We start from the raw sequence: 144179 nt of genomic DNA on the forward strand, positions 1-144179 counted from the left end.
TGCATATGTTGCCCTTAGTTACCTTTCTTTGGAAAAATGAATACGATTCTCGTATTCATTTTGTTGATTTTATTCGTCAGCCTGCGATACTCCGGTGCAGCAGGCAGGGCCTAGTTCGTTTTTTTACTTTTTATAATTTATGATTAATTTCACCTACACTATCCTTTATTTTTCGGCTGTTCATACGTTCAACCTCGAAGAATCTTACAATAACTCTCTTATCACTCAATTAAAAGCTGAAAAGCCGCGGGATATCATGAATGCCTGTGTTGGTGAAGCTGGCTTCCTTGCCCCTGCTTTACCACAACAACAACAACAACAACAACAACAACAACAACAACAACAACAACAACAACAACAACAACAACAACAACAACAACAACAACAACAACAACAACAACAACAACAACAACAACAACAACAACAACAACAACAACAACAACAACAACAACAACAACAACAACAACAACAACAACAATAATAATAATAATAATAATAATAATAAGAATAATAGCCTGGGTTTAACTTCTCGAAACCGCAATATGTTCATGAGGGACGCTACAGTGGAGGGCTACAGAAATTTCGACCGTCTGGAATTCTTTAACGTCCACCTAAATTTGACTACACGTGTTTCAATCACTCGCTTCTCCATCAAAAATGAGGCTGCTTTGGAAGGGGTCGTATCACGTGACCTTCAGGCCAACAGTCGAGTACCAAAACCAAATAGACCACCATGGTGGGTTGAATTTACAATCTTTAAAGCGATGTATGATTACCCAGAATATATTTACACTCTACAAAATTTTACTGTTTTTTGTGACTGTCGACATGCCGCGTATATGACTCTCATTAAAGAAACGCGGGAATGCTCCTTGGAGATCACTATTGTCTCTTGGGAGAGTCGCGAGGCGGCCAAAAAAGAGTTAACGTGTTTCTTAATGGGGAGTCCCACAAAGGGATACACGTGTTTTTTTTTCTCTTTTTAAAGCCCATATTAGTGGTACACCACAAATAAACGGACACTCTAGCGCACAAAGAAAGCATAAAACATAAATAAAAACCCGTAGCTTGTATGAATTGAGCATGCAAATATCTAGGGGGAAGCCTGGGTGTTTAGAGTTTAACAGTAACGCAATTTCGAGTTTCCCCTATAGGATTCAGATATGTCCGTACAATTACACTCAGAGAAATCCTGAAATACGTTTCTGGGATTACCACCTTACCAAATACTGGCATTGTTACATACAATGTTAACCATGCCGCCAACATTCCTCGTGTGTTTATTGTATCGTGTTGGTACTTAGGAGTCAAAAACAGACAAGAAATAGGAGGACTTAGCAGGACGAGCGCTCTCTTCAAACTAAACTTTATTCACAGTATGCATATGACCAGGTCTTATCTTACACAGAAAAAAAAGCACATGCGTGGAACTACAATCTAATAACTGAAGAAAAGCTATCACCTCAAAGCGTTTATCGCCTCTTTGTTGTATCATCACTTTTCTGTCGTCTTTACGCTAATTAAATATCACAGGGTCTCTTGCGCATTAACCTAGGACGGCTTGAAAGTGATTGATTGATATGTGGGGTTTACGTCCCAAAACCACCATATGATTATGAGGGACACCTTAGTAGAGGGCTTCGGAAATTTCGACCACCTGAGGTTCTTTAACGTGCACTCAAATCTGAGCACTTGGGCCTACATTATTTCCGCCTCCATCGGAAATGCAGCCGCCGCAGCCGGGATTCGATCGCGCGACCTGCGGGTCAGCAGCCAAGTACCTTAGCCACTAGACCACCGCGGCGGGGCGACTCGAAAGTGAAATCCATCTTACTTTCCTCCTCAGTCGATGTACTGATCTTGTCCCGCCATCTTGGTGCAAGAAAGGATGGAGAATTACGTCACGCGAGTGAAGCCCACAGTGTCAGCCCAACACGTGATCAAAACTTCAGAGCGTGTGCCAAGTTTTAGTACTCTCGGTGGTGTTCCGTTTTTGAACCTCCTTCGGGAGCCAGCTGGTCTGGGCCGAACAAGGTTAAAAGCTACCGGACGCCATACTCCGAAGTATCGGCAAGTCTCGTTGCAGGCGTGATCTTGTGAAAAAGGTCACGGGTTGGGACGACAATGCTGGCTTCGAAACGGCATGACTTGGCAAGGCAGGCTGCGTGACGTCACACACGCTCTTTTTTTTTTTTTTACTCTATGCCCACCGCCCTAAAGCTCTCTGCACCTAGTGCACCTAGCGGGGTTTTTACGTTACCTCCGGAATTGGCACACATTTTACCAGAATAAGCTGTCATGTGAAGACGTAATCATGCAGTGGTACGTCAAGTGACCTCAGTATGACGTCATGGCGGTATGAGAAATCTTGTTCGTCTGTTACGTCAATGATATCGACGTGATGATATCGAATGGTGATGCTATTACGAGACTAGTCCCCGACACTACGAGATGCCCATGGTCAATACGGGGGTGTAAACTTAGCAGGAAAGTCGCTCAATTTAAAGTCTTTTCAGTGGTGCTAGCGAAAGTTCTATCTCTTTCGAGTCGAATTGACTTTTTTTTTGGGGATATTTCAAAATTTTATGTAGAGTTTTAATATAGACACTCGGAAATTAGGAAACTGTGAAGACAGTGGTATGTTCGGAACAAGATTCGATGAATGAGCCCAAGGCATACAGGATCATGCTGATTGTGACTCTGTGATGTTTAGCGTTCAATGTGATTGTTGCTAGCACCCCTTCTTTTCCAGTTTAAGGTTGGCAAAGCGGCTTCGAATAGCCCACGGTTCACCGCAAACAGGTGGACTACAGCTGTTTACCTGGTCACAGTGGTGTGTAGCCAGGAAGTAGCAGAGCCATTGAACTTCATTCGCCACAGCAGGCATAGATTCATAATAATCTTTAAATGAAAAATAGTCTCTTCGTGTGCTTTATCAAGTCAATAAATAGAGAACCAGAAAAAATTATTATCATCATCATCGTTTAGCGACTTTTGGCTCAAAATGGCTTTTTTGGAGCACCCTAATGACATTGTCAAAAAAAGTTAACACCACTGAGTCAGTAGTCGCGCTTTGTGAGGGATCAAAGTTTTCGCCTTGATGGTATAGAAAAACTTTATTTAGGTCCGTTGGTGCATCAACTAGCACGTAGCGGGCCGCTCTCACATCCGGACAGGCAAGCCTATAGTCTGTCCGCCACGTCGTGGGCCCGTTGGACTGCCCATTGCTGCGTCGTTCAATCCGTACTGCGTAGCACCGCCTCCAACTTTAACGATGTAACGTTTTCAATCCGCAACGCAGGTGAACGCCACAGCATATGACCTAAGCTGGCAAAGTCTGAGCAACGTGCACTTGTGTTTGACGTCTAAATTTCTGGGTCAATTTTGTGCAAGAGTGCGTGAGAGGGATATGACTCGACCCAACGTTACTAGATACTTTTTTCAGTTTGCAAACTGCGGCGCCGCGAGTGTCACCCAACGTGTCGGTGGCGCTCCGGTTGCCGAGCTGAGCAGACGTGCTCCGAATGAGCTCCGCAGTTTTCGCTAATTGTGCCGCCTTAACTGCTTCCAATCGATTGTATATCATCACTACTGTGTCCGTGAACATCCCTGGACTCGATTGATGCTCCGGCCAACCGGACTTTTCGTCAATTTTTGACGTTTTCTTCACTTGTGCGACGCTGGGCCTAGCGGACCACGCCTAGGCTTAGCGCGAGTACGGCGGGGACGCGCAACTGCGTCGGCCGCCCGGCCCGGCTCAACGCTCGACTCCTCATCGCCGAAGATGGCCTCGGCCTCATTGCAGCTCAACGCCGTTTCCCACAACCGTTTCGCGGCCCTTGCTACGGAAGACATGGACGTTTGTGCTGGCGGCAACGACACTACGACCACCGACACGATCAACGACCAAGAGGTGCTACGCAGCACCGGCCGCACCGCAGTCGCGGTGCGCGGCAACGACTTACACCCAAGCGACATCGCGGGATAGAAAATCTCCGGAAAACAAGTAAGCCAACGACTTAATAAGCCCCAGCTTAACGAAGTTACCCAAAGCAACAAGCCAACTCCGCAATTTAGTGAAGCTCAAGCAAAACGCATGGTAGCGAGAATTACTAAAGCGTCCCGCATGCCGCTGAATTTGCCGCGGGAAGAGCAGAAGATTGTAATACGACCGAGAAGAGGGCTATTCCTAGCAAAACTGGAAGCTGACATCGTAATGTCCGCAGTCATAACGGCAGCCAACGTTCCCAAGACCACAGCGAAAGCAGATACGATCTGTATTAATCCCACGCAGAACATCATCGTGATCAGCACGCCCGATGAAGAACGAGCACGTTACTACGCAAGCGTACGCTCCCTGTACATTGGGGGCCGTAGCTACGAAACGCATGCCTACTGCACCGCGCCTCACGGCACAGTGAAAGGAGTAATCCGTGGCATCGCAGTAGAGAACACTGCCGAAGATCTGCACGAGAATATCGTTAACCAAGCAAACCCGCAGGCCCTCGAAGCACACAGGATTGGAAACACTACCTCGATCGTCATTTTGTTCGCAGGAACAAAGGTTCCCAACTACATAAAGTATGGCTCCATTATAGTAAAGTGTGGATTATACAGACAACACCACAACTTATGCAAGACATGCGGCAAAATCGGCCATCGAGCCGATGTATGCCCCACGCCGGAAACCAAGATCTGCTTTGCGTGTGGCGCGCCTAACCCGACGGCAGACCACGCGGCGCGGTGCAAGCCACGTTGCAAACTGTGTAACGGAGCCCACGCCACGGGCACGGAAGGCTGTACGAACAAGTACGAGGCGCCCTTCGTAGTTACTCAGCGCAGATGGGAGCGCAGAAACGCGGCGTCAGCGTTTTCGTCGCAAGACTTCCCGCAGCTGCCATCGCAACAACAGAACGAAGCGCATCTATCAAAGAGAGGACGCAGCCGCTCGAGGAAGCGGGACAAAAGCAGGAGACAATCGGCGAGCCGCGGCAGAAGCACCGACGGCAAGCGCAGCGAAAACATGAATTACAACCGCAACCAGCAGCGACCGGGCAATGTGATAAATGGGGCCCAAGCAATCAACCCGCAAGCGGCGAACCGCAATCCACTCAACCACGTAGCTGAAGCAAAGGACAACACCATCCAGTCACTACGCAATGAAAATGAGCAGCTCAAGCAATGCATCGCTGAACAGAGAGCTCAAATGCAAGAGATGAACGCTAAGTTGAACCAACTCATCAACGCACAGCAGCAGCAGCAACGACAGGTGACTCCGCCACCGCCACAGTCGCCACCGCAGAGTCAACCAAGACCCCCAACGCCAAAGGAAAACAACACAAACTCAGCCATGGAGGTACAAGTCCCAGTTACTACGGAAGCTAACAGCGCAGAACCCGAAACGATCGACGTTGCTAGGACAAGCGAACCGGCACCCAAGAAGCGAGCGCTCGAATACGCACGTGAACGAAGAGTCAACGCTAGACTGGACAGCCTAGAAGAACGTCAAGATCGACTAGAACAGACCATGAAAGCCAACTACGAAACCCTGAGCCAAGGCATCAAAGCTACTAACGATCGCCTCGATGCTACCAACGCACGCCTCGACACATTGGTGACACCCGTACATGGCATGCAGTCTACCGTACAAGGAATACAGACTAAGTTGGATGCACTAATACACGCGCTGACGGCGTCAGGACTAATCCCCCAACAGGCCTTCACCCAACCGCAATAATGGACGGGACAACGGCAACAGGCACCGCTCACCACAGAAACAGAGCACAGACACAACAGCATCATCTCCTCATATGGCAATGGTATCCCAACAGCATACAGGGGAGAAAAGCATCGTTACAACAGTACATAAAACAAAGCACCAAGAGATCCGACGTTATAATACTACAAGAGACGCACAGTGAAACCCCACCGACGTTACCGGGGTACAGATCCTTTGCGAAGCCCCCCAGCGCACGAACAGTTGGGAAAGGCGCAGGGCAGGGGGTCTGCACCTTGGTAAAGAAGAATCTAACTTCAATAGATCACGAGCTGCTACCCAACGGTGCCATCGAGCACAGCACGGTTGAAATCGTCACCGGGAAGCGCAAGCGCCGTGAAAGCACTTTTATAATCAACGTGTACTGCAATCCGAAGCACTTCCAGCAAAAATTCCGCACCCTTGTGCACAAAGCGCAACAGCTCGCGGGCTCCAACGTAACCCTACTGTGCGGAGACTTCAACGCTCAACATACGGCATGGGGGTATCCATACACGACGGCGAAGGGCCACAGTCTCTACGACGAAACAATGGACGCAGGTTACCAATTGCTAAACGACCCCAACGCACCTACGAGAAACGGAACGTCGTCGCAGCGAGACACAAACCCGGACCTCGCTTTCATAAGCACGGCCTCAGCACTGCGTGGAGTCACGTGGCGGAACACCGGGGAGACGTTGGGAAGTGACCACTGCATACTCGAAATTACAATACCCATCGCAGAGAACACGCAAAGAGCACAGCAACAGCAAATCATCGACTGGCACGAGTACAGAAAGAAATTAGAAGACAACGTTACGGAAACCATTGAAAACATAGAAGCATGGACCAACATGTTGAACGCCACGACCAAAGACGCCACTCAGACGGTAGAAGCGGAGCCGGAGGCTACGATGCTGGACAGCAGACTAGCGCACCTCATGGAAGCCCGCAACTCGCTGATACGGCGCTGGAAACGTCAACGCCACAACAGAAAGCTACGCAAACGTATAGCACAACTCAACAGAGACATCGAGCATCACAGCGCAGTCCTCTGCAGACAGCAGTGGCACGCGGTGTGTCAAGAAGCGGACGGTCAACTACACAAAGGCAAGACGTGGCGCCTGCTACGCCACTTGCTCGACGATCAGACAACCAAGGGAGCTCAGCATTACATGCTGAACAAGACAATTCACAAAGTCGTCAAAGAAATGGGAGAGGCTGAGGTGCAACGACGCCTGGACGCCAAGTATCTCCCCGTAACGCCAACGCACCCACTCCCCAGCTACGAAGGGGCAACCAACGAGAAACTAGATGCCGACATCGAAGAATGGGAAGTGCGAGCGGTTCTACAAACAATCAACTGTAAATCAGCATCCGGACCGGACCACGTCACCAACAAGGCATTGAGGAACTTGAACGACACGGCAATCGAAGCCCTCACCAAGTACTACAACCAGTGCTGGCGGACGGGCAAGCTACCGCAACAATGGAAGACCGCAAAAACGGTCCTGATCCCCAAACCGGGCAAACCACCCAGCATAGACAACCTGAGACCCATCTCTCTAACGTCGTGCGTGGGCAAGGTGCTTGAACACGTCCTACTCAACAGATGGCAACGTTATTTGGAAGAATCCAACATATATCCACATACAATGCTGGGGTTCCGGGCCAAACTGTGTACCCAGGACGCCATGCTGTTGCTCAAGAACGAAATCGTGGACAGACACTTTCCCACATTGGATAACAGAGCGGTGTTCGGACTGGATCTCCAGGGAGCATTCGACAACGTACACCACTCGGCCGTCCTTCGGCAGGTGTCCCACTTCAACATGGGGGAGAGGACGTTCGCTTACATCAAAGATTTCCTGACCAACCGCACCACGCGGCTTGTGGCAGGAGAACTACAACTACCGCTCAAGCAGCTGGGGAGCACGGGGACACCACAGGGCTCGGTGATCTCCCCTCTGTTGTTCAACCTTGTCATAATAGGCGTTGCAAGAAGATTGGAACGCGTTAGAAACATCAAGTACACGATCTACGTGGACGACATCACGCTGTGGTCAACGGGAGGAAGCGACAGCCAGATCGAGGCAGCCCTCCAAGAAGCCGTCGCCGCCGTAGAAGAATACCTACGACCCACCGGACTCAAATGTTCACCAACCAAGTCGGAACTGCTAGTGATCTCACCGCAAAGTGCGCGACGCCCGACAACGCAGAACATCAACGTTGTAACCCAAGACGGAACGCCGATACCGCACGTGCAGACACTCAGAGTTTTGGGGCTGCACCTCCAGGACTTGAACCGCAACAACGTGACGGTACAGAAGCTCCACGCAAAGCTCTCGCTGGCCACCCGCCTACTCAAGAAGGTGGCCACGCGGTACCAGGGCATGCGAGAAGACAGTCTACTACGACTCACCCAGTCGTTTGCAATCAGCCACATCTCTTACGTAGCGTCGTTCCACAATTGGAAAGCGGCGGAGAAGATCAAGATTGACGCGATGATCAGAAAGGCGTACAAGACGGTCCTGGGCTTATACCCCCACACCAACACAAAACGCATGCTCGCGTTGGGCGTTCACAACACGCTGGAAGAAATCGCCGAAGCCCAGCGAACGGCGCAGTATCACCGCCTGTCCCAGACCAGGACGGGAAGAACGATACTACAGCGCATCGGAATCAACGCGCCAGCGATGACTCCGGAGGTAGCAAAGCAGCTACCCCGAGACGTTCTCCAAAGACTGAAGGTTCCACCTTTACCGAAGCACATGCATCCACAAGAGCACCAAGAAAGAAGAACGGCGAGAGCCAAGGCCCTCACAAAAGGTCACGCCAACGATCCGCGCGCGTACTACGTGGACGTGGCGAAGTATCCCCACCGGCCAAACACGTACGCAGCAGCAGTCATCGCAGCAGACACTGGAGTACTCACAACGTCGGGAAGCATACGGTGCAAGTCGCCCACGCAAGCCGAAGAATTTGCAATCGCACTGGCACTAGCGATCCCGGATTGCCGCACGGTCCTCAGCGACTCGAAGACGGCAATAGCCAACTTTGCTACAAACAACGTCCATGGAACCACTGCAAAAGTATGTTCAACTATAGCAAGACCGGAAACCAACATTAGCGTCAAGTGGTTCCCTGCGCACGCCGGGGAGCTGGACGTGGGCCCGAACCGCAACGAGGAGGCAGATACGGAGGCACACGCGCTAACTAGCCGCGGGTCTCTGTCAACGCATTCCTCGGAGCCGCAACGACCCGATGCCGAAGACGGAGAGTATTTCATAACAACCTACGCCGACGTTCTGCAATGGTACAGAACGAGCAGACGCCTCTACCCACCGCCTCACTGAGACCTACAACGCAGAGAAGCAGCCACACTACGACAGCTGCAAGTACAAGCAATATGGACCCCCGTCTGGGCAAAGCACGTTTGCCCGGAGGTTTACACCACTGATGTATGCCAACACTGCAAGAAGGCGCGAGCCACCCAGAGACACCTCCTTTGGGACTTTGCACCACCGCCGGGTAACCACGAAGTAATGCCAACTGCCATAAGCAGCAAAATTATCAGCCGAGAGCCAGGCAATCAAAGAGATGTGGTCCAGCACGTGCTTAGCATCCTGGAACGCCAGCGGCCGAAAGCGGCGCCCCCACGGGTTTTACGCGAGTAGGTTGCTGCTCCGGGACGTCCGAGCACGCTAGTGTCTCGCTTTAATCCCCCTACCCCTTCCCCCTTTATGCCGGATCGTCAATAAAGTTGTTTCACTCACTCACTCACCCAACGTGTCACCCTTCCCTGTACTGGTCAAAAAGCCGCAAGCGCGCCCCCTCTCGGCGGTGCCGTCTGACAACGGCACCGACGCTGTCAGCGTTGGCGTGATCTGCATGGCGCCGGGTGTTTTTTAATGTCTTCAACTCAGTCATCGCTTTCCCTGTGAGCTACACAGCTCACATGTGTCATGTGACGGTTCTTGAATGTGAGAAAACATGCCTCGCTGCTTTGTGACTGATTGCCGAAGTGGGTACGATTCGACGAAATGCGCGGCCGAAAGGAGAAATTTTTTCAAGCCTCCCGCTGACGAGGTGCGCCTTCAGAGATTTCAACCATAAATTAGAAAGCAAGGAAAAGGTGGCTGTAGCAAACAAAAAAGCACGTCTCCTGTAACTCTGGCTCTTGCCTTTGAAGAAAAGTGGCTTCCAGTTTGTTTGTTTCAGTGTTCAGTAAATTGTGTTTAATTTGACTTTGTTCAGTGTTCAATAAATTGTGTTTAATTTGACTTTGTGTTCTCGTCATCTCGCGCGTTTTATAGCCTTAAAAAGGCCAAATTTTTATTGAAGTAGTTCGGTATCTTTCTTCTAAAATAATGCGAATCATACGATTCAGCTATCTGGAACGAACAAGTCGTTCTGGGCTTTACACTTTAACATATCCGGCGTCATTAGATGGCTGTAGTGCGTGGCTCATCGTACAATAATATCGAAGGTTCTACGGGCCAGAACCACGATATGATTATGAGGCACGTCGTAGTGAAGGGCTTTGGAAATTTTAACCACCTGGGGTTTCTCTAACGTGCACCTGAATCGAAGTGCATAGCATAGAAAGATACCGAACTACTTCAATAAAAATTTGGCCTTTTTAAGGCTATAAAATGCGCGAGATGACGAGAACACAAAGTCAAATTAAACACAATTTATTGAACACTGAACAAAGTCAAATTAAACACAATTTACTGAACACTGAAACAAACTGGAAGCCACTTTTCTTCAAAGGCAAGAGCCAGAGTTACAGGAGACGTGCTTTTTTGTTTGATACAGCCACCTTTTCCTTGCTTTCTAATTTATGGTTGAAATATCTGAAGGCGCACCTCGTCAGCGGGAGGCTTGAAAAAATGTCTCCTTACGTCCGCGCATTTCGTCGAATCGTACCCACTTCGGCAACCAGTCACAAAGCAGCGAGGCATGTTTTCTCACATTCAAGAACCGTCACATGACACATCTGAGCTGTGTAGCTCACAGGGAAAGCTATGACTGAGTTGAAGACATTAAAAAACACCCGGCACCATGCAGATCACGCCAACGCTGACAGCGTCGGTGCCGTTGTCAGACGGCACCGCCGAGAGGGGGCGCGCTTGCGGCTTTTTGACCGGTACAGGGAAGGGTGACACTCGCGGCGCCGCAGTTTGCAAACTGAAAAAAGTATCTAGTAACGTGGACTCGACCTGCAGGAGTCTGAGCGCCAATGCCCGAGGCCTGTTTAGTTTGCTGTGCGGTGGGGAATACTTTCGTGTCCTCATATAAAATATATTAGTAAGTTCATGGTATGTCGTTGTGGGATATTTCTTGTCCAGAACGTCGTAGCCCTAATATTAAAAAAAAAACGTATACAGCATGAGTCATTATAGCACACTGCGTTTCGACTGCGTTGTCGTTATAAATTTTATCGCGCTAATTGAGGCCTCAGAAATCAATAAACATACAACAAGTTACTTGAGGCCGTATACGTCTATACAGAGTTCGGCAGATCAATGGCCTCGTGAACTCTGGCTACCTCTTGAGATTTCGCGTGCCAAAAGCACGCTCGGTTTATCCGGACGGCAGATCAAATGCGACCACATGGGTTTCATTGACGCGCACTTATATCTACAATCATGGACGATGTTGTGTGTCATTTTAACTGAAATGTGGCCGGCGTGACATGAAATGAGACCCCGTGCCCTCTGGCACAATATCTCGATATCATCGCTGCTTAGTTGCCATGTTTCGGGCAAAGGGGGCAACGGGTACAATATTTACTCTGACCTATAGACTTTTAGAACGGAGGCTCCTTTGGTGTCGCCATTATCTTCTCTGTGCTGCGGTAAATATACGTGACCGAGGCATTGATGCCAGTGTGCGTCTACCTTTGTAGTCCCATGCCAAAGTCCATGAAGAAGAAGGTCCTCCTCTTCTCCATTCGAAATGTCTGTACAGAAAGTTTTTATAAAACCTGTCCATACCCTTTGAAGGTCACCTAACGCTACAAAGCAGGGATGAGAGTCCCGTGAAAACGGCCTGACCGACTGCACCAATCGTTCACACCGGAACTTTCCAAAATGCAACCGCACGTTTGGCAGGCGTTTGGCAGCGCCACTGCCGACAAAAGCCGGAGGAGCCATCGAGAGTCTCCGGAGAAGAAGACGAAGAAAACACGCTGCGGCCAGCTGCGATCTGGTTTCTCCATCCGCAACAACAGCGACGACGAACGGGCGCACTTTCCTCGCTCTTAGCCGCAGCGTCGAACGTGATCGCCCTGCTGATACCGCATCCCCGGAGAGTCTGCCGGAGCACACGGAGCTGTCTTGCCAAAGGCAGCCTCTTCCTCCTGGCTCGCGAGCGGCGCCCATTAAAGCGCCTTCAAAGCGGCCCCAGTTTGCTTCCTTTTTACACGCCTCTCGCTAACTCACTTGCTTCGTACACCCTCCACAACTGTTCCTACTCTTCCTTTATGCCCTCTGACCAAACCACCTATTACCTTTTTACAGCAAAATACTGCAAAATCTGTTACAAGATCACAACAGGAGTCACGTGCGTGCTGTAGTTGTCTGCCGTCGCCGGTGTACGTAACCATTATCGCACAAAAAAAGCTCAGTAAATAAAAAAGCACCAAGGTATCAATGAGACTCGTGCCCGGCTTTCCTGCGTGCCAGCCCAGTAATGAATTACTGAGCTACGCTGGTGCATGGAACTCCTTTGCAAATGGGTCTTATGCAGACTTTATGTCAGAAAGGAATCGCGTTAATATGAGTAATCAATTGTTTTAGAAAAAGCAAAGAAACAACCCTGTGTCACATAACGCTAATAGCGGAACGAGTGGTCCGTCGAACGCTCCGACTCCTCACAAAACTTGATCCTGGCGCATAGCACTGAAGGGGTTAGTTGAGATCACAAAAGCTCCTAGCATAATTCTTCATCGTCGTCAGCCACAGCACACAAAAATGCACAAAGTTTCTTGCAAGTGTGCAGCGGGTACCATACATCTCCGAAGAATGATGAAGGATGGCATAGGGAATACCTGCCCACTACACAATGATTACAGACGTGGTGGACACCCTGCAAGTGTGTTCGCAGCAGCTACCCAAAAAAGTGTTTAAAAAAGCGGGGCTCTCAAAGGCCGCTCTTCAGCTTTTGCTGTGACAGTGCTGCACGTTGCGCGCTGGCTGGGCGGTTTTTTATCTTCAGTGTATCTGAGGCCCGTTCTTCCAGGAAGACAAAGCGAGAAAGTTTCGAGGGATATCCCTATTCTTCCTCTTTCAATCCTTCCTTCTCCTCTTTTCGAGGGATAGAATGAATCTCAAATTCTACGTAGGAAATTTGAGAGTACGTCTCTACAGTCACACATATTATTTGTAAAGTGGTCTTCATCGCACACCCAGGCAGACAAAACAGACGTCTGCCCAAGCAGTAGGACACTCCGTTGTGCAGGGTAATTGTCCTTGTGGTGCAAGTCTGGAGCCAACTACGGAGCTTGTGTGTGACTGAGTTTCTCCCAAGTTCTAGATGCATTAAGTGTACGACTAGCAAGAGTAAGTACAGCTAGGCTTGCCTATTCTGCGGTTTTGATTGGTTCCTCATACTAGACACGCTTTGTGTGGTTTCGGCCGAAACATTTGACTTGGCGTGATGTGGTATTGGTGGGGAAGTAAGCACATGACACAGCACGCGCACAAAAACCTCTTCTTCCTCTCCTTCTTCCATCCTCCTTATTACTTTCCCACGTGTAGGGTAGCATGCCGGTTATTCTGGACTGATTGACCTTCCTACCTTTCGTTCTCAATTCTCTTCTCTTCTTGGTTGGAAACTGTCCCGTTACTAGCCATCAGGTGGTGTGAATTAATTCTCGTTACTAGCTATTACGAGGTTAACAGACTGCGTAAGTAGTTGTGCGATTTCAGTCTCGTGACTAGTTGTTATGAATGTTTCGTGATTTTAGTCACTTGACTAGCCATAACGTGGATTTCGGCTGGAACATGTGAAGAGACTAGCCGTTACGTGATTTTGGCGGGAACGTCTCATGCGCTTAGCTTTATGCGATGTTACTTGATTTTAGCCATGTGGCTAGCTTTTACATCATGTTACAGAATCTTAGTTTTGTGTCTATAGTAGTAATGTGGCGTTACGGGACTTGAGTCACATGAGAAGTTGTTACGAGATGTCACACATTTTCAGTCCTGTGACGATCAGTTAGGTGGTTTTTGGAGCAGAACATATCACATGACTATTTGTTGCATGATGTTAGGTGTTTTTAATGGAATGACTAGTTGGCACGTGATATGAAAATTAGGTAGCTTAGCGATGTTTCGCGATTTTAGTCACCTGACTAATTACTTGACGTTTGAAAATTTTTAGTATAGTGACCACTTGTTACATGATGGTATGTAATTTACGTCACATGACTAGATGTTTCGTCATATTTAGTAACATGACTCGTTAATACGAGTTACGTTATTTCTAGTCACGTGACAGCCTCACACATCATAGTAACTGGATTTCAAGCCAGACAACTCCACACACGTATTGTGGGAACGAAGCACAACAAGTAGAGGAGGGCGAAGCGAGCCTCGGCCGATTCACGATGAAAGCTGTTAGCGCTACCCGAAGCTAAGAATAGCTTAAACAGCTCCGCTTCAAAAAATGCCAGTTATATTAATCATCCTACGTCTCTCTGAAGCCCCGCAATGCCGTACAACAGGTCTGAAGGACAGGACGAGGATTTGCGCGCAACCTTGGCAATCTATGTACTAATCGCACAGGCTTGAACACATGGTCACTCCGGCAAAATGCCATCAAAGTCTGATTTAGGTCGCTAAGGGAACGATCAGCCCTGACTACACGGGCTGAAGCTTTCTTCTATAGCGTACTGCAGCGTTGAGTTTTAGGTCGAGCAGGATAAAGGTTGAAGTATGCCTCACGGCGTTGTTGTTTGAACTTCATGCTAAACATAGTTCTCTATTTCAAGTCAATAACGCACGTCACTATCAGCTTTGATGAGCACTTTGTTCTTTGCTTCAACTCCGCGACGTGACCATTCCTACGGAGAGGGCCGCCTTTTGTTTTACTACAGATAACCACATTCCATGCCTCAGCCATGAAAATCTTTTAAAGCGCTTTTCACGAAAGAGAAAAAGGTAGTCTCGGACTTTGCACGTACAACACGTGTAATGCTCCTGATGCTCAGCGGTAACGAAGTTTACCGCGTAATTAAGTCGGCGAGACGTCGGACCCCCACGAAAAATTTAAGACGCCGACTTCTCTCAAATATACATGGAGCTCGGATACTAACGCGCTCGTATACTTCGCTTTAATCGAAACGGCCGCGCGAATATGCAATGCAAATGCGGTAATTATGGCGGCCGAGAAATTGCATCGCGTAATAGAATCCGCCAAGATTCTCTCTGCTGCCACACTGCGCCCTCGAAAGCTGACAACGCGACGCGCACGCGAGTCGGATACGAATTAAGTGCGCGTGCAAGCGCCGTTCGCTTCGGCTACCTCGAGTTAGATAGAGAGAGAGACGAGTGTGAGAGAAAGGGAGTTAGAGAGATGAAGGGAGGTGGCGGTGTTGAAATCCTGTTAGCGCCGGGATCAGGGACTTCAGTCTGGGAACAAACGCAGGTGCGTGTCATCTTCCGACCAGATTATCTTTGCCCGCTAAAATGCCGCTGCATTGTGCCGGCTAAACCGGAAAAGCGATTTCGTACGAGTACACGCACGTTCATGTCGCGGCTAGTAAGCGTCGTTTGCTTCTGAGTCGCAGCGTGTAAACGGTGATAACGCGATCGTGGGAGACCATTTGCCTAATCAGGGTTGAAGCGTTTGTCGGTATTTACCAAAGGTTTCCAGGGATGAGATAACTTCACTGGAACAACGCTATAGATGTTTGAACATAGTCGTGAACCTTGTTACAGGGTTGCTGGTCCAGTTCAAGTGACTTCCTGCTCCATAAAAAAGCAGCCTGTGCACTGTACGGGCTCCGATAATTTTTAAAACGCGAATCCATCATCACAGAGATGTAATCTGAAAACATTTTCCGTGTGCTTAGTTGCAGTCTTCTCAATCAGCATTCAAACTTCCCGGTTCTCGGGAACTATTTCCCCTTTAGATGTTCAATCACTTCTGTGCGTTTAGAAAAAGTTTATTCATGACATGACAGTTATGAGCTAAGTTGGATATACCAATGTTTTGCAGCTTTAACCAGTTTGTGGCATGCTCGCTGAACACAGTATATTATACCGGTAGTAGAGTAGATTACATACATCTCACTTTTGGTAACTTACGGCAAGCTTTTCAATACTCATACGAACAGTAGGTCCTGTTTTCTAGACTTAACTTCATTTAACCTAATACTGGTCATCTTGTTGTTCATGGCCTAAGAATAGCTAAAACGTTGGACTAATGGACTCAACGAACGCGACTGTCTGCCCACCGTCGAACCCACTATCAGATCAAATTAGGCCGCTGCTTTTGTGACGCTGAGCGCGTACCACTCTCTTTTATGATATTGGTTGATACGGTAATTGATTGACTTGGAAATTTCGAAACGACACAATAGCTTAGAGACTACACTGTTCATAGTTCGAACACTGTTTGATGGGGTTCTATTTTCGATTACTCAGCAGCTTGCATACTTGCCCTCGGCGCACCGAATCCTCCAGCTAATTCTACAGTTGCTGCCGCTTCTGAAACGCGACGCGGACTGTTGTCAAGTTTTCCCTGCCCGGGTTGCCGCGGCCGGAATTTCAAAGACAGTTCGTCAGCGCTGAAACAGACACCCGCGCCGCGACGCCTCGGTCCCAGCGGAATCGGCCCAGTTAAACCCCATTCAAAGGCACTCGCGTGGGCGGCTGGAGGCAGTCAGTGAACTGGTGAGGACAACGCGTGAAACACCGGCTGTGCTTCCCACTCCAACCCTTCGCCTCCATCGCATTCAGGCCGCAACTGGAGCCCTCTTCGCTTCTTCGCTCGCCTTTCGTGGATTCCAACTGGCCGGAAACCCCGTTTGGAAGCCGAGGAGCGTGATACAATTTGCGCCATTTACATAGGATCTCTGGAGGAGGGCTGCTCGTCGCACTGGCATAGCAAGAGGGAAGCGAACGGTGACGGGAGAGCCAATGCATACACAGGGTGTCCCTCGAAAACGAGGGAGTGGGGAGAGAGCACAGCGGACAAGTGCTGAAGAATCTACCGGAGTGAGCCTTGGAGAGGGGTATTCAGTTGGGAAGAACGAAGAACGGGGAAGAGACGCACGTCGAGGACCGGAGGGAAGCACGACTGGCGCGCCGGTGATTAGGGTTTCGCGTGGCGGGCTCTTGTATTCGGACCTCAGGGCGGCTTGTGCCGCCTTCGTGACCGGCATTGCTGGTAGGAGCAGAGCGGCTATGGCCGATGCGATGGACAATGTCCGTCGTTTCGGCGTCAGAAAATAAAAAAAGGCAGATAAATGAGGAGGAACAAGAAATAAAGAGGCTCCAGTTTTGGTATGCCGCTCTCGAACCCAAAAACCCCGATGCTGAGCATCGCAGCTCGCGCGCCAGTCCTGCAGCTCCCTTCTGTCCGATTCGCAGGACGGCGCACTTTGGTTTCCCAATGCGAATGCAACACAGTGTGTGTATATATATACTCCCAATGACCGGAGTGGCGGCATATGCTTGCGGGACGACTTGTTCTATGAAACGCACGACTGGGCCCACGCTGCCCAGCGCACCAGCAGGAAAGTTATTGCACCTTGTCCAGACACAAATGACCCAATGCTGGGATTTTCGAGTGGGTGGCGTAACAGACGAAACACCACACACGTACACGCGAGAGGGATCGCCTAGTTAGTATTTCCGGGTCTTCCGTTAGTCTAGAGTTTCATTACCTCCTGTATTTCTAAGATCATCGAATTTTCAACGTTTACCCAAAAGGTTTAGCTCTTGGCTGGCCCTGTAGATACAGGAGACGTTACAAAATTAAAATATTTAATCAAAGCTCAGCTGCTCCGAATCTCCATAAGTAGTTGTACCAGCCTAAGATCCTTTTGCAGATAGTTTTACAAAAAAATTGCAAGAAAGTGTGAAGAGAAACAGTTCGTGAATTCGTGTTCTTTTATCTTACTATTCAGTGTTCGCCAAGGAAGCACTTAACACAGTGGGTGGCATGGCGTCAATATTACACGCTCGAATACAACTGCGGCACGCTTTGAACATTTCGAAAAGATACATGGAAGATGAGAGAATAAGTGTGTTAAAGGAACATATAGTTGGAGCTTTTTAATAAAACCTAGATATGTTTGGCGATATTGTCAGCATTCTCTACAGGATACCCTGATGAAACTAAACCGTACGCGCGATTGACGTCAAAGACACACAGCATAAAATGAACACATAGGACACTGAACATTACCTCAGGTCTTCATACGCGAATTGAAATTCACATAACGTAATTCCAAGTCACTCAATATGACATTGCATGAAAGAAATTGAAGTATTATGTTGTTTTGGGTAAGTTTCAGCAATCAATTGTAATTAGTATGTAATCAAATACTTTATCATCCTGCCGTCAGTCATGTATCATTCGACATAAAGAGAAAAAAATTATTGAGTCTGGATGTGTGCGTTATTTGTTTTTTTTTGGTTGCATTTGTTTTGAGAGAACAAAGGTAACACTTTTGACGTCGGAATTGAAAACGCGACATGTTGAACAATTCGTCGAACATCATATCGCCCTCACCAAAGCACACCGATGTTTAGTCACGTCATACTGACTATTATGATTAGATGTCAGTCAGTGTGACGTCATACTGACTGACATCTAATTAACAATATATCTTGTTTTCTTTTGGCCTGAAGTAGGCGCAACTGGCATAAGAAAAGTTGCATACACAAACAAAGCTACCACAGCTAAAGGGGATATGCATACGAAGTGTATCATTGAAACCAGTGTATGAAACACAGGCTAAATCCGCGATTCTATTGCAAGAAGAGCTCACAGCGTTGCTTCAAGAGAAAAGTTCACGTTGTGACGCTTCGCACTGCAGTCTTTGTTGAACATGCAGAATGAACAGCTTCATGATAAATCGAAGCCATCGAAACACCAGAATGACATAGAATGGGAACGGATATTAGAAGGGGGTGCGGTGTCGATATTTTGTATCCTTGTTGTTCTGTGCTATCTATACGTCATCGTGAAACCAAAATTACTCGCCCAAATGTGTACCTTTCTTTTTTAAGGCAGTTTTTTTATAGAGCTGAATAGCCTGCAAGTATCCAATAAACGGGGTTACCAGCCATTGAGCAAAAGCTAACGTTACTTTTCCACCAATTAACTTTCACAACTGCATTTCAGAATGCCCTTTATTTTCAACCGTGTATAAGATAGGGCATAAATTTAAAAAAAGTATAAATGTTTGCTTTCATTCTATAATGAGCAGTGTAACGTAATACCTTTGAGGCTTCGACTTTTTTTATAACGAAAGTTCACCACTTGAAGCTTATGTATATAGGTGACACGTACACAAAAGCCAAATATGTTTGTTGTACCTTCAAAAAACCGCCAGGCCTGCGTGGAACATGTAGCACTGTGATAGTGAAAGCTGGAAAAGCGGCCTTTCAGAAACTTTTTTTCAACACTCTTTGGGTAGGTGCTGCAAGCACATTCTCAGGGTACCCACTACGTCATAAATTATTGTGTGGTTGGCAGGTATTCACTGTGCCGTCCTTCGTCATAATTCGGAGAAGCTTAGTAACCACTGTACACTTGCAAGGAAGTTTTCGCATTTTTTAGTGCTGTGGCTGATCACGATGAAGATTAGGCTAGAAGCTCTTAGGATCCTCCGCAGTGGGTATGTGCCACAGTCAATAAGTGCACAAGATCAAGCTTTTCTTATGGGTTGGATCATATGACGACCCACTCGTTGCGAAATTTGCATTGTGTGACACCTTGTTGATACTTTGCTGCTGTTTTAAAATGCTTTATTGCTCATATTAACATGATTACATTCCCGACATCAAGCCTGCCTAACGCGAGTTCACAGTGGTGTTCCAAGCATCGGCGTGCTTTGTATATACTTTGTACACAGAGCCATGCAATACGTGTAAGCGCCTGGTGAAACACCAAAGGCATCTATGTGTCCTCATTTAACTGCAGCCTTTGTGAAGTTACAGAAAAAAAAAATAGAACATTGTTTCATTAGTTTTAAGGACGTCATCCTTTTTAAGACGTTCGACAGAGGGCTCATAAGAAATAATTTGATTTAAGTTCTCATATTGTACATTATCTTGTACTACCCAAATGCAATGATATGCCAGTTGACATGCTTTTGTTGGTGGACATGCATAGTTTATGAAAAACTCCCTTGTTAGACAGGCATGTGGAACCATGCAATGGTGTCTTCGTGATCCCATTTTGTGCAAATGACTGTGCAGCTAAGAGTATTTTACAAACAACTGCACTGTCAACCAGACTGGCACCAAGAGTTAATGAAGTGTGCTGCTCCAATACATCTTTAGTAACATTGTTATGTGACATTGGTTTGTGATGCCTATTGAGCGTTTGTCGAAAAGGTCTGGAGTATTTTGTATGCCATGTATATACGTAACCTACATTTGTAAAAAAATTACCTTGTAAGAGTAAAAAACAAAAAAATTATCGGCGCGGCTCAGTGGAAAAATACTGGGCTGGCACGCAGGGGAGCTAATTTCGAATCACATTGTTGTCTTTGGTGTTTTTATTTACTTAGCTTTTATTTTATTTTATTTCGTGCGATATTGGTTACGGGCCCCTGCTGTGGTAATGGCGGCAGCGGCGGCGGACAACGGTGTATACGGTGCACGCGACCCTTGTTGGGATCTCATAACAGCTTTTGCTTTAAAACGCAAGCAACAATTGTTAAACCTTTCTAGCAAACAAATACTGAAGGATGGGTGCAATTGTGCTGTCCCAGCGAGTTGTTAGGAATGACATACGGTGAAAAATAAGTCACTCTGCTATACGCTAGATTTTACATTGTTCGATATTAGAATTGTAGCTTCGGGATGCATCTCAAAAATAGCATAGCTATCGTAATAAAATGCAACAACCTAGACAGCAATATTATAATGCACATACGCTAATTTACCATAGCGCATAGTACGTGATGGCTCGCTAAATGACGACAGCGTTCAACTTTCCTTAATAAAAAGGAGAAAAAAAAAGAAGAGACAAGATCGCAAGCAAGTTGGGAACGCGTTTAGCAGAATTTAAATAACTCAATATATCTCAATATATCAGAGGACTTGGGAAAAATGTAGAATACGCATTGGTACGATAGCATGACGATGGACTCATATATAGCTTTACAGATTACATGTACATTAATAGTAGAATGACGTCTGGCTTCCCCCTTCTTTTTCTCTCTTTTTTTTCTTTTTCTCTCTTTTTTTTGCCGAGACATGTACCGCTATGGTGATGCCATAGGTAGAGCTACAGAATGCTTTAAATCATGGTCGTTGTTGAAATATATGTGAAAGCTTCTCTAACGCAGCCCATCGTCTTCGCAGGTCGACTATCAAGCAAACAATTTTAAGCGACAGAGAGAGGCACGTCTGTTCGCCTAAGTGCAAGTAAACGGAAGTTCAGGTATAAACAACGCAGAGTTAAAAAAAAACTGCCTAATCTTCCAGACTAAGATCTCTCAAACCTTAGGAACGCGTTACAGCAAGAAAAAGAGGCTTTCTGAGTAATAGTCTGCCCTTTGAGCCTCACACAATGTCTGTCAGTCCGACATCAAAGGAAGAGAATCCATAGGTATAATACGGAGAAGCTTTAATGGCTGTGCTACAGGTAAGTCTTTGAAAAGCTTCCGAGTTCCGTAATACACTCGTACTCCTTGCATCAATATATCATTCCAAGTCCCAAAACGAGAGAGGCCCCCTTTCGAAACGACCACCCACTGGGCCTTCGAATGGAAACGACAAAGTGACTGCTTTATGAAGTCCGCACTGCGCAGACCTGAAATTCAACAGATTAAGAATTACACATGCGTCGCAATCTAAATTTATTGTGAAAGAACCGAAGGTAGGACCAGGGCACCCACGATTTTCGCAGAAGTTAATCCTAGCCCAGGGGCTGGGGAGAGCACGCGGATCATTTGGTTCGTGGCGCGCACACACCCTGCTAACCGGTATACTCAGTGTTTCAAACAAGAGCGTCCTTTTCCCTTATTTACACCATGTTCCTTGTAATACTTGCCGGCCGGTACGCGAGAATGTTTCGACAGCTTGTTAGCGGCTGCGCAGGTGGGTACGCGGAGGTCGACTGATCTTCACGGGGTCTCCGAAAATGATAAATCCGCGGGGTGAACAGGTATAAAGGTGTTAGAGATATGAAGCCCCAACGGGGAACAGCCGTAGGTAATAAGGCGACGAAGAGCTTAAGGAAATAAAATAACTCAATAAAGAAACTTAAGATTAAATGGGTGCCTCCTCCCTTCGATGAACGACATAGCGAGACGCACCCGACCATCGTCAAACCCTTATGGCGGCTCGGAAGGCGAGGGAGAAGCCATGCGACGCACGTATATTGTATCCGTGCTTGCGTGAAGTATTATAATTTGAAGCGGACGGCAGGGTGTGGCGAGTGGTCGCACCAAAAGGCCAATGATGACGACGGCTCGCGTGCTCGAAGAGCTTCTCCGGCGCCAGTTGATGGCACCTCGGGGTCCGGCGGCGCTTAGCCACCCCGGCCGATCTCGCGCGACACACACACACTCGCACGGCTGGCTTGCGAACACGGCCCGCGAACTCGCGGCCAAATGTCGTGCTGTACGAAGTATCGAGCCTGAGGCTGTTAGGACTGCATGGCCAGCCACGACGTGTCACGTTGGATAAGAAAGCTTTCGATATGTGTACTCGGCAGACACTGAGTTCGGCGGGAATGGCTTTACTAATACGTTTCGTGCTGAATGATTAATGGCTTTTATTTAGAAGTGGGATTAGCATCACATGTACGATGCACATGGCGTATGACGTCATGAACCCAGACTCGCATGCACGCATACACACGCACGCACGAACGTTAGTGACGCCGGAGCAGCGTGCCTGTACGCCGAGTAAACACAAACACAAATACAGTTGCCTAAAATGCTTTAGTCCGAGGGACTTGATCTCCGTGCCTTACTTACTATAGTTAACAACGCTCTAACCGCTACATGGCGCGTGCTATTGAGCGTAGGCCTGCAACACCAAGATTGGGCACTTCGACGGCTGGCCGATGATGCCGTCCAGACTGAGGGTCTGATTACTCCTCGAGGAAGAGTGCTGCACTTGGGGACTTCACAAGAGAGAGGGGCAGGACCTTTCTTGAACCCATGAAGCGCAATCCTCTCTCACCCTCTCTTTAAGGAACATGTGTTATTACGAGAGCCAGGCAACGCCTTTTAGTAAGACTGTCCAGCATGTAAGCAGTCACGTTAACACACTCGGCACGCTTTTCTCTTTTTCTCACCGTTGACGGTTCCCTGAAAAATTTACCATTTAGAAATCAGAGCTTTTAGTACTTTGAGATCTTTGACGCGTTTTCACATCACTGACGAAGTCGTCATGCTACACTGGTAAATAATGCCCGTACACTTCTATCGGAAGTTTTTGTGCATTCAAAGTACGCCAAAATATACGGTTATCATTTGTTCGATTGAACTGATATTCTTCCAAACGTGAAGATTGCCTTGTGATAAATCCAAACACATTTTCTTTGTATACAGCTTCATGCTGAATAAACGGTTCCTGCTTGTGGGTTTTCGCAAAAATTATTTGCCGGACACATCTAAGCGTAATTCCTTCTGTGGATTTTGTCAGGCACAGGAACCGTTCGAGTGTCCTTGCTCTGACAGACTGGCCTCCCGAGTGAACGGTGGGTTGGCTCTAAGTTTACCAGTTAAATTTAAGAATCTCTTTATTACAGAAAACTGCTGTGTGTTTTGCCCAATACAGTGGCGCCTCAAGTCATGTTCGTTTTTTTTATATTATGCCTTATACTACAGCTGACGTTTCTCTCTCTCTCTCTCTCTCTCTCTCTCTCTCTCTCTATATATATATATATATATATATATATATATATATATATATATATATATATATATATATATATATATATATATATATATATATATATATATATATATATTTTACATGAGAACAAGGTGAGGACAACTTTTCAATACAAATGTGCCCGCCTGCTGCAGTGACTGAAAAGTTAGTTGTTTAAATATTATTTGTTTGGGCAACTGGCAGCCATATTTATTGTCTCCCATAGTGTCCTCCTAGATACATAGGTTATCTGCAAAGATGGCTTTTCTGTTCTTCTTAGAGCTGAATTTCAAGTGAACAATATAGATTAACTTTGAACAACCAGTATACTTGGTTAGTTCGTTTCTGAGCAAACAAAAATATTTTTTGGTGTTACTCCAGTAACGCAGCACGTCGAACGTCTCATCGAAAGTTGTATTGCCATATACCAACACAATCGGCTGCAGTTGTACGCGCTACATTGAAGTTGAGTAAAGAGATAATGCTTATGCAGCAGGTTCAGTTCATGTAAAGATCAGCATATCTTGATTTTTTTTACCCATTAGAAGAAAGAAGTTGCAAAAAAGAGGTTGCGTCCACATATGTGAACATTGCCCTTGAAGCGGATTTGTACAACATTTAAAGTCATCAGCAATTGATAAAACCGTTGCAGACGTTGCAACGCTGCTTGTGTGCTCGTAGGGAACACATCAACACATAACTCAAAGAAAGGCTCTTTAATGAAGCCAAGTTCCATTCCAGAAATTCACTTGCATAAAATGATGTTTCTTCTCTCCTGTTGTTGGTCTGAAGAACCTTGCGAAATTCGACGGCCACATTCAAAGGAGGCAACTGAGAATCACTATTGGGGTCAGGCTGACCACCAGGGCATTGGTCCGCTCGAACCGCCTTTTTTGTGTCCGTCTATGGGCCGGCGTAAGATTTCAACATCAGGCTAACAGAAGCGAGCTCAGATGAAGTAAAGGAGCAAGCAGGTAAGTAGTTTTGAATGTTAACATAATGCCGGGCACGCAGAGCTGCAGCTGCTTTGTTGTCGCAACGCTGCAGAGACGTTGCAGAAGCTGTGTTAGTTCGTTGCCATGCAATACCTCTCGGAGACGGCCCTGAAAACATTATACAGTTCGTACGGAGTTCAATACTTGAGAATTCCATACGAAGGTGGCTCTCTTGTTGAACGGGGAATGAAAAGAACCTGTTTACGAAACTGTTATGCAAGGCAGTTCCTTCAATGGATGGTGACCGGGTGCCTATAATTGCTCATTCATTGCGAAACATGGCTTCCAAAACAAGAATGAATGAATGAATGAATGAATTAATGAATGAATGAATCCATCCATCCATCCGTACGTCCATCCATCATTGTGATAGATTGAACTAACTAACTAACTAACTAACTAACTAACTAACTAACTAACTAACTAACTAACTAACTAACTAACTAACTAACTAACTAACTAACTAACTAACTAACTAACTAACTAACTAACTAACTAACTAACTAACTAACTAACTAACTAACTAACTAACTAACTAACTAACTAACTAACTAACTAACTAACTAACAAGCTAACTAATTAACTAAATAAATAAATAAATAACTAACCAAGCGACTAAATTACTGGCTAATTATTTAACTAATAAACTAACCAATTTTTTAAACATTTAACAAACAAAGAAACTAACTAACTAATCTCTCAAACGCACATCACTTAACGCCACAATTTTCCGAGGCTTCTCATTGTTCAAACAATAAAAAAAGACCATTCAGCTCAAAGTATTGTGACAGACAAATATTTTGCTTGCATGACTGCAAGCACACCAATAAATTTTCAACATGCCCACAAACAATTTATTGCACATGTCACGATAGTGTTGAGTCAGAGTGCAACACCATTTGCGTCGAAAAACCAGATCAACTACGTGTCCTTCTATATAGACCCAACGACCTTCTCAAGTAGGCTAGGTTTGCATGAAGTGCATTCCTCACCAAAACACACCTCTATAGAACGTCACGAAATGTGATGGCCTGCTCGGTTACAGGCGTCTGCCCTCCTTCGACCATTAGTCAAAACGCCACCTCAGACAAAGCGTCGTCTTATGTAGGCCCACCACGTAGTTCCATAAATATATTTCAAGGTTGGCCTCCCCAGAACGCCTTGTTATCTGCGAACCATTGTTCACATTCCGCGCCGGGCCAGGCCAAGTCAACAAAGCTTGCACAACCAGACCTGTAACGGGAACGACATCTAGAAGAACGGGAGCCCTCTCAGGAAACCTTCTTAGCGCTTCCTTTCAAACCACGCAGAAACCATTCGTGTCTCTGCGCGCTTTATCTGACAGGAAACAGGGACACCACCAATACAAGGGTTAAATACTGAATCGACGACCAACAACGGGCTTAGCGGCGCTCATCAGTATTCCATTGGGAGCAAGGCACCACTTGGGTGCCGCCGGCGCGCGTCTTGTGTTTTGCCCACGCCGGTGTAACAAAAGAAAGGTGAGTCAGGAGAGGAACGGGGGGAAGTCGAGATGCGACACGTGGGAAAACGACAAAAAAAGGGAAGGTCACAAAACGAAAAGGTTCCTCTCGATGATAACGCAAAGCAAATATACAGAGTGAACATTAGCAAAGGAACAGCTGAGTACATCCACGCAAGTGAACATCGCACCAAGTTACAGAAATGTGTTGCGAACCGAGAACAACAAAAGAGAACTAAGGAAAGGTGAGAGTGAAAGTACGCGACGTGAAAAGAAACGACAGAAAGAGTAGAGAAGCCATGGACATGCAGGGTGAGTGGGCATCAAGGTTCCATTTATACCTAACGGATCACGATGCTCTGAGCTGGTGTTTTTATTTCTTTTTTTATTGCTTGGAGATTTGTTCCGCTCCTCTTTTGCCCCAATGTGTTCGAGATTGACACCTTTTATTCTGGGCACGGACAAAGACGCCGACGAGGATCGTGCGTGCCTCGCACAAACGCACGAACACTACGCGCACTCGAAGACCACCAAGACGTCTCCGTTGTCGCCCGGGCCCGCTGTTCAGACGCGATGGCCGCGCGTGACCACACGGTCACCTAGATTTCAAGCACTATTTTTCTTTTTTTTTGTTTTTCCGAGCTGTTCTTCCGTGGTTCCTTTACGATCCCCAGAGAGGCCACTACAACGGGGATATAGAGCCGCGGTCTACGGAAAAACGGCTAAGTCGGAGCGTTTCTTTCTCCTCTTCACAGGCAACGCTACAAAATTTAAACTGATACGTGCTAGAGTGGTGCAGAGCAGGCGCGGTCACCGACACGCACAAATGTTTCAACAATATGACCGATGTGTATAGTTAAGTTTCCTGTGAGTAGTCCTTCAGGGACAAACAATGAGACCCGATATACCATGTCTGGTGGGAGCCCTCTGTTTGCGGCAGCAATGAAAGTAGATGAGTTGAGTTGAGTATAGGATCTGCTGTTCAATGAAACGCACGGTTTGTAACAATGACTTAATTTTGAAGTATTGCAAACGCACAATGCACCATAAAGCGTACTGCAAGCACAATACATGGTGTCATCATTTTTTTATTCTTGACAGCGTGAAAACATCGTTATACTGACCTCCTTATGGATCGGATGTTTGCCTTCAGAGTTGACGAGGCTGGACAAAGTTTTCACTTCTATGCTCTTAACAATGTCAAGCTGTTGCAACTAGGGGAAAATGTTCTGTCATCGCTAGACCAGCAATGAGAGAACAGCAATGGAAAGAGCGAAATGTTCTATTGTACAGCGAGGTTGGGTCCTTTACAGGCCCTGCCCCTCCGCACGGCCCTCGAATCGTCCCTCGACCGTGCAGGGACATGGCGCTGGCACCACGATTCGCACAATAAAGCTGTGAGCCCTCATTGTCCTGTGACGTAAAAAGATCCTTCCATTCCTCCCATGTCCTGATGGAGAAACTGTACTCATATATGCTCGTTTCGTCCATAGGTTCTATTTAAAACTGGGTTAAGTTGTTGACGATTCATTTTTTTAAGGTAAACAGCGCGAGAAACCATGACAGAGAAGTAGAGAAGTGTCTTCCTACTTCCCGGGTGTTCGTTTTTCGCACTGTTTACTTTACAAAAAAGGAGTCTATAGGTTACGTGAATGGCGGTCAACATTATTACGCATAAGTCAAACGCTGCATTATTACGTCTCGTACGAATTAATGAAGCGTAAATTAGTTTTTCTTGATAAGAAACGTCACGAAAATACTTAGCAATGAATTCAAGCATCAGTTAATCAGCATCGACGAGTATCGTGAACTACAGTATCAGTTTGCTTGCGCGGTGACATTTAACGTCTCAGTCCTACAGCTTCATATTGAAAGACGCGAAAGCAAAAACAAGAAAATTCAAACGTTCCTTTTATACTATCAACATTAAATCAAAACTCTGGCATACAGCTGCTTTTCACAGTTTCTCGATAGTCTCCTTGGCCGTATATGGAACTTTCGTACAGCTGAGAAACATTTTGACAGTGATGCCATGGATCATGTGAAGCGGTGCTGTTCGGCTCAGAGGTTGATACCACAATCTTTATAAACTCATGTGGATGCAATAACCCAAGGAAACTTGAATAATGCTTACGAAACTGGAATCATGCTTTTGGTGTGCACGTGAGGTGGGTGACCGTTTTATGTACTGGAGGATATAATTATTGTTAAGCGATCTGAATAAACATGCCAATTACTGATATTCAGAACCTGCGTGCTACCACAATAAAAATTAACACTCGTTCCCGCCCCTTTGAAGCTCTCTACAATTTCACTGTCGCTGTGATTGTGAGGTCTACTTGTTATTTCACGGCTTACTTTTCCTTCCCTTCTGTGTTTAAGCTCAGATTTACATATCATAGAGAGCACCTAAAATGGTTGCTTGGGTGAGTTGGTACGATATTATTCCCGTAAAAACAGCGCCAAAAATGGAGGACAAGAAAAAGAAGGAAAAAGACAGCGGCACTGGCCGCTGTCTGTCTTTTTTTTTCGGTTCTGTGCTTTTGGCGTTGTTTCTATGTAAATAATCGAGAACATGTTATTTCGCTCTTCATATTCATCAATGTATTTAGGCCATATGACTAAAATAACACTTAAGTATGAATTTAGGATCTATGCATGTGACCTCCTTCAATAATTTCTTTTTTAAAACAGAAACTTTGTAACAATAAATTCCGATTACATTTATTGAAAACACGAACGGCGTAAAAAAAAATAAAAAGATGCTCGCTTACTCTTCAGCAGCGGTACTTTTATTTTTCAAATTTTGACAGTAATTCAATTTCTATTTGTGGCTTTTCAAGTAAAGATTTTCATTTCCAGTAAACTGGTAAGCTCTTCTCCGTGCGTACGGCACTGCTCTGCAGAAACTGCCTTTCATGACGGACTGGGGGCGCTGATTCACTGGCTCCCATAATGGAAACCGAGTGAACTTCAAGCAGGTTCCGCTCTTTATTATCTCTCCCTCACGTTCCTTCACCTTTCACTCTTTTTCAATGTTTGAACAAACAGGAAAAACAGTGAACACGGGAAATCGAAGGCTGCGAAAAACGCGGCTTCAATCCATTTTCCATCGGCACCTTTGTCAAGAAGACGAGAAGGAAGAGGCGACGTCTCAAAATCACTCAAGTAGCCCGGCTCTTTCGAGAGCACAAACAAACACAGTTAAGAGTAGCAGCGAGGGTCGGAAACTACGTGGAAGAAGAGGGGGGGATCAATACTGCCACACCTAAACAAATAGGTTTTAGTGATATCATTTGCTAATATTTTGTTACCTTTTCTTTGTTCCATCAATGCGAAGGAATGGTCTGCGGACTACATCGCAGGCAGGCACAGCGCCGAGTTGATCCCCTCCATTCAAGCCAAAAGTCTTTCTCACGTAAAAATGAATTTCAAAACAAACAGTTAAATATAAGCGAACACGCATTTTTTAAATCATAAGTGCGCAAGATATATACACTGTAATGCTAGCGAGGTAAGCACGGTGGCGAGGCTAGGTGGTTGGGAGCCACACCCCCAATGACTCGACAGAAATATCCATGCCCCACTTTAAGGAAAACAAAGTAATGATTGAATGGCCGCAAGAACAAAAACAAGAACAGGCCTGTTAACACTTGTGAGGAGCTACATCAACAATAAAAAAAAATATGTGAACGGGCAGCAAGCGACATAAAGGTACATACGTATAGGGAGTCGGGAGATCAGAAACGTCGGAGTATGCACGAGACAAAGCAGAAAGAAGCAGAGTAAGTAAGTGAGCAAATTCAAACGTGTGCATAGCTCCAGTGATGCGCGGAAGTAAGCAGGTAAGGGAAAGTGGAGGGGAGGGTTATTGAAATAGCAAGGAATCCATCGGGCGTCTAGTCAGCGGCTAGAAATGTCTGTCTGTCTGCCGTTCTGTGGGGAGGCAGGCGGCCGGGGTAAAGGGCGGCTATATATCCGAGTGTGGGGGCGTTCAAAGAAAAGTGCTAGGAAGACTGAACGTGCACAAAAAAAAGGGACAATCAAAATAGGATATACATAGAACGGTGGTACACAATACGTGGGTTGCTCAGTGAGGCGTGCGAAGCGCTAAGGGCGCTTGGTCGGGCTCTAGGGATGAACTCTCCACAAGTTCTTCCCTCTTCCTTCCATTGGCGAAGGCCCGTAACCACGCACTCGTGGTAAGGAAGATTGCGGGGAGGGGTTTTCGTGAGAGAGAAAAAAAATTAAATAAACAGGGAGCGATGGCCGGAAGAGGCTGTAACAGAATTGGGACAGTTGCCCTTGGCTTTTGCAACGGCGGCGAAGAAAAAGGCGTTATTCGAAGTGTGCTCGAAGGTGGCCAAGGAAAACGGATTCCACATCACCGACCGGCATAGTTGGAAAAGTGCATTGTCGAAGAGAAGGAACTCTACTTTTGCTCAATTTCTCCCGAAGATGCCTCGCTCAAACAGAAGCGGGGAGGATCGAGGATCGAGGAGAAAAGGAGAAGGGGGCTTATAGTCCAGGTGTGATGGATTTTTAGGAGAGAAGACAAAAACTACGTGCACTGAAGGGTCCTCTCAGAGAGAAAAAAAAAGTGGCCCAAGCACGAGTCGTAGCAAAGCAGACACTCTGCAGGTTTTAGCCTCACGCAGTTTGAAGAATGGAGCCTAGGTACTTCCGCCGGGAATTTCCTGGATAAATGAAGGAAAATGAATGATTCCTTTAAGCAACAAGGCACCCGAGAAAGCTCTGTCGCTGGGGCTCTAAGATGACCTGTAATGGTGACATGTTTTGTATGAATGGTGTAAGATGGCAAATTTCCACATAGAATTCGAAGAAACTAGTAAACTTTTTTTTTTCTTTTTAAAGTAGCGCGGCACGCCAGACGCCCTTTCCCTTAGACGAAACTCAGTAAGACTTCTTGTTGGCGTGGTCGGCGTAAGGCTTATACTGGTATATATAAATAAAACTGCAACACACACACACAAACACACACACAGATATATATATATATATATATATATCTATATATATATATATATATATATATATATATATATATATATATATATATATATATATATATATATATATATATATATATATATAAAAGCGTCCAGATGAACAAACAAGTCCAACACTTCTCTATTCTTGCTTGAATTATTTGCTCAGCTTCACTGCATAATTTGACACTGCCATTGTAAAAACTCGGAAGGCTTATTATGCCTTCGCCAACGATGTCTCGAAGGCGGAGCCTTCTTGTTTTTTTTTGTTTTTTTCAGTCGATGTATCAATCTTGCGTTGCCCCACTGCTGAAGATTTCTGCACCTGAGATGCTTCTGTGCCTGAGATGCGGTACATATGCAATCGGAACAATCGCATATGTACCGCACCCTGTTTTGCATTGCCTCCGTGACTTGCGCACTTTTTACCAAGTGACCATGTCATGTGATGACGTCCTCATATGGCATAAAAGCGACGTGTTAATGACAGAACACACTTATGTAATCTGTGATGCCATAAGAATAATTGCTTGGGTTGAACGTTCCAAAACAACGATTTGATCATTAGAGACGCCATAGTGGAGGGCTCCAGAAATTTCAAAGCCTTCTGGGCTGAGGATGGAGAAGGTCAATGACCCAGGATTTTTCGTTCTAACATAGGGCGATCATCTAGTCTGTCTAGAGCTTTGGTATTTCCGGAGCCCTCTAGTATGGCGAAGATTTCTTACTTTTTTTTTCGGGAAACTGGCCTTAAAGATAGACTTTAGTGTCGTATTCTATCTTTATTCCCCTTACCTCCTTTTCCAGAACAGGATAGCCAGTTGGTCTGAGAACTGGTTATCCTCCCTGTCCTTTCCTCCTCCTCCGAAAATTTAGTCCACCTAGGGTTCTTTAACGTGCCCTAATCTAAGCAACACGTGCCTCAAGCACTTTTGAATCCGCCGAACATACGAAAACCGCGGCAGGGATTCTATCTGGTACAATGTCATATGAGGATACCGTCAAGTGAGGGTGATAATTTGCAGCACTCGTGCTGGCGCCGCCAGAGTGGGAACTAGGTTGTGACATACAATTCTCGTGTTTCGTGAGGCACGGAAATCTTTCGCCTTAAAAATTTGTTCTGCTGAATAGAGGCATTACTATCGTTGCTATATGAAGAACTGAACACACAGGTTTCAGTAGCTCGTAAACAGTGCAAAGATGACATTGATAATGTCATAACCTGTGATTTGACGTATACTTCGGCAGCCGAAGTTAGCTTGCGAACGCACGGCTAATAATAAAAATAAAGGTGCTAAAGTAATTCAGGCAAAGAAACGGCATGTGGTGCAACAACTACAGTTTAATTGAAACTCCGTAATGTAACAGCGATGACAGTATGTACAGTAATGACGTGATGTGTTAATATTAAAAAAAAGTAGGCCAACTAAAGCATACGCTAGCAACTTTGCGTTGATGTTCAACTCAATGATACAACTTGCCTATACCAACCGGACAATGCTAAAGTCTCTACCAGAACCATGTCGTTCCAGCCGCGTTCGCTGAATAGCTTTTGGCTTTCTGTTCGAACCTACAGCGACGGACAAAAATGCAGGTTGACATTTCAGTGACAAACATTACAGGGATAATCTTTTGTACCTACTTTTAGCATCATTTGCAGGTAAACAAACCTTGAGTGTGTAACATTGCACAGTCACCACTGAACTTGCACGCGTGACTTTACCATGCAGGCAAGATTTTTGACTTACCGATTCAAAGTTCAATACACCAGAATTTCGTGGCCGTTTTTGTGAGCAAAAAGCTAATTAAATGGAGTTTAAAATAAAAAAAAAACGAAGTTATATATGCCTGCCTTATATAGAAGATAAATTAGATTGATCTTCTATAAGAGACAGGCATATACAAAGTACCACATGCGACTACAAGCCTCCAGAAGTAAAATCGATAACTCCAATCTATCCACGTAATTAGTAGCTCTGAGCATATAAGCAATTATTTGTTACACAGCGAATCAGAGTGAAAGTGTGGACAGCTATGGTAGGCAGTTTGCCATTGCTGCATTGTGGGCAAAAACAAGTGCACAGAAAATATACTAGACAACACGCGATGCAACATATGGTCTTATGCATATTCTGTGTCCATATTGCTACCGACGATGTTTTGCAATGCCTTTCGTGAAGAGGTCTTTATCTTGCTTCTCATGAAATAAGTTGAAATGACTGCAATACCATTCGTAACAAACGTAATTTAGTTACCAGTTAGAGCATAGTTGATTCCTAACTGAGCTTCTCGCATAGTGGCGAATATTCTTGCAGCGCCAAACAACTCATTCATTGGAAGATCGCTGTACCGGAATACTATCCGAATGATCTATTTGTGTTCTTCCTTTAAATAACAAAGATTTGCGATAGTTTTTCCAAAGAGTGTCATTACTATTCACAATATTGTCGAAACAATTTTCACAACTATCAGCAAACTTCCGAAAATTAAAAAGTGTCACCTTCACAATCGCCTTATTGCGGGTGACGAGTGAAAAAGAAACGGTAACTCGAAAATTGGTGAAACACTCTTTTTTGAGCCCGCAAGGTAACAAAATGCGCAAATTTGTGTTCGCAACTTTAACGTGGTTTGCGCCTGTTTGGCGTAAGTCTAGCCAGAAACTTGGGAACATATGAATAAACAACCACAGTGGTCTTAAGCGTCATACACATCGCATCAAATTCTGATCAAATGCGTTCTTGCTTTCTGCGACATAGCGCGAACTGTTTATTTAGAAGTACCATGCCGGCCTATACGGTAACACCCCCACGTGCAAAGCACTTTGAATTACGTCCACTAATGTTCTAAATTCAAGTATCTTTTCGTAATTTAATTAATTCATTACCATTTAACGGGTTTTCACTCAGTTTTCATTGATGGTGCGATTTTCTGAAGCCTTTTATCCCCAATGCTGACAGTAGCACGTAGTGATACCGATAAAGAAACCTTGCTTGTCATTACGAACGCGAAGGTTGGCTAATCGAAATTTGGCTAACATCGCGCAGATATCAGTCACCCATGCCGGGTAAGTTACTGTTCGTTTGTTACAAAGTTCTTGGTACTCCGTCACCATCAGAAGCTCTTTCGTAAAGTTTGATTCTGAGCATACGCTACCAGACGGGCAGACCGGTGCCCGTCTGGTAGTTACAATAACAGCCGTCATTGCTCAGAGTGACGCAATGCATGCTTGCCAGCAAATAATCTTGATATTGCAGCCTGGCTTCTGCAGTAGACATACGCACACGATGCGAGTATTATGAATATAAGTTCTAGACATGGCCAACTCCACCGCGTATGCCTTTTTGGGTACATGAACAGTTGAAGTTGTTGCTTCCGTTGAATGCCACTATAGTAAGGAATGTGATATTCATGACAGAATCTGTTCAGTCAGAACGACGTCTCCTGTATGAGGAGTGGTACTATGAATTGGTTCATCTGAATTAAATTACGCTTTGATTAACGAACACGGAACTGCAACTAAGCTGGTGGTACTTGCGGGCATCGTGCCAAGGCTTGGCTTTTTTTAACGCCTACTTGTACAGCCATCCTACCGCGAAGAGAAGCTGCCAGGTGATAAAGAAGAAAAAAAAGGGAACACACAGATTAACCCTGAGATCACATGCCATCTTGTAGGCTCTTGTACGCAGGCGTTGCAGTTGTTATTTTTCTACGCTGTTTACGGGAACAGTCTGGTCACTGCACACAGCATGGGCGTTTTGTCTCTCTCTCCTTGGAACAGTGCAGTCCTGCTTCTCTGAGCAATTAAGTCACCACTTGGGTCACGTGGGTCTTGATGCGATCAGCGATTGGACCCGAGACGAGAGACGGCGTGAGACGCGAGGGCCAGGAGCAGAAGTGTCACCACAGATGGAACTTGGATGCAAGTAGAGGAGGCTATAGATGATGACGGTACAGGAGAAGGAGATATATAGAAAAGAAAGGAACAGGAAATGATGTTGTTTTAGTAAAATGTTGCAAGTGTATGGAGACTGATGAGCTAGTTGGTAGTACACAATTTACGTAGTACCGCAAGGAATAGTATGGATGGCGATAGAGCCAGACGGGATATACTGCGTTGTGTCTATCTTTCCATTTCGCCGTCCATGTGATTCCTCGTGCTACTGTGTGAGATATGTAGAGCTGGCGGAATACACTTGCTCATCGTTAACACGCATCTTTGGATTAACTCAAGCTCATAACTGTACTGAGCGAGATGCCTATACCAACAGACAAACAAAAAGCTCTCAGGAAACCTAAAGAAAAATTCAGATTTACAGGTGTATCAATTCAGCGAAAGTCAGAGTGGCTGCCATGTCGGTCGTCCCTGAGGTAAAAAACCACATTAAACTACAAGCGCACTTTGCAAGACTTGTGCTGTTGCCCTGCATCATCCCACGTGCATGTAACTAAGTTCGCACTTCTAACGACATTCTATAGGGTGCAAATCGCCGGTTCATGGTGATTGTTGCTTTGTTTTTTTTCTATACTGTCTATGTTTCCCGTGAAGAGTCGTAGATTGCTTAATATTGAAGCTCTCACTGTTAACGATAAACAAAACTATTCTATTCATCATAAATATATATATAAATTTTGCTTCGTTTTGGCGACATGTTCACGCTGTAAGATTGACATGCACATGAGACAGGTTTAGCCCAAAGGAAGGTTAGTAGACTATTCATTAATAACAGTTCCGTAATAATGAGGAGCGGATATACCTAGCTCGTTAAGTGACAAGGAAAATTCCGCCATATCCACGAAGTGAATGATGATGAGTGGGCGAAGCTCCGGAGGTAAACCTGGTAAACCATGAATCCTCTGTACATTTTGCCCACTCGATTTTATTACATCGCTCCCCCTAGCGTACGTCGCCGCACTAAATCGAACGATTGCCTTCAACCAATGACACGCGCCATATGTGACATCATTCCTATTTTATAAGATCTCGCGTCTTTCATCAACTACAAGTACCGCTTTCTAGTTTATAACATCTTGCATCTTTTCATCATCAGCTACAAGTACCACCATCTAGTAAACACTACAAGAACTAAACAAAAGGTGGCTACATACAGGAGACGTACCGCCATCTAGTGAACACTGAAAGAACTAAACTAGAGGTGGCTACATACAGGGGACGGTACCGCCATCTAGTGAACACTGCAAGAACTAAACTAGAGGTGGCTATATACAGGCTACAGGGGACGCACAGCCCACGCCCTAAGGAGCTTCGCCCCTAAAAATTGAAGACTTAAGAGCAAGAAAGAAATGTTTCACGTTCTTTTTGCAGCAGCTGGTATAGGCACAAACCACTTAGCGTACTGTCTTGCAGTAATATCTTGCACCACGCTCCTTTCTACTTACTACAGAAGAGTGCCCAAGTCTCTGCTTCTACTAGAAATGGTTAGTGGTGGTTATTAGATAGGTTACACAAGCCAACAGTGGCGCGTTGAAATGTTACATAACAAGAAATTAAGTGACAATAACGTGAACAAGCAATGACGCAGTAGTAGGCAAAAGGCAAGGCACGCGAAATAGTGAAACATGGGATTATTTTATGTCCCGAATAAGGCACGCCAGAAGCCACTTCGATTTCTGTCGTCCAGCTGTAGGTTTGTACATAGAAAGTTCTTCATCTGCAGAAGGCAGTGCAAGAAACACAGTGTTTAAGTATCATGTTATTACAGGACATGCTGGTAGCTTCAATATGTGATGTAAGTATTTAGAAATAGTTCATTCCGGCAAAAAAGTATAATAAAAATCATTCGGGAAGGTGCGTACCAATAGTAAAACATAACAAAGAATCTATCTCAATGTGCACTTACAAAACTACTACTGAAACCCCCTAGAACAACAATATCATTCCCACATTGAAGCTATGAGCACTTGCTAGTATTGTAGCATAAAATATAGCAAACAATAATTGCGATAGCAAAATAACAAGTAAACAAAAAACAATAACAATCCGGGCTCTCAATACATTACGTGCGTTTCTTGACACATTCACGTTTTTCACACTCCTAAAAATAAAAAAAAATGAACAATAATTTAGAATAAGTTACGAGTTAATTAGTAACGTCGTTCTACGATGGTCAGAAATTAAGGGAACTGTCTATGAAAAGTGTATTTCAAAATAGAGTTACAGTAATAGTTGTACCGTGTGCGTTCAAGGACAAGGTGGAGAGATACTTACTAACAAAACCTAAAGGATACCAAAATCAGTGAATCGTTGCCCAATGTCATCACGCTCTCGAAAGTGCGTCTTTAGAGGTATAGTCTAGATTTAATAAACCGAGGTACGAGTTAAACAAAAAGAAAAAGAGGGTCTAAAACTGAAGAAGCCTGGAGAGGCCTCGCCCAGGTGATCAAAGCATGGTAGCTGATGGCTTCAACAATAAAAAAATAGCCCTGCTCATGCTCCCGGCAATGGTCTCCGAAGAGAGGTGACCAGAAGAGTGGCTAACGATGTCAATATGGAGCATGCGGAATAGTCTATAGACTTGTATGCGTGAGTGTTTGGGGACAAAATTCAGCAGACTTTTGTAATTGTATCTGACTATAGAGCTCAAAATACTTGCTGTACACTGCCGTATTGACTGCTGAAATCATCTGTCTTTTATACAACATGCAAGACAAAAAAGATGAAAGCCTTTGGACCCATCTCTTAGCACCCGCGAAGCCTTTGCGCGATATCTTGGCAGCCATTTCGATCACCGAGCGAATCACATTCAGGCGCGATAGGGTGCATGATAGCCCCATGTACTTTTCGATCTGCTGAGACAGTGTGGCAATAAGCTTTTAAGAAGACACATGCTGCTGAATTTGGCAGTAGAAAAAGAAGAGAAAGGATAATCTTGACTTAAAATGAGAATAGAGAGGCCATTGTATGCGGCATCAAAGCTCTTTAAAGGCTCTGTCGAGGAACAGCAACCAGCTTCTCTGAGAAACAGTGACGCGGATGATTACATAAACATGATCACATCGGCAGCACCTCATTTCACACAAAGGGCAACATGCAGCTCAAAATATTTCAAATATAGATTAAGTCTCGCATCCATGGTCTGAAAAATGATCCTGAAACTTGCAAGAACATTTTTTTTGAACAACATGCTACGCCAAATCGCAGATATAGAAACAACAATGAAGTTTATTATAGCTATGCAAATGTTCCTGCAGCTTACAGTGGGCTTATTACCGATCGGCGTCTTATGTGTGTAATTATGACAGTGAACCCATGCGCGATGTGCGTGGCGCTTTCCAAAAGGTGGTGCTCAGGCGGTAACCACGATGCTTGTGCACTAACACCATACCACTAAAACAGCCTCACCAAGTTTCCACCATATTATTCTTTTTTCATTTGCAGCGTGATGTCCAATATGTATTTGGATATAATAAGTGCACGGAAACACTATTCAGAAATGAATTACCACCCATCAAATGTGCGTCATTACGCGTTCATTCTGTTCATGGCAGCCTTAATTATGATAACAATATAAGAAACGTACAAGTTAACATGAACTGGTGATGCTGGCCGATAAAATTTGAAGGAGCAATGCCCTGAGCTGTTTCCGCTAGGGACAGTTGATATTGCCTCCTGATACTGCTTTGCTAAACTAAGTATGGGGATTATAGTTCTTGATTATTTGCTACAATAAATAGACTCCACAGTTTAAAAATGAACAGAAAATCTGTGAGCTATACTGAGGAGCAATTATACTGAGAATGTGCATGTATTTGCAACAATTATGCATTAGAAATTGACAACTTATAATATGGCTATTAATAAGACAAAGAAAAAAAAGCAAAGATTACTTCAACTACCGTGACTGCGTTTTTTCTATTGAACGCTAGTATTAGACATATACATTTCATAACGTGCTTTCACACTCGTTTTTGTGCCTGCTTATGTGGCAGTCATGTCAAGAAGTCACTACGCTATCTTAACGCAGGTGAAACCTGAAAATTGTGAGTAATGTGAATCAAAGCACATCTGTCTCCCAAACAGTTGAAATATAACCGGCACTGGTGTTTCTGATGCTACTGGTAAAACAGCCGACAAACAGTGCCATGAATAATAGTGCAATTGCGCCTTCATTCAGCTCACAAGAGCACTTCATAATGGAACAGCAGCACAACCACACCCGGACAGAGGACAGACGGTACACGAAACACAGCGCTGTCTATGTCTGGTCGTGCTTGCGTTTTATTATGAAGCACGACTAAGTAGCCCAAGTTTCAGTCTCGTCGCCAGAGCACCTTGCGCGCGTCCCACCTGAACATTGCAGTTTCAGCATGTCGTACCAAGAAAGTCGTGTATAATGTGACCACTCTATGACCACATTCAGCTTAAAAGTTCATAGACGGAATGGTACGGCGACCCGATATGCTCCTAATAGCAGGGCACGTGATACACATCTCAAGGCGGCAACGGATGCATGCAAGTAGCAAAAAAAAAAAAAGCATTTTTCTTTCGGAACTCACAGTCTATCCGGATGATCTTTTCCACGAACATCGTCTTGAAAGAAGGGGCGTCCGCCGATACTTCGCACTTGTAGTTGCCGCCCGTGAGGTGGTCCACATTGCGGATGAATACGGTACCGTTGTTTGAACGCTGCAACTGGAAGATAAACGAGAAAGCGTGGTGTAATGAGTGCGTAGAATATTGTACAGCATTTGTCTCCTCATTTTCGAAGCACACTTTCAAAGCATAGCTTGCCGTCCACAGCTCGAGCACACATGAAAGTGTTAGGTAGTTCAGCACTCGACCTATATTGTACAGCCCAAACACCTGTCAATGATGACTTACAGCCTCGGTGCAAGCTTTCCGCAAGGATTCAGCTCGGCTCTTAAGTCTATGCCATGACATGGCATTTATAGTTGCGTATTTTTTCCACCATGGAGTTCGCAATGTGACGTATAGATGATCCTGCAGATCCATCATGAAGTTGACAATGTGACGTATACATGGTTTTGCAGAAGCAATAGGCTGCCAGTTGTGATGGTTGTAGGGAGGACCAGCGCACATTTGGCACGCTAAACTAACCAGACTACGGAAGACCATTTCGTGAAACGAAAATTCTTCGAACCTGGCCACTGTCGTCAATGGCGCAAAAAAGCTATCCCCGAAGTAGCTGTTCGTGAATATCAGAGACCTTAGTGATCGACTGAGGTCCTGCGGTGCATCCTAGTCAAAGCACACAGTGTTCACTCTTCCATTTAATTTTCCTCTCTAACGTTTAGAGGCCAAGCTCCTTAAAGCGTGGGTCTGTTCATCCCTTGTATGTATTTATGTAGTAGTACGTAGCCACTGGTGGCACATACCCGCTCTAGAGCGCGTATGTGCCACAGGGGATGCGAGATGGGAGATGGCGGTTCTTGGAATGTTCACTAGATGGACGCGCGGACGGACAGACAGACTAGCAGACGGACGGACGGACTGATGGAATGATGCGTGTACGTACGGAAGAATGGACGCACTAACAGACTGACAGATTGATGGACGGACTCGCAGGCGAACGCGCGGACAGACGGACGGACGCATGGATGGACGCACGGATGGTCATGAGGACGAACGGAAGCAAGAATGAACGGACGAACGGAAGCACGGACGAGCTGACGGACGCTTCGCCGCACTCATCATCATCCACTCCGTGGATATGCTGTGATTTTTTTATTTGTCTATTCCACGTGTAGGGTAGCAAACAAGATGACTGTCAGGTTGATCACTCACTCACTCACTCATTCACTCACTCACTCACTCACTCACTCACTCACTCACTCACTCACTCACTCATATAATGGTGATGAGATAACTTCCGAAGTGAGCCACCAACATTGACGCCCCAATCACTCAGAACTCCAATCTGGGTGAAGTCGCTTGCACATGCCTATTCACCGAAGCTTCTAACTTTTATTAACCTTGCACGCAGATTCGAATACATTCATTTTTCTTTTCGTTTCTTCCCGCAATCCAACTTTTTCTTCCTAGACAAAAAACAAGAACGCCGCCTAAGGCACTGCGCGAAGAACACGACCGACGATTAACATAGTTCTCGCCTTTATGCAATGTATTCCTTTTCTCGTCTCTACACACTCCGCATATAGTTTGACGAGGAGACAAATTCTCATTTTTTTCCTCTCTCCTTGTCTGTGCGCCTTCGAGTGAGGTGAGCAGAAAATCAGAGTTTCGTCTTCGAAAGGACGTGTACGCCACTTCCCACTCGCTGTACGACACCGCCTCCGGGCCCAATATTCTTGCTGCGCCCGTGTCGAGCGCGCGCCTCAGCGTTTGGGCAGGTATTGCGCTCGCGGGTCGCTGCTCGATTCTCGCATGCGTGTTTCCCGTCTTAAGCAAAAGAAAAAAAAATGAGAAGAATGAGGCTTCCACAACGCTCAAAGGCGTTCGCAAAGAAACACTACACGCAAATTTTTCTGCGAACTGCGACATCATCTTCGCGGCGCGTGCGCAAGCGCAAATCCGCGCAGCGGGCTCAGCTCGCGCCTACCTGTACGAGCGGCCCGAAGGCTGCGGACGATCGTTCGAAGAATCGAGACAAACGACGGTTGCGAGGGAAGGAGGGGTCACAACCGCGAGGCGGCGTGTAGAAAAGAGAGTAGTGCATTTGCATTCCCATTACGATTGCCAGGGCTGTTGCATGCGAGCCGCCATATATGAAAATGGCAGAATAACGAGCCCGAACTGCATTGCATTACGCGCTCTCCTCAAACACTGGCCCCTCCTCACCCACTGCACCGCAAGCACCCTCTCCTTTCCTCCTCACCCCTCCCAGTGCGGCGTAGAGACGCGGGAACAATGTTATAGGCGCCGCTCATTACCATAATAACGAGTGGAGCGGAACGGTGGAAGAAAAAAAGAAAGTAAAATATGGGATTGTGAGCTCAGCCCTTCGTGTAAATATTGTAAGCCGAGCGCGGTATGTACACGTTATACGCCGGAGCCCTGCAACCCCCGAGAGCTTGCTTAGTGGTATTAATAACAAAGATTTAATGCGGCGAACCCCCTCCCCGCGAGACACCTCTTACTGATGCCGGCATGTATGCATGAAGCTCGGCCCTATAGCTGCCGCCTCGTTGGAAGTAAAGAAAGCATCAGAACCAGCAATCCGTGCCCAACCTCCCAGCACATCTACCCTCAGCCCGTTGAACTTCCTGCGTTGTTCTTTCCTTTTATTCGGTTCTCCGTGTTGAATGTAGAACTACCTGATGTGCGCTGTACGAGGGTGCGCGAGCTGCCAGCGCCTGCATAAAAAATCACTTGGCGTCAAGTGCTGGCTGTCTGAAATCGGCGCCCGAGTGGGTGTATGGCGGGCGCGTGATTGCGAGTCTGCTCGGCATTCGGAAGCTCACTTCGCAAACCGCGCGTGTCTCGGTGTGCTGATATGGCGAGTGTGAGTGATTGCGTGCTTGCATGTCTTGCTTATCGATGGGCGTTAGACTTGTTTTCGTGATTATTCATTACTGCCGAATGTCGAGTTATGTACCACGTGCGTGAGTTGGTCGAGGTTTTGATTGACTTATTGAGTGTGCATTAGTGAGGTACAGTCAGCCAAATATTTATCGTGGAGGAGCGGCAGTTTTTATTCTCTGTCTCTTTTCTATATATGACTGAATTAAGTTCCCAAAATGGTGCGGCCATGTGCATGTCCGCATGGTACATACTCACCCACCAATTATTTGCAGCTTCGTTCCATCAAATGATGCTGGCATACAAAAACGTGGCTGCTGCACTCGATAACGAAAGTTTTAACCAGCTGTACTGGTATTTCATGAACATGCACATTTGCGAGCTTCAACATTAAATTTCTTGAAGACAAAAAAAAGAAAAATTGATTGGTTGTTAATCAGACAGAGAGCCCGCTAAGACAACTGGTGTTCCATGCTAATAAGGGTTTCTTTGTAGGAGTGGAAGTGCAAGAAAACTACTTGGGTTGTGAACATTGCATGACGCAATAGGAATATTTGCCAAACAAAAACACCCTGTCAATGGTCCTCGTTTTCGCCTCCAGCGTATCGGCACAGTAAAGTGAAAATTCAGAAGGTGTATATATTTTTTGTGGTTGCTTTTTTTATAATGCAGTCTGATTTTAAGCGTGCACTGCCTAAACTTGCCGTCCGAAGCTGAAACTGAAAATACAGTGCTCCTTGAAATGTCTTTTTTCTTTGTCAGATGGAATAACACACACAGAGAGACTTAAATATAAAAACAAAGAAACTTGGAGGACACTCGATCTTCGCATTTAACAGCAAAATGCGATAAAGTAATCAGTACCCCAGAGCATAGCCTTATCAATTTCTTGTCTGATTTCAGTTCTCGATGGACGCCTCAACCATACCACAAGGAAACCAACTCAAACTATCCTATAATGCATACTGCAATTAAGCTCGTAAACTACCCACTACGCCATAATTATTGCTTTCGCAAATCAGCGAAGGGCACACTGCACGTCACTTATAAGGCAATCTGCGAACCTGAGCAGCGGTTCACTTTCTTGATGCTGTTGTGCTGCTGCAGCTGATTAAATACGGCAACATCACACATGATGAAGAAATATTCTGAAAAACCCAACACCTACACAGGAGAAGTGGCTGAGGCATTCCACATATCATAGACAGCAGTAGTTACGTTAGACAACCTTCCTTGGCGTTATAATCGAAGGAAAGGGGCTTTTTAAAGAAGGGTAGCTAGGAAGTTCAGACGAGGATTTGACTCACGGTCTGACATGTGAGTCTTCTGTGACATTAAGCTTGCTCGCTGACCTTGAGAAAAAAATTACATGAATTACATGCCATTTTTTCGCTAAACCAGTTGCAAGTTCAGAGCCGTGTGCGCTTCATCTGTCCTTTATCTTGTAACAAAATAGAGCTATTTTATTTTTTTGCCAATAAATCTCACCTACTGGCCCAATTTTCTTGTCTTGTATAGTTTATTTCTAGCATGTAGGCGTCTTTTACGTGTGCTGACCTCGGCTTGTCAAACCTAGCGGCTTTGTCCCCGCTCAGTACTGTGAACATCGGCCGAGCTAGCGCTTACCTTTGGCACTGCCAACATGAAGCGTGCCCTGCGCAACTACAAGTCATCTGCGGATTCGTGTGCCCATCCGTGGGCCACACTAAGAGATTCGGCGCGATACTTGAAAGTGAATGTTGGTGCCAGGCGAAAAATACTCAAAGATATTCTTCGCACTACGTGCTATGACGAGGACACTTGCCTTAAACAGCACATGTTTCGTAAATAGCGCAGAAAGACCAACCAAATGATGGATTTTCTGTTGGTATAGTGTTCGCCATGCACCCCCTAAAGGAGCGAAGCGATGGCTTGCCGAAGAGAAGTTTTGGTCTTATAGGAGACATCACCGTGGATGCTCAACAGCAAAAGACACTGCGTTTAGTACCAAAGTTTTCCCTGGAAACCGGTATGAAGAGGGCGGAGAAACTTACGCTCGGATTGTGTGAGCTAAACTCTCGGAAGATGAAAAGCCATGATGTGTTTCAGACTGCGCTGACGTAGTTGCTCGCAAGGGGTGATCTAGAGGACAGAACAATCGGTTTCATTCCCTGGTTAAATATTTATGTGACAAATGATTAGTACGTGCAGTTCGATCGGGCAAGGAAGGTTTTCGTGTTCTCTTCCCTGAGAAACTCTACGCTGAGAAATTCTGAGATTCTCAGCCTGTAAATGTTAATGGATCCCTTGTTAAACCAAAGGCTGTTGCGTTGCTGTTTGGAAGGCTTAGCGAAGAAGTCATTAGTTCTTAGCTATCGGTAAATGCGATATTCTTTGCGGAAAAAGTGCATGCATCTGATGTTCTCTTCAGCGTAACTGTGTCCGAGCATAAAACGTGGCAGCTGGTTGTTTACACGTACCTAAAAAAATATTTGTCTGCGTTAAATATGACAGATTCGTATCGTATATTGCTCCAAACTTAGATAACACCACTAGGTACTTATTGAATGATGACCCAGGGACCTGTTCGGAGTTCAGGTTTGGTGTCAAAGATTTGTTTTCTCTTTCGCATGCTACACTTATGCAGTATGTTAGGGTATGCATCGAAAATGACAATGACGAGTGCCTTCTCCAAGATGATTCTGGTATCTCAAAAAGGTCATTTCTGAAACAACCGATTTTTTCGCCTAAACAATACGTACAATGTCACGCAAATATAAAATTTTATGCAACAGGAAGGCGTTTGTTTAGGTCTGAAGATGGTTTTCTTGCTGAGTAACATTTTTCTGAGCAAGGTTGACGAACTAGTAGAGCATGAATAGGATGGTTATTGTATCCTCATATTTAGGAACGTGGATGACTTATTTGTCAGTGTCAAGTCCCTCGGGCCTGAAGCAATGAGTCCGTGTTCGTGATATATATTAAAAAGGGGGGTCCACAGTCAATTTAACGCACAAACTTCCGCAGCTTAAGAAATTACGTTACTTAGATTTGAAACTAATTTTTCATTAAGACCCCTCATGCTGTCAGTCTCTTCAAACTTCTCAAAAAAGGCGTGGTTGCCGGCTGCCAAGTAATGACCGTAAAACACTTATGCTCCCAAGATAAGCGCTAGTCTAGAGACTAAGGTGTATCGTTGCAAAGAAGTTGGTTTCAAGAACTCGGTTCTTGTAGAGTGTGTGGGTAGAATAAGTAGAACTTTGAAACCGTAAAAACGCGTCCTATGGAGCAGCGCAGCAATATCGTTGACCATAAATCGAAAGCGGTAATGCCCTACGGGCATTCTCTTGCAAATTTTAAAACGTAAGGGTCTTGTATAGTGTTAATGTGTTGTTATATGCTCCTAATAAAGTGGTCAAGGTGAAGCCTTATAGTTTAAAGGAAGATAAGGGCGTCCGAAAGAAGCACGAGCTGCATAATAAAACATGTTGTCAGGTGTGTCCCGTCTAAAATCGCTGTTGCGTGCCAGATACATTTGTCATGTGGCCGCACATGTATATGACAAACAGGCTGGTGCAATAATGCGAGGCTTCTTGAGCGCAAGAAGTCCTTACAAAAGAAATGAACTAACTTGGTCTTAGCATTACTTTAGGTTTCAATTTGTGTCGATCTTCTTCACACAAAAATCCATTTCGTTCGTAGTAACATCGACACAAGAGAAGTGGCTTAAACATTCAACATATTAAGGGCAGAAAGTGATTACGTTATCGAACCTTTCCTGGCGTGATAATGGAAGATAATGGGCCTGCTAAACAGAGTTGACTAGGCAGGTCACACGAGGCGGTGTCTTATGGTTTGCGGTGCGATTCATCCTTGACAGTGAGCATGTGCGCTCACCCAGAAAAAAATTACGTGTTGCTTGTTTATTAAACCATTTGCGAGTTTAGTGCCATGTTCTTGTAATCTTTCTTCTATCTTCTGTTTAAAAAAATGGCTGTTATTTTTTAGTAACTTGCTCAGCAAGCTTCATATGCTCGCGGCTAGTCCAGCGGTGGTGGCTGGCGTGTACACCAGTGTTGCCAGTGCACACTTCCTCGGTCTCCACTCACGGCGTCCTCTCTAGTGATTCCAACAACGCTCACTAGATGACGCGCCGCCACCCAAAGCGTCAATTTTCGATGACACGTGCCCTCACCTCCTCCAGGCTACGACCACTGTGTTCTCGTTGCATCGTAGGCGCGGCAGCACGTGACAAGCTCTTACGATAACGAACGGGTGCGTTTATCCTCCCATGCCCTCTCACCTGCGTGCTCTCAACCCCGTTGAAGAACGCCTGATAGCTCCACGTCTGCCATTTACGAGCGTTAGGCATTTGTCTCGCGGCAGCGGCTAGCATGGCATAAAGGGGCGGATGGTTAAGGTGCCGATCAACGTGGAGTGTGATCACTGTGCAGTGCCGGCCTCGGAACGTGCCCGACAGCGCTGCCTTCGACGAACACGCGTTCATACTGAAGTGGTCTCGCCAAGAAACGCCCCGTGCACCTCCGAACAAGCGCATCTAACGTCAGTCACTTCGCGGATGTGGTGGTGATATTTTTAAATTTGCGTATCCAAATACCATGGAACCTCATCAACTCGACCATTTTGCCGGTCGTGTTTTGATTAAACATGTGTGAACGATGTGTGAACGCTTCGTAATAGGTGAAACGATAAAACACCGACTCAATGTACAACGTACATGTTTTGAAGCTTGGCGCGATTCTACATACGGTTTTATTACGTGATGTCACACGCATTAAGAAACTCCCCCCCCCCCCCCTGCATGACATTTGTGTAGTGTTTCTTTTTACTGGAACAGTATCAAGCCATGGCATGGCTCTTCGGTACAACGCTTGCTTACAACGCAGATGACCAGTGTTCGATTTTCACTCAGGCTGAATATTTTGTGATTTATTTTACTGGCATCTTTTTCCATTGCTCGCTCAGGGATAGCACTCGTTTTTCGCTCACAACAAACGACGCCGGCACTGATACCGGAATGTCTGCGAAACGAATTGACACTATAGCGTCATCATGAAAAGCAAAATACTTGTTAAGAGATATATAAGCGGTAGTGTATATAATTCCGTTGGTATAGTGTACACCTTCTCAGGAACGTTCTTGGCAGGGGCGAGCGCCCGACGTTTTTAGTCTTGCTTCTAGTTTGTCAGCGTCTGAAATGGGCACATGGAAGACACATTTCGAGATCGTCGAAATCCGTGTTAGTCTTGAATTTTCAAAGTCAGAGTGTTTGCAAAACAGCGATTGTATTAGAACAATACAAAATATTTCAATGAATCCTTCATGGATCTTTTCCTTTTACATTTGTTTTGTACGACCAGAACAACACGTTCACTCTGTTCTCGAATACTTGTATTCTTCAGGCATCGGGGTTCAGCACAGCGTGCAAGACCAACTGGTAAGACATTAGGCTTCACAGCGTACAGTACTAGGTTCGAAATCTTGCACCTCCAAGAAAACTTATATTTTCTTTAATACGGTTACTTCTTTAAAATGATCTGTCTTACGCGAAGGAGAGACGTACGAATGGTTTGCTCAGGTAGTCGACAATGAAATGCTTATACACTTAAACCACCCTACAGAACACAGGCACAAATTGATATCCGCAGCTTACTCAATCGCAGCCTTCTTCCAAAGTAGCCCCGCCACGGTGGTCTTGTGGGTAAGGTACTCGGCTGCTGACCCGTAGGTCACGGGATCATATCCCGGCTGTGGCGGCTACATTTTCTATGGAGGCGAAAATGCTGTAGGCCTGTGCTCAGATTCGGGTGCAGGTGGTCAAAATTCCCGGAGCCCTTCACTGCGGCGTTTCTCATAATGATATGGTGGTTTTGGGACGTTAAACCCCAAATATCAATCAATCAATTCTTCAAAAGCATATGTGTACTACATCGCGTCTTCACCCCATATCATACTTTCTGCCCAGTGGCATAGCCAGAAAGGTCTTTCGGAGGGGAGGGGGGGAGTACTCAATCACCGCTTATGCAAGTTCGTGCGTTTGTATGTCTGCGTGTGTATATACGCAATAAAAACGGAGAAATTACAGGAGGGTGGCGGCGGAGCTGTGACTCTGCCTTATCCGTGGTGTTCGTCTACACTCACAACCCCTGGAAGGTTTTTCGTAACAGTAGTTACTTTTACTTTGCAGAGCACTGGAGCATTTAACATAGTGTCCTATGCTGCCGCACTGTTGGAGAAATGCATGTGTGGCAAGGTCTTAGTCAGGTACACAATGTTCTGTTTTTTGCCTTGCCATCTAAGACTCACTATGTGTCTGGAATAAATCACTTATTATTGTGATATAGCATAAGACTTGTTTACACATTCAGTGGACCACGCAGCACTCACCCACAACATGCACACATTAGACCGACTTCACATACGTTTCCAGCGCCAGCAGTACTCTATATTGTTAGCCACTTCGAACTAAAACGACAGCGTTGACGTGTGTGCCGTTGATAGTTGTTGCTCGAAGTCCGTCAGAAACACATAATACTCACGTCTACCCTGATGCCGTCAACGGGAAAAAATTGCCCGGGTGGTCGGTCGGAAGGCACGAATCGGAAGAACTCGACGTCATCTCGGTACCACTTTACCGAATAGAGGACGTCTCCTTCGAGGTCGTAGGCGCACCTCAGCCGGGCCTCCGTGCCCACAACCACCGTCTGGGGCACCTCCAGCGATAAGATCCGGATACACCGCACTCCTGCCGAAAAAACAAAAAGAACCAACAGCAGGTCACGAACTGTCTACTGCAATGTCTACAGCAATGCCTAGGCTCGAGCTGCAACTGAAAATAACCAATTAATGCCAGTTTTCTACTGTGGCCTTAAATGTAGACCATATTTTCTGCACCCTTGCGCTTTCAACGACCATTCATTTCTTTCCCTGTTTATGCCACCTTTTTATGAGGCCAGATCAGGTGCGGGTTCGGACAGCAAAAGAGGACACACTGCTACCATCATTATCAGCTCGACTGCGTCTCCTGCAGGGCTTTCTGCTTCTTTATCGTGCACTATGATTGTCTTAGAATACAGTCTGTTAGTCTTAATGACTATCAGTTACTTGGACTTTTCGCAACATGCCCTTCTGATGTCCATTTGTTCTAGATAACGACTAAGGTGACCATAACATGTGTTCACTTCCGGCAAGCGTGTATTAAGGTAACGTCGAAAGCGGTGGCAGTTGCTTGTCTTGGTGCATTTTCTATTGCTGTATCGACGTGGCACGAGCGTTCACCGACGTCTATGGGTTTGTCAGTGGGCATGTCCAGGTTTCGGAGAGGAGTCTCACAAGTGGCGTTAATTGATCAGTTCTGCTTTTGAACGGCACCCGAATAGTTCCTGTCGAAGTTGTACGTAAGGTGTCACGCGTAATCGATTACTTGTAATCAATCACAATTTTTATAATTTTGCCATGTAATTGATCACTTTTTCAAAACTGTAATTTTCTGAGTGTTTCAATTACGTTACTTTTATATGATTATCAGCAGTAAGTTACTTTTATTTTTTTAATAAAGTCAATTTTTTAATCAATTTTTTAAAGTTGTAACTTGCCTTATATAGCCGTTCTCATCCCAAAAGATATGCCTCCACTCTGCAGGGAAGCCCTATGCTTTTCCTTCACCGTACTCGCAACGCCTAACCCTAGCACCAGCAACAGTGAAGCGCGATGCTTTTAGGAGACGTGAACGCTAGCATCGAAGCACTGTGGAACTACGAGCAGGTACGAAAGGTGTACCCACGTTATGGAACGGCCTTTCCATTCAACGCGTGCTATAAGAGTGTTCAGTGTAGCAGCTGAACCGCTTGGCGAGGAAACGTGGAATATTCGGTGACGACAACATATCACACAACAAGACAGTGAGGAAAAAAAACAAGCCTCTAAGAGGACGTCCTTACGTTTTCGAAAGAAAATTTCACCAGAGAACAGCTGCAGCTGTTCTTAAAGTGACACAAGTGCCAGAGATGCAGTATCTGTACAAATAATTTTACAAAATAGGAAAGTGCATAATAGTTCGCGCTGATGGTGGAGCTGTTATGGCTCTCGGCAACTGATCCAAGGGTCGTGGGTTCGAAACCGGTCTTGGCAGTTGTATTTCGAAGGGTCAAAATGCTAAAGGTCCATGTTTTGTGCGATGTCAGTGCTAATCAAGAATTCCCCGAGCCCTTCGCTACGACGTTCCTCCTATTCATATTGTGATTTCGGCCCATAAAGCCTCATGTATTATAACTAAGTACGCAGAAGCAGATTAAGAAGATTAAGAAGATTAAAATGAGATTAAGAAGTTTGCAGGTATAAATTGGCAGCAGCAAGCACAGGACCGGGTTAACTGGCGGAACATGGGAGAGGCCTTTGTCCTGCAGTGGACGTAGTCAGGCTGATGATGATGATGACACAGAAGCACCCATGCAGTTTTCGTTCGCACGACGCTTGGGAAGGCGAGATTCTCCGCAACGCCAGCCTGAAGGCACAACCCCGAGTCGTAAAAAGAGTGGAATGAGGTTCCCATTAGAAACCGCCCGAACTTCACCAACGTCCTTTCTTCACAAAAAATTATTTTCACTAAATAAAATTCTGCCTCTCTTTTACTCTCTCTTTCTCAATAAACATGAAACGTCATTTTAACCGGGCAAACATAAAGCTCACTTCGTAACCTGTACGTTTATTGGCGAAATTAATGATCACCTAAATTTATTTTTTCAGCAGCCAGTCTTGAAGCGTTCTTGAAGAGTGACATTTGGCCGAAGTTTGGGCAGTTACCTAAAGCTATAAAGTTCGGCGCTTACCGGCAGCACCTGCTAGTTATCGTACATTTAAACTAAACGTTAAACTCCATAAACCACCCAAAAATACTGAAAAACATGATAAGCTGGCTTAAATTATTCGGTTGTTCGCTACTGAGTCTATTATTTCTTTAAGCCACATTATACTATCTCAACGCGTTGAATGATTCAACAAATTACTAATCTGCTACACTGCGACCCCCCTCTCCCTCCTCCGAATAATTAAAAAAGAATCCGATGTGATCATTCTCTTTGCTGTTTTTTTTCTTCCTTTTGATCGAAAGTCAGGAAGCGCTAACATCAGATGTGAAGTTCCATAGTCTAATATTGGTGGCATGGCTTCCCTTTTCAAATCTGCTAACTTTCTCGCAAAACCTTCAGGCTCACTATACATGATGAATCAGGTATTGCAGAAGCCTAATAGTTCTTTCATTTTTTTTTCTATATCTCCATGTCTTTTTTTGTGCCTCCTTCTTTCTATTTATTTTCTATGTACTTCTCTACCTTTCGATCTTTTTATGTTTTGGTTTGTTTAATTTCTTTTCCTTTTTCTATTTATTCATTTCTGTCGCACTCTACACGTTTCTCCCTTTCATTTGTTTCACGGGCTCCAACTCACCGAGCAGAGTGTTCGTTTAACGTGTGCAATAGGTCTTGTCCTATTCCTGTGGCGCATTTCCACTTATGATTTTCTGCCCACACCAATGTTTTACGGCCGGATTAAACAGATCCGCTGTTAAAACCTACCAGCTTCCTCTTGACTGCCATCAGAAATTTAGTGGAAAACCGGAACAGCATTGAGTGTTGTGCAATGCAGGCATTGGTACATGCAGCACCTCCGCCTTTAATGAAACTGTTGAGATGAAGTTTCGCCATCGAACTGCACGAACGAAACCATTACCATACAGTATTCACAACATATCTCCTCATAGAAGACTTGCCTATCTGCGAATGCCATTTCAAACTTTTCGCACCTTACGTGAAGTTTAGAAGGAACTGCGAAAGTTTAGTAGAGGAGCACCAATTTTTTCGTGTGCAATACAAATAAATATTCATTCACACTACATTGATTCAAAAGCTGGGGCATGTACTCAATTACGCTTCAAAAATATTCTGATTAGACTGAATTAAAAAAAAACAGCAAGCGAAAGCACGGTTCTTTACCTTCCACTAGGCGTCCTCGTTACATCACGCTTAATTCGCAGTTGGTTTTTTTGCGGCACGGAGATGCTCGTCTCATGCGTTCTTGAAATACTTATTCATATTCGGCATTTTTTGGCGTAAACATTGCTAGGATGTCCCACTAGAAAAATAAAGCAAATGTTTCTCGTAAGACGGACCATTGTCCTTCGTTGGCAGATTGCACTTGGTTCTTTTATATGTTTTTGCTGTCTATCTGTTGGGTTGAACTTGCCAGTAGGGCCGGAGAGACGCACAAATGTATGCGCAAGAGAGAAATCTTCAAAACGTCGACCTCTTCGTTTTTATTGGGCATGTACTTAATCACGCCTCTCGAGTGCATCGAAAAGCAGAAACGTTCTATACTTCGCGAAGCTTGTGCAATGGTAGCGAACGAAACAGTGGCGTCCAGTGTGACGGACAATCGATTAATCAATATTGGATCTGAATGTGACTCATGTATTATGTTGCGATGTATTCTAACATACGTTTACAATCAAATCGCGCATCCCATTCCCCGCATATTTTTGTTTTGGTCACCAAGGAGTACTGAAGAGATAAATAACAATAAAATAAGCCCGGTCAAAGGGGTGGGGGGCTGCCGAGCGTCGATGGCTCTTCGATCGGCTTACAGTGTTTCGAGAAGAATGAGAAGAGAAAGGAATAACGAATGAATCGCTCGTAGCGGGCGGGGGGCTTCGGCATAATTGATAATGAGGGCGTACGAAGGAGAGCGTTCGCTTCAGGTAGGATCAGCACAATGTCTGACACCTTTATCGATGTTATTTTCGCGCTTACACAGGGAGGAGTGTGAGTAAAGTAAGGACCATATCACCCGGCACCTTAATGTATTCGTATTATGCGAGGGAAATATCAGCGTTCTTATGAACTAACTGTAATTAGGCTCATATTGCTTAGCGGAAAAAATGATTATCGTTCTACTGTCATATTTTTTCCTGAACTGCTTTTTTTCTGTTTATTCGCTTAGCTCCAAAGCATTGTCACCCACGTCACTTGCCAAAAGCAGTAGTTATTTAGGGGAGGGAAGACGCCTATTTCTACAACTCATGAAGTAGCAGTGGCCAAAGAAAAGGGGCCGAATGTAGAGTGGGGCAAGGAGAGACCAACTTCTCAATCACAGATTTTTATAACGGCACACCAGTGACATATGGCGCTTGTACCTATGAGAACTTCAGTCAGAATGGCAATGATGGATAGTAACATGCGTGTTACTATCCATCACGTGTTTATCTAACGTGTTTACACAGGGTAAATATTAAAAAAAGCACACTCACTTCATCACCTTGACCCTTTTACGTTCAACGATTCAAATTGGTTCACAAGGTTCGTAGGCAGCCATTATTTTATCCGAAACAAAAAGCCCCCCCCCCCCCCCCCCAAAAAAAAAGCGATAAAGGAAGCCACGACCATGAAGTCTAGTCAGAGCTACGTACCAGCCCCATTATTCCCATGATGGCTGAATAATCACAGCTCCATACTGCCCTCATAGTAAATATTGTAGAAAATTCTATACCCACAACGTCGAGCACCAGGGAAGATTACCCGTTTGCCCATTAGAAAAAAAAAGCAGCATATCCACGGGGTGAATGATGGAGAGTGAGGCGAAGCCTCCGTCTGTCCATTCGGTCTTGCTTCTGTCCGTCCATGCGTCCGTCTGTGTAACCGTCAGTGCGTCCATCCGCCCGTCCATGCATACGTCTGTTCGTGCGTCTGCACGTTCATCTGTGCGTTCGTCCCTGCGTCCGTTAATGCACCGCCCCTGCGTCCGTCCATGCGCCCATCCGTCCATGCAGCCATCCGTGTGTTCGTCCGTGCATCTGTCTGTGTGTCCGTTCGTTCATCTAGTCAACACTCTAAGTACCCCCATCTGGCAACTATTCATCATATATTCCGCATATAAAAGCACCGCCATCCAGCGGACATTCCAAGGACTAAACTAGAGGTGGCACACGCACACTTTCTTACGGCTTGCGCTTTGTGTCTACTTCCCACCTTTAACCACCTCGAGTTCATGGTATATACTAGTTCACCGTATTCATGGCACTGGGCTCAACGCTCGCTAAACCTTTCTAAAAGCAAGAAGGTTACGCCCAGCGAGTATAACCTAGCAACCGTTTCTTGTCAGATAGTGCTTAATGTACACACCAATGGCTGCTAATTGGGAATGAGAGACAGGAGAATTCCGCTTTTAGTTAACGCGCACGCTGCGAATTTTTTATTGTTCAACAACGCACAGGAGAAATCTCCCACCGGTACCAGCCTGCAGGTCAAAGCGTAAGACTGGTTTAGCACTATGACTACGACGAGGGATGAACGGGTGCCGCTTTAAGGAGCTTCACCCTTAAAAACGGTAGGTTGCCGGTGGAGCTGGCAATCAAATAGAGTATTTCCCACTTTGGAGATAAACGCTCTTACCGCTCGACCAGCGCAGCACTTGTCCCCAGCCCAGCGAGTCAGTACCCAAAAACTCTCACCAGATATACTTGATACACTCAAAATAGAGTTCAGAAGTGGATAAAAACAAATGACAGAAAGTTTACCAAGGTCGTGCTTGGTTTGGGACTCCTTTACTCTGAGAGGGGTACCCAAGCATTATAAAAGTGAAAAAAAAAAGACAGGAGTGATACTCACGCGCACAGTAATAGACCCTCTCGTAGTTGCGCATGGTCACAGAGTCGCATCAAACTATTTGTTGCGTTCCCAACAGTAGCGTACCAGAGAATTTTATCGAGAAGGGGGTGGAGAGGTTCAACGCCTACTTATGAAAGTTCGTGCGTGTGTATGTATGTGTGCGTATATATATACACGCATGAAATGGAAAAATAGCGTGAGTGGGGGAAGGAGGAGATGTTGGCCCCCCCTCACTGCTGTACTGGTTTCGCCAGTGCTGCACAATGATGGCGCTTCAGTACGATATGAAGTTGAAGCCCGAATTAAACGGAGTGGCGTCTGCAAAGGTGAAGGTGTGGATGCGGTGCTGAAGGTCGCAGGTTCGATACCGGCCGTGGCAGTCGCATTTTGATGGGATCGAATTGCCAAAGACCAGTGTGCTGTGCGATGCGAGTGCACGTTGAAAACAACAACAACAACAACAACAACAACAACAACAACAACAACAACAACAACAAAAAGAACAGATGGTTGAAGTTTCCGAAGCCGTCTACTACGGCATCCGGCATGTTCATATCGTGGTTTTGAGTGTGCAAGATTTCAGATAATATCAATAATTTTATTAAAACCAAGCGGACAGGAAATGACTACGGGAAATGCTGCATAATAACAAGTAGCCATTTACTTTTCTTTTTTCACTCTTGTTTGACCGAGTAAAAATTATAGCTTGTTAACGTGCAATAAAAGGCAGCCTACTACTAATCTCGCATTCATTTCCGAGTGGAAAGTGGCCCTGGCGACTTAGCTTCGGATTATGTTCGGCCTCATAATTTTAAACCTTGCTATTTATTTAATAAACAAAATTGATACTTAGGATTTGGCATCTCTAAACAGAGCTATGATTAAAAAGGACGGCATAGTAGAGAGCTCCGTAAATTTCACCACCTGGGGTTCTTTAAGATGCACTTAAATTTATATACACAGGCGCCTAGCACTACACCTCCATCGAAATTTGGCCGTTGCCGCCAGGATTCAATCTTTCGCCCTTGGGGTCAGCAGTCCAGTATCATACCTACAAGACATCCACGGCGGGTTCCGCTATTTCTTTAAATCAATTTTCCCAAAGTAAGGTTAGCAAAGCTCACTTTTTCTAACTCGTTTCCCCTCCTCGACTCGCTTTAATAGTTCCTTCATTGGCGTTTTATCTTCCAGCCCTCAACCTCCTGCTCAGCAGCTGAATGCGACAGCCAATGAGCCAGCGCTTCATATCCTTCAAATTGAATGTCCCTAAACAAGTAAAGGTGTAGTGAACCTTGCTCGCTTACGAAAGCATTCTTCACGTGGCGACATTTCTAATCGACACACACACACACACACACACACACACACACACACACACACACACACACACACACACACACGCACACACACACACACACACACACACACACACACACACACACACACACACACACACACACACACACACACACACACACACACGTGCGCGCGCGCGCGCGCGCGCGAAGATCACTGGACATCGTTTAGTGATAGGCGTGGTGCGATTTGCGCTGCCGGAGGATAAGACCACGATGAAAATGACGTTAGTTCGTCGCTTGCCAGGAGGCGCTCGCCGGTTCACTCTTCCGTTGCCAGGAAACGCCATCTTTAAGGCGCTATTATGATTTTTTTCTCCCTCTTTTTATTGAATAACAACAGTTCAGTAGTCGCTATATGAACGGGGCCGCCAGTATTATATCACACCCGAGACACCTTCGCAACACTTAGCCCGCTAACGTTTGACGATCTGTATCTTCCATGGATCCTGCCGGATCACTTCTTCTCTCCGAATCTCACAATACGCAGCCCAGAATTGAAGCGATAGAACAGGCGAAAAACTAAACAAAATCTTATATAGATCGACAGCAAAGCTGAAATGGCAGCTGAAATTGTGCTCAGATGTATCTGACCGACGCTTACCGAAAGCCCAACTCTCCTTTTCAGCTTCCAGTCCACCGCCTCCGCTTTCGCAAGGCAAAAAGCATTACTCCCTCTCCTGCCCGCTCCTTCATACACACTCCTCCGCCTACAAATGATCTCTTCCTCACTGTCAGCGTGCCTTCTGGCTGTAACGAAATACAGAATGGCGGGGTACATACAAGTCGAAGCCTAAGCGACTATAGAGATTTGGTGGTGGGAGAATAAGCGATAAATCGGGCCTTATGGACCGCGAAACGCCGTTATTGCGTCCCATTTAGAGCAGTGAGAGTGAAGTCGCAAACGATGCTTGGAAATACGAAGTGCCGAGCGCAGGAAAAAGACATCCGGTGCATCAGTATAGCAGTCATGTCCGCACCAGCCACCGCCGTAGTTCGATGAATACGGCGTTTTACTGCATGCAGTGTGTTACAGGTTGAAATTGCAGCAGTTACAGCTGAATTTAAGAAACGAAACATAAAAAAATATAGTAATATAATAAAGATAGCGGAGTTTGTAGCAAGAGGAGAACGATACAAAGAGGACAGGGAGGTTATCCAGTTCTCAAACTGGCTGGTCACCTTGTGCTGGAGAAAGGGGTAAAATTAAAGATGATTAAAGTGAGATCTCACAAAAATGAAGAAGGACCAATAATAAAAGATATAAGGCTGTTTGAAGTCTGTCTATGAAACGAGCTGTCTGGGCAAGAAACGCAACAATGCTCTCAATGCCTTCCGGACCAAGAATGGTCTTGGCCACTCTTATAAGACCCTTTCCTCCGACAAGTTGTGATTTACAAGTCTATGTAACACAGAAGTGTGGCAGTATGGGCTAGTTGATATGACATGACAATAGTTATAGCACGAGAACAGAACGACGACAAAGGGACAAGCGCTCGTCTCCTTCCTGTCCCTTTGTCGTCGTTCTGGTCTCGCGCTGTAACTGTCATCTATGTAACACTTCTAAAGGCGCCTTTTTTGACAGAGTAAAGCGAGGACACTTACAAAGGTGGAAGATTGCCTCCTCGCAGATGCAGTTGTCATGCGTCGGGCAGCTGTCCATTCCGATTTGTAACGAATAAGCATTCTTGAAGGCCACACCTAACCACAGCGCACAGTTAAATTTAAAAGTATGGTATGGGGCTTCGGATGCTTAAGATTGATCTCTAGCCCTTCGCCACGTGACACAAATCGATCCCACGAATGCATTTAAGTTGTTTTAATACCATGTTATTGTCATACTGCTGAAGTCTGGGCATATTCGTAATCACAAGGAATACACAGACGGGATGAAGTACACACACACGCACACGCGTGCCCGAGTTAAAAACAGGGATTTTGCATAGCAGTCAGGCCTTCTGTTTCAGAGCCGCACCCGTACTTCAGACCTCTTCACAGAAGATCCAATGAAGGCATTATGTCAGGAAAATTCCAGTGGTGGTTTGCAGTGTCGATTATGCGATTTTAGAGTGAAGGCCTCATGCACCCGTTTCTGCGTTTACTGACCTCGTCATCACTGTTGCCGTCGCCGTCGGTGGCGCACCCGATAGATATGAAAACGCAATCGATAGACATAAAAAAATGGGAGAAAAAAAACGCAGGATTTAATGGGTGGGCCCTCTGCATGAAAGCCGAGTATTCTACCACAGAGCCCAACTGGTTATTCAAACATGTTTGCAAATAAACGCCATATAGGCGTGATGTCGGGCAAAAAAATCACGTTAATCTATGAACTACCGCGTGGAAGAACAGTAAAGGAAGAACCAATCATCCTACAAGACTAATTGCACAATGAGTCGGTGGTTTAACGCTTGTCACTCACTGAATTGTGATTTGGCATAATTCTTCATTGCTGTAAGCCACATACAACAGGGAAGTGCACATAATATCTAACAGATGTTTAGTGGGTACCTCGCTTAACCGCAGAAATACGAGTAATAGCGTATTGGGTGCGGTCCTGCTCCTTCAAAAAACGTGATTTGTGGCGTAGTCGATAACTTGCGGAAAGTCAACCCTTCAAACACCATTTGCCTTGGCCCAACACGAAGTTGGACTTAGAGCTCGCGTTAGGCAGTATAATAATTGTGGGCGAATCTTTTCATAAGTCTAATAAACATTACATACGTAAACATTACATACGTGGAACTATGACTCCACAAACGTTTTTCTATCGTTACGAGAATAAGACTACAACTGTTACTCGTGATATGAACATAGCCACGCCAGGGGCGCAGGAAGAAATTATTTACCGGAGGGGGGGGGGGGAAGGGGGAAGCACCTCTTTGAAATGGTAATTTTTCGTTGTCTGTGTTATGGCAAAAAAAAGTTCGGGTGGTTGAGTGTTCACATGTTTGGTGTGCTACCTCCTTACCTCCTACGCCCCTGTGCGTTGTAGCGCACACTTTTGGCGGTAAAACTTGCGTCTTCATCCTAACATTAGTGCCGACATTGCATCTCATGATTAGAAACTCTTCGCACTACAGTGTGTTAAACCTGCCTTGTAAGCTTACAATATGTGCACAACTACTAAACTTGCAAAAGCACGTCGATTCGCCTCATAACTCCGTGCTCAAAGAGAGAGAGAGAGAGGGAGGAGGAATGTAGGAAAGGTAGAGAGGTTAACTAGACTATGCGTCCAGTTTGCTACCCTACACATGGGGAGGGGGAGGGGGAGTAAAAGAGAGAGAGAAGGATAGACACATGTCACATCACACACACAATGCCGAGTTTCACAGGCGGTCCCTCAGTGAAGTTGCTGACAAGTATCTCAGGAGGGCTCGTGTGGCTTTCTGTGCTGATGTGCTGCGCGACCAGGCTCCTAAGATCTTTGCTTCATTAAATGGCCGGTCATCGAGTCTATTCAAGGCACACTGGAGAGTGCGGCGATCTTCATCAAATTAGGCACAGTGGCACAAGAGATGTTCAATAGTCTCTATACAGTTGCAGCTTTCACACATGGATGAATCCGCCATGCCAATGCGATGGCTGAATGACTTCGTAAACGCTACCCCAGTCCACAGCCGGCACAGCATTGTAGCGTCACGTCGAGAAATCTTGGATGGCAGTCGTTTCTGACGTAATGACTTAAGATTCTTAGGGCGATGATTGGAGTTAAGTGGACGTACGCTAGGACGTACGCTGATTGGAGTTAAGTGGACGTACGCTAGGGGGAGCGATGTAATAAAATCAAGTGGGAAAAATGTACAGAGGATTCATGGTTTACCAGGTTTACCTCCGGAGCTTCGCCCACTCATCATCATTCACTTCATGGATATGGCGGAATTTTTTCAGATATCCCCGGCACTTCAAGGTGCACAATCGGTCTTTTCATGCACTACTCTGGAGATAGTGGTATGGTTGCGGGTGAGAATCTCCACGAGATGGAATTCTGGTTAGCCGCAACAACTTTGGAAAACGCTGCCTTTGGTCTTTCTAGTGGCAAGCTAGCAAGGTAATGGTTAGGCACTCTGGATCTGTGACGGATATGTGTCCGGAGTGTGTCGACAGTTATATATGTCGTGATCGAATGGTCTTTAGCAATACCAATTGTTGCTAACGTATTAGCGCACCGAGGTAGCCCGAAGCATGTGCGAAGGACTTGGCCTTGAATGCTTTGCAGGACCCTTATGTTAGTTTTTCCGGTGTTGGAAAGCATGGGCGTGCGTTACCGCAAATATCCCAAAAAGAGCACTCTGTACAGCTGAAGCATAGATGACACTGATGTGCCCCACGTTTTACCAGCGAGAAATCTCATCACGTGTGTGATAGAGCTGAGCCTCTTCTTCAAGTGCGAGATTTGAGCACTCTACGAGAGATCTCTGTCGATAATGACGCCCAGGAATCGGTGACGTCTCATATACGAAAGGTTCACGTTGTCGATTGAAAGAGGATAACATATCATGGGCTTGCGGGTAAAAGGGACTAAGGCACACTTCTCGGTGGAAATTGTGAGGCCTCGAGCATAAAGGTACATCGACGTTATTCTCGCTGCTTTCTGGAGCCGTGCGCGTACCTGGAGTCGTGTCACTGCTGAAGCCCAGATACATATATCACCAGCGTATGTAGAGATATTGACTGATCGATGTAGACTTTGTATAAGGCCAATGATCGTGAGGTTAAACAGCGTAGGGCTGAGAACCGCACCTTGTGGAACGCCACGAGCGGTATAATGATCAACGGTGTGGCCTTCCGCAGTGAGCACGAAGAAGGATCTCCTTTGTAGGTAGCTCCGAATCCATCAAAACATTTCTCCACCGATTCCAATGTTCACCAAGGCATATAGGATGGCATCGTGCGTTACGTTGTCGTATGCACCTTTCACATCGAGGAACATTGCAACCGAGATGCGCTTGAGGTATTTCTGTTGTTGCAGAGAGGTTACGAGGTCGATGACATTATCAATAGAAGAGCGGTCTCTTTGAAAACCAGCCATAGCCTCTGGGTATATAATATAGCGTTCAAGGTACCACTCGAGGCGTGTCAGAACCATTCTTTCCATTATTTTCCCCACGCAGCTGGATAGCGCAGTGGGTCGATATGATGCCAGATCAAACGGCGACTTTCCAGATTTGAGGATTGGTACCAAGCGGCTGGATTTCCACCTTTCTGGAACGACGCCATCGTTCCATGACTGGTTGTAGCATTTTAGTAGCTGGTCTCGGCCGCGTCTTCCAAGATGGCATAAAGCAGCGTATGTAACACCGTCCGGCCCAGGTGACGATGAACGTCTGCAGGTGGCTAGAGCTGCATCCAGTTCCTCGAGTGAGAAAAGCATATTCAGTTCAGAAACTCGTGCTACGGGAACATCCTCGCGAACTTCGTCACTCATGGTAACCACATTGCCCGCAATCCTCACGCAGAAATCTTCAGCAACGTCAACCTGCAGGCGGCCTTGATGGAGAGCCAATGTGCTGAATGGACGTTGTTGTGTAGTCGAGCCAAGGCCACGCACCGTCCTCCATATATGGGACATAGGCTTGCGAGGATCGAGTGATTCACAAAATTTCTTCCCCCGTTGGTCCTCCAGCTTGTCCATTCGACGTTGGATTTTCTTTTGTAGACGTCGAGCGTCTCTGAGGTCATGAATCAAATTAGTGCGCCTGTACCTCCTCTCCACCCGCCTACGATTCGTTCGTAGTCGTTCAAGTTCTATATCGAATTCTGTACGCTTTGATGTGCATTTAAAGGCGCACGTAACCTCTTCCATCACATTTTTCATTACCTCCTCGAGGCCGCACGCGATATCATCGCATGCCTCTTCCACCTTTGTCTTGTACATTGTCCAATTAACTCTTTTGTTAGTTGATGAGGAGGAAGTTGCAAAACCTGTAACCTTCAGATACGTTGAAACGTGATCACTGTCGTGAGTCTCAATATCAGTGAACCATCGCACTTGTTGGGTGAATTGCCGTGACACCAATGCAAGATCCAAGCAACTGCTATATCTCGAAACACGCAAATACGTTGGACTGCCGTCATTCATAACGTTAAGCTCGTGGCATGAGGCGAATTCAGCAAGTTTCCGGCCTCTGAAATCAATCTTTGTGCTTCCCCAAAGCAAGTGATGATCATTAAAATCACCAATAACAATCCAAGGTCCAGGTGTAGCGGTTAAGATGTCATGTAGTCTTTCACCATCGAACTGACCAGATGGTGAGATGCATGCGCCGATAAGTGTGAAGGCTACCTTCTTCTTTGCAACGCGGAGGCATACGTATTGATTTCCGTTATGGGGTTGCACCAAATGTGGAATGTAGGTTAAATCTGTGCGGATATATATAATTACTTTACTGAGCTCACCACAAGTCGATGAAGTGAAGGCTTCGTAGCCAGAAAGCTTTATCGCTTTTGACAAATTTGGTTCACATATTACTAATATAGGAAATCTGTTGTGGAAAACGTAATGTCGAAAACATGAGATCCGTGATTTACGTCCTCTGGCATTCCACTGTAAAACTGTCGCACTGCGTACTTCGTCTCGGAATGAAGGCAGTAAAAGAGCCATTTTGTCTAGGCGGAGTTGGCAAGCACTGGACTCAGGGCATCCAATACTTGCACTGCGCATCGTGCTGTAGGCGTGTTCGTGTTGCCTATAAGCGTGCGAATGACATTGATTAGAGACTTAATCATCGTCGAAATTTCTCGATCACGCTCTGTCGCCTTATCTTGGCGAGATGCAGAAAGTGGTGCTACTGGTGCACGTTCCAGTTTTTCTGCAGGGATTATCCTTCGAAGTGATGGCCATGCTTCTTCCAGAGCCTCCTTTTCAGGGGCAGTATTCTCAGTGCACGTGTTCCTTCTGTCCGGCGGTGGTGGTGAAGCCGATTCAACGAAAGGAGGCTTTACAGAAGACTTGATACTGTGGGCAGGCTTTCTAGATGAGCGTCGGCGACGAGAACGATGTCGCCTGACGACAGCAACCGCTTCTCGGTGAGTTGAATGGTCCCTCAACATTTTCTTCAAAACCGAAATCTCCTGCCTTATTTTCGGACACTGTTTTGATGTGGCGTCGTGGGACCCTTGGCAATTCGGGCATTTATAGGACTTAGCCTTACATTTGTCGGCAGAGTGTGGTGCACCACAACGAGAACATGTTGTAGGATTTCCACAGACGGCGCTCATATGACCAAATTTCTGACATTTTCGGCACTGAAGCGGCATAGGGACAAATGGCCGCACAGCATGTCGGAAATGACGCACCTTAACATGTGTCGGCAGGCAGTCACTCTTAAAGTCTATCTTCACACATCTCGACTTTCCTAGACGACACACCTGTAGTATTTGGGGCCCATCATTAGCAGGCTTAATAAGAATCGGCAGATCTTCGTTCGAGATGGTCACATCGATGTCATATATGACGCCTATAGTTGCCTGATTTCCATGCGGAATGATAGTGTGAACATTCATGCCGCCAAGGACGGTAACTTTACTCAGTGAATCTAACGCTGACGCTTGAGCGACGTCCACTGCTAGAACATTTTCCCGAGTATTCACTCTGATATCCTTAATACTGTTCGGCACAGTGAGTTGGCCCACTCCAGGGCGCGAGGGTTAGCTGTCCGCGGCCATGGAGGACCTTTGGGTCGAACTGGAGATTTCGTAAACAGGGATCCGCCAACTACATATAATGAAATAACCCAACATTTCGCTATGGATAGGAGAATCTTTCCACCTCCACATGCGAAGCTAAATAGAGCGCAGGCGCTTACATTGCGATTACTTCAAACAGAAACGTACCCTAACCCTGCCTTTCTTCACAAGCTTTATCCTGATGTTTATTTAACCAACTCGTGTACAAAATGTGGCGGTTTAGCCACCTTACACCACATGCTCTGGGAGTGCCCTTCGGTACGTGGCACCGATACAGCATCGTCCAGAAAGTGGGACTCCGCTCTCCGGAGTCCAGACATAACATCGCAACTTTGGGCTGTCCAGAGGGCCCACGATGCGGCGCTAGGGCTCGGCCTTACTGTCCCATCGTGGGAGCGGCCCGCCGTGTGCTAGGGCGCACGCCTTCGGACTTGTCAATAAAGTTTTTCCAAACCAAACCAAACCAAACCAGTGCCTCGAGCTCTGAAGATACAGCTTGCCTGTTCAGTCGTCTAATGTTGATGGATGGTTGCGTAGGCAACAGTAGGGCAGTGTACCTCGGCGGGCTTTGCGGGGCCCTCCCAGCAGATGCGTCCATGGATGCCCTAAGCATCCTCCGCTTTGCTTTCTGGCTCATGACGGTCACGTATTCTTCGTCGGAGCTGTCGACGCTCTCGGCAGTGTCAATGAGGGTAGCCTCGCTGTCACTGGAAATGCAGTTTCGCTTCCTTGAGGTTGCCGGTGCTGTCGCCGGCAACTCGGGTGGGCGTGCAGATGAGTCCACTTCCATCGCCGCCAAAAAGGGAACTACGTGCCCCGTATAACTGCGAAAATAAGTGAAAAGTCTAAAGGTGAACGGCAAACACTCAGCTACAGCAACACTTCGTCTTCGTCTTCGTGCTCAAAGAGAAAATTTTGGAATGGGTTGCTGCTGGCTGAATGCTTTCCATGAAATTGATTCGCGCAATGCACGAGATCTGCGGGATTTTTTTGCGGAATGCTGTACGACTGTCTCGATATAACTGAATTCAGGAACAGCGCAACCTACAAGTAGTTACTTCGTGACTACGGAAGCGAAAAAACAAGGACAGAAAAGAGCGCTGACTTTCAACAAAGGTTTATTATCGGAGTGATGTACATTTTTCGCTTCCGTAGTTACGAAGTAACTACTTGTATGTTGCGCTGTTCCTGAATTCAGTTATGTCCTACCAAATTGCCCAAGCTTCCACGCTTCATGATTGTCTCGATACTTGGTTCGTGATTAAACCATAGACAACGCGAAGGTCGCTTGGTTATTTGAAAGAGCCATGTTTTCTTGCGCGGGCGTTTCTTTGAGTTACACCAGGCTGAATGCTACAGGAGCTGTAGGTCCTAGCCGTATTTCGTCTAGACGAGAAACTGAGAGAAACGGATGAGAAAATAAAAAGAGAAAGAGAGAAAAATAGAGAGAAATTAGAAACAAACGTGTACATGTAACAGATACAAGAAACAGAGGCAAAGAAAGACAACAAAGAAAAAGAAAATTGAGGGGAACAAGGAGGCCCACGTTGCTCCGCTCCTACTTCTGGCTTGTCACCCCTCGTGCGAAGCTGCCTCCAAACACAGAGCAGCCAACTGGAAATCTACAATAAACTTCCCTGTCTTTCCTACCACGTTCACCCCCCCCCCCCCGTGATTTTCCTTTGCGAACATGTAATGTCTGATGCTGCTTCGGCTTTCGATTTCAACCTGCTGCACTTCAGTCTTGAAGTCGACATGCCTGTTACGCTCACTTGATCCCTCATGAAATGCCACGCGGACTGTAACGCGTAGAAGTCAGCCAAAGTATTTTGTTTAGAAAAAGTTTATTTACAGCATGTACAGAACACAAAGGCTTCATATCATTCCAGTAACAGGGCACATACACTTCGGCACATCTATATTTCACGACTAACATCACCACGTTACAGTGAAGACATTTGCTCTAATATACATGATTATGTTGGCGCACATGTACACAAAAATTCAATGTGATATCACGATACAAGGGTATAACGATACAATAGATCCAAATGAAACACAATTTGTAACAAATGAAATCATATATAACAACTCAGCGGGCGCTGCTTAGCACCAAGTCGGTCGAAAAATGAGTTGTATCCTTTCGTGTTCCACCTTGACAAAAGGGCACGACCAATGCCGCAGAAACTCTTGCTCCCCGAGGAAGAAAAGCTCTTCGGAGAGGAACGCGAGGATCTCTCGTCTCATTCTCCCCAGTATCGGCCACAATGCACGTCAGCGGCAATTGGCAGCTACGGCCTCACATCGGTTTCTCCAAAGGCTGAACAGCCCCGCAACTATTAAGAGAGCGGAGAAACGGCTACGCGGAAATCGGCCGTTTGACACGAAAGTTCGCACACCCTGTCCCCGAAAACCAGCATTAACCGCACGCCAAAAAAGGCAGGAAACCACACATTCAAACGTCGCATGTCGATTGGTCTCTACCATGACGCAGTTAGGGCAAGTGGAAGTGCGAACCACCTGCCATCGCTGCAACCGATCTCGCGTGGGGAGCAAGCCCCAGCCCAACCTCCAGACAAAGTCTCTGAGATGCCCTGGCAACACTGCGGCAGTTATTGGTTTCCAAGCGCGGTTCAATACAGATTGACGATGCTGGGGCACTAAGGGCCGTAGAAGGGCGGCCATTGTGTCCACCACTTTAGAATCGGCCACCTCTATCTCTGGGCACGTAGCTTCTAAACGTCGGTGAAATGCCAGAAGGGCTCGATACAAAGATGGTAATTCAGTTGATTGGGGACCTTTGTTTATTTGGCTATCCGGCAAGAAGACACGTAGTGATGGCCCCAGATGGTAGCGAGCCAGTGTCTGAGCGGGCATGTCATCATTGCTTAGTATTCGCAATAGAGTGCGGAGGCACAATGTAGAAGCCGCGACGGAAACGTCAGGGAATGCAAAACCCCCTTGATCTCGCGGTTGAGCCAATGCCCCGCAAGTGGCTGAGTCATTTTTTCCGGCTAGGCGATCCACCGGAGGCTCGGGGCCTCCGGGATCGCGTCGAAGTCCGCAGGGGACTTCTGTCTCTGGTGGGGGCTTCTAAGTCACGAGTAGTTGTCCGGTGGCGTTTGGTGTCCGGGTTTTTGAGCGAGGATGGTACAAAGATGTCTCCACTGTCCTGGCTTATGTCACTGGGGCTGGTGTCTTCGTCAATTTGTAGGGGCGCTTCACTCGCGGTGCTGTTGGAGTCCTCGTAGATGCAGGCGTCGTCGTCTTGAGATGTAGACTCCTCGATACACCTGAACTTGTTGTCGACAGAGCAGCAACGCGAGGAGCGTCAGATGCAATATTCCCATCCGAGACGCCGTCCTCACGAGGCGCTTCGTCTGACGAGGGCTTGGCCTGCGATTCCTCAGAAATGGCCACGGGAAGCGGGGAACTTAAGTTTTCAGTACCTGGAGGGAGTACCAGGCCCGTAATCGTTGGGGACGCAGTGGGCGTCTGGTGCAACGTCGCGATTGGCACACCTTGGTCGTGGTCGGTTATCACGGCTCGCGTTGACGAATCGTCGCACTTGTTCTTAGATGGCGTTCCTGGTTGAAGTGGAGGGAAATCCTTGGACGCCGCCTCGGAATACGATGGCCTGATGGTGCAGGCCACGGTGGCATGCGGGTCCCCACAACGGCGACAGGGCAGCGAGCAGCCTTTCCCGTCGTGGCCATAAACGCCGCACCTTCCACAAAACGGAGCTGTGCAGTTCATGCGGAAGTGCCCACTGTCTCCACATCGACGGCACACTCGCTGGATGCCTGTAAGGAACGGACTTGAAGACGCCGAGGAGCATCAAACCAGAACTGAAGAAGACGAGCGGAGAGCAGGTGGCACGAAGGCGACAACAAGAAATGAAGAAGAGAAGAAGGCACGTGCGATTACGAGGCAACTGTGCGCCAAATCAGCTGATGACCAGTGATGGCCCATAGAGGCGGCGTGCCACAATTGGGCCACGTGCAACCATTACGTGGCAGTGGGCTTTGTGGCTGGGGACGAGCCGAAGCAGCGGCAGACGGGAGACAGCGGGCCGAAGCGTCGGACGCAGGCGATCCAGGTTCCGGCCAGGGAACGCGGCCGTCCACGCTGCTGCCGTCCAACTACCAGCTGGGGCGGCGTTACCAGCACGAGTACTGCATCTCGGGGCGCGGCCTGGCCTGCTGTTCTCTTCCTTGCCGAGGGCATTGCGGATCTCGGCGAGGCGTCTCCACGGTCAGCCGTTCGACATAGCGATGAACGTGGCCAGGCTAATGGTCACGGTTGCGTCGAGCATCGCGTCTCGGCGCACGCTCTTCGCTGGACGGGCTGGCCATGCCCCGCATGGAGCATCGCGTCTCCATGCGGGTTGACTGCTCCGTGGCCGAACCCATGCCATCAAGCGCCGGTGTCACGAGAGCGTCGCACTTCGGCAAGGGACGAGCGAGATGTTATGCCGGGCGAGACGCGGGCGTGTGTACGGAGGACCATGGAGCCGGGCGAGGTTCAGGGTGGCCGAGGATTCAGATGCCAGGAGAGTTGCTGCCTGCATCGAGGATCGCCGAGTGGTGCCGAGCCGTACCGAGCGACGCGCCAGCCTCGGAAGTGGGCCGCGAGCTCACGAGGTGCGCACCCGAGGGTACCTGGCTCTGGCCTGGCCAAGGCGAGGAACGCCGGTGAGTGAGCTGCCGCTCCGCAGCTGTAGCGAGCAGAATTTCAGCACGGCACAGACGGTGCTGTGCTGGCCAGAACCCACACGTGGAACCGCTACGCCCGGGCGGTGATCAAGAGCTTGGAAACGAGGTCCGAGGTCGCGCTGGTCCAGGCATCTCCGCCACCGCAGCTCGAGAGCTGAGGCCACGAAGGCAGACGAAGCGGTGCGCCGCTCGAGAGGACGAGTTCCTGGGAGCGTTCCTGAGCCGGACGTGGGACCCGTACGTGTCGGCCAGGTCGAGCTCTGGTGTGTCCGGTCGAGGTCGAGCTCCGGTGTGTCTGTTCAAGGTCCAAGGCCGAGACCTGCTGAACGGCTCCTGCCTGGGTGCAGTGGCCGGGAGCAGGTTCGTGGGCGAAGCCTACCGGGTGTGGTCGTCGTGAGCCGTGGCCTGATCCTGGACCTCCGGAGTTGCGACCCTGACTGCTGGGTTGGCCGCGACGTCTGACTAAACGGCGCTGCACACGGTAGCGTACCCGTGCGTCGTCAGCCGTTCCACCCATGCCATGAAATAAAAAGTTCATGTTAATCCTTTCTCGTCCGCTATCAACAAACATAGTGACGAACGTTTCCTTAACCACTACAATAAATGGCGAGCCTGCCAGGATCAAGCTCTCGCGTTACCTCTGAGAGCCTCACGTTGTTTGTGTGTGGCGGACGAGAATGGACGACAAGAGAAAGCTAGTTGAGCTAGGGAAGGAGATGGAACTGAGTGGAGAGGCTTTGCTGGCATGGGCGAGCACTGAGGAAAAAGAAATGAGGAACCAGATAGCGAAAGATCGAGAGGAGGCACCTCTAGCAGCACAGGCAGAGCATGAGCGTGAAATAGCTCGCATGGAGGCTGAAAGGCTCCTCCTCGAAGAGCGGCGTCTGTTCATTGTTGTGTGAGAAAAGTTGTTTTCCCCCTAAACAACTTTCTTGAGCAGGGGGATATTGTAAGGAACGGACTTGAAGACGCCGAGGAGCATCAAACCAGAACTGAAGAAGACGAGCGGAGAGCAGGTGGCACGAAGGCGACAACAAGAAATGAAGAAGAGAAGAAGGCACGTGCGATTACGAGGCAACTGTGCGCCAAATCAGCTGATGACCTGTGGTGGCCCATAGAAGTGGCGTGCCACGATTGGGCCACGGCGACCATCACGTGGCAGTGGGCTTTGTGACTGGGGACGAGCCGAAGCAGCGGCAGACGGGAGACAGCGAGCCGAAGCGTCGGACGCAGGCGATCCAGGTTCCGGCCAGGGAACGCGGCCGTCCACGCTGCTGCCGTCCAACTACCAGCTGGGGCGGCGTTGCCGGCACGAGTACTGCATCTCGGGGCGCGGCCTGGCCTGCTGTTCTCTTCCTTGCCGAGGGCATTGCGGATCTCGGCGAGGCGTCTCCACGGTCAGCCGTTCGACATAGCGATGAACGTGGCCTGGCTAATGGTCACGGTTGCGTCGAGCATCGCGTCTCGGCGCACGCTCTTCGCTGGACGGGCTGGCCATGCCCCGCATGGAGCATCGCGTCTCCATGCGGGTTGACTGCTCCGTGGCCGAACCCATGCCATCAAGCGCCGGTGTCACGAGAGCGTCGCACTTCGGCAAGGGACGAGCGAGATGTTATGCCGGGCGAGACGCGCGCGTGTGTACGGAGGACCATGGAGCCGGGCGAGGTTCAGGGTGGCCGAGGATTCAGATGCCAGGAGAGTTGCTGCCTGCATCGAGGATCGCCGAGTGGTGCCGAGCCGTACCGAGCGACGCGCCAGCCTCGGAAGTGGGCCGCGAGCTCACGAGGTGCGCACCCGAGGGTACCTGGTTCTGGCCTGGCCAAGGCGAGGAACGCCGGTGAGTGAGCTGCCGCTCCGCAGCTGTAGCGAGCAGAATTTCAGCACGGCACAGACGGTGCTGTGCTGGCCAGAACCCACACGTGGAACCGCTACGCCCGGGCGGTGATCAAGAGCTTGGAAACGAGGTCCGAGGTCGCGCTGGTCCAGGCATCTCCGCCACCGCAGCTCGAGAGCTGAGGCCACGAAGGCAGACGAAGCGGTGCGCCGCTCGAGAGGACGAGTTCCTGGGAGCGTTCCTGAGCCGGACGTGGGACCCGTACGTGTCGGCCAGGTCGAGCTCTGGTGTGTCCGGTCGAGGTCGAGCTCCGGTGTGTCTGTTCAAGGTCCAAGGCCGAGACCTGCTGAACGGCTCCTGCCTGGGTGCAGTGGCCGGGAGCAGGTTCGTGGGCGAAGCCTACCGGGTGTGGCCGTCGTGAGCCGTGGCCTGATCCTGGACCTCCGGAGTTGCGACCCTGACTGCTGGGTTGGCCGCGACGTCTGACTAAACGGCGCTGCACACGGTAGCGTACCCGTGCGTCGTCAGCCGTTCCACCCATGCCATGAAATAAAAAGTTCATGTTAATGCTTTCTCGTCCGCTATCAACAAACATAGTGACGAACGTCCGTTAACCATCACAATGCCTTTATAGTCACAGGTTACTCGATGGCCCGCGACCTTGAGGTAGTTGGGCACCGGTGACGAAGCCTTCATTTCCATGCGGACGTATCGCGTCCCAGTGGTCGCGGTTGGGCGCGATCCCATGAGTCCTCTGGTGATGTGCAGCACCTTCCCGTAGGGAGAGAGTGCTTGTGCGAGGACTTCGCTGAGTACGCGGCACGGCAGGAACAGGACGGTCACTTGGGTCACTTGGGGTCCCTGGGGTACGATGGCGACGCGCTCTTCTCGGATGATAAGGTGCGACGCGTCTACGATTTGGGCCAGTGCGGCCTCACTGTTGACGGTAACTTGGTAGTTCCGGCCTCCAAAGTGCTGAACGCAGTATACTTCTTCGATTCCAACTATTGAAGACGTCGCGTCAACGACGTCTTCGGGACTAGTCCCCTCGGGGACGACTACATCGAAGGCTAGCGCCTTCTTCGGGGGCTGGCTTGCCATGACGGGCGTCCGCCAGCCCAGAGACGCCGTGAGACGCTAACGATGACGTGAGACGCTAAGACGCTCCTTATGGCGTGGCTTGGGCGTCCCTCGTAGAGATTTCTTCTGTGCGTTGTTGAACAATAAAAAATAGCGCTCAATGTACATGCCGATGGCTGCTATTGGGAAACGAGATACAGGAGCGTTCGGCTTTTAGTTAACGTGGACGCTGCAATCCCCATTAGCAGCCATTGGCATGTACATTGAACACTATCTGACAAAGGATTGCTACGTTATACTCGCTGGGTGTAACCTCCTAAGTATTAGAAATGTTTAGCGAGCGTTGAACCGCAGTGCCATGAATACAATGAACTAGTATATACCATGAATGAACTCAAGGTGGTTAAAGGTGGGAAGTAGATACGAAGCGCAAGCCGTAAGAAAGTAAAAGCAGAATTCGGCTGTCTCTTATTTCCCATTAGCAGCCATTGGCATGTACATTGAGCACTATCTGACAGGAAAAAGTTGATTGATTGATATGTGGGGTTTAACGCCCCAAAACCACCATATGATTATGAGAGACGCCGTAGTGGAGGTGCCTAATGTGGAACCCCCGCACCTGCAGGTCTCAATGCCCACGACTGCCACCCCAAGTGCCTCCTCTGCCACGGCGCCCATGAGACTGGGACCAGTGGCTGCACGGCAAAATATCGAAAATATCGGAAACGCAAGCAGCCCTCAACATCTGCTCGAGGGACCACCTCATGTTCGTCACAGCCAGACAGCGGCACCAACCTGCATCAGTCGGCTCCACCACTCCACGCCGACACTCAGGCATTCCCACCGCTCGAAGCACCAGCGGTGGTACCTCAGGTGAGCAGTCGGGCAGGGAAAGCTGCTTCTAAGCCTCTCTCACCCCCTTCTGTAGATCCTCCTTCTCCCGAACTTGCGGCCCTTCGCCAGCAAGTTGCGGCACTTCAAAAGCGAAATTCTCTTTTAACTCAACAACTCGAACTCTTAAATAAGCGACTTCAACCCCAACAACAGTGCACTGCAAGGCCATCTGGTATTGCCTCCTCTGTCCAGGCGGCTACGCCAGCTACGTCCAAGCTTAGTCCTGGCGCTAAGCCCACTCCCAATAAACCGCCGGTTCAAGCAACCATTTGTACTCCAGCACTCGGAACTGGTGCCACATCTACTCCAGAAGCTCTTGAGGCTCCTGGGGCACCTCAGGTCATCTTGCCCGCTAACCAAACTCTCCCTAGCGAAGAGCGCACCCCGCGCGTAGAGGAACGCCTCACGCGCGTCGAAGCTTCGATTAATCACCTTCTCACCAGCTTCTCGGTCCAACGCATAGTAGTAGAGGTTACCCAGGCTATTCAAGCCTGGGCAATCACCCAGTTTCAACCCAAGGCATCGCGTTCCCGCTCCTGCTCGGTGAGCAGTGAGGGTACAGCTCCACGGCATCGTCGTAAGGTGGCTACCACCACCCCGCCGTCGGACAATCCCGCCTCCGTGCCCCTCCCTGCCTCTGAGGAATCCGAGCGGGACATGGAGGACCAAATATAAAACCTAAGACAGTCACGATGGCTACCAATCGTACGTCCCGTTCAAACATTGCGTCTAAATTCGAGATCATACAGTGGAACCCTGGAGGCTTCGGGAACAGGCGAAAGCGTTCACATCGTTCCCTTTTCCTCAGCTCACTTGGCTCTCAGCCGGCCGTCTTGGCGCTCCAAGAATCTGGCCCTGCTCCATCCCTTTCTGGATACTGCTCCTATGTAGGCGGCACCACCACATGCCTCCTCGTGCATAAAGCTTACACGGCGGTACAGATTGACCTCGATCTGGATATTCCTTACGACTACTGCATGATATCAGTGCTGTCTCAGCGGAGGGGCCAACCATCAATACATATATTAAACGTGTACTGTCCCCCTCGCCTTGCAAGGGCTTCGTTTGCGCATCTCTTCCACCGGGCGCTGCGTATAGCGGCCCGACAACCACTGGTGATTGTCGGGGACTTTAATGCCCCCAGCCCTCACTGGGGTTACCACTACGAGAAGGCCCGGGGCAGAGAGCTCAAGGAGCTCATTTCCTCGCTGAGCCTGACGCTTCTTACCGATCCGGCACAACCCACACGTTCCGGCAACTCGGTCACGCGAGACACATGCCCCGACCTCTCCTTCACCCGTCACATCCGCGATGCTACATGGGAGAATTTAGGCGAAACCCTAGGCAGCGATCACCTTTTATTCCGCATTTCGTTCACACCGCGGCAGAAAATGCGCCAACACTGGGGCCAAGCCCGTCTCACCGATTGGACTCGGTTCAGAATGCAACCATTCCCCGCCGGCCTCTCCTCGACCGAATATGCAGCGTGGGCATCATACGCTCTTCATATGAAACAAGCGAACACTCGCACCCTTGCAACCTCTAGTTTGACTCCTGCAATCGATCTACACCTCCTACATCTTTGGCACGCTCGCCGCGGGCTCATAAGGCGCTGGAAACGCAACAAACTTAATCGGAAACTTCGCGCTCGCATTGAGGCGCTCACTGCAGAGGCGGCCGCATACTCCGCACAACTTTCCGATGCTAACTGGGCAGACACCTGTTCGAAGGCTGCAAAGCAGATGAGCTCTAAGAGTGCGTGGCGACTCTTTAGAAGCCTTCTCGATCCCTCCACCACCAGGGGAGAAACGCAACGCCAGCTCCACCGTGTTCTGCATGCCTTTCAGGGCACTACGGATGAACTCGCGCGAGAACTTTGTGACCGCTACATCTGCCGCACAATTGATCCCGCAGGCCCAGCATATACGTATTCCGGCGCCCCGAACACCGACCTCGACGCCCCATACACACTTTCTGATTTACGATTTGCACTCACGAAAATGCGACGGGGCACGGCCCCTGGACGCGACGGAATCACAGTATCACTCCTGGCAAATCTTCCCGACCAAGCACACCTCTCGCTACTCCACCTTATAAATTCGATATGGGACGGTTCTCCGCTTCCAACGGAATGGACCACATCGGTCGTGACATTCATTCCCAAATCGACAAAGTCCATTAGTATTGAGGCACTGAGACCCATGTCACTTACGTCTTGCGCAGGCAAACTCATGGAAACCATGGTTCGCGAACGCCTTTCCGCCTACTTGGAGGCCAGGAGGACCTTTGCCGACACGATGTTTGGCTTTCGCCCACATCTGTCGGCGCAGGACGTCCTGCTCCAGCTTCAACACGATATCATAGAGCCGACTACTATGCGCCATAACGATAAAGCCGTGCTCGCTCTCGATCTCCGCGGGGCGTTCGACAACGTCAAACACAGCACTATACTCACTAACCTGTCTACTACAAACTGCGGGCAGAAGACTTTCAACTACATTCGCGCCTTTCTATCACATCGCACCGCCTTCATTCGCCTTAATTCTACCGAACACGGCCCTTACTTATTAGGCAAGCGGGGTACACCTCAAGGGGCAGTCCTGTCTCCTCTGCTTTTTAACCTGGCGATGATGAACCTCCCCTCTCTTCTAAGCGAGGTCGAGGGAATACAACACGCACTATATGCGGACGATATCACAATCTGGACCAACACCGGCTCCTTAGCGCAAATCGAAGAACGCCTGCAAAAGGCTGCCCTTCTGGTGGACACCTACGCAGGTTCATGCGGCCTGGAATGCTCTCCAGCTAAATCGGCTCTTCTTTCAGTCTCTCCGCTACCGCCGCCTCAAATTTTTCTTCCGTCCGGGCCCGTCCCGTCAGTGCAAAATATTCGGGTTCTTGGCCTTCACCTCACATCGTCCTTGGATCCAAAGGGCACAATAGCAGGCCTCAGACGCACCAGCGAACAAGTGAGCCGCATGATACGGCGAGTGTCTACCAGGCGCGGCGGCCTCCGCGGGTCTCAGTCCCTCCGATTGGCCCACGCGTTTGTGACCAGTCGCGTCCTCTACGCCTTGCCTTACCTTCGCCTGCGTCGTCGACACGAGCACCAGCTGGACGTCCTTCTTCGTTCAGTATACAAACGCGCTCTGGACCTACCTATTGCAACTTCCAACAGCCGATTCACGGCTTTGGGGGTACACAACACCTTTGCAGAGATGCGCGAAGCTCATCGCGTTAACCAAATCAATCGACTGTCACAGACGCCTTCAGGGCGCCGTCTTCTACACAGACTTGGCCTTAAATCGATATCTGACCAAGACCCTCTGGAGCCGGTACCAGAGCTCTGGCGTCAAAAGCTATGGGTGGAACCTCTACCCCGTAATATGAACCCCGACCTCCATCCTGGCCGTAGACTAGCACGCGCCGCGGCCCTTCATGCCCGACACTCCGATCGTCCTGGTGTTTTCTACGTGGACGTCTCGGGTCCCTCCCCCTCGGGTCACTTCACGGCTGCCGTGATTACAGAGGGCAAACACGTAGATGGCCTCTCCTTTCGAGCAGACACAGTAACGCACGCTGAAGAGGTTGCAATAGCTTTGGCCGCCTCTCACCATGCTTCACGCACCATCCTGACGGACTCGCGCTCGGCCTGTTCTCAGTACCTTCAGGGTTCCATTGCCCCGCTGGCGGCTAGCCTACTACAGGCAGCCTCTTGGCGCTTTAACCCCAGGCCACTCGGGCCTGCCCGGCAACGAGGCGGCAAATGCCGCTGCCCGCGCTTCTCCTGTCCGGGCCGTTGCCCCTCCATGTCCCGAGACGGAATCTGGCAATACCAACCTGACGCGCTTTCGCGAAATTTTGGCTTATTACCGGGCTTCGCGCCGCCTCTACCCGGACCCCGCACGCGGTTTGGAGAAAGCGGACGAACGACTGCTACGCCGCCTGCAGACGAACACCTTTATCAGTCCGGCGGTCGCCAGGCACTTTTTGCCGGAAATCAATGGCACCTGCTCGACCTGTCATGTCCTCGCCGACACATATCACGTCGTAGCATCGTGCCCAGTTAATCCCGTCCCTTTCTCATCCCCTTTTCCTATCCCAACTAGAGAGGCTTGGGAGGAGCACCTGCTCGGCTGCTCTACCTTGGCTGCACAACGCTCCTTGGTGGAGCGCGCGCGGGCAGCTTCCAGCTCCACTGGCGTCCCGGAATAGGGTCTTGCCACTCCAGCACGCCGATGGGCCACGTCGGCACTCTCTAGTAGACTTTTTCTGAAATAAATGTTTTTTACCACCACCACCGTAGTGGAGGGCTCCGGAAATTTCGACCACCCGGGGTTCTTTAACGTGCACCCAAATCAGAGCACACGGGCCTACAACATTTCCGCCTCCATCAAAAATGCAGCCGCCACAGCCGGGATTTGAACCCGCGACCTGCGGGTCAGCAGCCGAGTACCTTAGCCACTAGACTACCGCGGCGGGGCGACAGGAAAAGGTTGCTACGTTGTGATCGCTGGGTGTAACCTCCTTAGTTTTAGAGAGGTTTAGCGAGCGTTGAGCCGCAGTGCCATGAATACAGTGAACTAGTATATACCATGAACTCGAGGTGGTTAAAGGTGGGAAGTAGACCCAAAGCGCAAGCCGTAAGAAAGTGTGCGTGTGCCACCTCTCGTTTAGTCCTTGGAATGTCCGCTGGATGGCGGTGCTTCTATATGCGGAATATATGATGAAAAGACGCGAGATGGTGGTACTTGGAGTGTTGAATAGATGGACGAACGGACACACAGACAGATTCATGGATGGACGCGTGAACGGATGCAGGGGCAAATGCATGGACGAACGCAGGGACGGACGCACGAACAGACACCCGCACGTACGGGCGGATGGACGTATGGACGGTCACACAGATGAACGCATGGACGGACGGAAGCAAGAACGAATGGAGAAACGAATGCTTCGCCCCACTCTCCATCGTTCACTCCGTGGATATGCTGCCAATTTTTTTTTTCCAGTGGTGCAAATAGCCCCCTGAAGACGCCATATGTTTAGAAAAGCTGGACATTGGGCACCCAAATTTTTGTATGATGACAACGAAAAGTGGTGGCAAACTCGAACGCTCGTTTTGCGTTGCGTCATCTCTACTGGCCGACTAAATTATCTAACTGTATGAAACAAGTTCTGCTAAGGTTTTCATTTATACTACTACCATTTGTTTGATCTATACATTTTATCTTCAGCGCTAACCAAGGTTGAACCTATAAAAAGAACTCCAACAGCCCAGACAGCTTTAATAAGGCTTCTCTAAATGTAGCAAACCGTGTAAACTTGGGAAACTGTGACAGCGGCTTTACTTCATCGATTGCTGGTTAGTGCGACTTAGATACATTTTTCCCCAGACGTTTTAGTTTTTTTAGGCACACAGATTACAATAACTAAGAGGGTGCCTCAATCTTATTTTCGTGCTTCACTCTCCTACACCCGACCGACGCCACGGGAATGAGTGCTCCCCGAGGCGGGGCTCCGCAATAATCGACTGTCAGGAGCCAAGGCATCGCAAAAGAAATACTGGGCCATTTGCGGAACGAGTCTAGATGCTATTTGTGTAAACAAATGCCTTCGTTAAGCAACCCAAACAGCGCACGCGCAGACCCGCGGCACGACGAAGGAGATCAAACCCTGAGACTTCGCAGCGAGATTCCGGTTTTCCCCTCCGGTACAGATTTATACGGACCCGATTTCTCGTTCATTTTATTTCGACTCAAGGGAGGAGAACTCGCCCATAATGCAATTTTCATTCGCTAACTATGTGGCCGGAAGCACCTTTTTTATTATTGGCGAGAAACATAGAACAAAAACAACGTGAATATGGCAATAGATGTATGGCGTACACAACCCTCTCACATTCCCTCACATCCTTCGATATAACAAAACAGAAACAGACTGGGAACGGCCAACGCTCGATGTTCATGCGTAATTGTTTCCCATGTGATCATAAAATACGCCATATTGGCGGCGGCTGCAGCATTTCTTTGGCTCGTAAACTGCACTTCATGCTTCCTCCTTCAGTTGTTTGAAGAAAAACAAAGAATGAAAGATCCGTACCTTCAATGAAGGAGTAAATATTTTAATACGTTATAACAAGGAACACTCTTGAACAAGATTCTTGTTTACGTGCGTAAAATGGGCGCATGGGTTTTGAAAGCTGTTAGCCTTGTGTGTGTGCATGTGTGTGTGTGTGTGTGTATGTGTGTGTATGTGTGTGCGTGTGTGTGTGTGTGTGTGTGTGCGTGTGCATGTGTGTGTGTGTGCGTGTGTGTGCGCATGTGTGTGTGTGTGTGCATGTGTGTGTGTGTGTGCGTGCGTGTGTGTGTGTGTGTGTGTGTGTTGGTGTGTGTGTGTGTTTTCCTCAAGGCCGCTTTTTCACCGGCAGCTTCATTGACCTCTCGACATTTGTCCAATAAAAAAAAACAAGGTCACATTTGTACACCAGTTACACTCTTCCTTGACGCGAAGGGTGCATACAATAATGTAGCGAATGATTCTATACTCACTTTGCTCGCAGTGATGTTCGCTGTGCATCGAGTAACAGTCGGTTTAAACGGCTCCAATTTCGCAAAAAGAAATTCTGGCTAAATGCGGTTGAACTAGGTTTGTGGGTCGATAGCTTGGTTTGGTTGCCTCAGGAACAGAAGAGACATTTAAAGCTATCGAGCTCCCTCGAATAGATGATCGGACTTAGCCACTACTCTATGCTTGGTTCTGGCAAAACGAATTCTAGACTGACGCTTTTGATACCAACAACGACGTACAAAGAGAGAAAAGCTTGTGTCGCCTCGAGAATAAGTTATATAGTGTGGAAGAAGTCTTACGCAATCATTCGTATATTTTCGGGATCTTGCAGAGCACTGGTAGATTACAAAGCCCTCAAATATTAAAAAAAAAACTTTCGTAGAATTTTGAGGAAATTTTGATTTGCGCTGTACCCGCAAAAATTGTTAACATGCCACATTTTATCTCAGCATTTCACGTGAACTTAGCATGCCACAAGAAAAGCTTGTGTGGGGACTTCGCAGCGCGGCCTTTACCTAGAGTACGCCGCATCAACTCATCTCAGCGACTTCATGCATGTCATCGCGTCTTTATCATCAGTGTAAATATTGCACCCCTTTTTGCCACACTAATGTTTTTTCAGACTTCTTTTTGCCGAAAACCAGCACCAAGCAAAACCGCCTTTCCCGCTCCATCCCGCTCCACACTCTTAGGGTATCTACTATGAGCACACGTGCATGGTACCCACTGCCGCATGAATCATTATTAATGTGTAGTAGGAAAAAGTGAATTATGCCGTTATTCGTTCTTCTGCGGAGAAGCGGGGTACCTGCTACGGACTTGTAAGCTTCTATACGCACTTTGTTGATGTTGCAGCTGACAAAGATGGAGAATTATGTGTATGGCTTTTGTAATGAGTTGGACCGTTCGACAACACACTTACACACTTGTTACGCAATTCGCATTGTGTCACACCTCGTTGTTGTTTTACTGTTATAAAGCGCTTTATTACACCTGATAATCCGATTTCTTACCCTACATGAAGCCTGCCAAGGCCCAGTATGCAATGCAGTTTAAAGCACCAGTGCAGCCCAGGGGTAGAATACTGGGCAGCCACAAAATGACCCGGGTTCTAATGCCATTCTGTGCTGGCCAAGTTTTATTTATTTAGTTTTCTCTTTCGTGCTATAGTGGTTACAGACACCGGTTTGTGCTCTGTGGTTTCCTTACAGGCGCATAGGTTGCATGCTGCCCCACTGGCCTTCCAATAGGATATTGTAACGAACAAATACAACGCCGGAAGCTAAAACAGCTATTTATTTATGGCGAACTTGTGCCCGTGAACTAAAAAATTGGCAGATCCCGCGTGAAGTGGGAATCGATTATATGCGAAGCACGAATGAGAAATGCTGATATGTCACTTTAACATCAGCGCAACTTTACGAGGTGGAGATAAATGATGCCGCACATGACTTCCGTGACTTGATTATCATGTTTGGATGTGTCGTTTACATTCGTCCTTTATTCACGTCACATGATACCAAATTTAGTATATGTGGAGCTAGCGAAACGGCCGAGAGCACGCTATGAGCGTAGTATCTTGTCATGTTCTTACATGACACGCGTGTCAGTATTATCATTTTTGCACCACTCATATATTTCGTCATTCATTGACGTCACGTAACGCGAAACTTAGTATATGTGGAGCTAGCAAAACGGCCGCGAGTGGATCATGAAGGGCTTAATATACTCAAATGTAGCCTCGACGCGCGCGCACGCTAGGCACAGAGACGCTACGTTAGCAAAACGCGAGCACTCTACAGTCTGACGCCAGGCGCGACTAGCGTCCGTCGGCGCGGCGCGACGGCAACCGGCGCGAAATGTGACATGCTGCATTTGGCGCCGATGCGTTACCCAGACAACATTGCTTCTCCCTCCTTACGTGACGGAGGGACGCCAGACGCGCTGAAAAGCGCGTGCGTCGAAGCAACTCAGCGCGGGGCGCACCTGCGAGTGTATGGTAGGACCGGCGTCTGGTGCGGCAACGCCGGCGTGACGCGATGAAATGGACGCCGGCGAGCATGCGCACCGCGTCACGTCGAAAGGTAATGGTGCATTCACTGTGGCACGTAGTCATGTTCTCACATAACACGCATCTCACGATTATCATGTTTGTACCAGTCACACACCTTCATCATCCATTGGCGTGACGTAATATCAAAATTGGCATATGTGAAGCTACCTAAACAGCCGTGAGCGCATCATGAGTGTGGCATGGAGTCAAGTTGTTACATGACACGCATGTCGTCATTATTATGTTTGGATGTGTCATTTACCTAGGTCGTCCGTTCACGTCACGTAATACCGAGTTTGGTACATGCGAAGCTGGCGAAACGACCACCAGCGTTTCTTGAGCGTTGCATGTAGTCATGTTGTTACATGACACGCATCTCATTATTATCATGTTTGCACCAGTCACATACCTTCGTCATCCATTCACGTACCGTAATACTAAATTTGGTATATGGGACGCTAGTGAAACGGCTGCGAGAGCATCATGAGCGTGGCATGAAGTCATGTTGTTACATGACACGCACGTCATTATTTTAAAGTTAGAGCCTGTTTCTTGCGTTTGCCATGCAATCATGTTGTACCATACCAGTTTTGCGATATGTCATGTGAACAAAACCACCGCAAGAGCTGCAAGACAATGAAATCTATATCATGACATTCATGACTTACATATCATTTTCATGTTATGACGGGTCAAATATGTTCTTCATACAGTCATGTTATGCCATACCAAGTTTGGTGTCGATACCGTTATCGAAACGGCCAGGAGAGCTAAAAGTTGTAAGCGGCTAGATAGTTAGATAGATACGCTCAAAGCCGCCGAAGTTCGCTAATAAATGCTTCGCATTTAATACACAAATGTTGTCCTGAGCTCGCTAGAGAAAACCTCGTCAACCTCTTCTTTTGCGTCTCGCTGCGTGCCACTCCTTCGAAAAACCGCCAGCCTTCTTTTTCCAGCGCATGGTGTGGTGACACGTGCAATCAGCGTTGCATGGCGCGTTTATAGCTTGGCGCGTTTGGCTTGTCAGTTGGTCTGGAAGAATTCATAGGAGCAGGAAGCGGCGCAAGACTTCAGTAGGTGCCTAAAAACATGCGGCATTAGTCCCCCTGCCGAAACGCATCGTCGCGATGCGTACGCTGACGTCGAACAGTTTTGTAAAGGAGTATTTATCTGATGTTTGAGCACATTTATCAGTTGTCTCGTTCAGTGCCTTTCGTAGTACGGTTTCATTCGTACTACATGTACGACTTCTGGGCGATTCCTGAGCTTCTGGGCGATTCCTGAGCTGGACGATTTCTGGGCGATTCCTGGGTTGAGCACACTTGCCCTTCAGGAATTACTTCGTAGTTTAGCGTGCCTAACCGGCGAAGTACTTTGTAAGTGCCAAAATAGCGCCGCATCAGTTTTTCCGATAGGCCCGGTGGGCGTACAGGCGTCCACACCTACACTTTGTCTCCGGGGTTGTACTGTACGTCTCTCCGCTTGAGATTATAGTGGCTTGAGTTGGAGGCTTGTTCTAAAATGATACAATGTCTTGCCAATTGCCGTACCTCTTCTGCCCTTTCTATGTAGTCGCTCATGTGCGGGTCACTCTCATTCGAATCGTTGACAGGTAACATCGCGTCTCAGGTCGGGGAGATCGTCCGACCGTAAACAAGTTGAAATGGCGTGAAGTGTGTCATTTCTTGTACTGCGGTATTGTACGCAAATCTAGTAAAAGGGAAAATACTGTCCCATGCCTGGTGCTCAACGTCCACATACATCGAGATCATGTCGGCGAGAGTTCTGTTGAGACTTTCGGTTAATCCGTTTGTTTGCGGATGGTATGCTGTAGTCCTTCTATGGTCGGTGTGGGTGAGCTTCATAACAGACTGCATCAAACGGGCAGTAAATGCTGTTCCTTTGTCCGTAATGGCAACCTGCGGTGCGCCACGTTGTAGTACAATCTGAGTGACGAAAAACTGGGCTAATTCGTTCACCGTTCTTTTTGTGAGAGGTGATGTCTCAGCATATCGAGTCATGTAGTCTGTGGCTACAACAATCCGGCACTTTCCCGACGAAGAGAGAGGAAATAGACCAGGCAAATCCATTCCCACTTACTGAAACGGCCCTTTTGGTGGCTCTATCGGTTGCAACAGACCCGCTTGTTTTGATAGTGGTATTTTGCGTCTTTGACAATCCCGACATGACTTGACATAATGGTGCACCGAATCCCTTAATTTCGGCCAATAATACTTCCGGCAAATTCTGGCCAAAGTGCGACTACTACCCATAAGGCCAGCCGATGGGTCGTCATGACACGCTTCTAAGATTTCTGATCGCAGTGATGATGGTGCAAGAAGCAGAAACGTCTCACCGCTGTTTCCGAAGTTGTGCTTGTATAGGACGTCGTTCCAGAGGACATAAGATGGTAATACATGGACGAAAACTCGTGGTACCTTAATTTGGTGACCCTCCAAGTATTGGATAAGCGGGCGTAGTTCCGGGTCCATCCGCTGAAGACGAGCCATCTCCGACACATTCAGAACTTCAAGAAATGAGATGTCTTGTTTTTGGTCAGATGATGGAGATTCAAGAGGTGCGCGAGACAGGCAATCCGCGTCATTGTGTTTGACACCGGACTTGTAGACCACAGTGATGTCATATTTCTGCAGACGCAGGCTCCATCTAGCAAGTCTTCCTGAAGGGTCCTTGATATTTGCCAGCTAACACAAGGAATGGTGATCACTGATTGCTCGAAACGGTCTCCCGTAGAGGTATGGGCGAAACTTGCTGATGGCCCATATAACGGCGAGACACTCTTTCTCTGTCGCTGAGTAATTGGACTCAGCATTTGATAGAGTGCGGCTCGCGTAAGCGATGACCTTTTCTTCTCCATTCTGCCGCTGAACGAGGATGGCACCCAGACCAACGTTACTCGCGTCAGTATGTATGTCTGTATCGGCTTCTTCATCAAAATGGGCAAGTATCGGAGGAGACTGCAAACGGCATCGCAACTCTGAGAAAGCTGCTTCTTGTTCTTACCGGCAAGAGAATGCTACACTTTCTTTCGTTAGCAGTGTCAAAGGGTCAGCGACCTTAGCAAAGTTTTCAACAAAGCGTCTGTAGTAGGCACATAGTCGCAGGAATCGTCTGACAGCCTTTTCGTCTAGCGATTTTAGAAAATTTTCAACTGCTGCAATCTTTTCCGGGTCTGGACGGACGCCTTTCACGCTAACTATGTGCCCGAAGAACCGAACCTGACGAAATCTAAAGTGACACTTTTCCAGTTTGATGGTCAGTGCTGCCACGCAGATAGCATCCAGTACCGTTCTAGTCGGTGGATTTGCTGCTCGAAAGTAGAAGAAAAAACCACTACATCGTCGAGGTAGACGAGACACGATTGCCACTTGGGTCCGAAGAGCACATTGTCCATCATCCTCTGGAAGGTAGCGGGAGCAGAGCACAAACTGAAAGGGAGCACTTTCAACTCGTATAGTCCGTCTGGGGTCCTAAACGCCGTCTTCTCGCGATCTCGATCATCCACCTCAATCAGCCAATATCAACTTTTAAAGTCTGATAATGAAAAGAAGTGAGCATTGCGCAACTTATCCAAGGCATCATCAATCCGTGGAAGTGGGTAAACATCACGCCTTGTGACTTGGTTCAGCTTTCTGTAGTCAACACAAAATCGCAGAGTGTTGTCCTTCTTTTTGACTAGCACTACCGGTGATGCCCACGGACTGTTGGATGGCTGGATTACGTCATCGTTGAGCATTTCCTGCACTTGATTCTTGATGAATTCCCGTTCTTTGGGTGCTACTCGGTATGGGCGCTGATGCACAGGTCTCACGTGTTCTTCGACCACGATGCGGTGCTTTGCGACGGGTGTTCGTCCGACTTTCGACGAGGTCGAGAAGCACTCGGCGAACTCTCTGATGACGTCAGCAATCTGTTGTTTCTGAGATGACGAGAGCTCTCTGTCAATGTCTACGGATTGGAGTGCGTTATCTACTGTCTCTGAAGCTTTATCAAGAGTGCAAACATCTGAGACTTGCACGTACTCATGCAGCGATGCTACGGATGTTCTCTTCGCAATATGCAGCAGCTCTTTTCCAAAGTTAGTTAATAGGACATACGCACATCCATCACGAAGGCTCACAGGGCCTCTTGCCACGCATGGTCCTTTTTCTAGTAGCAGTTCAATGTTTCTGTCCACTAATCCGTCACAGTCATGGAGAACTTCACCCCTCACGAGAATGGTAACACTGAAACGCGGCGGCACGGTTACATCTTCGTCCACAATGTGGAGAGGTAGAACGATTGGTTTCTCCGCATGACAGATGGCGACGGCATTCTTTGTAGAACACGAAACCTGGGACTCTTGCAATATCAATATGCATTTGCAAATGCCACACCCAACCACATGCTACACAACAAAGCTGCACAGCGTTGTGAGAGCCCGGATGACAAGTGAAGTCGAAATTTAGCGTGGCGAGAATACGAATGCAAGTCGGAGGAATCCTGAGCATTCTACTGTAAAAGCATGATGCGGCAAAAACATGATTGCTGTTGAAGTGCATCAACCGTTTCTGAGATCGGCATAGTCATTGACGACTATTTGCAATGCCTTGGCAACCATTGAAGTATATTATTTTGTTCTTTTTTGAGCACAGTATTATGCTATTGAGAAAGAGAGCATCTTGAACGTCGCTGCAACAGACATCAATCGTCTCAAAACGTTTCTGCTCTCGAACACACTTTGATGATGTGATAAGTGATGTTTAACGTCCCAAAAATCACCATATGGTTATGAAAGATGCTGTAGTGGAGGGCTTCGGAAATTTCGACCACCTGGGGTTCTTTAACTTGCGCCTAAATCTGAGCACACAAGCCTACGGTATTTTCGCCTACATCGAAAACGCGGCCAACGCAGCCTGGATTTGATCTCGCGACCTGCGGGTTAGTGGCCGAGTGCCTTAGCCACTGGACCACCACGGCGGAGCTCGAACACCTTTTGATGAATCACCTATTCGATATGTACTATCAGTAGATTCAAAGTCAAGACGGCTGATAAAATGTAGCTGATAAATGTACCACTCGGTCAGTGCCGCTGTGTGGCCACTGGAAAGATTAAAAGCTCCGATGGCGTGGTTGAACATTCACAGGCAGCCATCATTTTGATTCTATTTTTTTACCATTCAGATTCTCTTAGCTTTACACTGAAAAGGCAGCGCCGGAAACGAATGTTCGCTGTGCCAACAGGTAATACGTTACGCGGAGCAGATCTCATTCAGCTGGGAAAAATCAATAGCGCCTGAATGGAGAGTCACTTGTATCGCTGGTATTCCACGCTATGGTGGCCTCCGATAAATTGCTGCCGAGCAAACGAAGGAAGGTTTTGTTTGTTACGTGATGTACCTATGTTTTGACGTCTATGTGTGAGAGTGTCGACTTGAAGAAAAACGAATCCAATTCTCCGTGGAAAGCCAGACCAGATGGGCCAGTATGTGCAGTGTCAATTTTTGTAAAAAGAATACGGGGACGCGTGGCCTGCGGGATCCGGCGGCTGCTGGCAACGCGTTTAAGCGGAAATGAGAGCAACCACAGTCTCTTTTCGCGGCATCTCGCGGCAAGCAAAATAATTTGTTGCTGATATGGTACCATCAGCAAGATTTCAACCCCAATTCCCCTCAAGGTGATTGTGCGAGAGCCAGTAATCGCCTTGAAGGGGGAGGGGTTGCAATCTTGCCGTTCCATATCAGCAACGAATGGTTGCTTTGCTTGTCGCGAGATGACGTGAAAAGAGACTATGGTTGCTCTTGCTCCCGCTTGAACGTGCTGCCAGCAGCCGCCGGATAAGGAGCCTACATGAACGGCCCATTTGAAAACACGGCCGTTCATGTAAGCTCCCTACCGCCGGAGCGTGCAGGCCACGCGTCCCTGTGTTTCCTTTCATAAAACTTTACACTGCACACCGAATGAGCTGACCAAATATTTCTTTAAGTTGTAAAAACCACGAACTTCGCTCAGAGAGGTCCGTAAGAATCGATCTGTTATATGTTGCTAAGATGCCAGGAAAGTTGAAAGGGTCAATGAATGAATAGATGAATTTTGTTGGCTATTATTAACACCATACTAAAGAAAAAAACAGACCAAAAATTATGCAGCGATGCAAAATAACTTCAGCTGGCTGCTCGACAAACCAGACATTACATGAATGAGAACTCGATATATATGCACATTACACTAATTAGCAAAGACTAGTTATTTACTTCATCATCATGGATATAATAATAATCACCATGACTGCACTCACTGCAGGGCAAACACCTCGCTCATGTGCCAACAATTAAAATGGTGCTGTGCTTTGGGGCCATGATATCCCGGCGAACTACATAAACTACTCTGTCCACCCAACTTTTTGAATACCCCTCACACGTTTTCTTCGAGTTAGAAACCAGTCTGTTACTTTCAATGACGAGCTTTGCCAGCGCACGACATGCCCTGCTCATGCTCATTTCTCCTTCTTGATTTCGACCAAGATGTCCTTCACAGCCGCTTGTTCTCTGGCCCAATCTGATCTCTTGTTGTCATGAAGACTTACCTATAGGCTAATTATTTTACATGTTTATAGCACATACTTCAACTTTCAACTGTACTCGGTGTGCTTGCAAGCTACATTCACTTAAAGCGCACTCCGCCAGTGTCCCCAGTTTCGATACATGCGTTCGCAGTGGGCACCGAGTGTTAAATATTAATTCGGAAGAGCGGCGAAGACGAACAAGAGGACCAGAGCGTGCCTGGAGAGCGCGCCCGCATTCCATTTTTGTTTTTTAGTTTTTAACCCAGCGTCTAATAAACAAGACGTTCTCTACTATGGCTCCCCTTCCTGGTTTTCAACACCCAGGTATACAATGAGGCACACTATTGCTTTGGTACAGGCATTGCGGTGCTTGGCCGCTTACCCGAAAGACGAGGGCTGATTCACGGCTTTGGAGGTCGCATATCGGTGGAGGCAAAATATGTGCATTGATTGTGTGCCACGTGCTTTGATGTAAGTGCACGTTCGAGCACCCCAGGTGATCCCAATTTTTGGAGCTTTGCAGTACGGCGGGCCAGATAATACAAATTTGGTTTTGGCTTGTTGAACCCCAGAAATTACGAATATTACGATTGATTCGATTGATAAGTGCGGTTTAACGCTTTAAAACCCACCATATGATTATGAGGGACGCCCGTAGTGGAGGGCTCTGAAAATTTTGATCACCTGCGGTTCTTTACCCTGCACCCGAATCTGAGCACGCGAGCCTACGGCATTTTCGCCTCCATCGAAAATGCAGCCACTGCAGCCGGGATTTGACCCCGCGACCTGCGATAAAGCAGCCGAGTACCTTAGGCACTTGACCACCGCGGCGGCGCATGAATATTGCGACAACGTGAATGGTATTTTTGAGCTTCACTGCATAAGCCGACGCATTCATAAAAGGTAAACGATACAACAGTGTATTTTCAGCGAAAGCTGTACTCTTGTTTAAGAACCAATGCTCATTTCAAGATTATTTCTAACTAGATGGCCCTTGTTATAAAGCAGTTTTCAATGAGTTCGTTATATTACTTATACGCATCAAACGTAACAAAATGATTGTTACTATATTTTCAAATGTAGTCAGAAATGTCTTTTTATTTCTTGAGTAAGTATAGGATGCGTCTGCGAATAATTCACATGCTTGAGTAGGCTTCAGCTGACTGCCACATATAATTGAAATGTTAGTGATAAAAATAAACGTTATATTTAGATTGAATCAGTGCATTATTGGTTAACATCGGTCGTTTTCTGTCCATTCTCGGTTTTCTTTACGTTTATCTTTGTATAAAGAAAGCGCGTATACTGTATTAGAGCACACAATATTAATTGCGTTGCCTCTGGCAAACAGTTCTTATTTGGTTATTTATCTCCATTATCTATATATATGCGCAAAAATAGATTTGAAGCTTCAAATAGATAACACACATTTTGAAGTCATCTGGTAATTGAAACGATTGCAAGTCCATGCTGGTATGTTTTGGACTTTCTTAAAGATATAGGCAAGACGATGTGACTCTTATGGGAGCTGCTGCCTTTGTCGGTGTAGCCTGTTGCTGTGAATGATGTGGAGTTGCTGTCTTGCTCTAAAAGAAAGTAGAGTCGCTGAACTTTCGTAATGCATGAAGCAATAGTTTATCCAAGATAAACGCCTGAGCGCGCGCGCGCGCACACACACACACACACACACACACACACACACACACACACACACACACACACACACACACACACACACACACGCACACACACACACACACACTCACACACACACACACACACACACACACACACACACACACACGCACGCACACACGCACACACGCACGCACACACACACACGCACACACACACAAACACGCACACATACACACGCACACACACACTGACACAAACACACACACATGCGCGCGCGCGCACGTTGGTTGCGTGTCACAAGCTCAGTTCGCAACGGGAGATGCTTCTCCTGATATTATACCTGCTTTTTATTTTGTTAATGTGCGACAAGCGTGAAGTGTATAGAAAAACAACTGTTCTCTTAACTACCGACCTGTGATGCAACATCTCTACACGACTGGGCAAAATTCTCAGGTATTCTTTCTCATTCGCAAACTGAAAAACTCGGTTTCTGCTGCAGTACATGTCTCAAGAAGGCAAAGATAAAGAAAACACTTTTATTTTTAGCGAACGAGCACATAACTCTATTTTTTTTATTCCTAACATCTGCTGAAGCACAAGGTTACAGCACCTCAGAGGGACACAATGATTATTCAAAGAGGATTTGCTAGCTTGTACTTCGACTTATTTCAAGAATCATGGTTCCTACCCGAAAGAACAAAACAATGAAAAAATACACAAAAACACTACCAACGAAGAAGCCACGTATTTTGCTTCGTTCGACGCTACGAGGGGACATCCCGAAAGCTAAGTTTAATTTACGTCGATTAAGCGCCTCGTGAAAGACAAAGGACAAAGCGATTGAAAGCAAGCTGCCCCGTTTCGACAGATGTGTGGTGAAGGGAAAGGGAGGTCGCTAATGAGGGTCACATGTGGCATCCCGCCCCTACACAACAGCAGTCTCAGGCCTCGGAAACCATTAAAAGTTTGCGCTATGAAAGGTTGCAAAAAAAGCGCGTTTGTCTAGGAAGAAAGTAGCGAAACAGTATTCGTGTTATTGAACTGTTACTTAGAGCTGTACCACAAAAAAGATCAAAGTGATGCGCGATGAAAAAAAAAATAGAAACAGAAGGACAGAAAGAAAGCTGTAGTCACCGGGTTGGTCCGGACGACATCTGACAGTCCCAGGTAATCACGTTCCAATTGCTAGTGATTGATAGCTGTCATTTGTTTGCGTCATCATATTATTTCAGAACGTTTCTCAATACCTACATACCACATCTTCAAACCACAGCTAAAATAAAAAAGTAAGAAGTGGCTTATGCTGCTTTGTCAGGGTATTCATAGCGTAAGCTACAGACATATGGATGGACACATGCACGCGCATGCGCACGCCTAACTTCGCTAAAGAAATCTAGATTTATTGACCTGCAAGGTAAAATTACGTCACAATTCACTCGATATGACAACAAAAAAATGCGTAGCTAAATACCTTTCGTAAATGTATTGGCATTGTGCTTATAAGCACAATGGTGAGAATTAGCTCCATCACTCCCGTCCTATAGCCATCACTGAGGGCAATGAGCGCCATGAAATTTCCAGAAACGCCCACCACGACACTTAGTAAGAACTGTATTGTTGATTATAGTTTACAACCAGGCATGCAGTTTCGGCTAGAGAAGGGTTTTCTCTGAGGGTTTTGAGCCGTGACAGAAGTGCAATTAACAATTTCAGGATTTCCATAAGACATCAGACCACAGAACCACCTGTACAAAAGCAAGTGAGCGCATTCCTCTCGTATAAAAGGACAACAGCCCCGCGAGCTTCTGATTGAAAGTTGGACTATAATGGCTGATTCTGGGGGTACTGCGGCTAAACCTAGAAGGAAAATGATTTTCAAAGCTTCAATTTGGGCTAGTTGGTACGGCATTTTAATATGGTAGTGCTGAGCGAAATTCACAAACTAGTAACGACAGAGGACACCACTTGTGCTGTTCCATTGTTTAGTTATTTTTTGTTCCATCTCACTCAGTGCAACTACGCCTCAAGGGAAGTGACACTGGGATTCAAAACACAACATATCATGACATCTAAGACCATAGAAGACAGGGCTCTGCGCAGTAAACTGATTCTTACTGATGCAAGTGCAATAAAGCTAGAAAGCGAAAAAAGATGTCAATGAACAACCAGCATAGCTAAGAAATCTAAAAAAAAGCAGCATTATTACCGAACGAGCTTAGAACTTCTCTTTGTTCAATATCAAAATTTTGCGTTCCTTGTTGGCCAACCTCATTTGCCATTTATTTTTATAAATATTATACCTAATGATAATGAACTGACATTAGACTTAACAAAAAGACGCTTATTCGCGTTCCATGTGCCACGTCGCTTTATCGGTTCAATATTGTAACGCAAATGCCTTTGGTCACGCTCACCGCTGCTTCACTGCAATCTAACCTAGTCCATTGCTTTGCACAGCTGACGCTTCTGGCTCATAAGTGACGAACCTTCTCTTCTATACCACTTCGTCAAAGCTTTGACGAACATTGTAAGCCGTTGTTCAACATTGATCCTGTTATCGGACGAAGCGCGGGCAAATCGATGAGGAAATACTTCGTAAAAGTTTAATAAAGAATGAAGAAACACTATGCACAGAGAACAAAAAAGAAAAACAAAAGATTAAGAGTGAAGAGAAGTAGAAACTTATTGACACTCCAGTCATCGTGTCTTCCCGTGTAAGCCTCCCCCGCCAAAGTAAATGAGCCCCTGACTGGCTCCGAAGATCCAGGCATCTGGATATAGGTAATACATGCCCCTACTGCCCTTGCAAGAGTGCCAATAGTTTTCATCAATCTGCCCAAAGAGGATTAGAGTAAAACCTTTAATCCTGGGCCCCACATCTTCCGCCTTTCGCATCAAGTCGACAAAAAGAGAAGAAAAAAAAACGCCAATTGGAAATGAACAGAACAAAAAAAAAGTTCAGGAATAGTTTCCAAAGGAACTCAGTGTATTTTTACTGGTACACGGTGTCTTTTCATTCAACCAACGGTCCTCAATTTTCTTTATTTATTGGCGCTTTCAGATGAAAACAAAAGAAAAAGAAACATATGTAAGGAAAGAAGACTCACTCGTACTCACCCTGATGAACAAAATAACGTGTATCACGTGCTGATATTGTTGAATTATATATGTATACATATACAGGTCACCCAATCATCACGCAGCGTAATTTGCAAAAAAAAAAAAGAGCAACGGCATTACGCGAAGCAAAGCTCGTGCATATTTTTCCCAGTGTACTGTAGAAGCCGCTAGTAATGATTTTGTTAATGACAAATAATTCTAGTTAGTCATAATTACGTGCATAACTAAAAAACGTGCTAGCCTAATAATGAATTGTCAATGATGCAGATGTGCGCATGGTGAAATGACAACTGTCAGTGCTACTTTCAACAACGTGCTAATTGCGTGCTCATTTCGTCCTGTTAATAAAGAAAGGCCACGAAATAGGAAAATTAACTCACGGCCAGACTCTGGCAAGAACGCCATTCAGGAAGCTTATTTTACCGAACGCTGAGCACATTTTAAGGTTGAGCTAATGCAAAGGGATCTTCACCCGCGTGCTCAGCAGCACAACACTTCAATTGTTACAAGCAAGAACGGCGGTGAGCGCATTTATGTCTAGGCAACAATAGAATGTGGCAAAGTGGAATCAGACGTCACTTCGACGAACGATCACATTTCTAAATCAGAAAAGGCTGATCGCCCAACAAGCCCACCACCTGGATCACTAATTATTGGAAAACAGGCGTACACAGAACCGCAAGTGACTTGCTTAGTCTAGAGCGCCGCATTTTTGTGAAACGACTGAAAGCTGGGCCAGTCAGCGACAGTTCTTAGACATATTTTAATACAGCGAACGACACCAAAGGGGGCGGGGACAAAGCTACAGCACTGATTTGCAAGTGAATTTTTATCAGAAAACTAGAACGAAAAAAAAAACAATTCAACCTTCGCCCACACGTGACCACAGTAACGCAAGAAAACAGCATATCAGCTGACATGTTGAACATTAAAAAAAACTTTTATTCATCCAACGGATACTCTCCAACAGCATAAAAGTTAAAACATCGCGCTGTTCAAGAACATAACCTCGCTATCATGTAGGGCTATAGAAGTCACGCTGATGCATTGTTCACTCCCCCCTCCACCCCCTTTTTTGCGCACACATCTCTCATAAAGTTTTGTCCACACACAGAGATCAATCCACACGAGAAATAATTGAAGTATATAATATCAAAAAAGAGGCGAACAATGATTTGATTGATTGATTTGTGGGGTTTAACGTCCCAAAACCACCATTTGATTATGAGAGACGCCGTAGTGGAGGGCTCCGGAAATTTTGACCACCTGGGGTTCTTTAACGTGCACCCAAATCTGAGTACACGGGCCTACAACATTTCCGCCTCCATCGGAAATGCAGCCGCCGCAGCCGGGAATCGAACCCGCGACCTGCGGGTCAGCAGCCGAGTACCTTAGCCACTAGACCACCGCGGCGGGGCGCGAACAATACATCAGCGTGCCTTCTATGATGAAGTTTCATTTTTACATGGAAATTACGGTGGTAGAAAAAGCCACAATTGACGATATGACAGATGATTGCTCTCCAGCTGTGTGCTTTGCACAGGATCTCTTTCTTTCCCCGCCGCGGTGGTCTAGTGGCTAAGGTTTTCGGCTGCTGACCCGCAGGTCGCGGGATCGAATCCCGGCTGCGCAGCTGCATTTCCGATGGAGGCGGAAATGTTGTAGGCCCGTGTGCTCAGATTTGGGTGCACGTTAAAGAATCCCAGGTGGTCGACATTTTTGGAGCCCTTCACTAGGGCGTCTCTCATAGTCATATGGGGGTTTTGGGACGTTAAACCACACATATCAATCAATTCTTTCTTTCTTTTCCTCTTGGTCACGTTTCCATCAAATACCTAAACGGTTATTAGTGTGCGCTCGCGTTGCGTAATACCTGTGAATTTCGTGTTTTTCTTCGTGTTCAAAAAGCGCGTCGCCAGTGTCAACTACAAGCAACTAGCTCCTACTCTCGGTCTTCTTGGAGAAGAGCACCAATTTAGACTAATTGGTCGACGTTCATATTGTAATGAGTTTCAACTGGTCTACAACAACGGCGACAGAAGACGGCATGAGCGCAGATGTTGTCTTCTCCTTTTACATTGTTGTTCTTTTCTATAGCGCAGATAAAGTCATTACAGAGCTATTTCTATACAAATCGCGACAGGGTGCCTTACTAAAATCATCACTCGTGGCGTTTCACAATACTTCGTTTTTTTCTTGTGTCGGCAGTCGCTGATGCGGCCCTGTAAAAGACGTCTCTCCGCTGCTCTACTTGCGCTTGCGACTCCCGTTTCACTAAAACCCTGCACTGAGCCTCGCCGACAAAGACATAAAAGAAATAAAAGAGGCTTGATGCCATTCTCTGACCCCGTTCACGCTTCAGCGCTTACGCCACTCGTTGCGTGCCTCAGTGTACTACACGGTAAACGCTCTCGGGGTCCGGTAAAAGACCGCCGGTCACCGGTGATACCCCAACGAGCTTCCCGCTGGGTGCCGCAGGCAGCAAAGTGAGATGCGGCCGGCCACTCGATGAGTCTAATTCGATAAGAAAACTGTAGGCAAAGAAAAACAAGGCAACCTTGCTGCGCTGGGGGGCGACTCTGGCAAGCAACTGTCGAAGGATGAATGCGGTTCGGCTGGCCACCATATCCTCGTATACCGCACGCACACGTATGTGGTAGCGGGAAGTAGAAACAAGGAGGTTATGGAGGGGAAAAAAAGGGAGTAAAGGTACGAGAGGAAATCGCTGATAAAGGGCAAGAGAGAGTGTGGTTTACGCGGAAGCAATGCAATCGGCCAAAGCACTAAGGTCACAGGGGATGGCCTACGAGGGGAGGTCGCCTCGAGTGAATATTTTATCCCAATCTTGTTAGGTCCTGCAGAGACGTGCTCCCCTCTGCTACTTTTGAGAAAGAGGGAACCAGTAAGGAAGAGGGAGGGGGTAGGACGGAAAGGGGTCTGGGCAAATGATTAGAATTTGAAAACAGCCCGCAGCGCTCCGTCGGGACAAATGCGGGCAACACGACCAAGAAACAAACACGACCATCTTAGGAAAGCATTTCCGCCTCGCTCTCTTGCTACGGCTATTCCGCTTCCGTCGTGTCCGCTTTCTCTTAGAACGCTTTGGAACACGCGGGAACTAGCAACGACTCGAGATGCTGGAGAGGGCGCCTTATGCGCTCTTTGGTTCAGAGAAGCGCCTTCTATATGGCATGTCTATTGCGAGTAGTATATTCCGCTAGCGCGGGTTGCTCGAGAGAGTGGCACGGCTGACTTTAAATAGAAAATTGCAACGGCTTATTCTCATTTTACTTTCCCGTTCGCGTATAACTAAAGGGTATCAATTGAGAAGCAGTGCCATGTCGTAACACTTGCGGCCGATCACAACGGCGTTTGATAAAGCCTACGACGCCGCAGAAAGACCCCGCCGGTTATATTGGTCTTCGAGCCCAATTTAAATTTCTCCGCATTCCCAGCGGCTCGAGCGTCAGCATTCGCGCGCCGTAAAGTTTAGGTGTAGGATGCTTCGTCGCACAGACGATTTCGCGCTCGCGACGCAATATTGCGTTTCTAAACGAAGTGGCTTGATTCTTACAGCAGTGGCGCTCTTTGCACGCAGTGCGCCTCACGAAATTCTAGCAGGATACTCAACATGCAGAAAAAAAAGGCTCGAGCATCCTCGCTATAATGAGGACCAAGTTCGCTGCTTATGCAACGCCTAAACTTTTCTGTTTCGTTTTCAGGGCCGTGCAATTGAGTTCGGCATCACACAGATGAAATGTGCTGCTAGCGCCAACCTAGTGCGTGTATGCATGTCGGCCGAAAAGGCAGGCCCCGCTAAACTTGAGTGACTCGTCATGTTGCAGTGAAAAATGCACCCACTACAAAATTACAAGCACCCCTAAAATGACGAGTATTGAAATATATTCGAACAAGCGGTGTGCCTCGGGTTACATTGCGCGTACGGGAGCTGCATCATGCTTCGTGTATCTTCGACTCCTGCCTTTTAGCGACGTTTAATTAAAGTTTGTCGGAACGTGTCGTTGCTGTATAGAAGAGAAAAGGAAGAGAAGCCCGAACCCGTGTATAGAAAACGCAATAAAAAGAAATGTCCCGGGAATAAAACCCTATGGCACAACACCACAGCGGAACAGTCACCACGCCAAACATGGTAATCAGTCAGGTACCTGACGCTAGCTTGTTCTTAGTGGTTAGCGAAGTGCACTAGTGTTGCAACAATGTTGACTTTCGTGGTTAATAAAAAAGGTGAACTGCAGTTACTCATAATTTCAATTCATAAGTGCCGCGGAGAGATTATACGGCTAGTTTGCCATTTCCTAATTGAACTGTACCTTGAAGTCGTTCAAAAAATCTTGAAACACTTAAACGCATCTTGTTCGAGGCTAGAAATCGCTGTTGACGGGTATAAAATATGCCTCATTTTGCGGAAATAAGGTTAGTGTACATGATGGATTGTATCCTGTAATGTAATGAAGAAATCAAACACGTGTCAATGTGGCGTTGGACTTCAGTTTGGTTTACGAAGTGATTTGCACTGTTTCCATTCCCGCAGAAAAATATCATAGTTTCAGAAATGCACTCGTGCGAAGTAACGCATAATTAACATAAAGTATTCGTGCTGGTGCATTACAGAGTACCATCAGAGACCTGGTGTGACCTCGCAAGGCTCCACAAGAAGAAAAAAATCGCATCAATTGCTTCATGAAGTCGCCTTCATCATCGAGCACTTATTTGCATATAACCTAATAATATGTGCTCTACACTGTTCAAAACAATAAGCGTTGAGAACTGGTTAATGATTTGTTGATAATTACCTGAAAAAGTTATTATCATAAGAATCATGAAAAGTGCCGCACAGCTCTCCAAAGGAACAAATCTTACTTAACCAAGAGAACAATTTTTGCGATAAAGTCGTGTAATGATGAGTGACAATAAATAAATAAAGAGATACCATGGCAAATATAACGTTACTACATATGATACTTACTGTGTTTTAAAGCTCAAATTGACAAAGTTCACTTGACCAAGTCGTTTAAGCTCAAAGATTTGGTAAACAATATTGGTTCTTTTTAACTGCCGCAATCCACATGAGGTATTCAATTTATCTCAAAATTTATTGGCAATCTAATTGTGGTGCTTGATATCCGCATAAAAAAGTTTATTGTGCGTTGGTAGCTGAAATGTGGTGATTAGATATTGTTTCAGAAAGGCGAAGGAGTAAGGCAATTAAGGAGGGTTGTAAACTAATGCTTAAGTTCATTTATCTTTCAATAGGACAGGCAAAAGCTAGAGTATATTTTACCAGCATATAAAAAATAGCACTCTGTTGAGTTTTGAATGGAAGCCGATAAGAGCTCCTTATTAAGCATTAGAAATGAAACAGGATGAAACCATTAGGCATCACGCAAAAAAATGAATAAATTGTTATTTATATTTAAAAGTAGAGTCGAAAATTTAATGTACATATTTCTGATAGATGACAACTGTCGCATATTATTTAATATGCTACAAAGTACATTTTTTTGTAAAATATTTTATAGCTAGCCCAAGAACTCCCGTTGCTTGAACGGGTGACAAGATTAAAGCCTAGGATAAGTAGGGCACCATCCGTTTGGGAACAGTAAAGAAACGTTTACACGAAATTTCTTCTCTTAGAATAAAGTTTGTCATGACACCACGGCTTTAACAATGAATGTAATCTAACCGCAAAAGTTTTTGCCGGCATGGGACCGTGCAACAAGAAACATCCTTCCCAACGAACGCATCAGCCCTCGCCTCGAAGGGTACAGTGAACCGATTTTGAGCTACAATAATGTTCACCGAAGTATCAAGTACTACAGGTAAGTGGCGACAAAATGGTTGAGTTTCGTAAGTGCCGTGCTACGCAAACTTTTGCGGTCAGCTACGTGCGACGAGAACGACAGCACTTAAGTGCGTTTGGAGATGGAAGCGCGCACTCACCCGACTCGAGCACAGCCCAGACAACATAGAACAACGCGGCCGGCAACATGAAGATTTCGGGCGCGCGCGATGAACAAGTGTCTGTATCCTGGAGCTCCGAAAGTGGCGCGGCGCGCGCAAACCTCGCGTGGTGAGCAGATTGGAGCGGCGGAACTGACGGGACAACTTCGCTTCCGTCGCGCCCTCCTCTCCTTCACTTGTTCCCTACCCTCTCTCTCTCCTAGTCTAAGAGGGAGGAGGAGCGCGCTCGCCGCACTCGGTATCAGACAGCGCACCTGGTGGTAGGGTCTCTAGACTTTTTATATCCGCCCAGATCGATACTTCGTACGGAACGGACGCTATTCGAACAAGAGGCGTCTTCACGTCGAAGCACCCCGCCACGACACGCCTCGTCATTCAGACAGACAGACAGCCTTCGGAGTGACGCGGCGGTTTCGTCCCGCTGCGAGCTCCGCGACTCGCTTCGGTTGAAACTGCAGCGGACGGTGAACCGAGTAAAAACGGCGTATACTTGTCCTGCAACGACAATCGCCACCGAGCTTGACTGATTGTTTGATATGTGGGGTTTAACGTCATAAAACCACCATATGTATATGAGAGACGCCGTAGTGGAGGGCTCCGCAAATTTCGACCACCTGGGGTTCTTTAACGTGCACCCAAATCTGAGAACACGGGCTACAGCATTTCCGCCTTCATCGGAAATGCAGCCGCCGCAGCCGGGATCGAGCTTGATTGCGTCCCCTTAGTTGAAAAATCCGCGCTTGCCACTTTACTATCAAAAATGCTGAGTCACGCTGATAAGGAGCGTACCATTCTTGACGTGGAAGTGCCGGGTTCACGGCGATAATGCGAGGAAAGGCGCGCAAGATAGGTGACGTTATTGGAGTGGGACAAAAAGTTACTTTTTTTACTCACTCATCTTAAGACTATGGAACGGCGTAATATTGATATGGAATGGTTCGCAGGCTGCCTTTATTTCTGGCAGTTCCCCGGTACAAAACAACAAATAAAGTAATTGAGCATCATTAGTCCCCCGAAGGTTATTAGCTGAGTCATAGCGGCATCCTCAAGTAGGCAGCGTACTGTAAACCATGACGTGACGGGCGACACGGAAGCTGACCATGGCTGAAGCTGAAATGACGCAGCAAGTCGTGTGTACAGGTTCATATTTCAGAACTGAATGCGAGCTGTTGCGTTATCAGAGCTTCGGTTGTCCCGCAAGACGTTCTAAGAAATGAAAACTACCGGAAGGGCTACATCCATTGCATTGAGATGTAGGGTTCTCGGTAAAGATTTTTTTGCTGCCGTATTTTGATTAGGTCAGGAAAGGACTTCTCTGAATTAGAAACGGCCACTAGTGCTTTTCTGGTCAGTTTTTTTGTGATATGGGAGGGAAGATCTGATACAGAATGTTTTATCTTTAAGAACACTTCACTGTTGAAACACAAGCTACGCGAGTAGAGGGACCAGTGTTTGTGCACAGTGTCAGTGTGGAATTTATTGCACTGAACTAACTTAATTACTGCTTAAATCATCGAAACTGGTTCGGAAGTTATGCGTGTAGTCTACGCTGACGAAAAAGTACAAATGGGACATATCTGCGTTGGTTTCTGAGTTATGTTGTAGCGTTCCGAATAGCAACATTACGAAACAAAATTGATAACTCTGTTTGATGCAATTGGTGTGCTTTGGTCGACAATTTGTCGATCACTACGGCGATCACCGAAGTGAAGCATCGAAGACGTGAATATAGTGACGAAGGCAATGGTGGCTCTCTGACAGTGCAAGCACGGCCATTAAAAAATGACGACAAATAAGTCGCGGCTGCAATACGACGATGGTATCATGGCAATGATTGGTTGGTTGGTTGGTTCCTCAACACCTTGGCGCAACTCACCTAGGGGGATAGGCCATGAATGGGACGGTGCCTTGCTTTTTAAATTAATTCACTTCTTGAAAGGGAGCGTTGGAAAAATTAGCAAATATAGGTAATAATAAAAAGGTGTTAAATGTCTAGAAAAAACCTTGAAAAGAAAACATATAAACATACAAAAAATTATACATAAAACAACTGAAGTTACTTATTTTTAGCATTCCATTCTTTTTGATTCTCGTAAGAAATTTGTAACAGCGGTAAAAACGCTCCTGTGGCTGAATCCAAATACGACTGCGCCAAATGAAAGAATCACCGGAAGTGTCAAGTTTAAGCCCAACTTTCGTAGGGGTTCTTTTAGTAGATTTTCCCTTTGAGTTTTGAATTTTCGGCATGACAAAAAGAAGTGCTCCAAAGATTCTCTCTCATTACAATAAAGGCACAAAGGCGACTGTGCCAGACCCGACCTGTGAGGGTAAAAGTTCAATGAGGGGACTCGACAACGCAGCCTGGTAATCACTGTTTCTTCCTTTCTTGATGAACACCACTTGTTCTTCCGAGGGAACTTTAGTTGTGGGAAGTCTGATACAAACAAAGGGGATTTTCCAAAGTTATTGGCCGTTGTGCGTTTTTCAAAGCGTGCTGCTGTGATATATTCCGAAGTAGGCAAAATAGGTAAAACAGGACAATCAAGGGAAGATACAGCTAGTGCATCTGCATGCTCATTCAGAGCTAAACCTCTATGGCCTGGAACCCAAACTAGTCGGACGAGTCGCACATGTGTAGGAATGAGCGAGTAGAAAGTTTCTAAGGTACGCGAAAAAGTTGGTGAGCTTGAGGCAGTACAGACCGAGAGACAGTCTGTTAGAACAATCACCGCTGATAGATCTTGCGGCACTTTACGCAATGCAAGGACTATTGCCAGTAGTTCAGCTTGGTAAATAGGTGTAAAGTCGGGTAATCAAATTGAGAAAGCCTAATCTAGATAGGATGATACGATTCCCACGCCAGCCTTCTCTTCATGAACCGAAGCGTCAGTCGCTATCACAATGGATGTTTCTAGATTGGCCAAATGATCTTCCAAAATGCCATTTATATACTGATATGGTAAATTTTTTGCATTCTTGGGATATATATTGTCAATTTCTATCCTAATTGCATCTACAGCGTCGAGCAGAAGTGTTTCCCAAAGGTTAACTCTTAAGGGCTCCAAAAGTTTCTGAGTAAATATTACTTGAGGACACCTGAATTTAGGCCATTGGTGGTTGATAAATGAGGTCTGCTGGTTAATGAACACATACTGTGCCCTCCGCTGATGTGATGCATAGATTTTAAGGAATGTACGTACTGTTAGAATATGAAATTTTTTTATAAGAGAAGGCAAGCGGGATTCTTCGTATAGGATATTGTTGGCAACATATTTGGGTAGCCCTAGGCATAAGCGTAAAGATTCGCGTTCTAGCAGAATCAGTGGTTGAACTTTGTAGGCCGGAGCGCCAGAAAAGAAAACACAGACGAATTCTAAAATCGGTCCAATGTACATGCAATATATCATAACGAGCACGTCTCTACGCAAACCGGCACGATAATTACTGAGCCTGCGCAGCATCCCTACGGCACGTGCTCCTTTAGCAGCCATGTTTTCTATGTGGGGACTCCAGTTAAGTGTTTCGGTGTAGGTTACCCCAAGCACCTAACTGACTCGACCTGAGGTATGGCGTCCTGTCGGTGCATTAGTGAAATTCGCACTGGGGCATTTTGTGCGAAAACTATGACTGTACTTTTGTTTGTATTGAGGCATAGGTTGATATCCTCCAGCCACGTTTCCAGACTATTCATGTATGTCTGCAGAATCAGGTACAGTGAGTGAATGTCCGCCGACGCAGCAAAAAATGCAATATCATCGGCATACACATAGACCTGTACATCTTGCTGTATGGGAATGGTACATAGTAGTGCATTAAATAATAAGGGCGATAGTACAGACACTTGCGGTATACCTCTCGTTTGCCTGTATATTGAAGAGTTGACACCAGATTGCGAGCAGTAAAATTCTCTATCACCTAAGAAAGCATCGATCCAGGCCACAAAGTATTGAGGCAGTCCTAAATTCTGAAGTGAATCTAGCAGTTTAACATGCTCCACGCTATCATAGGCTTTTGTGATATCTAAGGTTACCAAAGCGGAGTATTTTTTCTGATATCGAGCAAGTTGAATTCTGCTTTCGAGATCCACGTGCGCACACCAAATGGAGCAACCACGCCTGAATCCAATCTGACATGGGCTCAGTGTCAGTTTTTCTGACATCCATCGATCTATACCTCCATATAAAATTCTTTCAACGAGTTTTACTAGGTTCGATGTAAGTGAAATGGGCCTGATATTATCTAAGGTAAACCCAGCGCCTTGCTTTTTTAATAATGGAATCACTTTTGTCATTCTCCAATCAGGTGGCATCCAAGAGCTTCTAAGTGAGTGATTAATAATTTCGAGTAGGCCAAGTAGGTATATTTTATGTACTGATTTTATCACCGCTGTCGTCATTCCATCAGGACCAGGAGCCGAATGGGGTAGTGTTCTGACTACGTTTGCTAATTCTGCAGGCGTAACCTCTTCAAAATCCTCAGCCCTTTGGGGGGACTGGGCTTGGTATGAGAGAAGTGTCGTAAAGCGACTTTCTAGGCCCTGAGCTATATCTTCTAGAAGGGTTTTCAGTTCAACTGACAATGACTTGCTAATAATCGCGCTTCTACACTTTCTTTTATTCACATATGAAGGCCAAATAGCCCAAGGTCGTTCACTTTAAAATCAAGCACCAGAGTAGCTGATGTCAGCGAAGTTGTGGTATACGCATAATAAAGATGAGGTGAATCCGCAAGACGAAGCGAAACACAGACCAGAGATGCATAGCGTCGCTTCCACCACAAATTTCGCCAGCAACCAATGTCAGCCGAGGCAGTGAAGAGGTTATCTGTGTTCGAGGGACAACAGTGAAAAAAAAAATTGTGAGCCATTTATGTGATGTGAAGAAAACGACGACAACGACGGAAGTGCGGGGCAAGGCGGATGTGATTTTGAGCCAACTGTGAGCGTGAGGTCAGCCAATCAGCTGATGAACTGTGGTGGCCCATAGAGGTGCACGCCGTTCGACGATTGGGCCACGTGTGAAGATTACGTGGCGGTAAGATTTGTGGATGGGGAAGAGCCGAAGCAGCGGCAGACGGAAGACAGCGGGCCGAAGCGTGGGAGGTGGTAGGCCAGGTTCCGGCCAAGGGAAGGCGGCTGTACCCGCTACTGCCGTCGAACTACCAGCTGGGGTGGCTTTGCCGGCACGAGTACCGCATCTCAGCGCGCGGCCTGGGCTGCTGTTCTGTTCCTTGCTGAGGGCATCGCGGATTTCGGCAAGGCGCCTCCGTGGTCAGCCATTCGGAACAGCGACAGACGTGGCCTGGCTAATGCTCATGGTTGCACCGAGTGTCACGTCTCGACGCAAGCTGTTCGCTGGACGGGCTGGCCATTTCCCGCCTGAAGCATTGCGTCTCCGATGTGGGTTGACTGCTCCGTAGTTGCACCCACACTGTCAAGCATCATCGTCCCCACAGCGTCGCATATGGAGACGCACCCTGCTCCCCATATCCTATCGCCGCCTCTTGCCCGGCACCTCAGCGGTCGTCGGGCCCCCTATCTCATCGGGAGGTTTTGGAACTTTCCTCCTTGAACTCGCGTTCATTAGCTTCCTCGTTGGGTTAGACAGGTTTTGTTCCTTAATTGCCGTGACGCCTTTTCTGCTTATTTATTCTATATATTGACGCATGTCACCATTGATGAACGAGTCGCTGTGGCTTATACTCGTTTTGGGCTGAGAAGAAGAAGAGAACATTTTCATCGCTTCGTTATTTCCTTAGGGGTAAACTTAAGTTTTCAAAATTGTTCCCGTCAGGTTATTACGGCAGTCTGGAATACAGGCTCAAAAGCAGATGACTTGTAGTTAAATTGAATATTTTACGTATAATTGCCCTTTCATTTCTTTACTTTTAGTTTTAAATTTCATAGCTTACCTAAAATAACATTTAACAGTCTCTACGTTGCATTCTTGGCCAATCCCCCAAAGTGGGTACGTGTCATGTATCTAGTATAGCAAAGCAAAGCAAAGCAAAGCTCTGGTTCTGCTGAACTCCTGGCTGTATGCCTTGTTTTGCTCGTGACATTACTAAAGGAGACGTTGGGTACGGGTACTTCGGCTATGTTGGCAATCTTGGAGACAGCTACACCTCCCAGGGCAAGAAGTAGCCACTGTCTCCGTGGGTTACCCCTGAATTTGGCTCCTTGGCATCGACACCCAGAAAGATGGCAACTCCGATGACAAGCCAGGCGGTCCAAACCAGCGATGCCCATGGTTCTTTTCTCGCGCATGCTTTTCATGCGCCACAGACACCAAAGCCGTTTTATGGAGACATCTTCGAGGATGTTGATGACTGGCTCAACCACATTGATCGGGTTGCCAGTATCAACGAATGGGACGATGTTCGCAAGCTGTGACGAGTTTACTTCTACTTGGAAGATTCTGCGAAGACATGGTACGAGAACCACGAGGGATCCTTTGCAACCTGGCACGAGTTTAGCCCACAGCTCTGTGACGCCTATCGCAACACCGAGAGGAACTAGAGGGCTGAACAAGCCATATCTTGCAGAAACCAGCGGCCGAACGAACGAGTAACCATGTTCGTCGAGGACATGCTTTGGCTCTTCAGGTGTGCGGACCCGGCCATGCCGGAGGAAAAGAAGCTGTGACATTTGATGCGCGGAGTAAAAAAAAAAAACAGCTTTCGCTGGACTCGTGCGCAATCCATCGACGACAGTCGCCGAGTTCATCAGTGAGGCAACCACGATGGAACGTACTCTGCAGTAGCAGTCGTCACAATACGAACGCCAGATCTCGGCCACCGCATGCTCTATCAGCTCTGACGAGAAACAGGCCCTCGCAGACTTCATTAGAGGTATCGTTCGGGACGAATTGCGACAGCTTCAGGCAGTGGGATCCCACCCACCTGTGTCAGCCCTCGTGGATTTAATCAGACAAGAAGTCCGGCAGGCCGTCACACCCCTGGCCCCAATCGCACCACTGCTTCCCGAGGCCCCAGTCCTGACATACGCAGTGACATTGCGATCCCCTGCGCCACCGGCTATAGATCCTGCTATGCGGCCAAGGTACCAAGCTATGCAACCATTCCAGGACACTGCTTCGAGCCCGCCTCTCGGCTCAAGGTTTCTGAGCACACCCTCCTATCTGTCGTCTTCCTCAAGACAAAGTGGTAGCAAGGCAAGCACGTGGCGCACCTCGGATAGCCGTCCGCTCTGCTCTCACTGCGGCGAAGCGGGTCCACTATACGGCAACTGTCAATACCGGCAACTAGGTCTCTGCGGCTTCCACCCTGATGCTTGATACCCATGCTACGGTGAGCGCCCCCGTGAAATCAAAGCCTATCTCACGGGCCAGTGAACTACTTCGACTATTCAGCACAACCAGTCGAGACCACCATCGCCTTGCCGGTCTACGTCACCCAGTTTGCCCTCATCGTCTTCCGCTCCCTTCAGGAGCCGGCCACCAATTCCCCGCAGAGGAAACTTGAACGGCGACTTCTGGGGGTGAATTCGCGGTCCGGCGAACTGTAAAGGACCCTCTTTCACCGCAGCGACCTGACGGAACCATTTCGGTTTTGCAGTGTTCTCTGACAGCAGAAAGATTGTTTCTGCCGAAATCGCCGTCTTCGTCGACAATCATGATGTCAACGCCCTCGTCGACACCGGCGCCGACTATTCCGTAATGAGCGCCACACTGGCATCTGAACTGAGGAAGGTTACCACACCATGGCAAGGACCCCAGTTGCGCAAGGCAGGTGGCCATCTGGTTATGCCTACGGGTATGTGCACGGGACGCATTCGAATACGTACGTCGACATTTGCGGGCTCTTTCCTCGTATTGCGCGTGTGCTCTCGGCCAGTCATTCTCGGAATGGACTTCCTTCATGAATACGGTGCCGTCATCGACCTCCGTGAATTACTTGTGCCATTCGAAGATCCTTTTTGCGCTGCAACTGACGGTACGCAATTCCAGAAAAGAGCGCTCCGTGTTACCGACGACTCGCTGACTCTCCCACCTCGAAGCAGCCTCTTTGTCAAGGTAGAATTGGGACAGGACGTGTCTGACGCGGTAATTGCAGAGGACAATTTGTCCCTCCTAATTTTACAACAAACCTGTGTTGACCGAGGAATCATTCAGTCTAGCAACAGACATGTTCACCTGCTGGTCACGAACTTCAGCGACGAATATCGCCATCTAACGAGACATACTGCCATTGCATATTTTGAAGAACTTGCCGATGCTGAGGGTTCGTCCACGTTAGCTTCATTTTCATCGAATGGCCACCCTGACGAGGCCTTCGCGAGCACTCTCGACGTAAACGAGAGTCTACCTTCAGCTCAACGAAAAAGCCTTTTCCGTATGCTCGGCTCATTTCACGACTGTTTTGCCACTACGTCAAAGGTTAAACGGACACCACTTGCTCAGCATCGTACATCATGAAACCCACTGAGAGACCCATCCGAGAACATGCCTATAGGGTGTCGCAAAAAACAAGACGGTATACGTGACGAAGTCCAGCAGATGCTTCAGGACGACGTCATCCAGCCATCGACTAGTCCCTGGGCTTCGCCAGTTGTGCTAGTAAAGAAGGATGGTACGTTGCGCTTTGGCGTCGATTACCGTAAGCTTAACAAGGTCCCCAAAAGGGGCGTTTATCCTCTGCCCCGGATAGATGACTCGTTGGACTGTATACGCAATGCTAAATATTTTTCCTCCATGGATTTGCATAGCGGCTACTGGCAAATCGCAGTGGATGAGCGCGACCATGAAAAGACAGCTTTTTCTACTCCCGACGGCCTGTACGAGTTTATAGTGTTGCCTTTCGGTCTATGCTCAGCGCCAGCTACTTTCCAAAGAATGATGGATACGGTTCTTACGGGGCTCAAATGGCAATCATGTCTTGTTTACCTTGATGACGTCGTGGTCTTTGCAGACACGTTTGAACAACACGTCCAACGCCTTCAGGCAGTTCTTCAGGCAATTATAACAGCGTGGCTTTCTCTCAAACCTGAGAAATGTCATTTTGGATACGAAGAACTGAAGTTTTTTGGTCACGTTGTGAGCCATGCCGGCATCCGCTCAGATCCGGACAAAACCCGCGCTGTTGCCGCCTTCCCGTGCCCACAAATAAGCACGACCTACGCCGATTTCTGGGGCTCTGTGCACATTACAGACGCTTTGTCAAAAACTTTTCGAAGATTGCTGAACCTTTCAACAAGCTTAAAAAAGACGGTGTCTCGTTTGTTTGGGGTCCCAATCAGTGCCATGCGTTCGACACCCTCTGAAACCTTCTCCAGGCTCCGCCAGTAATGGGTCATTTTGACGAAAGCGCCGACACGGAATTACACACGGACGCCAGCAACGTTGGACTAGGAGCGGTATTAGTTCAGTGTCATAATGGCGTAGAGCGTGTGATCGCTTATACAAGCAGAACGTTATCCCTAGCGGAGAAAAACTATTCTGCAACCGAAAAGGAAAGCCTCGCTGTTGTCTGGGCCATAACAAAGTTCTGCCGATACTTGTATGGCCGCCCATTCAGGGTAGTTAGCAACCACCATTCCCTTTGTTGGCTCGCGAATCTCGAAGATCCCTCAGGTCGTCTAGCACGATGGAGCCTTCGGCTACAATATTTCGATGTCACCATCGTCCGCAAATCTGGGCGCAAACACACTGACGCCGACTGTCTTTCACGTGCACCGGTCGAAGATGCCAACATTGACCTTGAAGTCGACGACACTTTTCTTTTTGCCGTACCAGCAACCAGCTTGGCTGAGCAACAGCGTCATGACTCGGAGCTCATCCCGCTCATTGACTACCTGGAAGGGCGCAATTACCACCCTCCTCGAAGCTTTACACGCTCGCTTTCCTCCTTTTGTTTCCGCGATGAAGTGCTTTATAAAAAGAACTTTCATCCTACACAAGCTATGTATCTTCTTGCTGCGCCAACTACGCTTCGTGGTGACATTTTACGTGCGTGTCATGATGAGCCATCGTCCGGACACCTCGGCTATACGCGCACGCTGCAACAGATTCAACGCTCCTACTACTGGCCACGTCTCGCTAAGACTGTGAAGCACTACGTTCGAACATGTCGCGACTGTCAGTGACGTAAGATTCCACCTTCGCGACCAGCGGGACTACTGCAACCAATAGGCCCACCAAAGGCGCCTTTTCATCAGATGGGCATGGACTTGCTGGGGTCATTCCCCATGTCCTCGCCTGGAAACCGGTGGATTGTGGTCGCTACTGACTACTTAACACGCTACTGTGAAACAAAGACACTTCCAAAAGCCACCGCAGCAGACGTCGCCCAATTTTTTATTACCAGCATCGTCTTACGTCACGGTGCGCCAGCTGTCGTCATAACTGATCGTGGAACGTCTTTCACCGCAGAGATGCTGCAGGAATTCTTGTGATTAAGTGGCACGGAACATCGTAAAACAACGGCTTACCACGCGCAAGCAAACGGGCTGACTGAACGAGTCAATAAGACAACTGCAGACATGCCGTCAATGTATGTGGACATCGAACACAAGAACTGGGACGCCATCCTTCCTTACACAACTTTTGCGTATAACACTGCTGTTCAAGAAAGTACCGGTTTCACACCTTTTTGTTTAGTCCACGGTGGCGAAGTCACGGCGATGCTCGGCGCCATGCTCGTGCACAACAACTTTGGAATATACCACACTGATGCCACCAAATTCGCGCAGTGCGCAGAAGAGGCCCGTCAACTTGCTCGTCACCGTATTGAATATCACCAAACCGCAGGCGCGTGCCGCTACAATCTTCGTCCACGTGAAGTTATTTTCAAGCCTGACGATGAAGTCTGGGTGTGGTTCGCTATCCGACAGCGTGGCCGTTCAGAAAAGCTTCTTCGCCGCTACTTCGGCCCTTACAAGGTCGTACGACGTCTCAGCGACGTTATTTACGAGGTTCTCCCAGAAGGCACTTCGAGGCGTTCCCGTCGGCCCCCTCAAATTGAAGTCATTGACGTTTCACGGCTCAAACCATACTTTCGGCGCTGTGAATCACCAGTGGAGTGACTGACTTTATTCGTAACTCCGCGTCTTTGTTTTTGTTTCGGCTTTTCCTTGCATTCTTTCCTATTTTTCTTATTTCTCATTTGACTCTTGACTCCACAACTGACTACGTTATTCTGCCTTACGCCATTCATTTTGTTTGCAGAGTAATTTTCATCTCATATTCTTTTTTTTTTTTGCCTTCATGTACAGCATCAAGACTATGCTTCTTGGGAGAGGGGGTAATGACGTATGCCACCACTGATAACGAGCAGCTGTGGCTCATACTCGTTTTGGGCTGAGAAGAAGAGAACATTTTCGTTCCTCTGGTTCAGGTGAACTCCTGGCTGTTAGTCTTGTTTTGCTCATGAGAACATGTTTATTTTCCGTGTTCTGAGATAAACGTCGTGTGTGTTGTTACCACGTCGTCTCAGAGTCCATTTCTCTTCGCACGGCACTCAAAGCAAGCGTGACAAACTTTAGTCTCCTCTTTAACTTCATTAATTTTTTTTTCACAGAAGGTAAATCTGTTCCGTGAAGCACGCTACACACAGGTTACATAACTTCAAATTTTAGCCAATCACACGTCAGACGATTAAACTCGAAAAGTCTGTCTATAAAGTCACCGCTAAATTTAGCGCACACTTCTTCCAACTTTACTTTTGAACAGCATGCATGGGTCCTTTTTTCACGAAATTTGTGGTATTGGCCGTCTTGCCGCCGCGTGTGGATGGCATTTTGTGCATGATCATGAGGGCAATTTGAGGATCCATACGCCTATGCGTCTTTTTGCCGCATTCTCCGTTTCATGAAATGTGTCGTTTTGTACTGCTTTCCGTATGTGCTTCACGTTTCGTGCAAAATCCTCATTGACGTTTGCCGCCCGCGTGTTACCTTTCTTCATTTCTTGCGGAGCAATGGTGAGCAGCGTAGTGCGCCCAATCAGTGCCGCGCTTACGTTGTGTTGGTACTGGCCGCTTATGGGTTCATTTCTTTGTTTTTAGTTTACCAGTGGTGAACATCACGCGATTTATCCAATTTCAGTTACCCATACATGCTCTAGAGGGCTTTGCGCACGAAGAGACGAAGCGCCCAACACAACTTCGCTGAGCTCGTCACCGATGTACCACTTACCAATACCTAACATACACTAAGAGCGGCCGGATGAAGGAACAGGGATGTAAGGGGGTTGTGTGAGATATAACTTTTGCGTGTGGAGAACGTTTCAAACAGAAAAGATTGTGCTTCCTATTTTGGAAAGGCACCTGCGAACGACTCTCCGATTATGTGGCGGCCAAGAGATGTAGCAGTGCATTACTTCATAAGAAATGGAATGACATGCTGTGCTCTTTCATCAAGCACACATCGGGAGCGCACACCTTGGTGCGAAGTCTCCGAGAGAGCCCAGTCTTAGGAACTTCTAAATGTACGTAATATTTGCACGCTTTGGAACGTATTCCGCGATAGAGGTTTAGCACAATACAAAGATGCCCTATTCACTGAGAAGGCATTAAGGTTTGCTAGCCGTAGTAGCTTGGCGGGTAAGTTTTCGCACTGCTAAGTTCAAAGAAGTGGGATTGTATCCCACAGCCATGGCGGTCGCATTTAGATTGGGCCAACATGCCTAATGTACGTAGACTCAAGTGCAGGTTAACAAGCCTTAGATGGTTAAAACTATTCCGCAGTTCTACACTATGGCGCACCTCACAACCAGATTGTGGTTTTGGTACGTCAAGTTTCATAATATATTATTTAGAGTCATGTCAGTCTCGCGAGTGGTAAGATTAATTGAATAACTTTATTGAAAACAGTCCTGAAACAAGATTTTTAGGACAAGGCGGGCCACGTCTACGTCAGCACCACCAGTACGAGATGCGTGGCTTCCTCATGCGCCTTCTGGACAGCCCTTAATTGGTCTTCGAGTTCTTCGCTCTTGACGCGCCACATCTACTCCCATTCCTGGTCGGGATCAGGAAGAGACCAGAGGCATCCCGGCATCATGTGTCTAATTACCAATGCGACATTCTGTGCATCGTACACTGTCCTTTATTTCAGCTCCAGATAGACGTTATGCTCATGTTGTACGGTGTGAAGTAAGGACCTGTCTGCAGTAACCGCAGACTGTCGGCATGTGGTCTATTTAATTTAGGTGTTACAACAGGAAATGCCTACGTTCCATGTGGTAGCGCTTTGTAATTTCATTGTAGGACCGTAGTGAACCTTCTGTGTCCCCCGAATGGTTATGCACGTCATCTGGAATTTGACTGGCATGGCAAGGTCAGCCCTCGTGCTTGGTCGCTGGCAACCTCGTTGACGTTCACTCGAGTTTCGGCCACTTGACACTCATGTGCAGGAAGCCACTTGATCTCTGTTCCTGGGATATGTTAAATTCTTCTAAAATCTTCGTTACGAATTTGGATACTAGGCCTTTCTCGAAGCTTTTCAACGCCGTTTTCAAATCACAAGCGGACTATGTAACGGTTTCACAGCGACGAGAGGGTCTGCGTGCGCTCCGCTTTTCGCTCAAATGTCACACTACTTGTTAAAGGTATTTCCATATACTTAACAGCGCAGTAGCGGCGCTTCCAGTAGTTCCCATATGCAGGGAGACGTCACGTGACCGTAAAAGAAACATCGCGTATGTAGGCTGGGAGTATGCCTTCTTTTTTTTTTTTTGACTGTGGCCGGTCAGTTCAGTGAGAACCTGCCGGGCTACTCCAGAATACGAAAGCTTCATATTGAGCTACCCTTTGGCGTCTTCAAAGTGATTCAGTTTAACCGAAATGGTCATAAGATCAGGATTCTCCGAAACCCGCTGGTTCTACTCGCCGTAATAGAACGCTAACTACCACTATAACGCATACTAGTACACTATATTACCATGGTTCGCCAAAGCGGCAGCCACGTCGCAGCCGACACATAGTTACGTTACGCCTCCACCATGCGCCACGACTTACACAGTCTACCGTAGCCGCCACGGCTACACTATTCTGCATTCTCTTATCCGGAGCTAGCAACAGGAAAGCGGGCGGTGAAACAGAACATCCCTACACTTCGCCGTCCCAGGAGGCAAGCAGTCGCACGAAGAAAGGCGCTCGTCTGATGAATAGACGAACAGCGTGTTTCCACCGCTAGTCACTCCGGCGGCGAATAAAAGCCGTACACACCCTCACTTTTCCCACAAGGCACGGAAGACGTACTAAAGAGAAAAGAACAGCGCACCGGAGTGACACTGGAGAAGAACTAGCGGCAGCGGGCTGAGTGGTGTGTAGCGAGCCCGCTGTGAAAAGAAGCCCGTGTTCGAAGCGCTGGGCCACGTATACCATTGCACAGCGGCGGCGGCTGCGGCGGGTTATCTTGCCCGGTCCACACGAGTCGTCCCGTAGGGAGCTCGGGCCGATCCTAGCGCGGTGCTCTAGTGGGAGAGAGAGACGACGAAGCCAAGGTCGAACGAAGCACGGGCAATCGCCCCAGAACAAAATGCACCGCTCCTTTTGACGACGGCTCGGGGTAAACCTTGCGGAACGAGACACATTTTCGGGACCACCGCGTTGCCCTTAACTCCTCCGCCACCATCATTCCCGTCTAAGCATTCTTTTTATTCTCTCTCTCTGCCGTACTACTTATCCGCAGACAGCTCTCGTTTCAAGAATTCATCATCTCAAGCACCGTGCGCACGGACTCGAAACGATGACACCTTGCATAAACTTTCTTCTCTTTTTTTTTCACTTTCCATTCCTTCCTTGTTCTTTTAACATATTGTTTCGACGTAAATATCTCCTAATTTTTTTTCGTGCAGAAGACAACGGGCGTTCACATTTTTTATTCGAAGGTGAAAATATATTCACGTGAAATGTGAGAGATGGGGGGATATTTTTGCCAAATCTGGTATACAGGTGAAAATGTGTTTTTGTAAGCACAAAAAAAAACTTTAAAAACAATCAACGCAATTTTAAGTTAGATGAAGGGCATTTTGATTCCGTGTCGAAACTATTCAACACATTCTGTGTGAGTGCCCGCAGTACTGCTTACAGAGACAGGAGCTTTGCAATACGTTTGGGTAGCGAACTGGACTTAGTCTAGTTAACCACCCTACCTCTTTAATATACTTTTTCTCTCTCTTGCAATACGTTCAATAAAATATACGATGGAACTATTTCGGCAGCACGAATCCTGCGACATCCACCGGATTTAATGTCTAATAGGGAGGCTGCGCAAATGCTTTGCTTCCTGCGTTCAAGTGACCTTTCAGAACGACTTCGGTCTTTACATCCTGCCCGGGCCCGTTGTGTGTGTGTGTGTGTGTGTGTGTGTGTGTGTGTGTGTGTGTGTGTGTGTGTGTGTGTGTGTGCACGAGCGAGCGAAAAGTGAGTCTGTGAAAAAAAAAGCTTTATTATGTCCACAATAGATGCGAGTTAACTGCATGTCACCTGGTACCCTACACTTTGGAAGGGGGTAAGTGGAATAAAAGTTAGAAAGAGAGGAGGGCAGAGAAGTCACTGCTGCTGTGGACGTAATCGAAGCTCTGATCTTAACATTACATATGGTGAGCCACTCCCGTGGCTTAAGCAGATCAGCGCAACTTGTATGAGGGCCTGCATGCACCCAAAATCTTGTCGATGGTGAGGCCATGGTGGTGCCGCTCACGTTCTCAAGCAGTTCATAAAGAAGTGGGTAATTTCTGCCGTCTCTATTTTTCTCCTTGAATTTGCTAAATGTTCTGAAAAGCCAGTAAAGGTTAGAAAATTAATTTCGATCAGAACATTACAGTCTATGACAATTCACTAAATCATCAATACAGTCTCATTAGGTAACTATCAACCAAAATAAATAAATAAATAAATAAATATGTTCACCTGATGAAACATTGATGCTAGGAAAGTGATAAAAAACAAAAAAATATCTTCGGGAATATTCATTGGTGAGCAAGAATGAAGGCTTTGTAATATTCAGGCACATCAAATAAGGACCGGTGTAAAACGCTTGATGAAACGTAGAGCAGCAAGACATTTACGGCGTGCCGCAGATGATATGCAGCGCCTGAAGGACCTCAAGGACCCTAAGTTACTCAACATATTCGTCAGTAAATATACATATAGATTAAGTTGTCACAGGTCGTGTTTAATTTAATAATTTTACTACTAATACGAAAGCCGATGGTCCGAGGAGTTATTAAGACTGGTTATTGTTCGGTATAGAGCGAATATACTTACGAGTGAATATTTTTTATTTGCTGAACTGATAGCATCAATAAAATTTTCGTTACGGTTGAACACCCCACATATTTCATAACGTAAAAGGAAATCCTGAAACAACTCATTGTTCACATGCATCCAGCATGCATGTGCGAAGCCCACATTCGAATGCTAGTAGCGTTTACAGATCACTGCTGCCTTAATATAGCAGCAAATACCATTGAGACAGCGCACGGAATTAATTAGAAACTGGATTTTTCGTTTGTTCGTGAGTAGGTCTGTAGCTTCGAGTAATACTTCACCTCGACATAAGCGCAACTCAGTTTCGTATACGTATATGCGAAATCGTTCGTTATTCGATTTCTTAAGAAAATTTATGATATTGTGCGGTGCCGTTTAGTTATATGGGATTCTCTATTGGATGAATTCTTGGCGTTAGGTTGTACTATGTTTAGCTCAAGAATAACTGCCACATTATGTGGAGAGACGATTCTAAAGAGTGACATCATAAAATCGCCACATTATACAAAAAACTACACCATCTCCCGTTAAAAGACACAATGTGTAGATGTGAAGCAGCGGGCGCTAACACTTACACTGGCGGCGGTGGTGACGCTGGTGGTCACCGCTGCATTACCGTCACCACTGCGTTACAGGGAAGAAAACTGGGGAGGCTCAAATGACGTAGTGATGGACCGGTGTTTCCTAACTAGCCAATTGCTGCTAATGGCCACTGAGAGACAGACGCCTCCGACTGGACAGAGAGACCCGCAGTCCGCTTTTACTTAACCCACACGCTGCCAATTTTTGTTGTAGAACAATATACAGAAGAAATATCTCACAGACACTACTTTCTAGGTCAAAATCCATGGCCTATAAGAGTATATACGGGGTAGCCAGTAAATGGTTGTGCAGCGCGAGCAGCGAGGTTTTCTTTTTCAATCAAGAAACTCGCTGGCAGCGTCGGCGTTTTTGAAACTGGAGTTAGGGGAGGGTGCGCATGTGCAATGGGAAGTAAGCAGAAAGAATGCTTAGAAGAGAGATTAAGAGGGCAGGGGGGGGGGGGGGGGGAGAGCTAGCGTAGACTAGCAGAAGCTGCCTGCGTGGGCGTTGTGAGGTGAAAAAGGGGTGGAGCGCAAGAGAGGAGGGGGAGGGGGCATGCATGCGCACGCGCTTTATACTCACCCTTGAAGGATAGGAGACTAGAGGAGGAGAGTAGGGCATGCATCTCGAGAGCAGAAGCGAGAACGCACGAAAAGCGCAAGCAGGTGGTAGGAGAGAAGTGGAGTGAGTAATGCTAGCTGTTGGAAGAAGGAAAGGAGGAGAGTTGCACATGCGTAGTGTGGGTGCAGGACGTAGACCCGAGCTAGAGATGCTCCGCATCTAAAAAATAGTGACCTAATCAACAATATGAAGAGCAAAACTTTTTAAAAAGCTGTGCAGTTTGCTCTAGTGGTGCTAGAGTGAAACCAACGACGGAGGTAGGGCTCACACTCTCGCTAAACACGCTGCGCTCACAGGCACGTTTTTCTGCCTCACTTAAACGAAATGGGCTTGCCCGGAAGATGTCACGTAACTAGCACTGCGTGATTTTGGCGGAAATATGTCACATGACTATAGCGTTACGTGATTTTAGTGGGAATATGTCATGAGGGTAGAGTTATATGATTTTACTTCACGTTCGGCACCTCTTTTTTATTCTTTCTTTCGCTCTCTATTGCTTGCTTCATTTTTCTTTCTGCCCTTTCGTGTCTTGAACACTGCTTTCTTATTTCCTTTATGTGCCCGATTTATCGTTGTGCGTACTTCTTTTTCTGTCTATCATTGCCCCCTCTTTTCCCCCTTTCTTTTTCTCTATTTCTATTTCTCTTTTTTTCAATTTAATTCTCTCTCTGTGTGTGTGTGCTTGTTCTATTCTACAAACCAGTTATTGTACTCTATGCATGACGAATTGCCGCAGTGGGAGAGCACACACGGGCGCACCTTTTAAGGGAACGAGGGGCACAATAAATAAGAGTACAAAAAAGCATGCATTGGCATAATGATAGTTATGATGAACGCTATACGAGGATTCACCGAACGTAAACAGCTCCGCTATTAAAAGTAGAAACCTTTCACTGTCTTCTGATGTAAGAGAATATAGAAATAGAAGAAGAAGGCCATAAGGTTAACGAGATATTGGCATCCGGTTTCCTACCCAGTACTGGGGATAGGGAAATAGGGTAAGAAAGAGGGCGTTGAAAAAGAGAAAAAACGCGAAAAAAAAACACGCACATGCACTCAGGAAAAAGCAAGAAGCATAAACAGGAAGGGCGTTCGTGCTACAATTGTTCAAAAAGGTCAGTCGATCACAAAAAGCGGAGTAGCGTTGCAGGGCCTCCTTCTATGACGTTGCATTCTGGCGATATTGTAAAATTTTTTCCTCCGACAGAGGTTGATTATCTAATTTGCTGAGCTCATTACGAAGGCATAGTCGCTGTCCACTTTACTTTAGGTAATTACAAAAGATAAGTCAAACGGTTTCTTCGTTGCCACAGTGGTCAGAGGCCGCGGTGTCGGCCATCCTGATGCGAAAAGCGTAGGAGTTGGTAAACGCAATGCCTAACCGCAGCCTTCATAAAAAGTTGCGTCTGCTCGGCGAAGCCTCGTTGGGACTTCAGGACTTAACGTAGGGTCAAGCGAGTGCAGTCGGGCATGCTTGAAGTGCGGCTGACTCTATTGTGAGCTGGTGTGTTGACGAACAAGCCGTGCGTCCGTGCAGCATAAGTCCTAGGAAACGGTGGTAGCAGTTCATGGTATTCTGCGTGGGCTGAGCAGGGAGCTTGATCGGCACGTTCATTGCCGATGATTACACAGTTACTTGGTATCCAGTAACATAAAATTTGGTGCCATTTTTCAGTTAGGTATATAGTGTATAACATCTGCGATCTCTAGTACCAGCTGCTCGCGCTGTTCACGGCGTGAGACTGACAACGGAGATTGCAGCGCCGCCTTTGAGTCGCAGAAGTCAACTTGCATGTAGGTTGATCAATGACGCTTTGTAATCAGGTACAAAGGGCTCTCAATTCTGCTGCCGCTGATGTTGTTGCGTGGGATGTCTTGAATTTTATTGTCAGAATGAACCTTGGAATTACGACTGCTCCGGTTGAGCGGTTTGGCAAAAGCAATTCGTCAGTGCATATATGTATGAAGTCCATGGGTATTTTTCATACGAGAGAAGTACTGTGAGCTGCTTAAGAGCCGGGGACGACTAATCGTCTTTTTTCTAGACGCCAGGTGTGGTAATTCAATTACGCCAGTTATGCAAATGTTATAAACAGCCGGACCTCACTGTTTCCACTAAAAGCAGCCATCATAAATTATTAGTATCCGGAAAGCCTAGTAGCACTGAATACATTTGGCTCGGAGATGAAGCTGATTGGCAACTCATTGGTGAAAACTAACTGACGGAAATTTGCAATGCTTCATGTCAGTCCACTGAAAAATTGTTGTTTTTCTGACCTCTTTCCTGAAAGACAGTGGCTGGTAAGCCATTATCTACTCAAGAGCTGCTAGTACTGGACTCAGAGAGTCCAGTGCTTGAGGTGCACTTCTGGCTGACGTTGTGTGCATGTTGTTCAGCTCCGTAAAATTGAGTGATTAAAGGTCGTAGAAGAGCAATCAATACGAGTTCCGCTGCTCCTCTGTTTTTGCTGCTTGCTCTGATAGAGGCGGCTTCTGCTGTCGTTATTCCACAGCACAGGTACGCGTAAGTAGCGGCCATTCTTTAGTAGAAACAGATTTTCTCGTTTTCTCTCTTCCATCGTCTGCGTTTGCCGTCATGTAAACTGCAGCGGGCGCCATTCGTGGATGCGTTGACTCACTTCTTGAAGTAGACTGTGTCCTTCGTGAAGACCATCGAAGGCGAGGTATTCGCGAAGACGTCTTCACTGGACTTTTTCAGAGACCTCTTTGCAGATTGAGCTTTCTCGCGCCATGTGTTAACAAGAAAAATCCTCTTCCTTATGCGCGGGCAGCCCTTGGAAGATGCACGGTCACTGTGCGCCTTGACAATTAGGACATTTGAGTACGGTTGCACTCCATTTGTCCTCTGAGTGTGGTTCTGCGCATAGGGGTCACACTGCGAACTTCTTGCACACACCCTGCACATCGGTGATCTTGCGGCAGCTATAGCATCGCACAGGTCTTGGAGTGAATGGTCGAACCTGGTGACGAAAGTGGTCAGATTTCACGTGTGAAGGGAGGCAATCGCCTTTGATCACAATTCTCACACAGCGTGTGTTACCAAGACGGCGACGTTCACAATGACGTTCTCTTCATTTGCCGGTTTTTCGAGCACTAGAAGATCAGCGTTTGAGATTTCAGTGTCGACGTCGTAAATGAATCCTGTTGAAGTGGCGCCATCGGCTGGTAATAAAGACTTGACTTTGATGTTACTCAGCTGGGTTACTTTCTGAAGTGTGTTCAGCGAACTCGGGTTTAGCACGTCGAATGCCAAGATGTTACTTCTTGTATTTAGTCGTACATCTTTGATTTCATTTGGCATAGTGTTCTCAAAATACACAGAGTGCGCTTGCCTGTTCAGCCGACGTACACTGTCGGTAGCGTTCAGCGGCACAAACAGGATGGAGTGAAGCCATCGCTGCGCGACAGTTGTCACGGTGGCCGTGCTTGAGGACGAATATGCATTGATGATCCGTCGTTTAGCCTTGTGGTAGAGGACGGGTTGAAAACCGTCTTACGAAAAATCGTCAACCGATGCGGAGTACAGCTATGCACTGATGATTGCCTATGATAGCGCCACTAAAATGCGTCGATGGACTGCTTTTTGTACTGCCGAACAACGATCACATGAGAACAGTATACTGCCACCAGGCTCTTTTCAACACAATTCGTTGGTGGGCTAGTTGGTGTGAATTACCAGTGCAATTTTTTGCGCAGAAAGCAGAAAAAAAAAACGATTTGTCCTGCTTTTATTCTTGCGGTGTTTTTGTTTGGGCTTAATAAGAAATATATAACTCAAGACTGCTAATCAACTCACCCTGGCGGCTGAAAGCCTGGTGGAAGTGTACCATTCTTATATGATTCCAGACTCTTTAAATAGATAAATAAATAAATAAATAAATAAATAAATAAATAAATAAATCGAGTGATCGATCGATCAATCAATCAATAAGACAAACAATCAAATCTACGATTGATCGGTCTATGCCAACTAATCATGCAGTCAATCCAACAACTTTTCGCTAGATAGCCCAGGGCGAAAAGCATAAGCTTGCCAGTGGTCTTGAAAGCTAGCATATGCATTCAAACAATGTTTCTGAAAGAAAAAAAATTATTGCTTATGAGTTGTGTAGCTCTGTGTTAGAGAAGAAATTCATAAACATTTTCTAGAGAAAGAGAGAGACAAAAATGCCTGCCAGTTTGCGAAAAAAAATCAACCTGCTTTGGTATTAAATTCCGGGAAACACTTGACTCCAGAGTAAACAATCTGGTGCACTTGTGGCCTTCAGCAAAACTGATTTGCATAAGCATATAAAGTCGTCCTGGTCATTGGAACATTGGCAGCATGTTCGATTCCGAATTTTAATGGCTTTGTCCCAACGTTTTCAGCCCGGTTGTATTGAAACAAGTTCCTTCAACATATACGTATAAAAAGCCGACGCTTTGCGTAGCAGACATACTGAAATAGGTTTAAGTGAAGGAGATTGGGCGTGGACGAACATGAAACAAACAAAAAAAAACTTGTCAAGTTCGCGAAGAATACTTGATTCATTGAAACGAGGGCTGTTTAAAAAGGCGTTAGCTATACATGGCTAGAGACTTGACATTCCTACACAAAAGCTTTAATACATTACTTCGGTAGTACATGGGCGCGAGAAAATAGAGGCGCTGACTAGCAATAACCCACCGCTGATGCGGTTTGAGAGATTACGCGAGATGCTTTTCATAATTATACTACTGTCGGTGATCACTAATCAAACGCGTAGTTGCACGCATTTAAGAAATATCAGTTCATTAATTAGTTATTTTGATTATTCGATTGGCCAATGATTGAATAGGTACAATGTAAGTCGGAGTCAATGTGGTTGGGGCCGACTCTCCTATATAGTTGGATTAGGAGGGCTTACTTGTTCCTGGGTCAGATAAAGCGATCAGTTGCTCCCACTATTCCTTATAGAAAGAATCAGACGTGTAGGCGTTTGTTACATTGACGGGTTCGTTAAAAAAATTCTACGCGATGTTAATTCACCAAAGTCAAGCAACAATTGTGGCAAACAGGAAACATTGTGGTCGCTCTGCATAAAATAAATACGAAGCGTGGTAATCTTACACCCGCGCGTCGCCATGGCGACAGCTCAATGAGTGGTTTGCCCGAAAGATACCATCGCGCGAAAAAAGGAGATTTTGAACTGGCTGAAGAATAAACCAAGCATCAACTTCCGCCTATCAAAAACTACATATTTGAGAGTGTTGCCAGACACACGAGGCTAGACTGTTTTTGAAAACGTATGGAGGTTGTGCTGCCACGAAGATCTCATTGAAGACCGTTGCCTGCGTCGCATGTAGTTAGTATTCCGGATCAGAGGACGTGATAAATTGCTTATTACTGTGTAGCTGCCTTTCTTCATTGAGGCAATTTACGAGAAGAAAAAGGAAAGAAAACGCAACCGACCTGGAAAGCAGCCTACCGTGCTGTGTACGATTGCCTTCTTTATTTACACGTGACATCTGATATGAAGTCTGGCTGGCTCACCGAGTTCACCTCGAGTTGTTTGGATATGGTTATGTATTTGACACATTGGTAACTCTTACAGGTTTTTTTACTGTTCACCATTCGCAAATTCACTGATAATGTTCTAACAACTACATCAGCTGCAACTCCCTGCTGTCACACTGCATTAAAAATAAAATTAACGGACTTCTTAGTTTGGAATTCTTAATTCAGCGTATACCAAAAGCAGACTACAGGCATGCAGAATAAATTACTAGTCACATCGTGAAGCATTACAGCATTTTATCGAGCACCGCAACACGATGTGTCATCAGTTTTGATTGACCACATTTGTTATTCGCAGGAAAGCATCACTTTCAAACTACTGCATGCGTTCAGCCTATCCTTTATCAAGGACGCTCAACATACGAACATGCGTTGCAATAGCGTGGTTGTCGGCTTCGAAAATGGATAATTATTTCGAACGCACAGCACTTTTCAGTCAATATAGGTTAAATATAAGATGGCCTCCTTGCATGGTTTTACCTTTTGTGGGGAAGGCAGCCTTTACTAGCGCACACATGTTGGAAATGTAAACTGCCTCTGAGACCATTGCGTGGCCTGTCACCAATTAAAAGATGCACAGCATCTCATACAAGATGTACCAAAACTATATTAAAAGACTTATAGTTCATGTACTTGTGCAAAGCGTGTAGTAGACACGAGATAGCTTGGGTTATGAACCAAGCCTTTTTAATGTGCAATCTTGTGTTTCGTCTTATTGACTAGCTCGGTTTTTATCATCCGTGCCCAGTACCTCCACAATTTGTAACAATTGTTGTATTTATAACGAAGGCGCGCGAGCCAAAAATCGAACACACGTTGAGACAACATGATGATGATGATAATGATGATTTGTCTGCACATGTGAAGATAGTCAACTGCACAGTTAGCTCTCAGAAGTGACCTAATATATTATCAGTTTCGAGATAGACTGATAAAACAAGCCCAACCTAGGGATATCGTTACGCTATTTGTGAGCGCGCACAATAGCGTTTCGTCTACGCTAGGTGGCTTGTTAGGAGGCTGATTTATTCGTTCGTATTGATAAATAAGTGCATTACAATTCATGGTGAGGCAGTTACTGCGGCGTTTCAGGGCGGCGTTTGAAGCCACATAATTGCATGTCAGCAGCACTTTTTGCGTTCTGATGTGGTAAAAAACAATGTGCAAGATGACGCATATTAAGACAAAAACGCCAGGCCTGAGCGGAATATGCAGCACAGTCACAGCGAAAGCTTGAAGTGGGGCCTTTCAGACTCATTTCTCAACATTATTTGGGTAACTGCTGCAAGAACGAATGCTAAGTACCCACTACGCCACGAATAATTATAATTTTTGTGTAGCAGGCTGGTACTCACTATGCTATTCTTCATCATTCTTCGGAGAAGCGTGGTATCCGCTACATATTTGCAAGAAATGATGTGCAAAGTTCTTATGGAGTGGCTGACGACGGTGAAGATTTATGCCTGAAGTGGGTATGCGTCACAGTTAATAGGTGATCAAGAACAAACATTTGTAATGTGCTGGAGCATTGCACCACCCACTTGTTAGGCATTTCAGATTAGGTAGTGCCACGTACCTTCGTTGCTGTTTTAAAACGCTTTATTACTCATACCATGGCCCTTTAATACTATGCTCTTACTAACGTGATTCCTTCCCCGACAACAAGCCTGTCTAAGGCAAATTTGCGCCCCACCGCGGTGGTCTAGCGACTATGGTGCTCGGCTGCTGACCCGCAGGTCGCGGGATTGAATCCTGGCTGCGGCGGCTGCGTTTCCGATGGAGGCGGAAATGCTGTAGGCCCATGTGCTCAGATTGGTGTGCACGTTAAGTAACCCCGGGTGGTTGAAATTTCCGGAGCCCTCTACTACGACCTCTCTCATAATGACATGGTGGTTTTGGTTCGTTAAAACTCCACATATCATATAAAGCAAATTTGCGATGGAATTTCAGGCACTGTCGTGGCTTGGCAGTAGATTACTGGGCTGGTACGCAGGAAACCCGGGTTTGGATCTCGCTGTGTGCTTGGTGTTTTGATTTACTAAGTTTTTTTTTTGTGCGATAGTGGTTACGGAAACCGACAGCGATGGCGGACAACTATGGCGCCGTGCGCTATCCTTGTTGTGATCTCATTGCTGTTAAGCTGTTAAGAGATCCTTGTTGTGATCTCATAACAGCTTTCGCTTTAAAACAAAACAACAAGAAAGTACGCGAAAGGATTTAGACGTTGTATTTTGCACATGCACAACCCGTGTTTTTTATCTAGCCACAAATTAGAATTTACACAATGCTTGTAATCAGCGCATGTGGTGTGTTTGTGTCATTGTTTTCTGTAATATTTTCGTGTCAGAAGTGAAACAAGTAATGTATTGTAAAACAACAAAAACTGAGATTTCTAAATAAAAAAAAACAATAATGAAAGCGATTGATTTCTTCTCGAAAATTAGTAATGATATTTAGTATACTATTCGATCCTCATGTAGCCTAATTTGCAAAATAGTATTGTCACAATAGCCAATACATGAAAACCGACGCGCATTTGCATCGATTCAGAACACCTCTTGACGCAATGTCGAGCTCTTGATTCACTTGATTTCAGCGACCACATGTAGTGCTTCGTTTCACGTAAAGCTTACTTCCTTCCTACTTTTATTCTGACTCCATTTTCTCCAGTCAACTTGCAAAATACAAAACCGAAGGCTTTCTTCAACATAAAATGACTCTCTCTACTCTCTCCACATACTTTTACCTTTAACATCCTTCTTTTTTATTCGTTTCTACATCTTTTTTTACATATGTAACAGCAGCTCCATATTGCTTAAAAATGCCCAGAGGAGATTCAGAGGCTTTAAGAGAGACGTAAAAAAAAGTGGGTACATTAGTCCCATCCAAAATAAATCTTGGTACCAAATGGACTCAGCCACGTGCGGCACAAAAGCATCGCATATCCATCGCGTTCATACTAGCTTGAGAACAACGAAAAAATAAACGTAAGTGATGCTTAGAATAACCCGCCTCACAGCTTATCTCTCAGAAGGCACCCATTTTGTCCCTCGAATTCACTAAGAGACAGGAGTCCATTACAATGACCCAGCCTTTTGTTGGGAAGATAGAGTCCAGAGACAGAAAGAAAATAAGGGCGTCTCGGGGGTGGTGGCCATTACTACCGGTCAGCCGAAACTTATTAGGTGGTGAGCTGGGTGCTGAGACCTGCCGGCTTCGCTCATCTTTGGCAGCCGTGTGGGTTGAATCCATCAGTGTCACTCTGCCTTCACGGTGTTTAGAGGAATGGCGGGGGAGAAGAACCACAGTATCATTGGGGATCTTTTTTTTTTCTTTCGAGGCCAAAACACGTCGCCGTGGAAAGTGAGACTGGAAACGCGCAGAAAACGAAACCGCCGTTCGCAGAAGACCAGCAGGGAAGAAGAATCTCGCTTTCACCAGCGTTTTCAATTCTTTGCCCTAATAGAGATGCAGCTGAACCAGCTAAGTCGCTAGTCGAATAATTGAAAACATTACTGTCACAATGATGTTCTCACCAAATAGTGGTAAGGAGCTGGTTTCGCAAAAACTTCTTTGCCGACGTCATTGCTACGAGCGAAAAATCTTTATAAGCAAAATCAGAAAAAGAAAATGGCATGTCGCACGCCTTGTGTGAACTGATTTCTTGCCAAGTAGTCAGCGAGGAGTTGTTTATTTTGAATTTTTCGGCTTTGATTCAACCATTAGGACATAGATCGAGGTGTTTTTTTTTCTTTCTAAATTGTTATAGTGGCTGTGTGCACATCGTGGTCCTACAAGGAACGTCGACTACACTGACATCAGACAAAGGTATCTTCTCAATAAAGTGCCTAATCAACTTCGTAAACTTCGAAAATGTGAAACCGACATGAACAGAAATGCTTCATAAGAAAAAATAACTATCAAGCCTCTTTTAATCCCGAAGCGAAAACACTTCCGTCGCTACACTCCAGGCTCTGCAATATGCTAATTTGGCGAGCGCGCATGCTATCAGATGCGAATCAAGAGACGCGTGCAGATGGCTTAGTTACCCGCTTTGAACGTTTTCTTTTGTACCATATACGGTATCTAAAAATAGCTCTGTGGGCGGACGTCATACATCGGCCGCACAGCGAGCCTACTTCGCTTAATCGAAAGCTCGGCTTTATAACCCAATTTCGCCGATGTACCCCACGAGCTTCAACGCTCCCGCCATCCCTTTCTCGCGAGATTTTGTTTTGCACGTCTTGTCAACGACGAGATAAAATGAGCTCAACGTAGACGGCAATAGGAGGAGCATAGAAGAGTTATGAGCACATATATTACCATTCTCCGCATTGTTCCGGTCCCTTATATCCTAGATTCTCCTCACTTTAATGCAGTCAAATAGCACGGAATCGAAAGAAGCGAATTAAATTTCTTTTGCAGAACATCACGCCCATTTTTTATTACATCGGTGGTTGTGGCGCAGGTGGACAGAAATGTAAATTTGCTTGCACAGGTACACTTGCGATTCTTTTATTTATCTGTTTGTTTCAATTTCACTATTTCGCCAACCCACTGTCCCCTCCAGCATAATACATGAAGAGCGCATACCATAAAAATCGCTCCGAGCGTGAGGCAGCGCCTATATTGCAGTGCGACGGAGGCACGTACGTAAACTGTCGCACACTCTCCTGAAGTTCACTTCATATCAGGGGACGTAACAGAGCTTCACGTAAACGTAAAATAAAGGAGCCGGAGTTGACGATTCGAAAACTAGAGAAACACGCCGACGGTGGGCCCCGTGGAGCGATTTTACGAGCTCCGTGACGGCTTGTTCGATTCACTTTCGTGGTGCGTCAGACGGTGATGAGAAAAATTGCGCCCAGTACGTGTAGTCGGTGAAATTAACTCTAGCGAAACAGAGAGAAAGAAAAATATTAAAAAACGAGTATATAATTTCTGTTTTTTAAGATTGCTATATACGCATCAGACAAGCTGAAAGTTTTTTTTCGGGAATTTTTAAAATTGTCCGTAAAATTTCATCTGAGGGAATGAATGTGCATGTTTAAATAGAACTGTCATGCATTTGCATTTAAGAGAACAAAGCAACTGGTTTTCCAGCGATTACAACAAACAGTATTTACTTTAACGGCTTTGTCCTAGACAGAAACTCCTTGAAATTCAGAATTCTTATACAGCCTGACCTACAGCTCCCTTATTGGCAGTAACGCTTCTTCAAAATAGAAAAAAAAAGAAAAAAGAACACGTTGGAAAGGCTGGATTACCTAAAAGTAGACCTAGCCCTTCAAAGGCTACAGCTATTGTTCCATGCATGCTTATAATTTTAACTTGTGTGGTTTGATTATAAAAAAAAGCGCCAAAGAAACTTCAACACGTTTCTTACAACTGATGCGGTAAAGAGGTACGAACAAGTGCAGAGAGGGAGAAAAAGCGGTATTTATTTTTGATCAAAATCTATAATCTGCCAGCATCAATTGATTGGTGGCTGGCGGAGAGGTCTGACAAACAACTCCGCTCAGCGCTCAAGCTGCCATTTCCAGAAAAATTAGTTTGTAGGGAAAACGTATGCGGCATGAAAATCAATAATTGCTGTGGGTACTCGAAGCCCTACATGCTAGCTTATGGTTTTTACTTTTCATGTCGGTTTTTTTAAGTTGAGCACTTCACTTTTCAGTGAATGTTTTACTCATCCTAACGAGTAATATTTGACAGCAAAGCTGCACAGCTCGAACCCAGAACGGCTTCGTCCCCGTGGACAAAAAGCCAGAACGTCTGGCTCCTAAAGCACACACACAATCTTGGGCTCAAATTATATCAATCGCATATCCCAGAAGAATCCAGGATGCCACCTTCAGGATACGCTGTCATTGAGCTAAATGTATCCATATCCTGATGTCTCCGTTCTGTTGCTATGGCGGCAAAAATTTTAGGTCGAGCCATCTGTTCCTCCCAACATAGATGGAAGTCAACACAGAGGCAGACGCTTCGCCCGAAGACGCTTCCTTCTCACTTCATGCTCCAACAATCCTGGCATCCTCTATTTAGATGCCTCGAAACCAACTCTGTCCGTTCTCTCTATGGCTGCAGTGATCTCCGAAGATAACCTTATTAGTTAGTCCTTTCTTAGTTCGTCCTTATCAGTCCTTTCCATTCACCTGATGCAACTCATGGCATCGCTTTGTCTACCTCTTACCACACAGCAGGAGTTGTCAGCATAGACTCGTGCTTCGCCTGGTACCATAACCACTCTGGCTGACCATATTGTCCAGGCGCCCTCAGTGTGCTTTCACCCTCACTCCATACGCATCGAATGGTCACTGGACACGTGTGTATTCCGGATAACGAAGTGGTGCAAGCTCTTCCACCCGGGTGGTTATCCCCTCCTACTCTGCGTCTCCCTTAGCCGCCTGAGCTCTTACGTATAGTACCGTAAAATCCTCGAATATAATCACACTTCACGCCTTTTCCTCACTGACCCTGCATAGTGCTTCTCTAAAAACAGATGAGTGACTTTGGAGACACTTGCAGACGAACACGTAACCATGCCCTATGACCTCCCAGCACTCCATGCGGGTTGTATATATATATATATATATATATATATATATATATATATATATATATATATATATATATATATATATATATATATATATATATATATATATATATATATATATATATATATATATATATATATATATATATTTATATATATATATATATATATATATATATATATATGTATATATATACGCTTCGGGGCGACAGCTATCACATCGTTGCAGTAGGCCCCACTATACCCCTTCATTTTCCACCCCCCTTCCTACTACCAACACGAGAGGCCTAGGAGAAGTTCCTGCTCGGCTGCTCTACCAAAGACGCTCAGCCAGCGACCATACCCAGTGGACTTCCGTAACAGAGAGATCACCCAGGCGCATCTCAGTGCAAATCTCTGTACTTCTACGAATAAACATTTTTTTGCGGTACTTTATAATATATATTGCGGGGATGTTCACAGGATAAAAATGCAGTTTCTTCAGAACGACTTGGTGCGTTGTGGAAAGTCGAACTGATAAGCTCCGATAGGCAAGGTCACATTTCAGCCATTTATCAAGCATGGTAGGTAGCTGTAAGACAACGTCGCTGTACCACCCCTGCTGTGGCCTAGGCTCAGGGCTGAATGCGTTGGTTCGAGTACAGCTGCTCACTGACTCATCCACAACCACCACAGCGTACTGTTCTGTTAACGGATTTCCTCGCTCCTTGCGTTTCCGGCAAGAAGGGGCTTTCGAAGAAATGAAGTTTCATTCAGCCTATTCTAAGACTTCTACGGTAAGTCACGGAAATTAAAGACATTAGAAGAACAGCGAATACAATGCTTGACAAAATAAACGAATTAATCTCACTGAAAATGGTCGTGAGACTAGTCGCGGTCTACCACAGCAACCACAAAGTGATTATCTCTGTGATTAATCTAACCTACTTATACAACATACTCTCCCCCTTTCAGCTATGTGCTGTTTGATAGAGCTCCACAGTTCATTCATGTTCACTGTACAGGAAGGTGGTCCATTTCATTACTTCTGCATGATCATAGCTAATCGAGCAGTTTGGTCACCATTGTACCACTTTATACTGTAATTACTTATAAGGCTTAACCACACTACACGAAGCATCTTAGGCTTTCGCTATGCACTCTAAAGAAATGCTGCTATTTTTCTTTACCGGCAAGTTAATGTGCCAAGCTTTTCATCCGCGGCTTGTCGACGCCACAGTGAAATGCTTGAGCAAATGCATTTGGATTACGGAACTTTACACACTTGTTACTTCTGACTGTTCAACAAGTTCTGAAACCGTATTTTTCGTCCAGCTCCGTCCTGGAAGACCAGCTGAGGTTTGTTACTGGGTTTCGGGCGTTGAAAGACGCACATGAATTCCCGTGAAGGGGGGACGATTTCCTTTTGCTGCAGGTGCCGAGAAGCTCATCGAGTGTTTCGTTCGTTCGTTACTTCGTTGATTCATTTGTTCACTCCCACGTTTATTCCTTCTTTCTTTCGTTCGTTCGTTCTTTGCCATTGTAAATGACTGCTTAATTTTAAGTGCTTTTACGTGAACTAGGTATGCGAAGACCCCAAAGCTTCTAATTATTTTCAATACGAGACTGGACTCGCCAGTTTGGGGCTCTTAAACTGTGTGATGTGATTGCATCGGGGTGTTTCGTTCTTCTGAAGGGGTTGGGAGTGGTGCTTTTTGAGGTGCCAATGGTCAATTACCGTACAATTTCCTTTTGTACCTGCATAGATGCTTGGTATTTCTTTATTAACATGCAAAATATTTGAGCTTAAGCACACAAAACAGTGTTTGGCACACTATAAAAGAAGTGTTTTCTATATAGCAGCAAGCGCGGAACCATGTAATAATGAACCATCAATAATGAACCATCAATAAACTGTTATAGCATCAAACAATGTACCGAGGAAGGTTCTTGTTGAGGATTATATATTTCCAAGATAATATATAATATGTTAGATATACTTTTGGCTAGCTTGTTCAAATGCATAACGATGGAAATTTCTTGACGTGCACATTAGGCGAGGCCTCGTAATGTCGAATAAATTATATTTTCAGGCTTTCCACTTATATGTTTCCTATCAACACGTTAAACTAAACAAAAGAATGTGAGTTAATATATTCGTTAATGCCTTACCTAGCCCACTTCATCTTTCAAAGTCAGCATGGGCTACTTATTCGACATTTCGACATGCACAATCTGGATGACAAATCGTCCCTACTCGTTTTCCACTTTGTACGCACGCTTTCGGATGAAAGAAACCTTTGCTCAATCTTCCAAGCACACCACGCTCGCGAGGCAGACGCGTTACTATCTCACCAAACAGGCGTTAACTACGCGTCTCTTCACTAATCACAACGTTTTCGTGCTTGCGAAATCTCGCAGCGTCTTTCCGCTCACGGTCTGTTTGGCGCCGGATTGGAGCTGCTTCGGAGACCAGCTCCCTAAACCAAGCGTTCCTGTCGGTAAAATTTCATTTCCAGTTTCTCATAAACCCTACGCAGGCCGCTAGACTTTGTGGTAATTCAACTTCCTACATCACGAAATAAAAAAAGGGGGGTCCCCAAAACGCCACACTTTCGAGGAGGTAGAAAACAGGCTGTTCAGAAAATGAGTTGCCTCTCCTCTCTTTGAAAGGTGCGTGTGCGACATCATCAGCACGGGAAAACTCCGAAGGAGCTTTCCGCACAGACGTTCGCTAACAAAGGGGGAAGGGGGAAAGCCTCCTTTTATGAACGAAAGTAAGAAACGAGTGAAACGCGGCGTTCGCCGCAATTCAGCGCGTGCGCGAAGCTGGCCCGTGTTACCGCTCACTGTCGTCGAATGCGGGGCATCCTCCGCGCAACCGACGCTGCATTGCAGTGGGCGTGATTGAGCTCGTGCGTCCCTCAGAAGAGAGAGAAGGAACGAGACGAGCAAAGCGGCGCGCGCTCCCGTGCGTGCTCAGCTTGAGTGAATCAACGTGTACGCGAGCGAGATGCGTGGCGGTTAGTCTATTTGCGAGAAAGCGCGTCGGAGGCATGCAAGATTTCGGGCTGAGGCCCCCAGCATGCAACGCCCAAGTGTGTACTGCCGACCTGACTAAGTTAATGAGCCGATATCTGTGAAATGTTGTAATAGGTTGCTTCAACTACATGCAGTATGTACTACGCACAGGATCAAAATACAGGACGTGGGATCGAACGCCGGCAGATGGAGGCCAAACGTACGAAAGAGAAGTGTGTTAGGACAGATGCGAGAAATGGCGTGCATTTTACGTTGATTTGGACCCACTGCTTTCCAGGTGTTAAAAAAAAAACAAGGCATCATCCGCTGTGGCAGTCTCGCAGCGCACAAAACACAAGCTTCAAGGCGTAAATGCCACGATGGCATAAATACTTGCGAACAAAAAATATTTTGCTGTGTTAATAAATATTTTCTAAGTTTCTCAGCTCTTCTTAAAAGCAATAAAAAGGAGGCAAGAGCTAAATTCACTTGTTCGTGTAAACGCAAGCTTTCGCTACAAATTTTATATAAATTAAAACGCTTGCTTCACTTATTCGCAACCAGCTATACCAAGGGAATTGCAGATGGGTCGAGAGGAGGGCTATATACTCATACTGAAATATTATCAGCGCATATTAACGGGACGTAAAAAGAGGAGAGAAGCGATCGCAGACTGATTGGGTCTATTCACTGAAGATAATATATACCGGAAAAGCACGAATCGAAAGAGAAGTACATCGGGAAGCCTTTTTCATAAAAAAATAATGACAGCCGTGTCAGCTTACCGTCTATATCGCTTTTAGATCATGAAATCTCGTTTCTGGAGGACACTTGATCACGGTGGAACCTTCACTTTTGTATATTTTCCCTTACCCTTCATGTTGTTCGGGTATGTATTTTTTATGTGGTGTAAAAAGATGGCACGACGATAGGGCTCCAGCTACTCCTGATCCCTTAGAATGTCTAATAACAATATTCACGGAAGGCCCTAGTCTCGAAGCGTAGCAAGTACACATCACATACAATATACCATTTAGCAAAACAGTTAGGACATGATATCTTAAAACAACGTATTCAACAATCACATATAAGTGCATACACAGTGTTGCTAATAAGTTGAAGAGAACCCACTGCGTACAGTCGAGCAGTCCCATAATTGTAAACATAACAACCACATACTTGTCAACACAATAGTCAACAGTGCCATAACTATGCACTTTCACGTATAAAAAAATTGGATTGTCCTAATATCAGCCAAAAATGCCTCTGTCTTCAAGGAAAACTTTCAACGCTTTACGGCGCACTTGTGTAAACCTCTTGTTGGCCACGGTCCCCCAAAGCTTCATCGCCTGTGAATGAGCCCAAGTTTCAGTGTGCGATTGTTTGCCTTTTCCTTCTGCGTCCCGCTATTTTTTGGGTACAATATTTCAGCACGAGTAAGAGACCAAGTATTCCTTCCTTTTGTGTTTTTTTTTTATTTGACAAACTTGGCGACTTCATCTCTTCAGAACTTTTGCGAAGTAGTCGCAACCGCAAGGAAGCACCTGCGGGTCAACGGGAGGCACTGTTCACCAGAACTTGCTTCGGAATAGGCTATTTTCAATTCAGTCTTGACTTACTCAGAAACAGTATTGGTGCGAAGCCCGAAGAAGCAACGGTGCTTGTCGCATTGCCCTCCTCCCTTCCCTTCTACTCACCCTCCCTTTTCTTGCGCCACCCTTGTCTCACTGTACTCTACATGCTTATCCTTGCACACCTTTTTTCCTTTCTTTTCTTTGGGTCTCATTCTGTGTGTTTGTCTCACTGTATACTTATTTCTCTGCCCTATCTTTTCCTGCATTCCTCTCTCTCTGTACATGTTTCCTCGCCTTCGATTCTTTTCTCTCTTTTTTTCTCCCCCCCCCCTTTTCTGATTATGATTCTACACCCATCAAATTTATTGCATTCCACACCAGACCAAATGACGAATGTGTTATGGGAGTGAAGCAGGAGGTGAAGAAGAAGATGATGAAAGCGCGCGCCGTTTCATGATGTTGACAGTTTTATTGTGTCACTCTCCACGGGACAAACGAACAGCCCCTCTGCAAAATGACAGTTCGCTTTTTTGAACGCATCACACGCGTTTTCACTCAAGCTGGCAGGTTCGAAGCACTACTCAAGAGAGTGGGTGAGCCGGTCGTGAAGTGTCTGAAAAGGCCGAATTATTCTTTACAATACACTGCATTCGCAAAGCGTAGATGAAAGTGGCTATACGCTTATACAGTACGGCGACTGACTCTAAAGAAGACAGGTATGGGTAAGTATTGACTATTTGCATTGGAACTGATACACTTATTCATGTACACATTTTGCTTTTACAGAGGCTCCGACAACTATTACTAGCGCTGTTAGACGCCGAATTTTGTCGTGAGATAGCAAGTTGGGCCATCTTCCCATTCCAACTATGAATTTTGTCATTGCAAAGAAAGTACGAAGTTGCTTTGTCGAGGAAATTTATGACGTATGGTATGCTGTAATAGTCTTTCAATAACTAATCTTGAATTGGCTCCTACACATTGTGGTGGCACCGCCCCTGATGTTGAAAGCCTTACAGGAGGCGCATGATTCTTGTTCAAGCTATACGAGCATGGTTAATGAAAGTTGGCAAGCGTAACAAGGCAGGCGGGGAGGGGGAAGTGTCTTGACAACAAGTGCCTAACGTTTTCGTGTGGCATTAATTGTCTTGCGTCAGGCAAAATACCTTTTCTTTAATATGTTAACGTCAAGCTGAAAACACCATTTCATCTCCCAGTGACATCGAGCTTTATCCTCTTTGTACTTCGATCTCGCAAACTTCTTCTTGCAACGTAATGTTATGCGTCGATGACAAAGTTCAAACTGTGAGAAGGGAAAATATAGGATAGACTAGGAAGCAGATGCGATGAAGGACGGAGCGAAACGAGGCGATGTGGGGAGGGTGAAGGTTCGGGTTAATTGGACGTCCAGTAATCCCGCGCTTTCAGCGTGATTTCCCACGGGTGTCCCGGTAACAAACGGCACATCTCCTTCTCCACACCCTTTCCCTAACCGATTGGTGGCCGACAGTGCTGTAGTACAGGAACCAGCAAACAGGATCAGAATAAAAAAAAACACTTATTGAGAATGCCACGCTGTGTATGTTGCACAATGGTCAGCCAAGGCTCCCTCCTGACCGTCAACCAGTGACGCTGGCCGATTTTTCTTCTCCTTGCCCTCTCCTCCTCCTTAACAACGCTGAATGTTAGTCCTTCCCTCTTCTTCACGCCTAAGCCGAGAAATTTTTTTTTCTTGTCGAGCGGCGCTTCTTTGAATGCTGTACTGTGCCCGCGAACGACGCGTAGTCGGTTTGAGCGCTCGTCGCTTCTCGGACAGCAATATGGGACCGCGGAGAGCCTAGGATTCGCTTTGCCGCTGCAGACACATGCGTCGCTACTGGATTGAGCGGGAAGACCAGCTGTTCTAATTTTGGCTCGCCGAGCATGCAGGCGATAGAAGCGAGGGGACGAAAGAACAAAGTGTGAGTAAGCTCGGGGAAAGAAAACGAAAGCAAGAATGACGTTCCATGAAAGAAAGAGAAATTAAGGACGGATTTTTATACTTGCGGCGAGTACAAAATTGGCTTAGAGGACAAAACCGTATCTTTCTGACTAGCGTATAGGATTCTTGGCAGCATGTAAGTGGTCGGCACTGGTTGGCACCAACCATGGCGACGCACAACCGTTGGCCGTGTGACTCGATGAAATGGACCTGCATGCGTGATTTCGATTTCAATAGACCAGATTAGGTCTGAAGCCATGTGAATGTGAGCACGTTAGGGACTAAGCTTTGATATGGTGTGGCAGTTTGGGCTAGTTTATGTCACGTGACTTTAGTTATAGCGCGAGAACGGAACGATGGCAAAGAGACAAGAAGGAGACGAGCGCTAACTTGGTATGGTATGGTGTGTATTTTAACGCCATACAGACTCGTGCTGCGGTGAAGCAAACTAAAACGCATTTCTTGCGCACATACGGAATTGCGGAGTCAGACAAGAATAACAAATATCAGGGAAAAAATCTGCTGAGAAGCACTTGCACCAAACCCTCACATAGTTCCTGACCGATGTGCCAAATACGACTTGCACGTGAAAGGCGTTATCATATCATTTCGCTTCTCTCAAGGTTTGCAGAGGTAAGCCATCTTTAGTGAAAAGAGGGTTGGGGGGGGGGGCTGGTTTTTCGGAACGTATGACTACAATAATGCTCTGCCTCCCCTAACCGCGTGTCGCCTGTGGTGGCCGTTTTGCCACCACTTATGTCGTTAACAAGCCCTAAACCCCTATGAGATCGGCCTTAGGGACTAATATTGAATAGGATGAAGATTATCGTCGCTTGTCTAAACGTGGGTGCGAGAGTAGAAATACTCGAGAATGCATGAGGGTGCCTTGAAGGGCTAGTTGGTACGTAATACTGAGGAGAACAGCGCAAAAACGGGACGGACAAGGTGTTGTACTGATCATTCTTTCTCCGTCCCGTTGTTATGCCGTTCACCTCAGAATTGTGATTGATTTTCTTGCACATAAATTTGATCGAGTAAAGATAAGCTCGCCTCGCAGGAAGCCATAACGCCTGCCGCCGAGCGAAAGAAGCCCAATGTTGCGAAGTTGTTTTTCGGTGCTTGCGGATTCTCGAATAACATTGCCGTGAATGTTAAGGATAGCGCGCGGGAGAACTGCAAGATGAATTGCGGGAATAACAGAAGCAACATCTTACATCCATAAAAAATCGCCGCGATTTCCTTGCATTTTAAATTATCGACTCGAAACAGAAGCGAAGCGACAATTCGATGCATTTATTATTTATGACATGCCAGAAAAAATAAAAAAAATAAACTTGTGATCGGAGAAATGGTGAAAACACCTCTACTAATTTGAAGTCAAAAGAGCTCTGCCTCTATTCCTCCGGGCATATGCGCTCGACAAAATAAGCCCTCATTCGGGTAATAGGTACTAATAAAAAAAACGCGTCCTTAAGCTGACCCCCCCCCTCCCGAGAAAAAAAAAAGACACGCGCGCCCATGCAAACACCCCGATGAAGAAAAAAAAAACAGAGAGCGCCAGAAGTAAAAAAAAAAGTGAGGTCGTGAGCTCAAGAAGCGAAGCGACACATAATCTGATTGAATGGTGCCGACACGTTTGAAGCCGTAAATCAATAGGCTAAAGCGAAGCTTTTTAAGCCACCTTTGACGCCCCACTTTCTGCCTTGAGAGACTCGGAATTTTCTTTTTTTACATACGCTCCCGTCTGTTCCAGCTTGCTACTATCGCTAAGCATATAGTATAAGTGTGCGCTTGCGAAAGCCGCTGTACAGCGGCAGTGACATTGCAAAAGCGTTCTTTGCTTTCTAAGTCTCGGCGGCGAGTGTAAACGTGCAGACAACGCCGTACAAGCGGAGCGGGGTAAGACAGCGTCAAACGAATTAAAACGGGAGAACAAGTAGAAAACGTGGGGGGGGGGGGGGGGGCAGAAGAAAACCCCTCATTCTTCATCAATTCAGAGAAATGCAATTTGAGTGCGAACTCAGAGGGCCATTGAAAAAGACGGCCCACCGGGAACACGGAGCTTGCAAGCGGTGGTGATAAAAGCGCCGAAAAGGGGGCGAGAGAGAGAGAGAGTCGCAGTGCACGGCGAAGCCTTTCAACGTACTCGCGTAGTCTCATACCATACCTCTCACCCAACCCTCCCCACTCGCTCTTGTCATTGCCTTCTCTATAAAACGTAGCACGAGCAAAGACCTCCCTTCCTACCTCGCTGAAAAAAAGTCATTAGGAGAGCAAGTCGAGAACAAGTGGTAAAAGACGTAGCGAGGGTTTCGAACAGAACATAAGGAGACAGATAGATAGAGAGAAAGAAAGAAAGTAAAGAAAAGGTAATGTTTTTCTTCTGTCTTTTGTTGACGTTGTCGTCGGTTTAATGGCTTTCAAACACACGCTGCGAAATGAGGGGATCGCGGCCTCCTCCAACTCGTGTTTCGGGATCCGCTCTCCGCCTCCGGAGCCGGAAAGGAAAGATCGTTGTTTTAATGCCAGAAAAACGTGGCTTTGACTGTCGCTAGCTTGCGCGCGGTAGCTCAGGCGCGGTGTTAGCACGAGCGTTTCGGAGATGCCGGCTTTTAGGACGACTTCTGTAGATGAAGCAGGGCGAGACTACGAGAAGTCGAAATAGAGTACGTGGGGCGAAGCATTTCCTCTTGCGTGTACGGAACAGGATGGTTAACGTTTAAGACAAGGAAGTTACGACAAAGAAAACAAGTTCTTTACTATGGTTAAAGCGAATATGCCTGCTTCTCCATAGCAAAATCAAGTACTCCTGCTATTCCTCCTACCGAAGGAAAGCAGCCGACATGCATCTACTAAAGACACTAAGTTTCTCAAATTACATGTGAAGAACAAGTTTGCTGTCGTATATTGACTGTGGAAGATGCTTTTGATGGCTGTGCAGCGAAGTGACATGATAGCACAATTATAAGGAGGTGGTGGTTTGGATGCTGCAGCAGGCGGTGTTGCCCTGAAATACTGGCCGGCCATGAATACTCCTGAGCATCTTCGGAATGGTATGGATCTGTTAGAACGCGTTGAACAGCACAGTGTTTTGGAGGCTGGCCACCTTGCGAAGGGATCGTAGTAGGCCCCAGAGATGTCAGTGTCATTTTCCCGACGGGCCCTCGGCCACGAGGAGCAGCGTGCAACAAATTTTGATAACACTAAAGATGGTATCCTACTCGAGTGGCTCATTTCTCTGGTAGACACAACTGCAGAAACCAGTGGACAATTTACTTAGGACAATTGCACCAAAGGGAAAAAAATATTGGTTGTTTTTTATAACTGCAATTATCGTGACCGAAATTGAAACAAACGAATAGGACTTCAGGGAAATGGAAGCAGTGCCCGATGGTTGTGAGTACGGTTGCCAAGTCAAAATGACAAAAAGCAGTCGAAAAATTAAGAAAAGTAAGCAAGAAAGTTGCCAACTTTAGCCGAGGGCTGCTAATGTAGTCAAAAGTATCGACGTCCGTAAAAACGACTGTGACCTTGCCTATTTGAATTATTAAATGCAGCAGCCTTTTGGTGGAAATGTAATAAGATACAGTGGTAACCCTCATTAACAGTATTTGCTAACATTACTAAAGTATAAAATATTGAATGCTGTATTCATTTTGTGAAAAACTAAGCATTTTAGTACGCTGCAGCAAAAATGAATTTGTTAACATGTTACGCATGCTACTTCTTAAAATCAGAAAAAGTGAGGATCATGTGATGACAGTGAAAACTATTCACCATGCGTGTGCGCTCTATTACAGTTGTGAGCTTTAAGAAGTGTAGACATTTCAGTCATCTTATCACTCGATGCCGATGTGCGAATCTTTGTATTCCTGAGTCAAAGTCCACCGCTAATATGGAAAAATCACAAACCCCTTTTTTTATGATGTCCGGTTAGTAATATCAATGAGTGCATAGCACCGTGGACTGAAGCGCTGTCAAATTACCTGTTCACATGCAATTATGGTTTAAAGTCGCGTTGAGCTGTAGGTTGTCTACAAAATGATGCTTCATATTTTCCCCGAGTCACCACCACGTGTCCTAGTCTTCTTATTTTGTCATATAAGTGCCAAATTATTTTTCGGGAGTAGGAAACACGTCTTGGCCTCCATATTTTGACATAATGGCCGTGGCTGTCACATCACAAAATAGTGACAATTTCGTTAGAATAGAAAGAACAAGAAAGTAGCCAAGAACGAATGATCCAGCCGATACGTTATTTATAACAGCTCCGGACTAAAAAGTAGCAGGAAAAGTGCAAGGTAGTCAATCTTTGCAACGTTGGTTGAGAATTCAGATTTTTGCTCACTTCAATCCTTTTTACTTCAAGGTAACTTTAACGTTATGACCACGTGACAGTATAATAATTGTATGCAGGTCGAAAAACGACCATTATTTCATCTCTGCTTTCCTCGGCGAAATTGTCGGTTTGCTTCTTTATTGATAACAATGTAGTGATGGTGACTTTTCTCCTTGTTGGTAATGAATACCTGCAGCATTTAACAGCCCCATTTCACCCCTTCTTCCACACACACTCACAGTTGAAGGAGGGAGTCAGCGTAATTAGGGAACTAAAAAAAGTCACGTTCCCAGCACTTAGAGACAAAGAAGATTGAAGTGTCACAAGTAGATAATAAGTGAAGAAAGGTTGTTAAATTAACAGAGGGGACGTCAGTGAGGCGTATTGATCTAGTTGGTACGGATGCGTGGATTTTGAACGGTGTGACAAAGCAGAAGAAAATACTGTTGATCATACGAACACAAGTGCTTCTGTCTGGAGAGGAAGGGGGATAGTTTTGAAAGAGAAAATGAAGAATTAAGCGAACCTCACAGCTGTCTTGAGACAGCTCAGCAGTGGTTAACGAGGGAAATGATAAGGAGGGGTATAAAGCGATACAGAGAAAAGTAAAGATTGGAAGATGGTTAGAGAAGTTCGCACATGTGGACCTGATCAGTGAGCTGTAGATGAAGAGAGAACATCGCGGACGGGTCAACCGTCAGCCGTGAAATCCACCAAGCGTGTCCCGCTAGTGCAAACACAAGCGCTTGTGTCCGTGTGATCAATAATCTTTCCGATTGCTTCGGCATGCCCTTCTAAACTCATGCACGAGGTAACAATCAATAAGCAATCGTGAAGACCGCGCAGTTGATCTTAGAGGAGGCAATGTGAAGCATTTGGGGTCGTGAGTATGTAAAAGTGCGCAGGTCAACGGCCCGAGATCTCAACCTCTGCAAGTGGCCCTTCATCGTGAAAGACTCAACTTCCGAAGCACAGCTCACAGCGATTAGTGTGGCAACTTGTGTTTGCTCACAATTGTCAATATAGAGCGCTGTAAAAGAAAACGAACGTCCGATCCACTCTCTCTTTAACGCGAATCCCTTCAACTTTCTCCAGATAATAATTTATTCTGTCATCCATCACGCAGCTAAATCAAGGGGAAAAAGTGAGAGAATATGTCTAGCAGGAACGACCACGCGTGCTACATTCCGGTTGTCAGTGTTAGTTCAATACTTTGCGTGAGTTTGAGCTGGCCGGTCATTCATCAAACCATGGTTATGTTAGGCAGGTAGTGGGCTGCAGAAATGTGGATTCGTCGTACAGTGTTGAAGGAAGTGCTTCATAAGCTGTCTAGTACATATCGTTAGTTTGTTATTTCCCCCAGTCTTCTGTATGCTTAAGAAAAGAAAGATGGCAAGCAGATGCAAGCGGTGACAAAGCACTGCGTGATATTCTGCTTAAGCTCACCAATTTCTCGCCTTATGTGGTGTTGGTCATAGAATGTTGACATATACCTCGATAACGCACGCGCACTTTCTAGAATTTGTACTTTTTATGTTGCACCATATGATGTGTCCCCTACCTTTTCTCTCAGTGTGGAGTCAATAGCAAAAATTGATGCTAGTGACTGTTTGAATTGTCCCTATTTTACTTGAACTTGAAAAATGTAGTTTTGACTGAGAGGATGGTAGCGATGGCTAATAGTGGCAGCTTTAATGCTTGATGTTTCCGTTATAGATGCCAAAGACGAAGTCTGGTGCATTTAGCATAAAGGTAACCTCAGCTATATGAAGCGCAACCAGGGATTACAGCACATAAAGTAGTTATGAAGGTCTGACTTATTGCAATTCAATTAGGGCACACTGGTCGATGGTGCGCAGCTATACAGCAATTTCAGTCTTGAGTAGGAGGCCCATGGGCTGAGATTGAGATGCACGTTAAGAAGCTTCACATGGTCGAATTTTTCTTAGCCCTCTACTAAGGCTTCTCTCAAAATCATTTGACAGTTCTTGGGCGTAAAACTAACAAAACTATCAATCAATATTTTTTATTAGAGTTCCTTGCCTCCCCGTCACTCCGATCACAGCCACCTAGCTTCTGGTTATGTAAAGTGACCTAGACAGCAGCAAACCATAGTAGGCATAGTTGCGTTATTCTCGGCGGTAGTGTCTTACGTAACTAGCAATATTGGGTATCCTATACATCGCGGCATGCTTGCTTGTGGAACGCGAGAGCTTGGGCTGATAAACGCTGCAACGAATATGACCTGTGCACAGTCATTGTACCCACTCTTCTATGTCTAGGCAGGATGCTGGAAAACCAAGTGATATTTAGTGCATTATCGGTAAAGAAATTCCGAAGGCTTTCGAGAAGGCTCACCATGTGGATCTATTTCAATTGCACCCTTAAAATTGTCGTATAATTGGGAGTGCAATAACCTAAGTTGCGAGGAACTCTTGATCTTGGGGATTTCTCCTTAGTTTTCCCAACTACCTGTCCCAGCTGTTGCGTCATGAGCCGGAATCATCTGACAGTGTTGTATTGCATCATCAGCAGAATGATCTGCCAGAACACTGAGTCCATGGGCTCAGTGTTTCTTTTTTTTTTTGCTTGTCGTGTGGACAACCAGGAAACACAGTTGCGGCCACAGCCAGAAACAAGATGTTCATGTCTTTTTATGTGCGGAGAACTCTAGGAAGCCATGCTGTCGTATGCTGTCGACGTAACTAAGGATAACATTACCTGTGTAGTATATTGAGCCCGCGCTAACACCAGTGAGGCATATTCTCCCTATTGTTCTTCGAGCTCCTTGACGATGATGAGTGAGAACACACTAGCCCATAGGAAAAGTCGTCTTCTTGATCTTAGAGCGCGTTCAAGACAACCCCTTACAGTTTTAAGCACAAGAAGAAAACAAAAAACAAAAAAACTAATGTGCTTGGTGTTACGCCAAGTGTGTTTACGGTCGTGGTATGTGGATACGCACCACAGGTGAATGACAGTTCACATATACTCAGGAATGACGAGAAGGATTCTGAGGCCGACTGTGGAACGAGCAGTACGATGTCATGTTTTATAAGGATTGAGGAACTCTTTATCGTGAGGCTTTCTCCTCAGCTTTCTCAAGCCAAGGGAGAGCATACAAAAGGATACAAAAGTTATGGAACATAACTTTTGTGTTCCGATGATTTGGCAAGCTATATATGGCATTACTTAACCACGGAGCAGTACCGATGCTTACGTAATCCGTAATCACGCGAATATTCCACGATACCGGAATCTTAACGCGCATGCGAACTCGCAGGGGAGTGCGAAACTTTGTGGCGTACGTCCACATTTATTAAGCGTAGCCGGAAAGAGCTCCGAGCTGACCACGCTAATAAGACTTCGCAACGCGCCATGGTTGCGCAGTGGCTCGGAACGGCAGCGGAGCGTCCGCCAGGGGGGGGTCTTGGACCCGCCACATCCGTGCACACCACTCACTTCACCCATCACCGTCCACTGAAAGCGTCTGCCCTCTTGGTGCTAATAGCGGGTCCCAACACTTTAGCCCCCCTATCTGCTACTGAGCTCGGAGAAATTCCCGCGACGAAAGCATCGGACGTGAAGCAATGCGCATGACTCGAATTGACACTCATTAGAGTAATTGCGCCCAGAATAATTACCGGGCGTTCACAAACGCTACGAGAAGAATAAAGAAAAAGGTGGGATGGGACAAGCAGAAACACAATCTCCATCCACTCTCCCCGCCTCCAGCACTTGCCCGCCGCTCCATATAACAGAGCAAACAAACGTCACTGGAAGGAGCCTGATGAGTCCGCGCATCCCACTGGGAGTGCGCATCTGGCTTTTTGCTCGTGCTTTGAGCTGTGTTGTCGCCTCTGCTAATCTCTCGGTGACCAAATGAGAACCACGGGGGCTGAGTGAAAGTTTGCGCGGAGAGAAAACGCGACATTCAAGGACGCCACTGACCACGGCTCTGTGTAACTCATAAATATAGCTGGAGTGATCGTTTTCTTCCACATAACAGGCTGAAGCAAACATTATAGTATCATTATGCAATTTATGGTGGCTTATAGCGTTTCGATGTAACACTACAGTCGGTCGGTGCTGTGTAGCTTCCCACATGCTCACTTTATTACAAAGGCCAAGCAGCTCGTTATCACAAAGAGCCTGGCTGTATTTCCATGAATAAATTATTACGCAAAAGAATTAATTTCGTAGTTTTGCTTCCTCGTCAAGATTACTTTTTTTTCTAAGGTAATTCGAACATCAAATGACAGTAAACAAACACAGCAAAATATGTGCGCCAGTCTGCCCAAGTAAACGGAGAACACAAATTGAACAATCAACAATGAACGGCACGTTACACGTGCGCGTTTGTACGTTTCATAGTAGTCGCGGCTAACAGACCTGCACCGCTGTTCACGAACAAAGTATTAGTGGATGCTCTCACCATGGATGACAACACGGCGTGCTGGTGCCCCGTTTTACTTTCAGATCATTTTAAAAGCTAAGAAATTACATGGATTTTATGTTTTCAAAAGCCTTATGATAATGCGTTTTACGTTCTGTAGTTATATGCAATATCTGTTGTTCTATGCATTATAAGCTATTCAAAACACTTAATTTCATAAGTGTATACGCTCATGTGAAGTATTTGCCATTTCATGTTAATGCATGCACTGACCTCGCATATTTGCCCATGGCACTTCTTGTGTTCGTCTCTTTTGTACCTTATTCCTTCCGTTAAACACACACAGACGAACCATTTTTTAACAATACCTCGCGAACATCGACTGGTCAGCGAGTCA

At 46.4% G+C, this 144179-nt stretch overlaps 1 protein-coding gene across 1 annotated transcript; it reads right to left on the bottom strand.

Annotated features, from left to right (window-relative positions):
• Positions 1–32650: 32650 nt before the first annotated feature.
• LOC119172724 (uncharacterized) lies at positions 32651–99048 on the bottom strand. The gene is made up of 4 exons (XM_075892936.1): positions 98917–99048; positions 49326–49531; positions 39843–39978; positions 32651–35261 (listed from the first exon to the last, which is right to left on the bottom strand). Exons 1-4 carry the CDS (start codon positions 98963–98965, stop codon positions 35167–35169), a joined length of 486 nt encoding a protein of 161 aa, XP_075749051.1. The 5' UTR covers positions 98966–99048; the 3' UTR covers positions 32651–35166.
• Between the last annotated feature and the right edge of the window lie 45131 nt (positions 99049–144179).

Source organism: Rhipicephalus microplus, chromosome 4 (assembly GCF_043290135.1).
Source record: "Rhipicephalus microplus isolate Deutch F79 chromosome 4, USDA_Rmic, whole genome shotgun sequence".
NCBI lineage: Eukaryota > Metazoa > Arthropoda > Arachnida > Ixodida > Ixodidae > Rhipicephalus > Rhipicephalus microplus.

Coding starts and splice junctions, on each gene's coding strand:
- LOC119172724 (XM_075892936.1), bottom strand. CDS start 98,965: ATGTTGCCGGCCGCGTTGTTCTATGTTGTCTGGGCTGTGCTCGAGTCG. Junction 49,532..98,916: donor CTGGGCTGTGCTCGAGTCGG/GTGAGTGCGCGC, acceptor TTTTTTCGGCAG/GAGTGCGGTGTATCCGGATC. Junction 35,262..39,842: donor AAAGATCATCCGGATAGACT/GTGAGTTCCGAA, acceptor CATCATCTATAG/CCTCCTCTACTTGCATCCAA.